The sequence below is a fragment of the Eleutherodactylus coqui genome, chromosome 8 (assembly GCF_035609145.1).
Source record: "Eleutherodactylus coqui strain aEleCoq1 chromosome 8, aEleCoq1.hap1, whole genome shotgun sequence".
In the NCBI taxonomy this organism is placed as follows: domain Eukaryota; kingdom Metazoa; phylum Chordata; class Amphibia; order Anura; family Eleutherodactylidae; genus Eleutherodactylus; species Eleutherodactylus coqui.
The window spans coordinates 45751471-45895649 of NC_089844.1; positions in this window are offsets into that span (position 1 = coordinate 45751471).

Consider the following 144179-nt stretch of genomic DNA (forward strand, 5'->3'; position numbering starts at 1 on the left):
TTGGCTTGAGAAGATGTGGAGCAGCAGAGGTGATTTGGCAAGGCATGGAGTAGCAGATATATATATACACACTCACACATATACATATACATCTGCAGCGTTCTGCCAAACAGTCAACCTCCAATAAGAGGAATGTACTGAAAACAATGCCAAGAATGCAAAGTGGAAAAAACAATGTATGTAGTTTCAGCACTTCTCATAAAAAATGAATCTTAATTAATATACTAGCTGATAAATCCGGCTTTGCCAGAGTTACTTTGCTGCCAGTGTTTACTTGTTGTTTGCACGGAAAATTTTATCAAGTCGTGCTTACTTCAGGAGAGCTGAGGAATAAAATATATATATATACACATAGAGGAGCATTAGATTCTCCTCAGACTGCATGTACCGATGTCCCTCTGCAAAATGTGCCACCCCTCCCATTCCTCTCACTTTTTACCCTTTAAGGTAATGGCCCATTTTATTCAAATTTACCCCCAGACTGGAGGTTGCAGCCCTTTCTTAGCTTTAAAGGCTCCATTCCTGCAGTCCCTGGCAGCTACCTTATGTACTTTACAGCCTTTCAGTTTATGCACACAGAGGTCAGTTATATTCTCCTCAGTATATACACATAGAGGTGATGTAGATTCTTCTCAGTATATACATGGAGAGGTGAGGTAGATTCTCCTCAGTATATACACAATGTGGTGAGGTTGATTCTCCTCAGTATATACACAGAAAGGTGAGGTAGATTCTCCTCAGTATATACACACAGAGGTGAGGTGGATTCTCCTCAGTATATACAAATAGAGGTGAAGTAGATTCTCCTCTGTATATACACATAGAGGTGAGGTAGATTCTCCTCAGTATATACACAAAGGTGAGGTAGATTCTCCTCAGTATATACACATACAGGTGAGGTAGATTCTCCTCAGTATATACATATAGAGGTGAGGTAGATTCTCCTCAGTATATACACACAGAGGTGAGGTAGATTCTCCTCAGTATATACACACAGAGGTGAGGTAGATTCTCCTCAGTATATACACATAGAGATGAGGTAGATGCTCCTCAGTATATAGACATAGAGGTGAGGTAGACTCTCCTCAGTATATACACATAGAGGTGAGGTAGATTCTCCTCAGTATTTACACACAGAGGTGAGGTAGATTCCCCTCAGTATATACACACAGAGGTGTGTTGGATTCTTCTCAGTATATACACACAGAGGTGAGGTAGATTCTCCTCAGTATATACACAGAGGTGAGGTAGATTCTCCTCAGTATATACACACAGAGGTGAGGTAGATTCTCCTCAGTATATACACAGAGGTGAGGTAGATTCTCCTCAGTATATACACACAGAGGTGAGGTAGATTCTCCTCAGTATATACACACAGAGGTGAGGTAGATTCTCCTCAGTATATACACATAGAGGTGACATAGATTCTCCTCGGTATATACACAGAGGTGAGGTAGATTCTCCTCAGTATATACACAGAGAGGTGAGGTAGATTCTCCTTAGTATATACACACAGAAGAGCATTAGATTCTCCTCAGTATATACACACAGAGGTGAGGTAGATTCTCCTCAGTATATACACACAGAGGTGAGGTAGATTCTCCTCAGTATATGCACACAGAGGGGAGGTAGATTCTCCTCAGTATATACACATAGAGGAGAGGTAGATTCTCCTCAGTATATACGCACAGAGGTCAGTTAGATTCTCCTCAGTATATACACATAGAGGTGAGGTAGATTCTCCTCAGTATATACACAGAGGTGTGTTGGATTCTCCTCAGTATATACACAGAGGTGTGTTGGATTCTCCTCAGTATATACACAGAAGTGTGTTGGATTCTCCTCAGTATATACACATAGAGGTGAGGTAGATTCTCCTCAGTATATACACATAGAGGTGAGGTAGAATCTCCTCAGTATATACACATAGAGGTGAGGTAGATTCTCCTCTGTATTCAAATCATTTCTTTAGGCTTTATGGTTTCTGAGAAAAAGTACTATGTCATGTATCGTGGATTTTCAGTTTTTCATGCTTAGAATTGAATATTGAATCTGCAACCCCTTTACATTTCCTAATAGGATGTAAAGAATGGATGTGGCAAATTTCATGTTTGAGCTGTTGAGATGTGTATTATTAGTTACATTACATAGGGGTGCACTTACTATTGCACTTAGCATTGAATAATCGAGTTGTGACTTGTGACCCTTTTACTTTTCCTATTTAGGACCTAAAGAATGGTCATGCCAAATTGCACATTTGTATGACACCGGGAAGTTAGAGAATTAGAGTCAGTCAGTCAGGGCTTTCACCTTTACACATATAGATATCCATATTAAGGTAAAAATTCTCACTTGTGCGAACAGGGACCTATGCGTTTCTGCAAAAATAGGAAGTCCTAATGATAGCATATAACTTATACAAGAAGCAAGTAATTTACTGGTAACGGGAATATGACTTAATAAAAGCATGACCCTCCTACTAGTGAATAAAGAAAGAGGAAATGAAATACATGAAAAACAATACAAGCTTATGCGTATTTGCCTAAGCATGGGCACAAACATTTTGAAGTACGAACAAAGCTTATCTCCTGCACACGCATCAGAAACTCTTAGGGCTCCCACACACTTGCGTTTACGTTTTTTGTTAACGTGGTTGTCAATGGGACGTTCTAATGTTAAAAACGAAACGCAATGCAAAGCACCAAAAACGCAAGTTGCACTGCGTTGCGTTTTTAACATTAGAAAGTCCCATTGACAATCGCGTTAACAAAAAACGCAAACGCAAGTGTGTGGGAGCCCTAACTGTACTTTTGCACCTACAAGGTATGTACATTCGCACGCGGAAAAAAAACGCACTGAATGAAATGGCTAATTGGTCTAATTATTTTGTATGTGTTCATTTCCCAGCAGAATTGCGCAGTGTATTATGCATCTGCTTGTGGATTTGCGATCGCTATTGACTTATATGGGTATTTTTGGTGTACAAATGCGTAGGATGGTAGAGCGCGCTGCGTATTTTTCTATGCATATAAATACTCAGTAAAATATACGTACGCGAACTAACTCACTGAAATCAATGGGTTCTATTCACTGCATACGGCACATACAAGCTTTGCGCACTCAAATATACCTATGTGAATCACACTGACGTATTTGCCCCATATATTTGTGTGCATCGAAGGTACCCATAGAAGTCAATGAGGGGTCCGCAAATGTGCGCTCAATCCGCAAGGAGATGAGCAGTACGCTGCATGATTCCACTGAAATAATAACACATCTGGAACTCATTAGACTAATTAGCCATTTCAATTAGTCTTTGTTTGCCGCGTGTAAATGATCATGCGTTACGGGTCCAAAATTACAGTAAAATATGTCGATTCGTGCACAAAAAAACATTGCTTCCTCTGTATAAACACTGCGCTCATGCACATGCGAATACGCATATGAGCCAATTTTGAGATGTTGTATAAGCTAGGAGCCATCATGTTGCCTAATTACTAGAGATGAGCGAGCACCAAAATGCTCGGGTGGTCGTTACTCGAGTCGAACTTCCCGCGATGCTCGAGGGTTCGTTTCGAGTAACGAACCCCATTGAAGTCAATGGGCGACTCGAGCATTTTTGTATATCGCCGATGCTCGCTAAGGTTTTCATTTGTGAAAATTTGGGAAATTCAAGAAAGTGATGGGAACGACACAGCAACGGATAGGGCAGGCGAGGGGCTACATGTTGGGCTGCATCTCAAGTTCCCAGGTCCCACTATTAAGCCACAATAGCGGCAAGAGTGCCCCCCCCCCCTCCCAACAATTTTTACTTCTGAAAAACCCTCATTAGCAAGCATACCTTAGCTAAGCACCACACTACCTCCAACAAAGCACAAGCACTGCCTGCATGACACTCCGCTGCCACTTCTCCTGGGTTACATGCTGCCCAACCCCCCCGCATGACCCAGTGTCCACAGCGCACACCAAAGTGTCCCTGCGCAGCCTTCAGCTGCCTTCATGCCACACGCTGGCCTCATAGCCACACCACCCTCATCTCTATTTATAAGTGCGTCTGCCATGAGGAGGAACCGGAGGCACACACTGCAGAGGGTTGGCAGGGCCAGGCAGAGGCCCTCTTTAAAAGGGGCGGGGCGATAGCCCACAATGCTGTACAGAAGCAATGAGAAATATAATCCTGTGCCACCGCCATCAGGAGCTGCACACGTGGGCATAGCAATGGGGAAACTATGTGCCACACACTATTCATTCTGTCAAGGTGTCGCATAGCTCAATCCACACTGCAAGGGGAAAGCCGTCAGCGCTCTGCCCCCTACCCAAGTCAGTCAGTGCCTTTGTGCCAGACAGGTCAAACACTGCAATAGGAACTAAGTTTGCACCAACAGCATAAGTGGGTCCTAGGAAACCGAAGACATGAACAAAAAATTGATCTGAGCAGCCAAACATGGCAGACTTGCACCGCGCCCAAGGCATAGGCCTCTGCCCACAGATTCAGCAAACCTAGGCTGGAAGCGGACTTTCACTGGACCCAGGACATAGGCCTCTGCACAAACCCTCAGCAATCGCGTGCCTACAGCGGACTCCAATGCTAGCGTAGCTTTGCACGTCTCATTAGCGCTGTATTGCTCCTGTAGTTTGTCCCATTGCAGTGCCCCGGATAGTAGAGCTAACGTCAGATTAAATACAGGTGGGCTTCGGCCAACACTGCATGCCCCAGTCAGACTGGGGTTCTTTATAAGTAGACACAGGCAGGTACAACTCTCTGTGGACCGACAGCGTGGGTGGGTCCTAGGAAGCCACCGGCGTTACATAAATAAATCCCATTGCATTGCCCAGCACGGCTGAGGTAACGTCAGATTAAACGCAGGTGGGCTTCGGCCCACACTGCATGCCCCAGTCAGACTGGAGTTTTTTTATAAGTAGACACAGGCAGGTACAACTCCCTAATGTGAAGTCCGTGTGGACCGACAGCATGGGTGGCTCCCTGGAACCCACCGGCGGTACATAAACAAATCCCATTGCAGTGCCCAGCACAGCTGAGGTAACGTCAGATTAAATGCAGGTGGGCTTCGGCCCACACTGCATGCCCCAGTCTGACCGGGGTTTTTAATACATAGACACTGGCAGGTACAAATCCGTAATGTGAAGTCCCTGTGGACCCACAGCATGAGTGGCTCCCGGGAACCTATCGGCGGTACATGAATGTATCCCATTGCAGTGCCCTGCTCAGCAGAGCTAACGTCAGATACAATACAGGTGGGCTTCGGCCCACAGTGCATGCCCCAGTCAGACTGGTAATATGTACCTTAACAGTAAACGCGTTGGTGGGAATGTGGTGGCGACTGCGGACCTAGTAGCACGGTTTAATTAGTTGGTTTTCGGAATGTGGCCAGGATTAAGTGGGCTGTGGTGGCGGGATGGTGGGGGGGGCTCTCCTGTTGTGTCGTTAAAGGTGAAATTCTTGGACTGCCACCAGACAGACCAAAGCAAAGGTATTTGCCAAGAATGTTTTCATTGTTGGAGGAGGAGGGGGATGTTTTTGAGGCACTACGTGTCCTCTCCACGTGTCCATGGTTATATGCACCTTAACAGTAACTGCGTTGGTGGGAAATGGCCTCGCCGCCATCATGTCTTTGGGAAGCCTCCGTTTCCACACCCCAGTGACATAGCATTAGCAGCGGTATAGGCAGAGCCCAGTATTAGTAACATTTCAGCGGTAGCATTAGGGACAGGCCCCAGTAACATATCGCTAGCAGCAGTATAGGGGGAGCACAGTATTAGTTCCATTTCAGTAGTAGTAGCAGTCCAGACAGGCCCCAGTAACATATCACTAGCAGCAGTATAGGCGGAGCACAGTATTAGTTCCATTTCAGTAATAGTAGCAGTCAAGACAGGCCCCAGTAACATATCACTAGCAGCAGTATAGGGGGAGCACAGTATTAGTTCCATTTCAGTAACAGTATCAGTCAAGACAGGCCCCAGTAACATATCACTAGCAGCAGTATAGGGGGAGCACAGTATTAGTTCCATTTCAGTAGTGGTAGCAGTCAAGACAGGCCCCAGTAACATATCACTAGCAGCAGTATAGGGGGAGCACAGTATTAGTTCCATTTCAGTAATAGTAGCAGTCAAGACAGGCCCCAGTAACATATCAATAGCAGCAGTATAGGGGGAGCACAGTATTAGTTCCATTTCAGTAGTAGTAGCAGTCAAGACAGGCCCCAGTAACCTATCACTAGCAGCAGTATAGGGGGAACACAGTATTAGTTCCATTTCAGTAATAGTAGCAGTCAAGACAGGCCCCAGTAACATATCACTAGCAGCAATATAGGGGGAGCACAGTATTAGTTCCATTTCAGTAATAGTAGCAGTCAAGACAGGCCCCAGTAACATATCACTAGCAGCAGTATAGGGGGAGCACAGTATTAGTTCCATTTCAGTAATAGTAGCAGTCAAGACAGGCCCCAGTAACATATCACTAGCAGCAGTATAGGTGGAGCACAGTATTAGTTCCATTTCCGTAATAGTAGCAGTCAAGACAGGCCCCAGTAACATAACACTAGCAGCAGTATAGGGGGAGCACAGTATTAGTTCCATTTCAGTAATAGTAGCAGTCAAGACAGGCCCTAGTAACATATCACTAGCAGCAGTATAGGGGGAGCACAGTATTAGTTCCATTTCAGTAGTAGTAGCAGTCTGGACAGGCCCCAGTAACATATCACTAGCAGCAGTATAGGGGGAGCACAGTATTAGTTCCATTTCAGTAGTAGTAGCAGTCAAGACAGGCCCCAGTAACAATTCCGAAGCAGCAGTATAGGGGGAGCACAGTATTAGTTCCATTTCAGTAATAGTAGCAGTCAGGACAGGCCACAGTAACATATCACTAGCAGCAGTATAGGGGGAGCACAGTATTAGTTCCATTTCAGTAATAGTAGCAGTCAAGACAGGCCCCAGTAACCTATCACTAGCAGCAGTATATGGGGAACACAGTATTAGTTCCATTTCAGTAATAGCAGCAGTCAAGACAGGCCCCAGTAACATATCACTAGCAGCAATATAGGGGGAGCACAGTATTAGTTCCATTTCAGTAATAGTAGCAGTCAAGACAGGCCCCAGTAACATATCACTAGCAGCAGTATAGGGGGAGCACAGTATTAGTTCCATTTCAGTAGTAGTAGCAGTCTGGACAGGCCCCAGTAACATATCACTAGCAGCAGTATAGGGGGAGCACAGTATTAGTTCCATTTCAGTAGTAGTAGCAGTCAAGACAGGCCCCAGTAACAATTCCGAAGCAGCAGTATAGGGGGAGCACAGTCTTAGTTCCATTTCAGTAATAGTAGCAGTCAAGACAGGCCCTAGTAACATATCACTAGCAGCAGTATAGGGGGAGCACAGTATTAGTTCCATTTCAGTAGTAGTAGCAGTCTGGACAGGCCCCAGTAACATATCACTAGCAGCAGTATAGGGGGAGCACAGTATTAGTTCCATTTCAGTAGTAGTAGCAGTCAAGACAGGCCCCAGTAACAATTCCGAAGCAGCAGTATAGGGGGAGCACAGTATTAGTTCCATTTCAGTAATAGTAGCAGTCAGGACAGGCCACAGTAACATATCACTAGCAGCAGTATAGGGGGAGCACAGTATTAGTTCCATTTCAGTAATAGTAGCAGTCAAGACAGGCCCCAGTAACCTATCACTAGCAGCAGTATATGGGGAACACAGTATTAGTTCCATTTCAGTAATAGCAGCAGTCAGGACAGGCCCCAGTAACATATCACTAGCAGCAATATAGGGGGAGCACAGTATTAGTTCCATTTCAGTAATAGTAGCAGTCAAGACAGGCCCCAGTAACATATCACTAGCAGCAGTATAGGGGGAGCACAGTATTAGTTCCATTTCAGTAGTAGTAGCAGTCTGGACAGGCCCCAGTAACATATCACTAGCAGCAGTATAGGGGGAGCACAGTATTAGTTCCATTTCAGTAGTAGTAGCAGTCAAGACAGGCCCCAGTAACAATTCCGAAGCAGCAGTATAGGGGGAGCACAGTCTTAGTTCCATTTCAGTAGTAGTAGCAGTCAAGACAGGCCACAGTAACATTCCCGTTGCAGCAGTTTAGGGAGATAACAGTCTCTTTCACATTTCAATAGTTGCAGTATAGACAAGGCCCCAGTTACATTTATGTAGCAAAAGTGTAGGCCAACCCCACACACCTTGCTGTACCATGAGTGCAGGCGAAGCCCATAAAAATTACTAGGATTACACTGTAGGCGAGGGCCCAAAAAAATTGGTGTACCAACAGTACTAATGTACCTCAGAAAAATTGCCCATGCCCAACCAAGAGGGCAGGTGAAACCCATTAATCGATTTGGTTACTGTGGCTTAATTTGTAACTAGGCCTGGAGGCAGCCCAGTTAAAATAAAAATTGGTTCAGGTCAAAGTTTCAACGCTTTAATGAGCATTGAAATGTACAAACATTGTTTACAAAAGTAATATGACTGAGCCTTGTGGGCCTAAGAAAAATTGCCCGTTCGGCGTGATTACGTGAGGTTTCAGGAGGAGGAGCAGGAGGAGGAGGAGGATGAATATAATACACAGATTGATGTAGCTAAAAGGTCCCCGTTTTTTATGGTGATAGAAAACGATGCTTCCATTTGCGGGTGCAGCCTACGTATTGTTTAGGTACCGCTGCTGTCCGCTGGTGGAGAAGAGAAGTCTGGGGAAATCCAGGCTTTGTTCATCTTTATGAGTGTAAGCCTGTCAGCACTGTCAGTTGACAGGCGGGTACGCTTATCCGTGATGATTCCCCCAGCCACACTAAACACCCTCTCTGACAAGACGCTAGCCGCAGGACAAGCAAGCACCTCCAGGGCATACAGCGCGAGTTCAGGCCATGTGTCCAGCTTCGACACCCAGTAGTTGTAGGGAGCAGAGGCGTCACGGAGGACGGTCGTGCGATCGGCTACGTACTCCCTCACCATCCTTTTACAGTGCTCCCACCGACTCAGCCTTCACTAGGGAGCAGTGATACAGTCTTGCTGGGGAACCATAAACCTGGCAAAGGCCTTGGAGAGTGTTCCCCAGCCTGCGCTGTACATGCTGCTCGATCTCCGCGCCTCCCCTGCTACCTGGCCCTCGGAACTGCACCTTCTGCCACTAGCGCTGTCGGATGGGAATTTTACCATCAGTTTGTCCACCAGGGTCCTGTGGTATAGCATCACTCTCGAACCCCTTTCCTATCCGGGTATGAGAGTGGAAAGGTTCTCCTTATACCGTGGGTCGAGCAGTGTGTACACCCAGTAATCCGTAGTGGCCAGAATGCGTGTAACGCGAGGATCACGAGAAAGGCATCCTAACATGAAGTCCACCATGTGTGCCAGGGTAACTGTATGCAACACATGGCTGTCCTCACTAGGAAGATCACTTTCAGGATCCTCCTCCTCCTCCTCCTCAGGCCATACACGCTGAAAGAATGACAGGCAAGCAGCATGGGTACCCTCAGCAGTGGGCCAAGCTGTCTCTTCCCCCTCCTCCTCATGCTCCTCCCCCCCTCCTCCTCCTCCTCCAAAACGCGCTGAGATATAGACATGAGGGTGCTCTGACTATCCAGTGACATACTGTCTTCCCCCGTCTCCGTTTCCGAGCGCAAAGCGTCTGCCTTTATGCTTTGCAGGCAACTTCTCAAGAGGCATAGCAGAGGAATGGTGACGCTAATGATTGCAGCATCACCGCTCACCATCTGGGTAGACTCCTCAAAGTTTCCAAGGACCTGGCAGATGTCTGCCAACCAGGCCCACTCTTCTGTAAAGAATTGAGGAGGCTGACTACCACTACGCCGCCAATGTTGGAGTTGGTATTCCACTATAGCTCTACGCTGCTCATAGAGTCTGGCCAACATGTGGAGCGTAGAGTTCCACCGTGTGGGCACGTCGCACAGCAGTCGGTGCACTGGCAGATTAAACCGATGTTGCAGGGTGCGCAGGGTGGCAGCGTCCGTGTTGGACTTGCGGAAATGTGCACTGAGCCGACGCACCTTTCCGAGCAGGTCTGACAAGCGTGGGTAGCTTTTCAGAAACCGCTGAACCACCAAATTAAAGACATGGGCCAGGCATGGCACATGCATGAGGCTGCAGAGCTGCAGAGCCGCCACCAGGTTACGGCCGTTGTCGCACACGACCATGCCCGGTTGGAGGCTTAGCGGCGAAAGCCAGCAGTCGGTCTGCTCTGTCAGACCCTGCAGCAGTTCGTGGGCCGTGTGCCTCTTCTCTCCTAAGCTGAGTAGTTTCAGCACGGCCTGCTGACGCTTGCCCACCGCTGTGCTGCCACGCGACAGTGACTGCTGGTGACGTGCTGCTGCTGACACATCTTGATTGCGAGACAGAGGTTGCGTAGGAGGAGGAGGAGGGTGGTTTAGTGGAGGAAGCATACACCGCCGCAGATACCACCACCGAGCTGGGGCCCGCAATTCTAGGGGTGGGTAGGACGTGAGCAGTCCCAGGCTCTGACTCGGTCCCAGCCTCCACTAAATTCACCCAATGTGCCGTCAGGAAGATATAGTGGCCTTGCCCGCCTGTGCTTCTCCACGTGTCAGTTGTTAAGTGGACCTTGGCAGTAACCGCGTTGGTGAGCGCGCGTACAATGTTGCGGGAGACGTGGTCGTGCAGGGCTGGGACGGCACATCGGGAAAAGTAGTGGCGACTGGGAACCGAGTAGCGCGGGGCCGCCGCCATCATGTTTTTGAAAGCCTCCGTTTCCACAAGCCTATACGGCAGCATCTCCAGGCTGATCAATTTGACTATGTGCACATTTAACGCTTAAGCGTGCGGGTGCGTGGCGGCGTACTTGCGCTTGCGCTCAAACAGTTGCGCTAGCGACGGCTGGACGCTGCGCTGAGAGACATTGCTGGATGGGGCCGAGGACAGCGGAGGTGAGCGTGTGGGTGCAGGCCGGGAGACGGTAGTGCCTGTGTCCTCAGAGGGGGGTTGGATCTCAGTGGCAGGTTGGGGCACAGTGGGAGAGGCAGTGGTGCAAACTGGAGGCGGTGAATGGCCTTCGTCCCACCTTGTGGGGTGCTTGGCCATCATATGCCTGCGCATGCTGGTGATGGTGAGGCTGGTGGTGGTGGCTCCCCAGCTGATCTTGGCGCAACAAACCTTGCACACCACAGTTCGTCGGTCGTCTGCACTCTCAGTGAAAAACTGCCACACCTTTGAGCACCTCGGCCTCTGCAGGGTGGCATGGCGCGAGGGGGCGCTTTGGGAAACAGTTGGTGGATTATTCGGTCTGGCCCTGCCTCTACCCCTGGCCACCGCACTGCCTCTTCCAACCTGCCCTGCTGCTGCACTTGCCTCACCCTCTGAAGACCTGTCCTCTGTAGGCTTAGCAAACCAGGTGGGGTCAGTCACCTCATTGTCCAGCCGCTCTTCCTCCGAATCCTCTGTGTGCTCCTCCCTCAGACTTACTGCCCTTACTACTACCTCACTGATAGACAACTGTGTCTCATCGTCATCATCCTCCTCACCCACTGAAAGCTCTTGGGACAGTTACCGGAAGTCCCCAGCCTCATCCCACGGATCCCGGGAACTTTCCAAAGGTTGGGCATCGGTCACGACAAACTCCTCCAGTGGGAGAGGAACCATTGCTGCCCAATCTGGGCAGGGGCCCGAGAACAGTTCCTGGGAGTCTGCCTGCTCCTCAGAATGTGTCATTTTCATGGAGTGAGGAGGCTGGGAGGAAGGAGGAGCAGCAGCCAGAGGATTCAGAGTTGCAGCTGTGGACAGCGTAGAAGACTGGGTGGTCGATAGATTGCTGGATGCACTTTCTGCCATCCACGACAGGACATGCTCAGACTGCTCAGTTTCTAATAAAGATCTACCGCGTGGACCCATTATTTGTGAGATGAATCTGGGGACTCCTGAAACTTGCCTCTCTCCTAATCCCGCAGCAGTCGGCTGCGATACACCTGGACCAGGAGCTCGGCCTGTGCCCACACCCTGACTTGGGCCTCCGCGTCCTCGCCCGCGTCCAAGTTCTCTAGGCCTACCCCTACCCCTCAGCATGGTGTATTACCAGTAGTGCAGAAACAGAATGCTGTAATTAAATGTGCCACTTATTGGCCTGTGGTTGGAGGCTGACTTCGCTTACGGAATGCACAGCAGAGCCAGGAAACAATTATGCGCAAGCCTGTAGTGAGACCTAGGTGCGTATGACTGAGCTACTGGAATTCACAGGGCAGAACCAGTCAAGTGGCCGAAGGCCAGTGGTAGGCCTTAAGTATTTGGCTTCAATTTTTTCAAATGGTGAGGTGAAAAACCAGACAGACACCGTATGCAGCGTATATATGTATACTCTTTCCCTCTGGCGGGATGACGGCGATCATGTAATGGACACAGCAGAGCCAGGAAACAATTATGCGCAAGGCTGGGTATTAATCAGCGACTACTACCCCCAGCACACACGCCGTAAACTGAAGGCGGTCACAGGCAGGCCAAATATAGTATTTTTTTCCACTTTTTGGGAAAAAGCCCACTGCCTGTGATATAGCCTGTATATGGATTTCCCTGTTGGAGGATGACTGTGTTTATTGAAAGCACAGTGCAGCCAGAAAAAGTTATGCGCAAGGCTGGGTATTAATCAGTGACTACTACCCCCAGCACACACGCCGTAAACTGAAGACGGTAACAGGCAGGCAAATATAGTATTTTTTTCCACTTTTTGGGAAAAAGCCCACTGCCTGTGATATAGCCTGTATATGGATTTCCCTGCACCACTGTCCCTTCCTCACCAGTACTGCCCCTATACTCAGTAAAATGACTGCAGACTGAGGATGCTATGGTCTGCACGCCCGATATACCAAAAAAAAAAAAAATGTGCAAAACTGCTAAAAGCAGCCTCAACAGTACTGCACATGGTCAGATGTGGCCCTAAGAAGGACCGTTGGGGTTCTTGAAGACTAAAATAACACCTAACACTCTCCCTATAGCAGCTCCGGCATCAGCAGCACTTTCCCTGATCTCTCTTAGCGTGCATCTGTAGCGAGCCGCGGGTGGGGCAGATTTAAATACTCGGGTGACACCTGATCTCGCCAGCCACTCACTGCAGGGGGGTGGGATAGGGCTGGAATGTCACAGGAGGAAGTTGTAATGCCTTCCCTGTCTTTCTATTGCCCAGAAAAGCGTGCAAATTTCTCAGGGAAGGAAATGTAATGGAGTCGAGCACCGTGTGGTGCTCGTCTCGAGTAACGAGCATCTCGAACACCCTAATACTCGAACGAGCATCAAGCTCGGACGAGTACGTTCGCTCATCTCTACTAATTACGCATTTTCTTGGCGATACGTAGCTACAGAATTTGGGCGAGGGAATCATCCTGCATAAAAAATGGTAGATTTTTTCGTATGATTTGTTTAACATTCTGCTTTTATTATTTCACATTCTGTTACCATTAAATTACCTGCTTCTTGTAAAGGCTGTAGGCTATGATTAAGGCTGGCTATAGACGAACATATGCACAATGTGCTTACACAGTGAATGCAGTTGATTTGCTTGCGTATGGGTGCATAGTACTGTACTTTTTGTGCATGCACGGCCTGATCACATAGGGGGGGGGGCACCCCTGCCTTGATTTAAAAGGCTACTTAGCCTAATGAAGTCCAGATATGTTCTTTTTTTCCACACATTTGTGCAGCATATTGCACATTTGCGCACCTCCTATAGACTTCATGTGACCCTTGGTGAGCAAATAGGCAAAAAAACGTTACTTAGATCAAACCCAATAACATCAATGGACTGTATTCTCTGCGCATTGTGCACGTACATTTACATGCACAAATGCATCCATCCGAAGGAGCCCTAAGGCTTAGTTTTTTTGTCAAAACGCGTCACACCGTTCGCACACATGTGAGTATATTTACCTTTCTATAGATATATTCTAATGAAAATTCATTTTTTACGAGATGTGGCAGAGCGATATACTTCTTTTTTTCCATATTGCATTCCGGAGAAACCAGCATGGAGTAGCAGAGTTAATTTGACTTGACAAGTCGAAGTATAAAAGAGCCAACTTGGTATGGCAAGGCATAGAGTAGCTGAGCCGACTTAGCTTGACAAGGTGTGGGAGTAGTAGAGCTGACTTGGCAAGATGTAGAGTGGCAGAGCCAACATGGATTAGTATGGTGTGGAATAGCAGAATAAACTTAGCAAGGAGGGAGTAGGAGAGCTGACTTGGAACTTGTGAAGTAGCAGAGATGATTTGGTTTGCAAAGGCAAGGAGTAAAGAGCTGACTTGGCAATGTGTAGAGTAGCAGAGCTGACTTGGCTCGGCAATGCATGGAGTACCTAAACCAAATTGTCTTAGTAGGATGTAGAGTAGCTGAGCTAGCATGGCAAAGCATTAAGTAGCAGACCTGACTTGGCAAGGTGTTGAGTAGCAGAGCTGACTTGGCAGAGTGGAGTAGATAAGCCAACTTGGCTTTGCAAGGTGTGGGTTACTAGAGCTAACTTGGCAAGACATGGAGTAGCAGAGCTGACTTAGCTCAGCAGTTCACAGGACAGAAGCAGGGACTAACTGCATTGACATTCTGACCAGGAAGAAATGAATGAGCAGGGAAGAAATTGGAAGTCTAAGCAGCAAATGTAAAATCAGCTGTGAAATCAGAGCTTAGAGACAGGGACCCCTCTATTAGTTGGGGCGCAGAGAAGAACTCTTGTTCAGGTGGACCTGGCCCGTCCATTATCACATCTTAATGGCTGGCATGTGATACCTTTTACTTATTGCGATAATCGTAAAGATGCTCTCAGCCTACATGCTTACTTGTAATACCACACATGACCACAGGGACTGCTGTTCAGGAGAAACATTTCTTTAAAGTACAGGAGCCCCATGCATTTGCAGTCATGCATGTGAATTACACCATGCCATAGCGCCACCTATAGGTGGAAGTATGAAATGCAGATCTTGACTTTGTTCTTTATAGTACTACTATAGTTATGTGTTAAATTCCCGGATTGATAAGAGCCGGAGTCCGACGCACGTACGACACACATCTGTCACTGATTGATAACCTTATCTCTCACTCACAGTCCGCTCGGTTCCGTGACTCTGTCCTCTAATTTAATGTGGACACAACATTTCTCCCAGCATCATCCGGCTCCATATCTGCCTTATTAACCAGGGATTGGTCATAAATGCCAGGACAGGCTTTATATATAAAAATTCATCAAACAGTGATTCAGGGGAGATCAGAGCGCTGACAGACGACGCACGTTCCGGCTTTATCGCCCACAGCCTCAGAATCGAATAAAGTGACTGATAGACATAAAGCGAGCAAATATATTGAAGGTCGACACAAAGGACGTGTGGCAAGATGTGTAAGTAATACAATGGTGAAGGCAAAGAATCCTTCTAGAGGATAAGTAGTGTCTGGAGAATGGCGCAAAAAAACAAAAATCTACTGGGAAGTGTCAGATTTTTAATAATGCGTAAAGTGGCTCCAACAGACTCACCGGGATAAGGAGGGTCTCACAATTAAAATATTCCCTCAGTGCGGAACTCTGTACCCAAAAATGAAGAGCAGACTACATCATGAGGGTCATTCTACTGGATCAAATGTAACCAAACACATCATCAATAGGTTGTACCAACACGCAAGTTATTCCCTATCTAAAGTATAGGGGGCAACCCACTGATCAGTGGGGGTCTCACCACTGAGAACCCCTGACACTCTCCAGAATGGGATTCTCATGTCTCACTCTGGCTGTCACCGTGGGGTCGTTTCTCCCTCTGCAGTGACATCACTGGGAATGAAGCACTGGCTGACCATGCGTGGTCAGCGACCATAAATTACAATGGATACCACCCAGGTATCTCCCACTGAAAGTGAATGGAGCACTAGTGAATGACCAGCACATTATTCAGTCTACTCCTCACTGCAGGAAGTGCAGTAACTGCACAGTGAGCAATGGGGGACAAGGGACCCCTGTTCTCGAGATCGGAGGGAGACTTAATGGTGAGACCCTAACCAATCAGCAAGTTATCCCCTATCCTGTGGATATCCTGTGGATAGGGGATAACTAGCAATTATAGTATAACCCCTTTAATCTTCTGCTATAGTATGCTATGTGGGGTAAGATTACATTATGCTCTGCTCCCTACCCATATACTGAATGGCACCTTTATTAGAGCCGCCAGAAGTTGTGCAACCCTGTATGGAAAGGAGAGCCAATACCCAGGAGTACAACATTAAATCACGTGACAAGTTTTCTGTGGATGAGTTTCAGTGTGAATTCACATTAGATGAGAAAATCCAGCGATTTGAGCGACTTCCAACGAGGCCCTTTCATCGGTGCTGGACTAGCGGGGCTGGGATTTCACTGCCAACTGCATGGGGATTTCTCATGTAATGATGCGAAGAGTATACTGAGAATGACGTGAACTAGATAAAATATCCAGTTAAAGGGGATCTTGTGGACTGAAACAACTCGTCACTGAAAGGCGTCAGAGGAGGATGTCAGGAATCATCCTGTCTAACAGATGATGCACAGTCAGGAGCAGCCAAATATAATACTGTTGCTCAAACTAACATGTCTGAATGTACAACTTGCCGATCTTTTACCATGGATGGGATGTAACAGCAGATGACCAGTTTGAGCGTCATTGTATCTAAGAGAAACAGAAAGACACAAAAATTGTATCACTGAGAAGTGAAAAAACATCTCCTGTTTAGATGGATCCAGATTTTTGTTGCATCATGCTAATGGAAGATTAGAATTAGGCGCAAGCAGCATGGATCGATGACCCCTTCCTGTCAGCCAGTCAGAACATGTAGTTGTTGCAGATTAGATGAAGACAAGAAGCTTCCTGTCCGCAGGGGCTGATATTCCTGCAGAATGATGTCACCACCTAGTAGAATCTACACCATGATGAATTACTGCAGTTTAAAAGGCCAAAGGAGTCCAACGCGCTAGTAGATGGGGGTCTCTAATAATAGGGCCATTCAGTAGTTTAGTAGCCAAGCTGCTGCTGTCCGGAGGTTTGGTGCTGAAGTTCCTGATGCTCAGGAGTTTGCTGTTAGTCTCTTGGTGTCCATGGTGCCCAGGTCTATGGTGTCCCATAGTTTGGTGCAGACTCGGATTGACCCACAGGTGAACAGGTGAATTCCCTGGAGGGCCCTGACGCAGGAGTGGGCCCCCAGCATCTCATTCCATGCTTGAGTGATGCACAGTCCAGTACACATACTGCACTACATACAGGAAGGCAGCAGCTCAGCCTCTTTAAGGCCAGCCAGTATCTTCCCTCTCTGGGCGCTGCCTCCTTGACAGAGCTGTGCGGACCCCCTTCAATAATCATCGTGCATTTTCTTTCTGCGTGGGCTTGTATCTGAGAGGGCCAAGAGTCCAAGGCAAGAGCCTGGCAGGTAAGGGCCAAGCATCAGGCTACAACTAAAAAAATGAATTTGCCCGCATCCTCTCATCTGTTTCTCTTCCATAGTGAACTACTAAAGAGCTTTAGGTCTTGATGGAAAATGCTTTCCCATTTAATTCGACAAAGAACTTTTTTAACCCCTTCCCGACAGAGGGCATAACTGTGTTTTCCTGGCAGGGAGGTACTTAGCGCAACAGGGCGTGCAGTTGAACCCTGAGGATAGCGCGAGATCAGAGGTGACAGGACTTTGAATGCAGTGATTTAGAAAAAAAAATGATTTCCAAAAAAAGGGGTTTTATTGCAGAAAAGTGGAAAAACCTAAAAAATATAACAATTTTGGTATTGTTGTAATCGTACCGGCCCGCAGAAAAAATGTATTGCATCCCTTATGCTGCCTGATTAACACTGTAAAAATCAAACCCAAAATCTCTGGCAGAATTGATGTATTTTCTCTCCCAGCTATCATAAAAAAATTATATAATATACAATATAGCCTTATGAACCCATAAATGGCACCAATACACTACAGTTCGCCATGCATAGAACAAGCCCTTAAAGGGCCGCGCCTTTTGAAAAATAAAAAAAAGTTATGGCTTTTGAAAAATGTAGATGAAAATCCACCAAAAATCGTTGCGGCCCTAAGTCCAAAATAGGCCTTGTCCATAAGGGGTTAAAGGAGGTTGTCCAGTTATAAAACGATGGTTTGGCCTATCTGCAGGATATGCAATCAATAGTAACATAGTATGTAAGGCCGAATGAACACAACGTCCATCTAGTTCAGCCTGCTGTAAGACCCGGATCAACAACCCGCTGGTCACCTACAGTTTGTATCCTGTAATATCCTTCCGCTCTAGAAAGACATCTAGTCCCCTCATGCAGTATTCCATGTAAGGCCTGACAAGTGCCTTATATAGTGGGGGAATAATGTTCTCGGCCCTTGCCCCTATACCTCTTTTAATGCACCCCAATACCTCATTTGCCTTTGCAGCAGCTGACTGGCATTGATTGCTCCAGTTTAGTCTACAGTCCACTAGTACCCCCAGGTCTTTTTCCATCTCACTTTTACTTAGCAGTACCCCATTAAGTGTGTATTGGTGACATCCATTTCTCCTGCCCATGTGCAGAACCTTACATTTATCAATATTGAATTTCATTTGCCATTTTTCTGCCCAAGCAGATCAACAGGATTCTGCTGCCCAGGAACCACACCAATCAGCTGTTCGATGGACCAGTGTCCTTGTGCACTGAGCTGATGTCTGCAGGAAGAAGACAGTTCCATTCACACTGCAGTGGCCAGGCTTGGTATTACAGGCAAAGTTTCCATTAAAGTGAATGACCTACAATACCAATCCTGGCCACTGCAGCGATAACAGAGCTGTCTGCTTCCTGCAGAAATCAGGTCAGTGCATGAGCACATTGTCCCAGCAAAGAATTGATCAGCGGGGGTCCCAGATAGCAGAACCCCACTGATCTATGATTGATTGCCAATAGTTGCAACTGTAATAAGTAATAAATGACAATAAATCAACAGAAAGATTCCTAGCTCAGTCTCAGCCCTATACTGTCCTGTAATAACTGCATACACCTGTAATTGTCCCTGACTATACTATAGGAAAATATCCTAAGGACCGTCACAGAGTTGCTCCCTCACCACTGGAAAAGTTCGAAGAGACGCTCTGTGGACTAGACGAGTGATGGGAAAATATAATTCCGTAATGAAATCCATAAATAAACAAGTATTACTCAGCGAGGCCGAACACCTCGCCCCGAGGCACTAATGGACTCCAATCTACATTGAACTTTAGAGGTCATCACTGAAAACTGGAAGCCAAAGACTAGTGGTGGAAGAGCAGAATGTGATGACAGGACTTTTCTCTTCCTATATTTTACTCAGAGCTGAAGCGTCATTTATAATCACAGCTGCGCTGAGGACAAAAAAATTACATAAGAGCATGCAGTGATATGGAGCATGCTGGTATAACCTGGGTATGTTCTGTATATGATTATATATGTACAGCTGATATAAGTTATACATTTCATGTATATAGTGGTATGGGGCATGCTGGTATAACCTGGGTATCTCCTGTATATAATTATATATGTACTACTGGTATAAGTTATACATCTCCTGTGTATAGTGATATGGAGCATGCTGGTATAACCTGGGTATCTCCTGTATATAATTATATATGTACAGCTGGTATAGGTTATATATTCTGTATATAGCTATATGGAATATGCTTGTATAACCTGGGTTTCTTCTGTATATAATTATATATGTATAGCTGGTATAAGTTCTACATCTCATCTATATAGTGATATAGAGCATGCTGGTATAACCTGGGTATCTTCTGTATATAATTATATATGTACAGCTGCTATAAGTTATACATCTCCTGTATATAGTGACTAGCTGATATACCCGGCTTCGCCCGAGTTAATTTGGTACTGGTGTTTATCTGGTGGTCACACGGAAATCTTATAAAGTCGTGGTTACTTTAGAGATACCGGAAAAACATATGTTCACCATTTTGCATAGTTCTCTGCGTTACCCAGGAAACACCACGGGAGGTAACCATGTGACGTTTTTTTAATCTAAAATGACATCAGGAAGTGAGAGAATTAGATTTCATACGTAAAATGTGGACGCTAATTCTTTTGCGCTTAGAATTGAACAATCGAGGTGCGATGCATTAACTTTTCCTATTTATGACATAATTAATGCTCGTGCCAAATTTCACGTTTCTATGACACTGGAAAGTGAGAAAAATACATTCCGTACGTAAAATTTGGACGCTAATTCTTTTGCGCATTGAATTGAATAATGGAGTTGGGACCCATTAGATTTTCCTATTTATGATATAATCAATGCTCGTGCCAAATTTCACGTTTTTATGACACTGGAAAGTGAGAAAAATACATTCCGTACGTAAAAATTGGAAGCTAATTCTTTTGCACATTGAATTGAATAATCAAGTTGGGACCCATTAGCTTTTCCTATTTAGAACATATTCAATGCTCGTGCCAAATTTTAAGTTTCTATGTGAGAAAATTACATTCCGTACGTAAAATTTGGACGCTAATTCTTTTGCGCATAGAATTGAATAATCGAGTTGGGACCCATTAACTTTTCCTATTTATGACATATTCAATGCCCGTGCCAAATTTTAGGTTTCTATGACATTGGGAAGTGAGAGATTTAGATTACGTATGTAAAATTTCAACGCCAATTCTTTTGCACTAGAATTGAATAATCGAGTTGGGACCCAATTACTTTTCCTATTTTGGAGATAATCTATGCTTGCGCCAAAATTCATATTTCTACGACATCGGGAAGTTGGAGAACTTTTGGCGAGTCAGTCAGTCAGTGAGTCAGTCAGTCAGTCAGTGAGGGCTTTCGTCTTTATGTATATAGATATGGAACATGCTTGTATAACCTGGGTATCTTCTGTATATGATTATATATGTACAGCTGGTCTAAGTTATACATCTCCTGTATGTAATTATATAGCTAGTATAAGTTACACATCTCATGTATACAGTGATATGGGAAATGCTTGTATAACCTGGGTATCTTTTGTATATAATTATATATATGTGTGTGTGTGTGGTACAAGTTATATATCTCCCGTATATAGGGACTCAATCAAAGAGTTTGGAAATCGCCTGACCTAAATAACAAACTAAGCTCCCGGTTTATAAGGCAATTCTATTACCTTTACTGCTCAATGCATCTCAGACGTGGTACCTTTATAAAGGTGATATCTGGAGTTTGGACATTTTCCACATGAAGTGTCTTCTGGCCATCCTTTGCGTGAGCTGGGAGAATTGTGTGCCAAACACTGAAATATTGCATTAAACCAAGCTGGCTGGCATGGAATACATGTTTGTGCAGGGATAACTTGGATGGTATAACATGCAGTGCGGATGGACTCTTCAGAATGCCCAAAGTTGTGTTCTGTTTCGTAACTTTCCTGTGGAAAACACAGAAAGGGAGGCCAGTACCTTAGATGTGAGGATGTCTTGAAGAGGCACCTTAAGTCCTGCAGCTTTTCACATGACACTTGGGAGGAGCTTGCTCAGCGAAGACTAGAAGGGCGAAATGCTGTCAAAACAGGCACAAATGCCTTTGAACAATCCTGCCTTGAAGAACTTGACACGAAACACAAAATTTGGAAAACTTTCTGAAAATTATATATGTACAGCTGGTATAAGTTATACATCTCCTGTATATTGTCATATGGACCATGCAGGTATAACCTGAGTATCTTATGCATATAATTATATATGTAAGCTAGTATAAGTTATACATCTAATGTATATAGTGATATGAAGCATGCTGGTATAACCTGGGTATCTCCTGTATATAATTATATATGTACAGCTGGTATAAGTAATACATCTAAGGGCTTATTCACATGAGCGTAAATCGGACAGCGCTTTCACGACTGGGCGATATACGCTACCATCTGATTCATTGGATTCCAATGCATCAGATCACACAGGCCTATTCCTGCGACGTAAAAGCGCCCGGCTGGCAAATATAGCGCTAGGTGCTTTTACGCTGGGCAACAAAGATAGTCCTGGAACTATATTTGTGCCCGGAATACATTGGCCACTGTAGAGGCTCCTATGGGAGCCAATGACAGCGGCCGGAGAAGGGAGGTGGGAGTTTAGCAGTGTGACTCCCTCCCCCTTATCTCCCCCCACCCCCGGCTATTTGCTCCACCCCCTCCCATTGCTGGCTGCGGACAAAGGGCGTGGAGGGGGCAGCATGCGTAGCTCCACCCCACCCACTCCCATTGCTGGAGAGAAGAGAGGAGGTGACCCGGTGGGGGGAAGGGAAAGGGAGGCAATGGCATTGCGTCCTCGGCATATATGTGCTCGGCACTTGCCGGCGGGTGCACGTGAAAACGCCTATGCTCGTGGAAAAGAGCCCTCATGTATATAGTGATATGGAGCATTCTGGTATAACCTGGGTATCTCTTGTATATAATTATATATGTACAGCTGGTATAAGTTATATATCCCCTGTATATAGTGATATCGAGCATGCTGGGTATCTTCCGTATATAATTATATATGTACAGTTGGTATAACATGAGATTTATCATCTACATCTTCCACTCACATAATTGCCCCAGGACTGAATATAATCGTAATTTCTAGTAACCCGATTGGTTGGTGGATAATGGCGCTATGTGTCGATGACAGATATCATTTAACCAGTAATTAATCAGTAAGTAGGTCTCTTCCTCATCATTATTGGTCCTTTTCAATCAGCACATTTCAGGTTAGTCAGATATTTGGCGTACCTTTGTCAAAAATGTAAAAAAAAAAAACTCCCCAATTACTCTAAGGAGCGGGAACATTTCTTCCTTTCTCCTTGAGGGATCCGTTCCGCGCTTCACAAGTGTCGTCTGGTTATATGAGAACATTTATTTAACATCAAAGAGACCAGAAATAATTCTCAATTTAGATACAAAACCGCTCTGCCGCACAAAAGCACTTTAGGCCGCTCGCTTCGCACACGGCAGGTCTGGATGCCATTCATGTCGGGGTTTATTATGCAGTTTAGCTCCGTCTAATAGAGGTTTTCTGGCGGGAAGGTGCTCAGGCCAATGGGAGGGAGATCATCATTACATCGATCTGCCATGTAAATGAGCTCGTTCAGTGACCAAAAAAAAAATTGCATTCAAACCGCGGCAAAACTTATTATTAAAAAACAAGGTGCTTTACGTCTCTACGTCAGTTAGAGATGCTTTCAATTGTTCACAAAGCACAGCAGAAAATTAAAAATGGAAGTGGGGGATGATATGTGATATGCGACCTGTTACTCCAGAATATTCGCCACAATTGGCCATTGGCGGCATATGTTTGATTTTTTTTCAGCTTTACTAAAAGGGAAGCTTTACTAACCTTTAAAAGGATTGTCACACTTCTAGCTGTTTTGCTGCAGGAAGCAAATAGCTCTGTACTTTGTGCAGTGGCCTGGGTTGGTACTGCAGGCTGAGACCTATTGAAAGGAAAGTCCTATTGAAGGGGGACGACCGCTTTAAAGTCTGCAGCTTAAACCTTGCATCAGCATTATAGGTTGAGGCCCATTGCAGAACCTAGATAAGGACAAAAGCTCAGCTAATATTCTAATGTGGATGTCCCAACCTGAAATGACTGGAGAGTGTCAGTATGTGTAGAGTGTCTGGAGGCCCGGCATCAGGAACTTACACCTAGGGCTACAGTGGGCTTGGCGGAGTGCACCGGGGATTGGTGGAGGTCCGGATTAAAGGAAGAGGAGGCTGAGGGGAGTGGTTGAGTGCGGTCAGCGGTGTTCGTGCCGCAGATAGACGAGATGAACAAGTCGTGTTGTGGGACGGGTGACACCAAAAAGCCGGTTTCCGGTATCAGCGGGAGGAATCTACAACAGAAACGGCAAGGAACGACATGGGTCGGCTGGATCCGCTGGGGGGCTCACAGCTCCTATGCAGCCTGATGAGCATAATTACATGTGGTGTTTGTCTAACATTAACAATGATAGTCCTGCTAGGGCGGAGGATAGTGGGGCAGTAAGGGGGTACAGTTGGGCATCAGGAGGGGCATTTGCGGTGGTTGTTGGGTAATATGCGTGAGTTATTGATCCATTGTGAACAAGGGATGGGGGTGGGGAGTCAGGTTTATGCATTCTTCAGGAATGTCGGGTAATTTACAGGATGGGGGAATGATTCTGGGGAGTCAGTGGCTTAAGGGGTGATGGTAGCAGCAAACTTAGAAGGACAGGGATGCAATTACTTTAGATGACAAACCCAAAGGGAAGGTTTAGAAAAACTATTTAGTCAGCGAAAAGCGGTCAAGCCCAACAGGTGGGATCATAAGGACATTGGTTTATGGCTGAAAGTGATAGCGCCTGATTGTTATGGGCATCCATTTCAGGGCGGAGCCGGCACCGTCGGCTCAAGTACCATGGCTGGGCAACAGGCGGGTGGTGAGAAGCCGGGAGTATGTGACAGTTCAATGAGGGAAAATGCAAATTCGGATCTACATGTAGATTCAAGCACATCCGCTTGGTGTGTAACGGCGCGTCACACGGTTTGTTTCGTGGCAAGAAAAACGAAAAGCCATTGGGGGTAGTAGAAAAAGGGATGATGCCGGAAATCTTCAAAGGATAGTCCCTTTACCTAAATAGATACCCAAAATCGGGATAAAGTGCTGTTGTTTAAGGTTTTAAGAGTGTTTTTGCGTACCTGTTCCGGGTCACCAAGTTCCTTTTTCGTTAACAAATTTTAAATTGGCATTACAACACGAAGGGGTGGTGAGAGAAAAATAGTGAAGGGAGGTGAGTTTGGGACGGATGGCAGGTCACTTTGTCTCCCCTCCGTGGAGCGATCTTGTTGTTTCCCTGTTGGGCGTGGTGCCCAAAAAAGAACCAACAAATTTCGGCTGATTCACCATTTGTCGTAACCAAAAGGTGCGTCAATGAATGATAATACAGCCCCTGATCTTTGCTCAGGGGTTTATACGTCATTCAACGCTGCAGTAAAATGGGTGCGGATTTACGGGCCAAGGGGGATGGCGGCAAAAAACTGTGTTGAATCGGCTTTACGTTTACTTCCAGTTTATCCGGACAGTAGTCGCTTGTTGGGATGTTATTGGGATGGCTGGTGTTTTGTTGATGTTGTTTGCCGATGGGCTGCTCAATTTCTTGTGCGTATTTCAAGACTTTTAGTTTGCTTCTGGAATGGGTTATTTGTGACGTAGCAGGAGTCCGGTCGGTTATCCATTATTTGGATGATTTTTTTATGTCTTGGCTAATTCGGCCACTTGCAGCTCTGTGTTAGCAAAAAAAGAATGAGCAGAAAAGTGGAGTCAAGTGTCAAAGAGCCTAGCAAAGAGAGAAAAGAGACTCAGCGCAAAGGCCTGTGCCGCAGCTGCTGTACAGGTGAAATGGGCAGACAGAAGATGCACAGCAGACCACGAGCGGGTGGGTGCAGGAGAAAAAAGCGCCCCCCTCCATCATTACTAGCGGTGACAAAACGACTTGTAGAGTTGTTTACCCTGAATAGTGCTTTAAAGGTGGTCTTGAGGAGCTCGCACGAGAGGGACCCAATAATGGTGGGTGCTGGACCCTTGTGCTATTAACGGACTGCATTATAGTGCCATCTCATAATACCTCCCTTGCACCAGAATAGGACGACCACAGGGTCCACTTATTCTCTTGGTCAGCTTTTTCTCTGCTGTTACTTTTATATTTCCAGATCCACTTATGTAATATTTGATGACAATCACTGAAAATAGTAATCATTTGATCCGGCTCTCTACTTACTGAGAGAAGGAGAAGTGAATATTTAGATGCCGCTGTAATATTCAGGCTCCTTGGGGACTGTTTGTTGTGGAATCGTTTAGGGTATTGGGACGAGGAACACTTTTTATATAAAAACTAATGGTCTTATCAAGAAGTCAGAAGCGGTGCAGATTCACCCAACATGCAGGCGCAGTGCCGCGATTTTTTATAATTCAATTTTTGGAAGCGCTTTTGTCAGTTTGGGGTGAAGCCTGAAACGTCACACAAATGTTTTTTAAATTCTATATGAGTAAACAGTGTGGAGGTATGTATGTATATGTATATATATATATATATATATATAAGTGACTTTATCTATCTATATACTCATTGTCAGCACCCATCCCTCCTCTAGAAGTTGTCGGATGGAATGAAACTTTCTCTGTGTGATTGTAACACTGATATAAGTGATGACAATATCAGAGCAAAAGGATCATTTATTGTGGAGAACTGATCCCTTGTAGGGAGGCTCTAGTACCCTGCTGTACTGCCTCTAGCTTGGATACAAGATGTGATACTGGCAGGCATGGAGGCTCTAGTACCCTATTGTACCGCCTCTAGCTTGGATACAAGATGTGATATAGGTGGGCATGGATGCTCTAGTACCCTGTTGTACCACTTTTAGCTTGGATATAAGATGTAATATTGGAAGGCATGGAGGCTCCAGTACCCTGTTATACCACCTCTAGCTTGGCTACAAGATGTGATACGGGCGGGCATGGAGGCTCTAATACCCTGTTGTACCACTTCTAGCTTGGATACAAGATATGCTACCGGCAGACATGGAGACTCTATGACCTTGTGGCACAACTTTTAGCTTGAATACAACACGTGATAAAGGAGGGCATGGAGGCTCTAGCACCCTGTTGTACCGCCTCTAGCTTGGATACAAGATTTAATACGGGCTGGCACATGGGCTCCATTAGCCTGTTGTACTGCCTCTAGCTTGGATACAAGATGTGATATAGGTGGGCATGGAGGCTCTAGTACCCTGTTGTACCACCTCTAGCTTGGATACAACATGTGATACAGGCGGTTATGGAGGCTCTAGTACTCTGTTATACCACCTCTAGCTTGGATGTAAGATGAGATATAGCTGGGCATGGAGGCTCTAGTACCCTGTTGTACCACCTCTAGCTTGGATGTAAGATGAGATATAGCTGGGCATGGAGGCTCTAGTACCTTGTTTTACCGCCTCTATCTTGGATACAAGATTGATACGGGAGGCATGGAGGCTCTAGTACCCTGTTTGTACTGCCTCTAGCTTGTATACAAGATGTGATACAGGGGCATGGAGGCTCTAGTACCTTGTTTTACCACCTCTAGCTTGAATACAAGATGTGATTAGGGGAGGCATGGAGGTTCTAGTACCCTGTTGTACCGCCTCTATCTTGGATACAAGATTAATACGGGAGGCATGGAGGCTCTAGTACCCTGTTTGTACTGCCTCTAGCTTGGATTCAAGAAGTGCCCTGTTGCTCCGCCCATTGGACGGTTCCGAATGATCAGAGATATAAATTAATAAAATACAAGTTTTACTGAATCTTTCCCAATAAGGGACCTTTTACACCGGATGGAATTGTCTGTAGGATGCAACGCACGTGCAGATCTTGTCAATTAGTGTGGATTATGTTGTGTTTTTTTAACTGTGGAATGCGTTCTGCGGATTTGTGCTTCGGCTTTTAGAGGTGAGCCCGTGCTGAAAACTCCCCTTCAGGTTTTGCCGCCTGAACGTCTTCTTACAGAGTCCATGTATTAATATCTGCAGTGATCACGTACAGCACTCTGTTCCTCTTCATAAGGGCTTAAACATCTTTGCCCACGCTTTTGCGCACGTGAAAACGTGACAAAGAACCCGTTGATTTCAATGGATTTGTTCTCATGAGTATTTTTCTCATGTGAATAAAAAAAATGATAAGACCTGTCCTATCGTTCTGCGTTTTATACAGATAACTGTATAGAAGTCTATGGCAGGTTAAAAAAAACAAGGGGAGGGTGCGACTTCACAGACAATGCAAGGAGAAGACAGACGGCCGTTATTAGGCTTTAGTAGCCATTCAAGTCCATGAAAGAGGAGTGTCACAAGCGCATGTGAACTAGCATAGCGAGCGCAAAAACTACAGTGCTATGCACTGACATGCGTGTAACAGTCTGAGTATTGCCATCTTTAAACCTAATTCATGTGTAAATACGCTCCATTGCGGCAAACATATTTTTGCATACATTTGTCTGTCGAAGCCCTAGGAGTTTTTTAGCTCAGCATGTGCCTGTGGGCATTCGGCTTTAGGTTAATTTCACTTGGATGAGTGCAATATTGGGCCGTGAATTTCGTCCCAATATCGCGCTCACCAACATGCGATTTCGCCAGTGATGCAGTGTGTTTTTGTATCAAAACTGCATCACATCACTTCGGGGTAGTAGCAATCCTCAAGGTGTCTCCTGTTGTTTTCCATGCCCAAAGATAGGATGTGTCACAGTGTGATGCAATGTGGGAAAAACTGTTCATGTGCATGACCCCATTCAAAAGAGTCTGGTTAATATTTGTGTACGCACAAATTTAGGGCAAGAATCCTGGCCATGTGAGAACAGCTAAGGCTTGACTTCTGTACCTAGTAGTATACAGTAGTGCGCACACATGCATGCAGTAGTACACTTGGTGTGTACTACTGCTCTATTACTGTATGCATATGTGTGTACTATATGTATGAATCGTTTGTAGTATGTTTTGTGTGTACTAATACTGCATGTGTGCAGATGTTTTCATGTATATGTGTGTATATATATAGCCACTGGTGTACCATCAGGAATTGCAGGGGTTACAATGGTGACTGAGCCCTTGTGTTGCGGGAGCCTAGAGGCCGACATCCGCCATATACAAATGAACATACAGTGCATTACCAGTTGGTTGCATTGTCGGACGCGTCATTGCTGCAGTGTGGCCGACAGTGCGAGACAGAGAGTAAGCCTGCCGAAGCACAGGAGGAGGAGGGAGGCAGGCAGGCAGACACATGGCATGGTATGGAGCAGAGCAAGATGATGTCATCATAAAGTGTACAGCGTCTGCCTGCCCTGCTGCTCTCCTCATACAGAAAAGTGGTCCGGCTGGGATATGTATCTATCTATCTATATCTATCTATCTATATCTATCTATAACATAGCTATTTTTCTCAGTATCTATTTTATATCGCTTTATCTCTCTCTTATATCTATCTCTCTTTCTCTCTCATATTGATCTCTCTCATATCGATCAATCTCTCTCTCATATGGATGTCTCTCTCTCTCTGATATGGATGTCTCTCCCTCATATAAATCTCTCTCTTTCTTTCTCATATCTATCTCTCTCATATCGATCTCTCTCTCATATCGATCTCTCTCTCATATCTCTCTATCGATATCTCTCTCATATCAATCTCTCTCTGATATCTTTCTCTCTCTCTCATATCTCTCTCTCATATCTCTCTCTCTCTCTCTCTTTCTCATATCGATCTCTCTAATATCTATCTATGGCTGGTATAAGTTATACATCTCCCTGTATATAATTGCACACTTTACACACAACTAAAAAATGCATCAGAAACACACAGTTTTTAGTAGTGTATGTAGTTTATTAAAAACGTATGTGGTCTTTGAACACTGCATGCAATTTTTTTTAAATGTGCTTTTCTTAATCGAGGTTCAAAGGTACAACAAAAAACATGAACACACCCTAAGGCCACTATCACACATGCGTTCAGAAAATGCAGCTCAAAATTGTGGCATTTTGAGCGACATTTTTGAAGGCATGGTACAGTGTTTGATAGCTCTTTTTTATGCACCCCCTCATTGTGATGGGTGAGTAGGTGTGTTAAAAAATGCAAAAGTAGAACAGACAGCTCTCAATAACTGTGGCGTTAGAAACACTGCGTTCAAGTGCAGGTCTGAGTAACCCAATTAAAATCAATGGGAGCGTTGTACCAGAGTTAGAACGGTACTCCAGACGTCGCACTAATAGTGGTAAAAAGCAGTGTGAGTGTGGCCTAAGGGGCTGGAAACAAATTTTCATGTACTGCAGGAAATGTTTGGAAAGATTACGCCAAGTGGCAGATCATGTAAGGAAATTTGTTTTAAAGCTGTATTCAGCACAATTTAGGCATGAGTATTTATACGGGAGATAGAACCTCACCTGAACTTTTTTACCCTGAGCCTTTAGGTATGCCCCTGTATGTAGCGGTGTGTTTATGTATGTGTGTATGTGTCTGTGTATGTGTATGTGTCTATTGTGTGTATATTTGGCCCCCAGGCCTCAGGCTTTACTACTATGGCATTGTTACTATGTATGAGGAGTCTGTGATGTGTTTGTTTCTGATCTCTTCTGATCTGCCAGCCTTCTATTCGGAATGTGCACACCCTGTAGTTTCAAAAAACCTCTGCTATGCCTAGTGATGTGTCAGAAGTGTTGATCAGTAGGGCTCCGGCTGCTGAAACAAAGGGTCACTATGACAAGTCAGAAGTTTTCTGAACTCCAGGAATACATTAAAACCACATTATATGGAAAGCTGACCTTTGTAAATAATCTCACAATAGAAGGACGATTTACATTTCACTGGGACCGTTATTATTTCAGCTTTTTTTTAGGCTTTCAATATCCGACCTTTCAGGGAGTAATGACTATAACAATACAGAAGTGGACGTACGGTCTGCAAACGACAATTATCAGCCCCCAAGGCTCTTCCATATTTCCTCATCAGCTCCCATTAGTCCGTTTGTCAGCTCCTAAAAATGACTTTGGCTTCCTTTTCTGGTAAACATTTTTGACAACTAGAATTATAGTTGATGACTTTTAAAATGTAATAAAGTATTTATTGTGCGAGGGCCGTAAATGTGTGAAAAAGCTCCAGTTTTGCTCTATTATGGTCAACAGGTTCAGTTGTTGAGTTTGACTGCTAGTGACCACATGACAAAGTCTTCTCTAGGATGTATCATGGTTCCAGTGATTGCCTGCATCCATCTCGTGACTGGCCGTGCTCTTCTGAAAGTCTTCTACAATGAGCTGTGGATGCACAAGTTATCACTGTATGGTCTCATTCACACGTTTTTTACGGCAGCCCCATCGTGGATAAAAATTGCATCAAGAATAGCCGATAATTAATTAGCATTTCTTCATGCATTCACACGGGCATATCGCGTGAAAAATACACTGCAGCGTGGAATTCTGTCGGTCAGCAGAAATCCTCGGAATGACTTCTAATGCTTAAATAGAGCAAGCTATCTTCTTTTCCTAGCGCCAGATGCAGGTAAACTGCCTCTCTGTTAGGTTATGCTGCTGGGATCTGTAGTTCTGTAGTGACCCAGACCTAGGAGGCGTTTCAGCAGCGGTGCAGAAATAAGATAGTAGATGGCAAAAATGGTGGTCTACTGGGCTGAGCTCCAGCCAGTGGTAAAAATAATAATTAAAACAAACAAAATATAAAACCTAGGCAGCTGCTATGGCCTGCTACCCGCGGATTTGGGTAGGGTTAAATGTTGGTTGTCGTGAAACCAGTCCATATATGGGTAGGAACCCACTCCAGACAAAAATTATAAATACAAAAAGTGGAGAACTAAACAAAAAAGGGGGTAGTAGTCCTGTCTCCTGTAGTGTCATGTGGTACCTCAGTGCAGTATGTTGTAGGTGGTGAGAAGCACATCAGGAAGCAGACTTTAGATAAAAACAATTTTTAACTCTTTATTGCAGGAAGATAGGGAACTGTAGATCTTGCAGTAGATAAATACAATTCACATTCACTTGCAGTAACTGTTGGATCACTTTGACTTGAGGTAGTTGATGGCTTGGAATTACATTAGTAAACATTGCATTGAAACACTTTCTCAGGGAGGCTGTGGCAACACATTGCAGAAAAACACTTCCAGCTTTCATCCCTGGCATTGACTAATGATTTGAAGACAAATTACTGCCTCGCTTCTTCTACCCTGGCTCTTCTGTTTTTCTTCACTCCCTCTATCTCTATCTCCTCTACTGACACTCCAGAATACACTTGGATTGTTAGTACTCACTCTTAGATGTTTCCTTCCCACCGCACAGGCTATTGTAGATGTTCTCTGATAGAAGACTTTGTTAAAGATGTTCTTCTCGGAACTATGCCATGCACGCTCTTCTGGGTAATATGCAAATAAGGGAGATGGAATACAATCCCTACAGTGCCACCTATTGGCAGGCAGCATTCCTTGAAGCCAAAGTCAGACTTTTTTATACAAGCCTTGTAACAATGGCTGTAAATAATGCTTTACTTTGATAGATCGGACTTTTACAGATGCAGCAATACCAAATACATATTTTTGTTTCTTTTTTAGATTCTTTTATTGCAAATATGGCAAAAGGGTTTTATTTTTAACTTTTATTCCTTTTTTTTTTATAATTAGTAAAACTTTATTGTTTTTATTTTTACACTTTCTTATAGTCCCCCTGGGGGACCACAACTAGCGATGCTTTGATCGCTCCTGATTTAATGCCACAGCATTATGGGGATGGAGACGGCTTGATGGGCAGTCTGCCAAGACAGCCCTGGGGCCTTTCAGAAGGCCCCCGGGTGCCATGACACCTGCACAGCTCCCCCAATCTTACCGTGGGGAGGTCTACGGGACCCCCGAACATCGGTCAGGGGATATAAATGCCGCTGTCAGAATTGAAAGCGGCATTTAAAGGGTTAATAGCCGCGATTGGTTGCGCAGTCAATTGCAGCTATTGACTCTAGGGCAATACATTACCCCCCTCAATAAATGGAAGCTGAACTCGGCGACCCTTGTCAAAGACAGTGTCCCGGTATAAATAACCTATTATTCACCTTCTAACTTCTCCAGTAAAGAGTGACTAACTATCGCTGGTAAAGGAGCATAAAAGGGAAAATAAAATCACTATACAAGGCTGGTAAGGGCCTAAATTATCAGACCACATTCTTCCTATGGTTGCTTTAGCATAAACGACGCACTCCAGAATGGCTGCGGAAGTCTCACTTCTGGTAACAGTATTAGGATATGACAGCAGGTGGCATTAAAGGTCTGATCAGTACCTTTTTGAGAACTTTGAGTCAGGCATGACCTGGGAACATCAGCATATCGCTATGGAGCCCTTACATGACACTTCTCCCCAAAGCCTAAGACAGAAACAAACACACACTGGGACTAACACACAGATAGAAAATGATGGCTTGTTAGGAACATACAGAATGGGCAGGAGCAAATAAGGTTATAAGGTTTCAAAGGTTTCACCCCCTACTTGCCTAGGAAGACGGAAATCTATCTATGAACTTCCACACTAGATGAAGAAAAAAGGAGAAGGATGATTAAGAAGCCCCAATGTGCCATCACTTAAAAGAGAGCAGAATACTCTACACCCTTCCCAAGCTACTGCAGCTGGAAACATCAATGCTCTACATAGAAATAGAGATGTGCAAAGGATTAAATCGAATTGGAATTGCACAAATAGATACAGGAACTAGGATCTTTCCTTTTCTGGGAACCACACTTACACATCTAGGTTTTCCTCTCTTCCTCCTGTAAGAACACTTGAGGAAAATGTTACGTAACATAATACACATTACACCACTACACCTCCTGCACATTTCTTAAATATTACTAAACTTCAATAATATTTTGCATATTACTCCACCAGCACACGACTTTAGCCTAAGTATCTTCATTATCACATTTTTAGCCGCAATTATTACATAAAGTTCTCACAGCAGTCCATATGATATTATTTCAGTCCATGAAGAACGTTGGTAAACAATGATGGATTACACAGCCATTCGAACAAAAAGTGCAAGTGTTTCTTTGAATATCGTACCTGGAGCAGGCACGGGGCACACAGACCATCAGAAATATTCTGCCGCAGGGCTGAATCCATCATCATTTGCAGAGGCCACATAATTGAAGAATAAAGTCTCAGCATACGGGAGTCCTTGAAGAAACTGCAAATAAACTGAAGGCTTTGGGAAGACCCAATGAAGAGCTGGTGGATTGCAAAGAAAGGCTTGACTGGTATAGGAGTTTCTTTCAATTTTTTTTTCTGTTAGAAAAATTTGCTCAACCTAAGTGGGAGTCTCTAAATAAGAAACATCATATACAATCAACAACCTGAATAACCTGTAGCAGGAACTGCCTCCATCTATAAAGGGAGTCTTTGCATTTTAACGTTTTTCTTGAAGCAGCATTACCGGTAGTAGCAAACTAGATGGCTGTTAGGCTTTGGATGTTGCTTGATCATCTTCTTTTACCCAGTTCTAGAGTTAGGTAGGACTCTGGGGAACTGGGAGATGTGGGTTATAATTGGCATGAGCCCATTCTGAACCAGGTGTGGAACATCCCAAAGGGGCAGGCATTGCCTCTGCATAGCTGGGCAATCGAACATCCTCCTCCGTACTGCTGGTCGGAAAAATTGGGAGTCTCTCTGCTACTGAGGCAAACCTCAGCAATACACCCTCTTCTGGCGGTAGCACAGGTGTGATCGCAACCTCTGAATTAGGTAGGGACGTTGGTAGTTTTCTCCCGAGTTGAGCTACTTTGTTCTCCCGAGTGACCGGATTAGAAGCAATACTGTGGCATCTTGGCTCAGGCTCTTGATCATCCTTCTGAACTGCTGGGACTATGGCTTCCACCTGAGTGGGTAGCTCACAGCTCTGCGTTGGCTTGCTGATCTGTCCCATTGGGTGGAACAGAAATGAAAGACCGTAGGTGGGATAAAGGATGACGCGGTGCCTCAATGGGAGAGGGATCCTTCAAAGCTGGTCTAGGTCATCCTCATGGACGAGAATCCACGGTGGATACTCTGAGAGACCAGTGTAGTGAGGACTTAAGGAAGCTATCTCTCTCTGCAGGTCTGCATGGGAAGTGGAACTGACCAGTGAAGTGGTACTCGCAGAGGTTGTGCTATGTTCGTGTGGGCTAGTGAGCACTAGCCCACAAGAATGTTACCAGGATAGGGAACACCAGGTGAAACAACCACTGATTAACACCTCTCCCTATCTTCTACAAAGAGAGATGACCAAGGACTTACCTGAGCGGGGACATCACATCATAAAGGGCGGCCCAGTGGTCTTCGGACCTGGGCCCTTGCTGCCCCTAGCAACCCATGCACCTAGGTTAGGATGCATACACATGCCCCCACCAACAGGGACAACTGGACAGGATAAGAAGACACACAGAGCCAAGATCACACCATCCAGCAGCCAATACGCAAACACTTGCAGCAGATGATAATGCTATAAATGCCAAGTATTTGTTGACATTTGGCAAAAATATGAAAGCTAGCAGGTCACATCACGGCTCCTGGCAATACCGCTAGTCCCTACACTAGCCAGGAGTCCAGCAACATAACCAAAGCAAACCACAACATACAAACCTTTCTTGCAGCCACCACACATAGAACTTGCTCACACAACACAGAGAGAGAATAAGAACAGAGAAAGCTGACCATACCCACACCTGGGAAGACAGCTTTTATGTGATTGGAGTCATTGACTGACTGGAGACACACACACGCCCAGCCAACCCAATTCCCACTACCTGAACAGGAAAGCTCCAGAGAACCTGTAGTACCACAGATCTCAGGAGACAGACATGACAGGATGCGATACCAGCAGGGCACAGGCCTCTGGTAGGGCTGGTGGTGTCCGTGGATATAGCGGTGACGGGTCCTACAGGAGTGGGATCACCCTTGGAGGATGCAGAGGCTTCTGCAGAGGTGTGCTCAGTTCGGCCGGACTGAGTAGCAGCAGGAGGGCTGAGGCCTGGAGCAGCAGAGGTCTTCATGGCTGCAGGGAGATCTGTGGACACAGCTGGGATTATCAGGGCTGATGGAGATCACTTACCCTCTCCTGTGTCTGCTCTAAGATGGGGTCTTCCACAGTGGCAGTGGTGGCTCCACCGCTAACATTGGAAGCATTGCGGTGCTTAGCGGGGGAACCATGGGCCTCAGTGACGATCTCCTCCCTGTCAGGCAACAGGGCAAGGACCTCTGGCTTGTCGCTGAACATCCACTGCGGCTGCACCGGTGGGCATCCTGCAGGCACTCCACATAAGGACATCTCTCAGTCTTGCTGCTGTGAATCTTGCTTGTAAAGGTGCGCAGGTGTTGTCTCTTTTCTTGCTGGGACCAGGCTGTGGTGGGATTTGGTGCCAGTGGAATGCAGGACCGCCAAGGGTGGGGCTTATCTTGCTGTACTCTGCGTTCTACTGCAGGGGATGGGTGCCCCCACACTTTGACTGTAGTAGTTTTAGCAAGCTTTTCTCTGCGCTCTGGTTTCGCAGGCTTTTGTAGGAAGAAGATGATGAAGAAGCAGAAGATGAGATGCCTCATTCCTTTTCTTCCAGGCCTTTATTGTTGCAAACTAATGCGTTTTTTTTTACGGATGAGCTGTCGGGCAAACAATGTATGACACTCATCCCAGTGAGGCGCACTTCGGTGCTATTAAACAGGAGTGAGTATCGCTGGCATTGCTGAAAGCACTGTTGGCATGGAGGCGGACCTTCTCCGGTCACGTGATCAACGTTATCCAAAGGATAATGGTGATCATGTAAAATTTTAAAACAGCTGAAGTTTCGTGCTCCTTTCTGTTTGAGCCCCATTGTGCAAACGGACATAAGATTAGGGCCACAATGGGTATGTTTCTCAATACAGAACAAACAGGAGGTTGCATTTTGGGGTGAAAGTCTTCATTCATATGTGTGCTGTACAAAAAAAGTGTTTTTAAAATGACATGATTGCCAAAAAAATGAAAATCATAATTTTTTTCCTTCTGCTTTGCTTAGATTCATTCAAAAGCTGTGGGGCTAAAATACACAGTACACCACTAGATTAATTCGTTAGGGGGTCTAGTCTTCAAAATGGGGTAATTTGTGGGGGTTATCCATTGTTTTGGCCGCTCAATGGCTCTACAAGTGGGAAATGGGGCCTAAAACACCTTCAAGCAAAATCTCTGTTATGGAAGCCACCAGCCGCTCCTTTCGGTTTGGGCCCCGTTGTGCATACAGACATAAGATTAGGGCCACAACGGGTATGTTTCTAAACACAGAACAAACAGGTGTATCCATTTTAGGGTGCAAAACCTCAATTTCATATGCACTTTAGAAAAAAAAAACACCTGTCTTTAAAATGACATATTTGCAAAAATCTGATTTTAGTTATTCTCCTCTAACTTTCATCTTCTCCTAAAAAGTAGTTGTGGAGTCAAAATACTCCTGACTCCCCTCAGTGAAAATATTAAGGGGTTAGGTTTTAAAAATAGGGTCATTTGTGGGGGTGTCTATCATTCTGATAACTATGAGCCTTTGCAATCTTGGCTTTGTGTAGGAAAACAAAATGTTCCACAAAATGTAATAATCAATGTTAAAGTTGTAGGTCTAAATGGTTAAAAAAAACTAAAGTTTTTTCAATGTGCCTCCAGAATAAGGGCTTATTTAGATGACCATATATCGGCTCGGTTTTCATGCCGAGCCGATATGCGGTCTCCTGTCTGCAGGGGGGGGGGGGGGGAGGATGGAAGAGCCAGGAGCAGGAACTGAGCTCCCGCCCCCTCCCTGCCCCTTGCCACTATTTCCAATAGGAGGGGCGGGGGCAGAGCTAAGCGCAGGCACTTGGAGGGGGCGAGACAGGGCGGAGCTAAGTGTCAGCACTTAGCCCCGCCCCATCTCGCCCCCTCCTATTGCAAATAGTGGAGAGTGGCGGAGAGAGGGCGGGAACTCAGTTCCTGCTCCTGGCTCTTTCATCCTCCTTCCCCTGCAGACAAGGACACCGTATATCGGCTCGGCGTGAAAACCGAGCCAATATACGGTCATCTGAAATAGCCCTAAAGTAAACAGATGGAAATATATATTGTATCAAAAATGTGTACGGTATGTTTGCACATATATGGCTTATTGCAATTGAAAATGTGAATAAATGTCAATTTTTTCAAAATCTTCACAATTTTGGTGCTTTCAATAAATATATACAAATTCTATCTGGCTATTTTTACCACCTAAGGGCGCCCACGCACTGGCGTTTTTTTTTCCCTGCGAAATTCGCAGCATTTTTTTTCTGCAGGGGTCTATGGGACTTGTAATGTTAAAATCGCGATCGCGCAAAATCGCAATTTACCGCGATTTCTGGATGAATTGCAGGGAAGGGCTTATATATTTAAGCCCTTCCCGACAATTCATCCCGCGCACGCCGGCAGCCCATTGCTTTCAATGGAGCGGCTGTATTGCCGGCTCCATTGAATTCAATATGCAAACATCGTTCTTCTCTGCCACAGCTGTTACAGCTGTGGCAGAGAAGAATGATTTGTCTTCTATATGTTCTCAATGGGGTCGGCGCTGCTGCCACCGGCCCCATTGAGCGCATATAGAGAAGAGAACAGGAATCGCAGATCGCAGATAGGTGCGATCTGCGATTTCTGTTTTATAATTTATCGGACGAGCGCATAAAAAGCGCTCATGTGTCCGATACCATTGCAAAGCAATGGTTTTAAAAAATCCCCGGACGCATTCGCATGCGCAAATCGCGCGAAAAAACGCCCGTCTGACTAAGGCCTTAAAGTGACACATGTCAGATTTCCAAAATTTGGCTTTGTCACTAAGGGGTTAAATTGTTTAGAAGGAAGTAAATTTAAAACTTATCACCATCATCAAGGGCTCTTTTACTGGGGCCAATAAATCATTCAGATTCTTGAATCCAGCGGGAGTCTTAACTATTATCCTTCAGTGTAAATGCCCCGACTTGATGACCAACGAGAAATAGTTTGCTTCTCGTTCGTAGTCCAGTTTCTGCATGCAGGCACAGTGGATCGGCCGTGTAAACAGGCAGTGATCACTTGTGAGCGACTGCCTGTTTACTGTGAATTGAGGTAGGTGAGCTGGAGCGATCCCTGGCTGCTCCACTCCATTCACTAGCTATGATTGATCCTGTGTAAAAGCACAGGAACAGTTAGCGCTGGGATAACCTGTTGGGCATCTGATAGGTCCCTAATAGAGATGAGCGAGCGTACTCGGCCACGTCCCTTTTCCACCCGAGCGCCGTGATTTTCGAGTACCTCCGTACTCGGGCGAAAAGATTCGGGGGGCGCCGTGGGTGAATGGGGGGGTTGCAGTGGGGAGTGGGGGGGAGAGGGAGAGAGGGCTCCCCCCTGTTCCCTGCTGCTACCCCCACTCCGCCACGCCTCCCCCGGCGCCCCCCGAATCTTTTCACCCGAGTACGGAAGTACTCGAAAATCGTGGTGCTCGATCGAGTAATTACTCGAAACGAGTAGGTTCGCTCATCTCTAGTCCCTAACCTTCTTGCTGCCAGCATTTTTAATTTTTGGACCCCCTTCCCCACACTTTTTTTAAAGATCATAATTTTTTTTTTTCAGCGCCACAGCCGTAGCAGGGCTTGCTTCCTTGCTGGATGAGTTTTATTTTACAATGGAGCCATTTCATGTACAATTAGTTATTAGAAAACTGAAGAAAAAATCTAAGCTGGGTGTAATGGAAAAAAAAGCAATTATGATTTTGCTAAAGTCCATTTTAATGTTGTTCTGTGTGTCAGTACGATTAAGGGTGGGTTCACACGAGCGTGTTTTTGTGCGTACTTAGGTGCATACATACATGCGCACCTAGGTAGGAGCAAAAATACCTGTGAATGCAGCTGCGTGCTTGTTATCAATGGAGCCGCGGCTGCTGCCAGGGGCTCCATTGAAAACAATGGTCTGCCGGCAACCCTGCATTCTTTTTCAGGGAAGGGCTTTACATATAAGCCCTTCCCTGAAAAAGAAACATTTTAGTTTAAAAAAAAAACGTACCTCTCTGCCGCTGCCGTGACCCCCGCGGGCATGAAGAACACATCTGCCGCATGCGACAGATGTTTCCATCACCCCTGCTAGTTAAAAGAATTCCCTGCTGCTACACCTGTGGCAGATGCAGCAGAGGAATTCTTCAATTCTCAACCTGCTGCCGGCATCCCCGTCATTGGATTTCAGGGAAGGGCTTTAAACATAAGCTCTTCCCTGAAAATCCAAGAAAAGTAATGTTTTAAAAAAAAAAGCATACTCACCTCCCTTCAGCTGCCGGAGCTCAGTGGCGACTTCTGGCACTGTCCCTGGCTCTGTAGTTCTCAGCTATCAGCAACCAGGGATTTACAAACATGGTAGCTCTGATTGTGATCTTATAACTATACCTTCTGTGTGATGTGATCGGGTCACACCGCCATATTTCATTTCCGGACGAGGCTTCCTGTGCCATATAGTTACCAAAAGTTAGAGTTTACATAACTATGATAATGAGGGCGGGGTGCTGGGAATTATTTCACATCTAGGGGGAAGTCCCTTCCATTTGTTACAATGTTTCAGCTGTGAGAGGAGTCCAATATCTACGTGTTACAATGAAGACACATTGTAACTGGTCATCTCCGCCAATTGTTATGCACGTTGCGTCTGCGTTCATTAGACTCCGGAGATAAGATATCGGCTCCTGATCTAGTAAGTGGCTGCTGCTTCATCTGTCTGGACTGAGCTGTCACAATCTCTGTTATCTGCTCTCCCTATTATTACGCCGGACATTATATAACAAATACAGTCATCACCATCCCTGCATTAAACCTGATAACACAGGGATTGTCGGAAGAGCCGCACATTCTTGTCATTACTCCGCACGTCGCCTCCGGGGTGCAGGAAAGAGACATTAATACTGAGACATCCTAATGTATAATATTACAGGAGGGATGGAGAAGGATTCAATGGATCAAACAAACCTATTATATATATAGCAATTCTATTATCTGGCAAAAGCCCCAAATTCCAGTATCTAATGATCCAGAAATCCTGATAATCCAGCATGTCACAAAATAGTCAGATTAGAGGGAATTAACTCTTTCCAATCCAATTTCCCTGCCACCCGCACAATCCCCAGCTCTTATTTATTTGGGGTGGGAAAGTGCATTGTGGATTCCTTGGAATTACTCAATAAAAACACATAAAAATGAACTCAGATGATGATTTTATCAGTAAGTTTTTGAAAATTAAATGTGAGTTATAAATGTTTCAAATCGGGAAGATCATTTGTAATAATCCTGTAAATATATATTGATATTACATACATCTATATAATAAGACTATTGATATCTAATTTCTCTAAATCTGCCTGCCTACCATACAGAGGTCCTCTATAAATGCCACAATGTGTGTAGCATATGTTTCGAACCCTATGAAGAAGAGATCTCCGATGTTAAAGCGGTCTTCTGCATATGTATATTAGGGCAGCTTCATGTGACCATATGTGCAAAAACCGCTAGCCGCAGCGTTTTTTCACATGAACGAGGTTTAAAGAGGTAGATTTGCGTGGGTATCTTCACTCATTACTGTACTTTTTGCGCACACAGACCCCATTCACACAAGCGTCCGACACACCCTTTACAGGGAATAAAAGGCAAATTAGTTTAATGAAGTCCAGATGTGTTCTTTTTCCTGTGTTTTGCGCCATGTTTCATGTTTTTCCTTGCGTACTTGCTGTGCAGAACAAAGGACAATAGAGCAGTTTCTACTTTTTTCCAGACGCAAACATGCCCTCATGAGAACGAACCCAGTGAAAGCATCGGCTTCTATGCTGTGTTTTTCAAGTATATATTTTACGCGTGCAAAAACACCCGCAAGTACGGTCATGTGAAGGAGCCCTTACCCTGTACAGACCGACATCACAGCTCTCTGATGCATGGTGTTAGACACCTGTGTTGGACCTCGCCCAACATTGGAGCTATGGGGAATCTCAGTGTTGGACGAGGTCCAAAGCTGGATTGGAAAGGGTAAAGGAGTTTTCAAGGTATTTACTATTGATGACTTATCTTCAAGGGATCCCTGGTCACTCAACTGATCCTCTCACTCTGATGAAAAGCCGGAAGTGTAAAGGTCCATTTACAAACACAGATATCTTTCAAAAGATTGAAAGATCAGTGATCGTTTTGCATAAAAGTACTAATAGGCACTAATTTCTATTAGTACTTATCAGCTTCATTTGCATGCAAATGAGCTTCTGGGAGCTGTTACAGAACTCAGCAGGAGGTCTGAGCTCTGTAATTAGCTGTAGAATTCAGCACCATGGACAGCAGACACAGCCTGCAGTCCTGCTTATCAGCTGTTCGGGCGAGCACCCACTGGCGTTTGCGTTCTCCGCGGGGAAAAAACGCAGCGTTTTCGCCGCGTTCCGCGCGTTTTTTCCGCGCGTTTTTCGCGGCGTTTTCGCTGCGTTTTGCGTTAATTTCCATTGACATTCATGGGTGCATTAGGAGAAAAATAGGGACACATATGCAACTGACAGTTCCTATGTTAAAAACACAAACGCAACGCAAAAAAAACACCAGTGGACAGGAACACATGTTATCTCTATGCCTGTGCAGGAAAAACGCAAAACGCAAAACGCAGGTAAAAAAACGCCAGTGGGTGCTCGCCCTTCTGCTGGCAAGGGTGAGAATAGCTGTAACAATGTTATCAGCTGTTATCAGATCTCTGTGGGCAGACCACAGCAAGGGGTCCTGCTTATCAGCTGTTCTGCAGGCCAGTGAGAATTGAGAACAGTTGTAACAATCTTTTCAGCTGTTATCAGATCTCTGTGGGCAGAGCACAGCGAGTGGTCCTACTTATCAGCTGTTCTGCTGAACAACGGTTTTCAGGCAAAACTGAAAACCGTCCTTCGGCAGAAAACTGAAGGATGAGCACATTTAGATACAAAGATTATTGCTCAAAAGATGGCTACAGAGCACATTTTCGGCGATAATCATTGTGTCTAAATGGGGCTTAAGGCTGGCTCCACACAAGCGTCAATTCACTTCGGTGTGCCTGAGCGCTGTTTTTGCGGAATGAATGATTTTGCTTGCACATTGGCGTATTTTACTGTACTTTTTGCCCCCCCCCCCCCCACACAGCATCTTCATTTGTAAGTGGTAAAGAAGCGCACTGATTGAAATGGCTAATTAGTTCCAGATGTGTAACAACCACACGTTGACAAGCATGATATCATGCCAAGTTTCTCAGGCCGATATTGCTCTTCACCGTGTGAATGTAGCCTTACAGTCCCTCACCACCTAGACAATGGAACGTCGTGTATAATTCTGCGTTCATTTCACAAAGTTAATCTCCATTATAAAACATATATTCTATCCTGCGCCATTCGAAATTCCTACTCCGCTCATTCTATCATATTTAATACAAACCCCAATTTATTCAACAAATCATAAAATACAATTAAAACAAGTATAATTTGACAAACCGCGGGCCCTCGCGGAAACACATATAAAGTGACAAACCATAATATTGTTGGCAATGTACTGGAAGTGCTATTCTTATGAGGCAATCACCCATAACAGGTTTGCCCCCTGTGGAGTTTCTTCATTAGTAGAAAGTCGCTTTCAGAGAAACACCCGTCATTTAAAAAACTAATCCAAACTTTGTCGGCATTCACATGCCGGACTCCGGCAATTACTGCCTATTTAAGACGGCGGCATCTCGTCACTCTTTAAAATATAATCACCGAGTTTAGAGCTTTATGATGTATAATCACTGAGCATTGATATTTCCAACATTCTGAGAAGCTGGAGTGCGGCAAATATCAATGCTCAGTGATTATACAGCTCAAGGCTCGAGACTCCGTGATTATATTTTAAGACGGCGGCACCTCATCACTCTCTAAAGAGGCAGTAAGTGCCGGAGTCCGGCATATGAACGCCGAGAAAGTTTGGGTTAGTTTTTTAAATGACGGGAAAAGCGACTTTCTGCGAATGAAGGAACTCCACAGGAGGGCAAACCTGTGGTGGGCGACTGTCTCATAAGCACTTGGAGGCACTTATAAAGAATAAATAGCAGTTCCAGTACATTGTCAACAATACTATGGTTTGTCACATTATGTGTTTTTGCAAGAACCCCACGGTTTGTCAAATTATAGGTTTAATTCTATTTTATGATTTGTTATTAAATTGCGGTGTTTATTTAAATATGATGGAATGAGCGGAGTAGGAATTTCGTATGGTAAGCCTAGTGCCCTGTCCTAGTGCCAATGTTGTGGCTCAGCTTTCCTTTACATCAGGCCATGCAGAAGAGGTGTAGATAGACACAACAGGGCATCTCCATGCTGATTCCAAAAGTGCATCGCAGTATGTGTAACGCTCGGCAACTTGGGATGTCAATCATTGGCAAAGAGGTGTGCTTTATGCAGATGAGGGGTGGTGAGCCCGGAACAGACCAGCTAGAAAAAAACACCTATTGAACTGTTTCAAACTAATGAACGTGCTGCATATCATGCAAAAAAACGGTAACGACGCGGCTGTGGAGTTGCTTTGAAGAGCAGAAATGGTATAGTTACACTTGCCTGTCCAACCCATCTTGTGTTATGGTCAGTTTATTAAGTATCACTGGGACTTTCAGGACTGCTCAATCTGCAGCCCCTATAGATGCACCCCCACCAACACCTCTATTTACAGGCAAATTTCAAAAATGATGCATCTAAAATTTTGTCTATACTTTTGGAGAAGTTCCTTTAATAAGAAGAAGTTGATCACAAGACTCAGCACGACTCCGTCAAAAAGTTATAATATGCAGTGGGGTTCAAAAAGTCTTTACTTTTTTTTTTATAGATTTTGCTATGTTGTGGCCCAGTGCAAATTTAAAAAAATATTCAATTTTTTCTCTAACATTCTGCACTCAATACACCGTAATGACAAAGTGAGTATAGAATGTTTATAATCTTTGTCATTTTTTTTTTAATGGAAAACTACCATTTTGCATTGACATAAGTATTCACACCCTTTGGTCTTATATTAGGAATTTAGCTCTGGGGCCTCCCATTTCTTTTGATCATCTTTCAGATGTTTCTACACCATGATTGGAGTCATCTGTGGGAAATTCAGGTGATTGCACGTAATTTTATAAGACACATCCTGTCTATACATCCTGTATCCCAGTGGATAGCCATGGAATAAGAAGATGCAACAGGATTCTAGAGGTGAACAACCGGCTACTCCGATGGTGCCGTCAGCAAAGATTTGGTTTTCTAGACTGTGGAGTGAATTACCTATATGATGGACTGCCTGCTAGAGACCGGTTGCTCCTTACAAAAACAGGTAATCATATATTTGGTGGCGCCTTGCTTCACTTATTAGGAGAGCTTTAAACTAGAACAATATGGGAAGGGACGTGAAAGGCCAGGTAAAAATATACAGCTAATTAATGCATTTGAGAGCCTTGTTATTAGAAGTGAAAAGAAAGAACAAAGACAAAAAATTCTGAAGGAAAGTAGAGGAGCAAGAGACACCGATCACAAACTAACATGTTTCTACACAAATGCCCAGAACATGGGGGACAAACAAGGAGAATTGCAGCTCCTAACACAAGAAGAGAAATATGATGTCATAGGCATCACGGAAACTTGGTGGGATGATACACATGATTGGAATACTAGGCTTGAGGGATACAACTTATTTCTATTAGAAAACAGACCTAATAAAAGGGGAGGAGGTGTTGTGTTGTATGTTAGGAAAACATTTATCTCCACAAGGATTCAAGCTTCAGAGCATGGGAGCTCTGTAGAAACTATTTGGGTAAGAATGCAAGGAGAAAACAACAGAAAGGACACCATTGTAAGCTTTTACTATAGGCCACCTGGACAAGCAGAAGATATGAATGAACTATTTCTACATCAGATGACCAAGCTCTCCAATAAGCATGACATAGTGATCATGGGAGATTTTACCCATCCAGACATTCGTTGGGAATCTCTCTCAGGTAAAAGTAATGGCTCCAACAAATTCTTATCCGCTCTTGCTGACAACTTTATCTTCAGATTTCAGAAAGGCAGATTTTAATGAACTCAGAAAGAAGATAGGAAGAATCCAATGGCTGGATGTTCTTAAGGACAGAAATGTCCAAGAAGGCTGGGAAATATTGCAAAATGAGATTCTCAAAGTACAATCGTTAACAATCTCTAAAAGAAGAAAGAATGGGAAGCATTTAAAGAGACCAGGATGGATGAACACAGAGCTTGTACACATGTTAAAAAGGAAGAAAAATATGTTTATCAAATGGAAAGAGGGGGAATATCTAAAGCAGAATATAATGGGGTCTGCAGAAGCTAATAATGAATTGAGGCTTGCAACAGAGGCCAAAAGCAATAAAATAGGATTTTAGGGGTATGTCAAAAGCAAAAGAAATGTCAAAGATGCTATTGGATGCATTGTTTACAGGATGAAAATGGTGAATTGCTTGTGAATGATGTTGAGAAGGACAAACTTTTAAATTGCTATTTTGTATCTGTTTTCTCTCAGAAAGTAGATTAATAATCAACTGATCTTCCCTGTGCCATTGGGGCAATAAAAAAATGCAGGCTATTTGTAAGCAGAGAGATGGTGAGAGAACACTTAGCTAACTTAAATAAATTCAAGTCTGAGGGTCCAGATGAATTACATCCTTGGATACTAAAGGAAGCAGCGGAGGTAATTGCTGAACCACTTGCCATAATCTTTGAAAATCCCTGAAGACCAGTAGAAGTCCCAAAAGATTGGAAAATGGCAAATGTTGGCCCTATCTTCCAAAAAGGGATTCAGGAAACTACAGACTTGTGAGCCTAACTTCTATACTGGGAAAGATCTTTGAACAAATATTAAACAGCATGTATGCAAGTACTTGGATGAAAATGGAGTACTTAATCAGAGCCTGCATGGGTTTGTAACAAACAAGTCATGCCAGTCTAATCTAATTTCCTTCTATGACAGAATCACTGACTGGGTTGATCAGGGAAATGTAGTGAATATAGTATATCTTGACTTTAGTAAAGCATTTGACAAAGTATCTAATAGCATACTTATTGAAACAAATGACCAAATATGAGATCGACAAGGCAACTGTTAGGTAGATTCACAACTGGCTGAGTGATCGTACTCAGAGAGTGGTCATAAATGGCTGCACATCCAAGTGGAAGAATATATCAAGTGGGGTAGCACAAGGCTCTGTCCTAGGCCCAGTGTTGTTCAACATTTTTATAAATGATCTGGAGGAGGGAATTGATAGGAAACTGATCAAATTTGTCGACAACACAAAGCTTGGAGGAATATCTAACACTAAGGAAGAGAGAGTATTCAAAAAGGTCTAGAAAAGCTTGCACAGTGGGCAGCAACTAACAGAATGGTATTTAACAAGGAAAAATGCAAAGTCCAATATCTGGGCAAGAAAAATAAAAAACACACATACAGAATGGGAGAAATTAGGCTAAGCAGCAGCACATGTGAAAAAGACTTGGGTATACTGAGTGATCATAAACTGAACATGAGTCAACAATGTGATGCAGCAGCAAAAAAGGCAAACAATTCTGGGATGTATTAAGAGAAGCATAGAGTCTAGATCACGTGAGGTAATTATCCCCCTCTACTCTTCCTTAGTCAGACCTCATCTGGAATACTGTGTCCAGTTCTGGGCACCCCACTTTAAAAAAGACATAGACAAACAGGAGCAAGTTCAGAGAAAAGTTACCAAGATGGTGAGCGGTCTGCAAATCATGTCCTATGAGGAACGGTGAAAGGATCTGAGAATGTTTAGCATGCAAAAAAGAAGGCCGAGATGAGACTTAATAGCAATTTACAAATATTTGAAGGGCTGTCACAGTGCAGAGGGATCAGCCCTATTCTCATCTGCACAAGGAAAGACTAGAAGCAATGGGATAAAACTGAAAGAGAGAAGACACAGATTAGATATTAGAAAATTAGTGAGGGTGATCAATGAGTGGAACAGGTTACCATGGGATGTGCGGAGTTCTCCTTCAATGGAAGTGTTCAAACAAAGGCTAGACAAATATCTCTCTGGAATGATTTAGTGAATCCTGCATTGAGAAGGTGGTTGGACCAGATGACCCTGGAGGTCCCTTCCAACTCTACCATTCTATAATTCTATATAAGGTCTCACAGCTCACAATTCACATCAGAGCCAAAAATAAGCCATGAGGTGAAAAGAACTGCCTGTAGAGATCAGAGCATTTAATCAGACCTAAGAAAGCTACATCAAATGTCTGCTGCACTGAAAGAGTCCAGTGGCCTTCATAATTCTTACATGGAAGAAGTTTGGAACAACCAGGACTTTTTGCAGGACTCTGACCCACCAAACTAAGTAATCTGGGGAGAAGGGACTTGGAAAGAGAGCTGAGTTAACACCCAATGGTCACTCTGGCTGAGCTCCGAAGATCCTGTGTGCAGATGGGAGAAACTTCCAGAAAGTCAACCCTCACTGCAGCACTTACTAATCTGGACCTTATGGCAGAATGGCCAGAAAGAAGACTCTCCTCAGTAAAAGACATATGAAAGCCACCTGCATTTTACCAAAAAGCAGCTAAAGGACTCTCAGACTATAAGAAACAAGATTTTCTGGTCTGATGAAACCAAGATGGAGCTTTTTGGCCTCAATTCTAAGTATTATGTCTGGAGGAAAACAGATGCCGCTCATCTCTTACCTAATACCATCTCTACAGTGAATCCTGGTGGTGGCCACATCATGCTGGAGGTTAGGGAGACCGGTCAGGGTTGATGGAAAGCTAAATGGAGCAAAGTACAGAGGTATTCTAAATGGAAACCTGATCCAGATCATAAGGAACCTCAGACTGGGCAGAAGGGTCACCTTCCAACAAGACAATGATCCTAAGTACACAGCCAGGAGGGGCTTGGGACAACTCTGTGAATGCCCTTAAATGACACACCCAGACCCTGACTTGAACCAAAATCGATCAACTCTGAAGTGAACTGAAAATGGCTGTCCACGGACGGCCCGCATCCAACTTGAAAGAACGGGAGAGGATCTGCAGAAAAGAATGGCAGAAAATCTCCAAATCCAAGGGTGCAAACCTTGTGGCATCATTCCAAGAAGACTGGAGGCCATAGTCACTGCCAGAGGGGCTTCATCTAAGTGCTGAGTACAGGGTGAGAATACTTACATCAATGCAAAATGGTAGTTTTTCAGTTATAAAAAATTGATAAAGACTTCTAACATTCTGTTCTCACTTTGTCATTACGGGGTACTGACTGCAGAATGATGGGGGAAAGCTTGATGTTTTAAAAATTAGCACAAGACCACAACATAACAAAGTGGAAAAAAATTGAAAGGGTCTGAAGACTTTCTGGACTCTCTGTATACAATGTCTTATTTCATACCAGAGTGGGATGAAGACCCTAAAGAGCTTTTGACCATTGTGTCTCTTTTTTTGCATAATAAATGCATTTTTTGGACCTTTCGCCCCATGCCTGAGTTTACAGGCTTGAAATACAATTTGTGACTTCGCCGGATGTTGCACGACTGGAGTGATTTCATTTACGAGCTCGCCATATATCATCGCTTTTTTTTCCTTCCCTAATTGCTTCTCTATTATCTGGCCCTTCAAACAGAATCCATTAATCACTGGCGTGCGGATAATACCACCACTGAATTTCCTCTATTAAAGCACAAGAACCATTAGCATGGGGAACATGGCAGCTGTACGTGAGGAGTAATGAAATGGTTGGATAATCGCCAAGCGTAAATGTTGGGGAAGAACGCACAGTAAAACTTTAAAAGGCGCACGGCTCGCTGGGAAAGGTCCTGTCTGAGGGATTCGGGTCATGGGAAGAATTCTTATACATCAAGAGCAGAACCAAATGTTGTATTTACTATAGTGAAATCGCAGGCGTCATATATTCTAGGTGGGGCTCATAGTCCAGAGCGGAGCTCTGAATCCCAAAATGTCATAGCCTCATGCAACCACGGCGGCTTATTTCTTCTGATCCCGCCCCCTTTTACTATTATTTGTGTGTTGTGGGAATTCTTGCTGCCAAACAACCACTTGACTTCCTGTCCGACTTTACCGCCATTAAAGTCTCTATCCATCTTCATAACCTAATTTTCTTTTTATTGTCCTAGTGTATCTATGGGTCAGAATTGCCCAGCAGAACGCAGCCAGATCCACAGTCGTATGGCCTATTCTGTCCCATACAAAAGGTCCCTAAAATGGAAAATTAAGCGACTTTGCAATAGGTCTTCGTTACAAATCTATCATTTTGTGAATACTTCTCTAAGGCTAGGCTCATACAGGTGGATTCCAATTGCAGAATTCATGTTCGGCATCCACGTAGAGGATCTGCGGCAAAAGACAGGCATTGAAAAGCATGTAAAATAGCTTTTTTGCTCACACTATGATACAATTTGTGTATTCCGTGAGTGGAGGGAAAAAAATCGCAATGCAGGACAGTGAGCACCATTTCAGGAGATAGAAAAAACTGTCCCTCACCAAACAGGGAAGTGAGGAGACCCTGCCTGCAAGCAGAGTTATTGTTCTGATTAGGACAGCCCTGCTGTCTTCTTCTGGGCCCAGACTATCCCTTGCAGGAACCCCTGGAGAGATGAACTGACACAGCAACGCAAACAATAAAGGTAACCAAAAAACAACAGTTTATGGCAGCACTTAACTGAACTGGAAACGTGTCACCCAGGCTAGAGGCTCCAACCTACTCCAACCTCTCCTCTAGAGAACTCAATAAGCAGCAAGGAGGAAAGGGTGGCATATGAATATAAAGCTCTCCACACCTGCTGATAGGAAGAGCCACTAGAAAACCACACCCCCAACCCTTTCTCAGGAATGACTAATAGTCAACATGCACCCATGTAGCATACAGCGAGATAGCAACAAGCAATCTCTGCACAATGTGCATAGCAACAGGGCAACAGGTCTGACCCTGTGTCACAGCAACCATAGCATGATACTGTCGTGAACCAACAAGCCTCGACACAAACAAAAACAAACAAAAACTGTACTGCACATGACAGATGGCGAGCCGCTGTGTTCATCCAAAATATACCCAAAGAAGGTACGCAGAATCCGCTGCGGGCTGCATATCTCTGTGTTTCCATGGAAATAAACTCTAAACAGATCCAGTGTAGTTTGATCCTACAGTCAGGCTACATTCACAGAGGCGAGCGTGATATCGGGCTGAGAACCTTGGCCCGATACTGCGCTTGCCAAAGTGCGATTTTATTTTTTTTTTCCCCAGTGATGCAAAGCATTTTTGGTTAAAAATCACATTGCGGACTTCCGGTTCCGGCGCCATGTAGTGAAGCAGCGGAGGAGACGAGCTCTGACACCACCGCTCCAGAAGAGAACCCCACACAGCCGCGGACCGCTATACAGCCTGGGCACAACCTCCGTTAGGTCGGCGGGACCTGTCAGTGGCTGGGGCGCTATAACTAAGCGGCGCTAACCGCTCCGTTCACCCTGCAGCGATCACTACGTGCCGAGGAGCGGTGGTGAGCAGCGCTGGTCGGCGCGCTGTGGACTGCAACTGCCGCGGCCACCGCTCTGCGATCAGCAATACCGGGTCCCGCTCCCTATCCCTCACTTACCCGCCCGAGGTGCTGGGAAGGAAGCTGCACAGAGAAGAGACGTGTCTGCCCTCCTCCCCCCGAGGCAGCTGTAGCCATCTAGGGACACACGTGCAGGGACAGGCAGCAGTGAAAAGTTGCCTGAAGCTGAATCACCAAGTCACAGCAGCACAGGAACTGTATAGCCCACACTGCTGGGGAAAGTACTCCACAAAACACACGTCCACACCATAAACCAGTCTCTGATAACAGAGCCACCAATATAACTCTGCTATACTAAGCAGGGAGAAAAAAATAAATAAAATCTTATGCGCAAAAACTGCACTTGAAAACCAGGACTGACGTCCATACAGCGTACTAGAAGCCACAGCTTCATCCAGCCCAGCATCGCTGACCCTTTAGTATACGGGCGCAAGGAATTTTATACGCTCAATAGAGAATTCAAGGATCTTTCCGTATATATATGTGTGTATATATATATATATATATATATATATATATATATATATATATATATATATATATATATATATATATATATATATATACCCACACACCCACGACCACTACTACATTGCATGGAGGTCTTTGTCATGACCAGGGTATGGCCGACTCACCCAGTATTAACTAAATTCTTACCTCTCCTTGTTAATAACTCTCCGAACAACTTCCTAATTGGAATATTTTGGCCACAGCAGCCTTTATTAAACATAAACAAAATTAACACCGTATCCATTAAACTATACGGGGAAGGAGGCCCTTGGAGTCCCATCCAATATAATAATAATAATAATAATAATAAGGGTCTGGCGTATAATAATACATAAAACAAAACTGTACCTGGCCTCCAACCGTCACCCGGCTCGGATGCCCAAAAACCCCCTCTGGGAGGCAATCAACATATAAAATTGTAGGCCACCCGGGACCCCTTCCCTGGCCTGCCACCACCGCGCCAGACCCAACCAAAACCATTAGGGTGATAATCACTCCAGGTGAGGCCGTCCCCACCGTAACTCCTTCCACCCAATATAAACTGCCTCCAAGGACCCCCCCCCCCCCCGCCTGCCACAGCCAGCACGACTTACCCCCTAAGTCTGCGCCGCCCTCCATACCATCAACGCCCTCTCTATCCCTTCTTGTATCCGCAATGACCACATATCCAAGCCGACGTCATTTAAATGTACGCCGTCATCTAACCAATACCCCCCTACCCTACCTTCCAAAATCTCATGTCTAACTTTTACCCCTCCATTTCTAACGACAAAAGCTGAAATATGTCTATTTATTTTTATTCTTGCTTTATTAATTTTCAGAACTGATCTGGCCATCCTCCATGACTTTCTGGGCAAAATTTCAGACCACACAATTACCATGGCTGGGAATGCCCTACGGAGCCGCAGAAAGTCATGTTGGATGTCCCGCCTAACCTCTCTGGCTGGACGCCCCCCAAGATCATTACCCCCTGCATGTATTACCAGAACGTCTGGAGCCCTATCAAGCTCTGCATAAGACGTGATTTCTGGTAGGACCCTTCCCCACATCATACCCCGAGTACCCATCCAGCGAATGATGGCTTCCTTTCTGGAAAATCCCAGCTGTCTTCCTTCTGGTCTAACCTGTGCCCGCTCGGCTGCCCAAAACACAAAAGAATGCCCTAATATCCACACGAGCGCCGGGCTTCCTTCTGTCAAGAAAAAACAACCAAAAAGAAAAAGGAGGGAAAAACAAAATGGGGGCGGTAAGCAGGATAACTTTACGTATTATCATCATAATGCAATTCAAAACATAGGATGTGGAAAATATATTTTATTTTATTTTTTTTTTATCTATATACATATGTATTATAAATTTCCAAACCATCCTTCCGGTCTGACGTACAGCCGGTATCTATTGGATCTCCATCTACCAATTTTTTGTAGCACTCCCGGGCTCAGGCCCCGCTCGTATGCCTCCATAGCTGCACCTATTCGAAACGAATGCAAAGAAAACCCCATCCGTTCCATGCCCAATTCTTGCAACGCTTTCCCCAGCATTGCGCCAAATTGAAATTTTGATACAAAAGACCCGTCCCTATGCTGAAATAAAGGACCCTGGTCACCCGGCACTTTTTCCATCAGCCTAGTAAAACACGTTACAGGGCACATCAGAGCGCCTGACACTCTACCCAATACAATCCTCTTCCCTTTCCGCATCTGATCTGTTTTTGAGTGTGTCAGCCATATAACAACATTATCTTCACTCAAACTGACGTCTATCCTTTGTAAACCGCCAGCTGTCGTTTTGTTAGGTGACACCAGCTCGCTAATACGAAACACCCCAAAAAATGCAAACGAAAAAACTGATTGAAATAGCGCAACTTCCGAATCATCCAAACAAACGTCTTCCAATATCTTACCAATCCTTTCTAACATGGAAAAAGAAATTGGCCTCCTCCTATCCTTCACCCTCCTTCCTTTCTTGAAACCCTTTAAAGCCTGGGATATAATAAAACGCTTTGTAATATCCTCCGCACCCCTAAGTTTGAAGCCAAATGCTAAACCCGCCATTAATCTCTCCATCTTGGCCACCAACCAATTAGCTCCATGCGCCTCACTTATCAATAACAACAAAGCCCCTACCTGGTCCTCCTCAGAATGTACCTCCCCTATATTTTTAATCCACTGCATCCATTCTCCCCAGGCTGCCTCATAAGCTTTCATTGTGCCGGCCGCCAGCGACCCCCGAATCAGGTGCTCCGCCGCACGTCGACCAATCGCCAAAGTTCTGGAGGGCACACTCGTCCTTCCGTATCCGCCTCTGGCACCAGGGTCCGAAAGCGCTCCCACTGAAAGCGAGAGAGTGAGTCAGCTATGCAGTTTTTCACCCCAGGAACGTGTTCAGCCACAAACCAAGCGTTCAATGTTAACCCAGACAGAACTAATTGTCGCAACAAATCAATAACCGGCGCCGAAGACGCAGATCCCTTATTAATGGCCTGCACTACTCCCAGGTTATCGCAACCAAAAATCACTTTTTTGTTTCTGAAGGATTCACCCCAAATAACTACGGCTACCACGATCGGAAACAATTCAAGCAACGTTAGATTTCTAGTCAACCCCGCTGTCACCCACTCCTCTGGCCAAGCTTCCGCACACCACTGACCCCCGAAAAATGCGCCAAAACCCGTGCTTCCCGCTGCATCAGTGAACAACTCACATACTGCACTATCGACCACTTCCTCGATCACCATAGTCCTCCCGTTGTACTTCTCCAGAAAGGACAACCAAACCTCCAAATCAGCCCTCAAACTCTTTGACATTCTTATAAAATGGTGAGGCTTCTTAACTCCTGCGGTCGCTCGTGCCATTCTTCTACAAAATATTCTTCCCATGGGCATAATTCTCCCTGCAAAATTTAACTTTCCTAACAATGACTGTAGCCGCTGCAATGTAATCTTCTTTCCCGCCTTTGCCTTCTGCAATTCCTCCCTTAAAACCCCTAACTTCTCCGTAGGTAACCTAAATTCCATTGCCTCGGTATCAATTGTAATCCCTAGGAAACTTAAAGATTTTGTTGGCCCTTCCGTCTTTTCAGGAGCCAATGGAACGCCAAAATGACTGGCCACCCATCGGACCGTTGCCAACAAATTACCACACATGGGCGAATCTGCCTCGCCAATGCATAAAAAATCATCGAAATAATGGATAATAGAACGCGCCCCTGACACCTCATGCATCACCCATTCCAGAAATGTGCTGAACATCTCAAAATACGCACAAGAAATAGAGCAGCCCATGGGCAAGCATCTGTCAACGTAATACTGCCCTTCCCAAAAACACCCCAGCAGTTTGCAACTTTCCGGATGAACCGGCAGCAAACGAAAAGCCGATTCGATATCGGTCTTGGCCAACAAGGCTCCCCTACCAAACTTTTGAACCCACTTAACCGCTGTGTCAAATGAGGTATAATCCATCGAGCAAAGCTCGGGGTCAATCCCATCATTGACCGAAGCCCCTTTTGGATAGGATAGATGCTGAATAAGCCGAAACTTGTTCGGTTCTTTTTTCGGCACCACCCCCAGCGGTGATACAATCAAATCGTCCCATGGTGGAGCTAAAAAGGGGCCCGCCATTCTCCCTAATCGCACCTCTTTCTCCAACTTTTCCTTTACCACCTCCCTGTGCAACAATGCTGACTTCAGGTTTCTTAACTTAACAGGAACTACATGCCCCGGAGGGGGAATACGAAAACCAACATCGAAACCATCAAACAATAAAGAACTTTTCTCCCGGTTCCCATATCTACTTAGATAAGGGGCCATCCTTTGTAGCATCACCGGCGTCATCCCTTTTTCCACTACTACCGGCACTTCTTGCCTTGTCTCTTTTAAAACAACGCGCTGCTCCGTGCGACACTCCGTCGCAAACTGAGCAGACGTGCTTAAATCGACAGGTGGCCCCAAACTTACATCTCCCCTCATTAAAAGCCCAACACACCCCGGGCTTCTTAACATTTTGTTGCCCCATCTGTTGTCCCGTTCCTCCCCCTGATCCAATGCCGGCCTCGCCGGCCCCCCCCCTGAAAAGGATGCCCGTACCTAACCGGGGCCATCACCCTTAACCAAAGACCTATGTCTTTATTATCCCACCGTATGCTTGGCCTGACCGCTTTTCGTTGACGAAACTGTTCGTCATAACGAAGCCATGTCTGCCCGCCATATGTGCGATATGCTTCCCCTATCGCATCCAAATAACAGAAAAGCCCAGAACAATTCTCCGGGGCTTTTTCACCTATTACACTTGCCAAAATCGCAAAAGCTTGCAACCAATTTTGAAACGTTTGCGGAATCAACCGCCACCGTTTCTTTTCTTCGTCCTCCTTCTTAGAATCGGTCCTTTTCCCTTTGTCCAAGTTAAACTTTTCCAAAGGTAAAAGGGAAAAAATCTCTACATATTCATCTCTCCAGATTTTCTCGCGAACCTCCTTCTTTAGATGGGCCCCTAGGGGCCCCTCAAAACACACATAGACTTCCCCTCTGGCCTTATTGTCTAAACGGATCGCGTCCCCATCTTTCTCCGTCTGAATTCCTACAGTCACCCCCGACACCGCGGATCCCGCAGTCAACCCTTGGCTCCCACCTACCGCGCCACTTCCTTGTGAAACACCTCTTGACCCTGCAGACAACCACGCCGCTACCGGCGATGCAACTGTCTGAGTCCCCAAACCCAGGCCCTGCTCACAGCGGACCAACATCTCCCGCATATTACCTAGCAACGAGCGTAATTCAACTTCCCGCTGACCTCCACCTGCACTACCCCCGCTCCCCCCAATCATAAACTCCCCGCTCCCTCTAGGCAAATTAACATCATCAAGGTTATAGCATTGAGTCAAACATTCATGCTCACCGGGCCGCATGGGCGCTGTGATCCCATCAGCCGTCATCCGCGGATCCGGTCGTCGTTCTTGCGCACGAACTGCGCCAGCCGCCGTCTCGTCCCGCTGGTAAGGAAAAAAAACTCTCTCGCTGCGGTTGATCCGGATCGTTTAACTGCTCCGGGCCAACTTGGCGCCCATCTGGTAGTGGCACAAAAATAGCCGACCTGACCTGCCGACTACCTCCTGCCACCTCACAATGAATTCCTGGAAATAAATCCCTGGGGCGCTCCGACAAGCTCCCCGTAGCCCTAGGCGGATCTTCCTGCTGGTGAGATGGTCCTGCTACCTGCTCCACGACCGAAACCCAGGGGCGCTCAGACGAACTCCCCGTTGCCCTAGGCGGATTTTCCAGGTGACGCACGGCTCCTACCGCGCTTCGTCCTCTGTCTCGCTGCCTGGCCCCCCCCCCCCCCCCCGGGCCGGCACTTCACCCTGGGGGGTAACCGTGTCCTGTCCATCTAAGATGGCGTCGGGCCTGGCAAGCCCCGCCCCCCGAGGAGAGCGAGACCTGCGGCTGGCCGTTGGACCCGGGCGCTGTCTCGGATTCCTCCTGGCCGGTCTGTCCCCAGCCACCCTAGCTGTGGGTGATGAGCGACCGGCTAAAGGGTCCCCGGAGGGGCTCCTAGCCCTGCGCCGGGTCCTGGGCTCCGCCTCCTCGGCTATTAACCTAGCCGGAGGACGTGTCCTGCGCGCGCGCCTTGCCGGGGCTCCGTCTCCGCTGCCTGCTGCCGGCTCACCTCTCTCCGCTCCTGTCATCTGAGCCTGCAGCCACCCCGGGGGATGATTCACCGCCGCTGCCCTGAGGATCGCTAACGCCGCTTCCACCGACGACATCCCGGTAACCTGCTTCTTCGTCTCTGCACTCGGCACTCACTCCGCTGCCGCTTTTCCCTGCTAGGTCCTCCGAAAAAACCACTAGCTACGCTCCGCTGCAGATAAAAACTTCTCTATCGGCTCCTATACTTTTACTTCTCTCACTCTCTCAAATGTTCAAAAGATGGCGCTCCCGCCCGAATACCTCTTTTTATAACTAACCCCCCCTGCAACCCCCCCCCCCTCTTTACTCACTACCCAATCCCTTTAAACTACCTCTTACCAGTCACTCCCCTCACCTTACAATTAACCCTATACTACCTTTCTTGTTCCCGGCCAACCCTGTCATGCAGGGCCTCCACGTATATGCCCCTCGCGGCACGTTCCGGCCCTTTTCTTTAAAATGGGTCGTTCTAAGGCAAAGCAAGTTGATACGACCCCAAACACAATCCCGGAAAAAGTCGCTATAAATAAGGAAGGAACTTCGATTACTGCACCCCCGCCTCCCCCGGCAACATCAGAATATAATAGTCTCACAGAAAAGAAAGCATCAGTAATAGATTAAAAAAGCTGGCGATAGAGGTAGCAAAACTAATCTCTCCTGACATACAAGAAACTTTGGCGACGATGGTTGCGGGCACTCTGCGTCAGTTACACGAGGTGGTGGCGCAACATGGCAACTGTTTGGAGAATATAGAACATGAGATTGAAGTTATGTCAGCGGAGTACAGCTCCACATCTAACTGTATCGACAACCTTCTAAGCGACAACAAAAAATTATGGGATCGCCTAGAGGACTTAGAGAACAGATCCAGACGAAACAATCTGAGAATTATAGGGATCCCTGAATCAGTCTTACAAAAGGACTTACGCCAACTGTGTGAATCCACGATCCCCAACGCACTAGGGGTCAGCCATGCATGCAAAGTCGAACGTGCGCATAGACTGGGGCCAGACGTACGGGCCACCAGAGATAGTAATTACTCACCCACAAAGAAGCGACCTAGACCGGTCATCGTGAAATATTTGGACTATACTGATAAGACCTCTATTTTACGTAATTTCAAAAGCCGACAAAATCAGCTGGACATTGGGGGTGAAAAAATCCTAATCTTTGCAGATTTTTCGGCAGAAGTCCAACAGAAAAGAAAGACATTCTCACCAATATGCACGGCTCTGTACAGAAAACAACAGAAGTTCGCGCTCCTATATCCGGCGATTTTGAAAGTCTGCAAACCAGACGGCTCTTGCCTTACATTTCAGGATCCGGAGAAAGCGGAGAGAGAGCTGCAACTGAAGTCACCCAGAACCTCACCAGGACGTCTGGAGGACCCCCCCCCCCCCTGCACGCGCAGGTCACAGGACGACATGGACTGGAGAGAGGGCACCTCGGCCCCTACTGCAGCACCAAAGGAGCAACGGCGCAGGCATGTACCAGCACCGACACCTGCTACTTAAAGTTTGAGCGGCGTGTAGTGAGTATGACGACTCAAACGAATGCGCTAATTGAAAGGTGAACTGTTGCAGGACTCTAAGCACAATTTCGCATTAGATTTACATTCCTGATATTGATGCATAGTTTAAGATTCTGGAGCGGAGATACAGATTTAATTAGAGAAATGGTTTGCTCCACTTTGTTATACTATCTTTCTTTCCTTAAATATGTTGTTTAAAAAAAGGAGCAAAAAAAAAGAGGAGATGTGCGGTGATATCTCCACCATTGCACACAGATTGGGATAGATAAAGATTTCTTTTTCTCTTTTTTCCCAACGCTGCTCACTAAGTGGAAGTAAGGGAAGTCAATTCATGCACCCTCTTTTCAGGCATATGCAAGGCATTTTTCGCTAAAAGAGGCCACATTCTTCTTCTCTTTTTCGTTCTCTAATTCGTACTTTACGCGACTTGAGAGATCTCCAGTTTAGTAATAGTTTAGTGATTTGTTTTTCTTTCCCCCTTTCTTTTTCCCTTTTTTTTTTTTTTTTCCGTCTTTGTTTAAATCTAAGGTGTTATTTGGTGGTTTTACTAGCGACTTGCAAAACTTTTATCAGTTATAGAAAGACAAACATTTAATATGAAAATTATCTCTTGGAACGTAAAAGGACTCAGGTCCCCACAGAAACGCACAATGATATTGCGCCATTTGAAACGGTTAAAAATACATATCGCGCTACTCCAAGAAACACACCTAAATGAGGCGGATTACTATCGCATGCGCAGGCTATGGGTGGGGGAGGTCTATGGGTCACCCTCAGTACACTCTAAGGCAGGAGTGTTGATACTCATTAAAAAGGGCTTGGGGCTAATGGTTCAGGAACATTGGCACGACTCTAACGGGAGGATCCTTCACATACGCATTAAAAACAGTTTGGAGGAATTCAGTATTTATAACATTTATGGCCCTAATAGCAGCTGCAAGCAATTCTTCATGGAATTGTCTGACCGGTTACTGACAGACACCGGGACACTTAAAATAGTAGGAGGAGATTTTAACTCAGTCCTCAATGATACTGAAGATCGCCGTAGCCAGGCAACGCATAGCAACACTCCTAGATATCTGGACAACACATTCAAAAAAGTCTACGGGACACAGCAGCTTAGTGATGTATGGCGAGACCGTAATCCAGAGGGACGCGAGTTCACCCATTTTTCCCACGCACACAACTCCTGGTCGAGAATCGACTATATACTGGTTTCATCTAACTTGCTCCCTAGAGTTGCCAAAATCGAAATTGGGGAACTGGTGATCTCCGATCATTCCCCAGAAGTGCTGACAATACGCGACAAGGTCCCCAGAGGCACCGACTACATATGGAGATTCCCCTCATACCTAGCGGAGGATGAAACCTTCCAATCAATGTTGCGGGGATGGTGGCTGGAATTTACCTCAGATAACGAGGCGCACTCTGATAATCCCCAGCTGCTTTGGAATACAGCCAAGGCAGTCCTTAGGGGCAGACTGATCTCATATGTAGTTTCACTAAAGAGGAAGACTAACGAGAAAATAGAACATTTTAGCTCATTCCTACGAGAAACATATACCCAATTCCAATCAAAACCAAAGTCGCAAAGTAAGCAGAAATGGGTGGAAGCAAAGGAAGCGTACGAACACTGGCTACAAAAACGAGAACAATTGATACATTCTTGTAGGGAGGCACATATGTTCAAATTTGGAAATAAGGCAGGCAAACTTATGGCGAATTTGGCAAGAGGACCATTTAGTACGTCAAATATCTCAGGGCTGAAAGATCAAAGTGGTAGATTCCGGTCCCATCCAAAGAAAATAAATGATATATTTCTTGAATTTTACGCACAACTATACACACAAAAGCCGATGCCACACGACACCCCTATAGTGATTCCTCCAGATACAGAACTACCGACTCTGACCATAGAACAATGCGAGTTTTTAAACTCCCCTATTTCTCAGTTAGAAATAAAAGATGCCATCTCAAATCTAAAAAACAACAAGGCCCCGGGTCCAGATGGATATACGGGAGAGTCCCTTAAAATCCTTAAAGACCAGACAACCCCGCTGTTAGAATCCTTATTTAATGGATATATGCAAAATTCCCCTATACCGCCCGAAACTAATACTGCACACATCAAACTACTCCCTAAACCTGGCGAAGATCCCAGCAATGCAAAGTCATATAGACCAATTTCCCTGATAAATATTGATCTGAAGCTGATGGCGAAAATCATGGCCGACCGACTTGCCGTCGTGATGCCGCAACTGATCTCCCCTCCGCAATCGGGTTTCGTAAAGGGTAGATCAGCAATTGCAAACAAAAGGAAGATTCTGACCATCCTCGATGAGATTAAAATTAACCCATCAGACCATCCTAGCGCGGCGCTGCTTACAATAGATGCAGAGAAGGCGTTTGATAACGTTTCATGGAAATGGTTGGAAGCAGTGATGGATAGAATGGGTTTTAAAGGCCCTTTCTGTACCTATTTATGCGCAAACCCTCAGGCGCAAATATACACCCCTGGCTTTCTTTCCTCGAGATTTCCCTTGCAGAAAGGTACCAGGCAAGGATGCCCCCTCTCCCCATTGTTATTTAATATCGCTATTGAACCATTGGCCCGTACGCTAGGGGGAAATGGAGAGTTAGAGGGCATCAGGATACGCAATAAGACTGTTAAAACTATGCTGTTTGCTGATGATATCTTACTAGCACTCGCAAAACTGAATAGAGACTTACCAAAGGTCTTCAAATTACTCGAGTCATTTGGGGGGCACTCAGGCTTCAAGGTTAACACAACGAAGTGCGAATTATTGGATATCTCTCCTGGGAACAGAACAAATATCTTAGACACTGAAAGAGTCCCCGTCACCGTAGCAAAGACCTCTATTAAATATCTAGGGATAAACATAGGCAAGAGCTCCGAAAGTCTATACAGGCTGAACTATCCCCCAATTATACACAAAATTATAAATGAACTCAAAAGATGGCATAACCTTCCACTCTCATTTTTTAGCCGCTGCCAATTGATCAAGATGATCAGTTTCCCAAAGCTCCTCTACCCTCTACAAACTATCCCACTTCTGATACATAGACAAGATTTGGGAAAGCTGTATTCTGCTTTCTCTGCATTTATATGGGCCCACAGGCGCCCACGTATCGCTTTGAAAAAGCTCATGCTCTCCAAGGATAGGGGGGGACTTGACTTCCCGGATATACGCACATACAACGTGGCAAGCCTTATGCAACATTCCTTAGACTGGCTGCAGAGGGCTGACAAGTTTTCCAATTATGAACTTGAAGCAGAACTATCTCATCCGTGGACCCCAAATGCTCTCCTACACGCGGGATTCTCTAGTCCCACCAGAGGTTAAGCATTCTATCATGATAAAAGATACTATCGCCGCTTGGAAAACATCTCGTAAAGCCTATGGCCTTTCGTTTAAAATGTCAAAATATATGGATCTATGGGGGCATCCGGAATTTAGGGAAGGGCAGGTTAATAAAATGTTTGCAGTATGGCGAGGTAAAGGCATAGAGACGGTCCAATATCTCCTCCATCCAGTACAACCTAGATACAGAACATTTAACCCTTTCCAATCCAATTATTTTTTCTCATTCATTCTCCCCAGCTCCAAATAAATTGGAGCTGGTGAGAATAGATGAGAAAAAATACATTGCCCTGCACCCTCCTGAACTGACAGAGTTCAGGAGGGTGCAGGTGCTCACTGCACCGTGGGGGGCTGCTTACCTGTCTGGCATCTTCCGCATTCTCCCTCTGCCTCCCAGCTTGGCGATCATGTGACCGCTGGGGTCAGGTGGCACCCAGCGCTCACATGATCGCCGAGCCGGGAGACAGAAGGGAGAATGCGGAAGACGCCGGACAGGTAAGCAGGCCCCCCCACGGTGCAGGCTCCCGGCTCGGCATTCATGTGACCCCTGGGGATCAGATGACACCGGCAGTCACATGATCGCCGGCCGGAATCTCCGTGCATTACATAGCACTAATTGAGCGCTATGTAATGTGTAAAGGAGAAGGCAGAAAGGGTTTTTAACCCTTTCTGCCTTCTCCTCGGGGGTCCTCAATGAGGACCAGTGCAGGAGTGTATCTGTACCCGATGTGTCTGATGATCGGGTGCAGATGCACTCCTGCACTGCAGTGTCGGGCCTGCCTCGACATCGGAGCTGTGGAGGGAAATTATGATGTCGGGGCAGGCCCGACATTGGATTGGAAAGGGTTAAAGAGCTGTGCGACACATATGACCTCCCTGCATCACACTTCCTACCCTATGCACAAGTACAAAATTTCTTGCAATCCAGACTTGGAGATATCACCAGGGAGGCAATAATTAACCCTATGGATATAATTATAAAGGGTCCCCAGCAGAGGCACTCAATTTCAGACTTGTACTATAGATTCAGGGACGGGTGGGGGCGCAACAGAATGACTCTCTGCTATTCAAGAAGTGGGCACGAGAGTTACAGGACTCTGATATACCACAGGGAATAGTAGACGGGTGGGCCTCCGTAAGAAAGGCTATTAAAAATGAGAGATGGCGAGAAACATATTTTAAAATTATACATGGAGCAATATATGGATTCAATATCCCCCAACAACCTGGAGGCCCGACAAGACTGCATGCATGCCCTAAATGTTCCGAACCCAAATCCGACTTCTTACACGGTATTTGGCACTGCCCTGAAATAAAAACATATTGGAAAGATATTCAGAAGCTCGTGAACGTAATTGGGGGCCACACAATACAGTTATTACCACAAGAATGTATATTTCACTCTTTCCATGAGCAACCAAAAAGTCCTAAAATGACACATACTATACTTTTAATAAGTAAGAGATGCTTATTGACAAAATGGCTGCAAGCCAAAACCCCATCAGTATCAGATATCCTACCACAGCTAAAATATCTTTTACGGATGGAGAGACTAGAGCTGGAGAGGTGTGCAGAATCTCAGGCTGAGGGCTTTTTTGAAAAGTGGTGGACATTTATAGAAAAGTTCCTAGACTCAAACGAAATCATTGAATGTATGAGGCCGTTCAGTAACACAACCTGGTATCATACCCAAGATGGTGCGGACCGCCTGGGGAAACATAAAATAAACATAAAATAACATAACTAGGGGCGTTCGAATATACATGAGATGCTCTAGACGACAAATGTATAAGCCTTGAAATGCGAGTTATTATTGCAGCTTCAATTCAATTTAACTTTAAACAAAGATGAGACTAAGAGGATCCGATAGTAATTTACCACCTATATTCTTATTCATACGATTGTTAAGTTTAGTTTTGCGGTTGATTTTGTCGAATTTTTGTTATTTTAATTGGACCACGTGAACAGAGCCACAGCCGACAATGGCTACTGTGTGAAATTCAGGAACCATATAAGTATGTTGTGCTTTTCCACTTACTTCTCTTTTCTTTCTGTGTAACCAATGCTAGATGTAATCTCTACATATGTGACAACAGAAGTAAGATAACAATGTAGCGTTATATGTTCACTGTGATATTGTTACTTTTGTTAATATGAAAAAAAAATGACAATAAAAAGGAGTTTAAAAAAAATCACATTGCTTCTGTGGTCCCCGCACGTGTGAAAGGATCGCAAGTGTTTCCCATTGATTTAAAAAGGAAAACACTGCATCACATCGCGCGGTATACGATCATTGTCAAGGCTTTCTGTGGATACTCTCAGCCAATACAAATGTTAATTGGCTTTCAGCATAAAATAATGTGACACTGCCCATGTGGGGTTCTCATTTAATGGTGTAGAGAGTATACTGAGAATGGTGTGATCGAGGAAAAACATCAGCAAAAAGAGATCTTGTGGACGGGAACAACTCATCACCAAAGGGGTCAGAGGAGGATGTCAGGAATTGATCTGACCAACAGATGCTGCATAGTCAGGAGCAGCTAAAAACAACACTGGTGCTTCAACTAACGTGTCTGAATGCAGAACTTGCCATTCCTTAGCACGGATAAGCTATACTGCAGACGACCAGTTTCAGCTCCATGGGGTCTAAGAGAGGTGGAGAAGAAAAGTGGGTGGAGCAAACCTGTATTACAGCTGGGCGTTAAAAAAAATAGAATGTGAAGGATGGGAGAGTCAGTAGGTGTGAGATGGTGTGAAGGTGCTGCTAAGCAGGTGAGCACTTCACCAGGTGGGCGTAAGCGAAAAAGGATATAAAAAGCAACAAAAATTGTTTTTGTCGACAAGTTGTAACCTTCCAAAGGAAACTGAAGGACAACAGGGAGTAAAATCCAACTTTTCTTTTATTTCAACCCAGAATTAAAAACGTATGGATGACGACTGCTTCATTCACATAGCTGCTCCCTTCTTTGAACCCCATCTTGAGTTCCTATATATTAGGGACAGCGAGTGTGAATCCACTGTGCCAACCAACAGGTTTGACATTGGACTAAACCTGAGGGCATTATCCTGCTGACTCTCTGGTCTTCTCTCTCTAACCCCTGAACAGGGATCTGGCCTCCACTGCAGAGAGCTGAGCTGGCCGCTGCCTCTTGGAGTACTCCCCGTGTGGTTGGCAGCTGACCTTAGGGGGTCAGAAGCACCGATGCAGACACCGTGCAAACAGGCAGGAGGTTCAGCCAGAAACTGGAGCAGAGACTAACCGACAAAGAGCAAAGGGAAGGTAATGAAGCAGTCCAAGGACAAATAACAAGACAGGGAATGGTGCAGACATACGAGCAAGGCAGAGGACCTGTGGTGGCTGCAGAAGCAAAATACATCAATACTCAGGCAATGAGGCAGGGTTCCCAGCTTAACTAAATAGGTAATTGCCCATTACCCTACAGCTGAGCTGGAAGTACTGGAGAAGGTAACCCCTGCAGTGCTGGTGAGAAATGTGCAGCAGTTCATACTACAGTGGAAGCAGGATGACGCCCGCGTCGGTCAAAAATAGCAGGAGGAAAGCAAGAATGAGTAGCTGGTCTAATACTATACCTTGAAATGCACTTTTACTGTTGGACTAATATAAAATAGACATTGGATTTTACTCCTGCCCATCCTCTGGTTTTCTTTAGAAAGTTGTGATGTGTCAAGAGTTTTTGCTGCTTACTTTATCCACTGTGTAAGAGAAACAGAATGGTGACACTCCAGGGGGCAAAAGAGTGCAAATTTGTATCACTGAGCAGTGGGTAATCACTGCCTGGTCAGATGTATCCAGATTTTTGTTGTACTGTGCTGATGGCAGGTCAGAATTTGGCACAAGCAGCATGAATCGATGACCCCTTCCTGTCAGCTGGTGGAGTAATGGTGTGGAGAAGGTTCTCTTGGCACACCCTAGGTCCTCTGATACCTCTGAAAGAATACCATGACGAATCTCTGCGGTTTTGAAGACCAAAAGAGGTCCATCAGGCAGCTAGATAGGGGTCTCTAATAGGGTGGTCATTCACTGCAGATCTTTATTGGAGCTGTAGGCATTAAACAATAGGACATTTTTCATGGAGAGTTGGAGGAAATGTTGTGAAGGAAACTTTGTGGAAGTTTGCTCCCCCCTCACCCCTAATTAAACGCATCCTTTTCACCAAACGTGAAAGACATTCTTTTGTGAGGAGCAAACAAAGTAAAATTTAACAATCTTCTAATCTTCCAGGAACATAATTAATGCTTAATTGAAATTCTTAGTTGCCGCTGACAATTCACATAGAAACGAAACAATATAAATACATAGAACGCGGCTGAGAGATGAAAGGCGAGCGCTCCCTATTAGGAACAGTTTAACGTGACTTCACTGAATCACTCAGAGATGACAATGCTGCATTGTTACAACAGGGTAACGACCAGGAGAAGGTGTTGCCCCTCCCCTACTTTACCGCATTTGGTATGAAATACCTTTTATATGAAAAGTAACCTGTGATGCGCTTCTTCTATAGAGACAGCCGGGTGCAGGAGGCACAGGGGATAATTAATGCACTTGAAAGGCTCAGGAATACTAGATGTCTCTTACATCACCTTCATTATGCTCTTCTCAAGGACTCCCGTTGTGTTGTTAACATGTTACCAGGTCAGACGTGTGTCAGAGGAATGTTACGTGTATTTTATCTTCTCAACATGCCATTAATATAACAAACTGCTCCAACGTCGCACATTATACTGGTAGTATACAATGAATGGCCCCTTTATTAAAGACCCCCATCTAGTAGGGCATTGGATCTCCTTTGACATTCAAAATTGCAGTAATTGATTATGGCATACATCCACAGGTATCAGAGGACCCAGGGTGCGCCAAGAAAACCTTCCCCACATCATCACTGCACTCGGACAGGAAGGGTCATTGATTCATGCTGGTTGCGCCAAATCCTGAACTCCCATTAGCATGGGGCAACAGAAATCTGGATCCATCTGACTGGTGATGTTTTTTCCACTTCTTAGTAATACAATTTTAGTGCTCTTTTGCCCCCTGGAGTCTCAACTTTTAATTTCTCTTAGACACAATGGTGCTGGAACTGGTCATCTGATTGTTATAGCCCATCTGTGGTAAGGAACAGCGAGTTCTTCATTCGCACACATTAGTTGGAGCACCAGTGTTGTATTCGTCTGCTCTCAACTGTTCAACTCCTGCTTTTTAGATTGATTCCTGATATCCTCCTCTGACCCCTTTCAGCAACAGGTTATTTCTGTCCACAGGATCCCCTCGATCACGCCATTCTCAGCATAGTCTCAACACCATTACATGAGAAAACCGCACAAGGTTGGCAGTGATATCCTGGCCCCGACTAGCCTAGCACCGATGACCCAGCCTCATTCAGATCACTGGATTTTCCCATTTATTGTGGATCTACACTGAAGCTGATCTATGGAAATGTGTCACGTGATTTTATGCGTCATTCTGGGGTTATTTCTCTAATTTCCATTCAGGGAAGTGCCAATCGTGAAAGCTCCAGGGCCCCAATAAAGTCGCCATTTAGTGTATTTTTTACCTTTAGGTATGTTACTTTACATCAATTTTCCTACAGTCACATCGGGAGCTGAACTCTGAACTCAGTCTGCAAGACCTCTCATTGTACAGCACCCACTTCTGGTTCAGTTTCAGCATAGAGCACGCTGATCTTCATTGTGGGACTTGTACACCTGTGCAAAAGTGTGATATACAGAATCTTACATCTCCCACAATGCATTGGTGATAAAGCTGCAAACTTCCAATGCATTGGCGTTTGGCTTGCATGCATAAACTTTCATTATACAGTCATGAACCTATCATAGAAGCAGAAAAAGCCATGACTGTAGAAGCTTGGGGGTGGGATATAACAATGCTCCTCCCATGAAGATTCTAGGCTGAGCTCTGTTTCCACTGTACTGTTGGAAATATTATACTGCTGCACATACAGACAGGGAAAGGGTCATAATAGGCTGGTAACCAATATATACAGTGGTGGGAGTTAAGGATAGCGTACTGAATAAGGGCAGTAGGAGAGGGGTCCATTACTGTTCTGTGGACCCTCAATTTACCCCTCGGCATAAATTAGAATTCCTTAATAAAGTATCAGTTAATTAGTAATTGTCATATTGATAGTTAATGCTCAGGGGGCACTTGGCTGCAGATCGATGGCATCATCTATTCCTATGATGCTCAGTTCACGTCAGGAGGCCTGTGGCCAAGCCAGGACACTCATCTGTATTATGGAAGCATCGATGCCACCAGAGCACCCTCATGGGTCACCGGCTGTAGGCTGTGTTCACATGGGATGGATTTGACATAGATTTTCTGTGTGGATTTTCCATAATCTGCAGCATCTACAGCACTTTTTTCAAAGTCTCATCCACAAACTGCGGAAAAAGCCTCCACTAAATCAGTGTGAACATTCACCTGCGGTGCAGAATTTATATCCACAGCATGTCAATTTCAGCAACTGAGTAGGTGCAAAAAATGTGTTGATTTCTGCCATAGACTTCAATGAAGAGGCTGAAATCCGCAGCGAATACAAACAGCAGCTGTGGATTTGTAGAGCAGATTTCTGCAGCTATTATAATCTGCAGCAAAATGCGCAACAATTCTGCGACCGCGGCCAACGATTTTTAATTTCAATAAGTTTTATTGGTTTTTAATGTTATAAGGACTCGGTCAGACAAGCCTGTTTTGTGCGCACCTATAGGAGCACAAAAAATGCGCCGCTCACATGTGCTGAAAATACATGAACGGGCAAAGTTTCATATGTGCATCACATGAAACATTGCCTATTCACTGGAGCTGCTTCGCATGGAGAAGCGCAGCTGCTCCAGGAGGAGAGAGAAGAAGCCTTGCAGGGCTTTGGGATTTCCCCAAAGCAGAGAGAGTGAGCGGAGCTATGGGGGGTTTTCCCATAGCACGTAAAGATGAAGCAGGATGAAGGGTTAATCCTCCATAGTTCCGCACTTTATCCCTTGCTATGGAGAAATCCCCCATAGGTCTGCTCACACTCCCTGCTCAGGGGAGATCTACCATAGCTCTGCTAAATCTCTCTGCTATGGGGAAATCCTGAGGGATATCTCCATAGCAAAGAGTGAGTGGGCGGGGCTATATGGATTCTCACATAGAATCCCTATAGTAAACCATAGGAGGAGGGGCTATATGGCAATCTATCTAACCCCACCTTCTCCTCCCAAGCTCTCGGGGGAAGCCCTGTAACCCCACCTCCCTCTCTCCTCACAATAGGGGAATCCCTTGCGAAGAGAGGTGGGGGACGAATACCCCGCTGCTTACAGCGAGACATATAAAAGGTGCTTCTGGCCAGGAGCACCTTATAAATACCCTGCTGTAAGCAGCAAGGAATCTATTCCGTGCGCATGAGTTTCCATTAACCCCTGCACCCATAGGAATCAATGGAAACTCCTGCCCATCGCGCATCAAAGATAGTGTATGTTCTATCCTTCTTACGTACGCGGCGTTTTGCTCCCCCAATTCTGCACATATGAACGCTTCAATAGGTACCCATTAGTTCTTTTAGAAGCATTAATTTTGCGCGCGCAAAAAACACTCTCGTCTGACCGAGGCCTAAGGGTGCCACCCTGTTTTTTTCATTATAGTTTTTTCTCCCTGACTTTCAAAAAATCATAACGGTTTTATTTATCCATCACTGTAGCTGTTTGATTACTTGTTTGTTTGTTTTTTTCGGAAAAAGTTGTATTTTTCCATGGGTCAATGTAACGTACCATATAATGTACTGAAAAACATTTAAAGAATCCTAACTTGAGTCAAATGGAAAAAACCTTGCAATTCTGCCCTCTTGGGGGAAGTCTTGTTTGACGGCATACACAATGCAGCCAAAATAACGTAATAACTTTATTCTATGCGTCAGTACAATTACTACAATATCACATTTATATAGTTTTTTGCTGTATGGGTGGCTTCGGTCACGCTGCTAAACTCCCTCCCACCTCTCTTCTCCAGCAGCTACCATAGGCTCCCGTAGGAGTCTATGCAGCCACCGGCGTAAAAGCGCCCGGCCGAAATGCACCATCTTGGCTGGCTGGGTGCTTTTACACCGTGGAAATATGCCCCTGTGCTCTGATGCATTGTAAACCAATGCATCAGAAGGGCAGCGTATATCGTTCGGGCGTGAAAACCCGGCCTATATACGCCCGTGTGAATCAAGCCTTAGAATGTGATATAATGTAATACTGTGATATTACATTATATTGTGTGAGTGATCAAACATATGCAAGTTCAGGTCACCTTGTGTGCCCTCACACATCCACTGGTTCCAACACCTCCTAACAGTCTGCACAGATGCTCCTCTCTACTGGTGGTCTGTAGGGGGCGTCCTGAGCCCGATCACCTTGTGTGCCCTCACACATCCACTGGTCCCAACACCTCCTAACAGTCTGGTCAGACGCTCCTCTCTACTGGTGGTCTGTAGGGGGTGTCCTGAGCCCGGTCACCTTCTGTGCCCTAACACATCCACTGGTCCCAACACCTCCTAACAGTCTGGTCAGACGCTCCTCTCTACTGGTGGTCTGTAGGGGGTGTCCTGAGCCCGGTCACCTTCTGTGCCCTAACACATCCACTGGTCCCAACACCTCCTAACAGTCTGGTGAGATGCCCTCTCTACTGGTGGTCTGTTGGGGGCGTCCTGAGCCCAGTCACCTTGTGTGCCCTCACACATCCACTAGTGCCAACACCTCCTAACAGTCTGGTCAGACACTCCTCTCTACTGGTGGTCTGTAGGGGGCATCCTGAGCCCAGTCACCTCGTGTGCCTTCATGCACCCACTGGTCCCAACACCTCCAAACAGTCTGGTCAGACGCTCCTCTCTACTGGTGGCCTGTAGGGGGTCCTGAGCCCGGTCACCTTGTGTGCCCTCACACATCCACTGGTCCCAACACCTCCTAACAATCTGGTCAGAACGGCCGATGAGGAACAATTCATCGATACGACCATCCAGCTTCTCACATCCCAATAATGCACCCCTCTGACTCTGGTAACGGGGTGAAATCTCTTCTCTGCTTCGTAGAGGCATCTAGCAGTCAACAAGCTCTACACAAGCGGAAAAAGAGGTCACTATACATAAGGAGCCTCCGAAAGCCTCTTATAGGCCAAGGAGGGAACCACGTTTAGGGCCTCAGGAGACAAGACCGTCCATCTAATCACCACAACTCCCATCATTTACATATCTGCCTGAGATGGGACTACAGAACGAGTTTACACCAAGAAGACAACTTCTTCTGGAGGGTGCGATGTTTTTTGACAGAGTGCAATATCATTATTACACAGTGATTATGCTGGAAGTATCTTGTTATAAGAGATACTATTGTAGTCTATATTTTGTATTTAGAATGGCATTACTGATGATTCTAATGGGAGAAAGCTGCAGTGTAAAGTATGGTGGAGAGAGAGGGCTGCAGCCAGCTTATAAGAAAGGAGATGGAAGCAGCCAACACTGACGAGAGCGAGCAGCAGGTAAGCGCTGCTCATAGGTGGGGACTTATATATCACTGTGATCCCACATTTGGACATCTGCTGTAATCACTTTATTTCCCGGCGTTTTCTCTATCGGAGCGTCTTTGAGCGGCAGTAATTGTTGACACCCGATCGCTCACTGTCAGCGCAGCTGCTCGTTCTCCTCATCCTCATCTATCTCTCGGTTTGAGAACTACTGAGCTTATAATGAATACGCCGCGTCCAACATAAAGACGCACAGCTGTCTGCAGGAGAAATCCAACATATTAGTCTATAATCACTTCCAATCACAGAAGATATAGATCGTGATGTCACCGCTTAATTGGGAACCAGCGGGAGACGTCGTGATGGATCACAAGGTCCGACGATTCTGATTGATTCAGTAGCATCAGATCCATCCATCAAGCAAAGTATTACCAGATAATACACAGATGAGAGACGAGTCCTGGGAAGCGTGTGACAATGTATGAAGGTTACCGTACTGGTCTGCGGGTGACCGAGCCGCCGCTACGTCCTGCGTGAGAGGGTCTATTAGACACACGGTGAGAAGCGGAATTAAAGGTGTTTTTGGTCAAAAATACTATTGGTGACCTATCATCTGAATGGGTCATCAATAGTTAATCAGCCAGGGTCCACCGCTCGGGACCCCAAATGACAGCTGTGCAGGCGCAAGCTGTCACACCACAATAACAGAGGAGTGGAAGCCTCCGCGCTGATCTCCTATGTCAAGGCCAGCGCTTGTAACTGCAAGCATAGCTCTGCTTGATTTCAATGAGAGCCTTGCCTGCAATTACCAGCGCTGGACACCACTGTGTTATTGCGGCGCTGACAGCTTGAAAATTCCTTTAATGTAACGGTGTTCATAGTAGAGCAATTGTACAATGTAACAAAAGTGTATCAAATATCTGAGCACTACAAGAACCACTAAGGCCTCATGTCCACGGGCAAAATAGGATTTTAAATCGGCTGCGGATCCGCATCCCCTAGGGATGCATTGACCACCCGCGGGTAGATAAATACCCGCAGATGGTCAATAAAAGTGAATTTAAAAAAAATGGAACATGAAAAAAATGGACATGCTCCATTTAGGTGTGGGTCTCCCACGCAGACGGCTCCCGCAGACTTCTATTGAAGCCTATGGAAGCCGTCTAGATCCGCGGAAAACCTAAAATAAGAATTACTTACCCGCAGCGGACCGGGTAGATCTTCCCTTCTTCGCAGCCGGATCTTCTTTCTCCGGCCCGGCGGATGTGCCCGGCACATGCGCGCGGCGCACCACCGATGTGCCGAGCACATCCGCCGGCCGAAGAAAGAAGATCTGGCCGTGAAGAAGAGAAGACCTGCCCGGTCCGCTGCGGGTAAGGTTATTCTTATTTTCAGCCCTCATGTCCGCGGGGCAGGTGGGACCCGCTACGGATTCTCCATAGAGAATCCGTAGCAGGCCTGATTTTCCCCGTGGACATGAGGCCTAAGGGGGAATTTCACATCTGCGTCTTGCAATCAGTTTTTTGTTTTCCATCTTTTTTTTAGTTAAAATTGGAAGCAAATTGATTTAAAACAGAACCCATAGAGAGGAATTCACTCAGCTAAGGCACTACTCGCTCGAGTAATGTGCCTTAGCGAGTATACTCGCTCATCTCTAGTCCCAATACGTCCATACATATCACATCCGATGGATCATGGCACCGATTTTTGCTGGATTCATACAGAGAGCGACAGAACCCTCGGTATGATCTCAGACGTATATGGAGATACAGTAGAGGTCTCATTGTTCCCTAAGGGAAGCCCAATTACATCTCCGCACACAACAGCCATAACAGGAGCATGTGCATGAGCCCTAATGGTTTCACCTCTTATCAACACAAGCAAGAAGTAACATCAATAAGTGTTGTCAGCATCATGTGGCGGTCCCGTACCTCATTTTGATTTTTGTTAATTTCTGGAGAAGGATGTAGTGAAAACTTAAGAATATAACTGAGTGGCATCTTCTAGTTTTGTCTGCACCGACCTTCAGCTCTTGGCTTCTTGGCCATGAATCTAGTCTGCAGGACAAAGGTCCAAGAACAGAGCCTAGTATCAGATATGGAGCCTCGTCTATGTTAGAGCCGACACATCACCAGTAATATAGTTGTTTCCGATAGAACATCTGCTCTGTAGCTTGGCCAGAATGTCTTGGAGGGCGGGGGGACGGACAGACCGCTATTAGTTTATTCATTTGGGGTTTTTTGAGAAGGGAAACTCATAAAATGTTTAGTTTCTTTGTTTCCAAGAAAATCAATAGGAGCGATAGAGGCAGGCGGCGTTACCATTATGTCCTTCTCTCTTTCAACTCAGAAAATCAATGGAAACAATGGCAACAAAATCTTAGAATATGGTCTCCATTAAAGTGACGGGTCAGAGATCAGAACCGTTAGACTCTGGGTGCTGCGCTGTAATGAGACCGGGCGACTTTCATCATTGACAGAGGAATCCGCACTATATGATGAATGGGACTTTTATCACTTACGGTCTACAAGAAGTGCCATCTCCAAAAAACATTCTCCAATTGTATGGTGCTATTATTAGGACAGCGCTACATACTACACCACGCAGGCGCCTCCAGGGACCTTACACTATGCTTGTTGGGTTCTATCTAGCAGTTATTTAAAGACGTTGTACCAAAATGCACTTTTTAAATTACCTATCTACAGCATTTGTACTCAATTACATTCATGAGCCCTATTGAAATGAATGGAGCGGCATCGCACATGCTTGCTGTGAGGCCGCAGTGAGAAGATGAGGAGGACATGGGTCCCCATTCTTAGGAGCCGTGGATTCCCCACCAATCAAACTTTTATCACCTATCCTGTGATTTTGGAAAAATGAATTAATAAAATCAATGTGGCTCTACTTCAAGCTGCGATCTTATAATCACTCAGATAATAAACTGCAGTACTTCTGTATTACCTGTGTGCTTTACTAATACAGTCCAAGACAAATTGGCATCAATTTGCATGGAAACCCCTTGGCCCTCTGCAAAGAATTAATGCCCCTTCCTGTCAGCTAGTCAGTACATGTTAGTACCACCATCTAGTGACGTACATAAAAGAGATGGGGCCACACAGTAAAAGTGTAAATGGGGTCCCTCATTATGGTGCTCATTTTTGCCACCAGGACAGGAGGGTCTGGTGTTTGTTCTCCTTTTCAGACCCTTTAAAATGATCCTTATGCCAATTCTCTAACTCCTTGTTTGCTAACAATGCAGTTCTTCTTCGGAGCATGGTCCGGGTCCTATATAGGTCCTTACTACCTAGCAGCAAAATGGAAGGTGCAATCATAGCCGAGGCCTCTTCTCTCCATGAGCCCCATAGCAGTTGTATGGTCTGGCTCTATGATACATATGCTCTTGCCTGCATCTAATTTGCAGCAAGTACAAGAAGCTTCCTGTCCGTAGGGGCCGATATTCCTGCAGAACGGTGGAATCTATGCCACGAAAAACGTTGCTGCAGTTCTGAAGGCCAAAGGAGGTCCAATGCGTTAGTAGGTAAGGGGCTCTAAAAATGTGGCCATTAGGCATATATCTCTTTCTGGGAAAGTCGGATGATGACAAATATGGCACCATTACGGCTCCCGTAAGAGTCACTGTCCAGCTTTTCAGTGATAAACCTGCCGGTATGTGCAATACGTCATTCTCTTCTCATTTTTGTTGGTGTAGAACTAGGTAGATTTGCCATCTAGGTTTCAGGCAATGTTGGCTATAAACCCCTTTGGTGCCATGTTAGCCAATAGAGTAAAGTATGACTGTTCTCGATAAGAGAAGCAAACTAATGTAGACAGGATACCTTTTCATTAGCTAACAAAAAGACATGATGCTATAGCGAGCTCTCGAACCTACTTTAGATTCTATTGCAGGCTTAATAAACAGACCCGAAGGAGTGTGTATATGTATGTATGTATATATATATAAAAGGCACAGACATGGTGTGATTAATTTGGACTCAAAACCATACCAGAACAGGGTGAGTAGAGGAGTAAATACTTAATTAGGCCACTGATAAGGATGTGCAAGTTTCATGGTCTCTAAATTGGTGTTAGGGGGTCACCAGGCCTGTGTGTTATCTCTGCTATAGATTTCTCATATTGTCCGATGTTGCATGAAACCTATTAAGATGTTGATGCCCGTGTTGAAAGTGTCAAAGTATAAGCTTGTGCTCCCAGATTCTTCTATGACGCTGAAATTTGAAGTTGCCTTTTAATACGGTAACATTTATCTATAGATCCGATATATGCCAAAAGAGGTTGCTTTTAGCATATATCTGACCAATATGTGTCAGCTACTATTGTATATTGAAAAGCTTAGTAGAATCTGCTTTCCAAAGTAATGCAATACAATAGGAGTAAACGAGTGATGTATGCTACCCTCTGCAATACAGTTTAACCCCTTAGTGACTGCCAATATGCCGTATTACAGCGGTCACTCATGGGTTTTGAACCTGCACATACATTTTTGAAAGGCAGTGACTTGACTGACTACTGACAGCAAGGCTCCTGCACTAACTGCCAGGAATGGAGAAACCTCAGATCCCTTACATGCCACAAAAAATAGGAGCTGCAGCAGATGACAGGAGGAAGAGGCTCCTTCTATCACACATCGGCATCCCTCAATGCGATACCAAGGTATCAATGAGTACCCATAGTCGCCGTATGCCTGACAAAGGCTTCTGTGTCTGCCATGCAACTCCACCTACAAGACCCTGCATCCGGTAAGCTGATGTCTTGGGCATTGTAGAATGTACTACATAAGTAATGCAGTGTATTGTCCCAGCAATTGACCAATCACATCTTCAAGTCCTCTTGAGGGACTAAAAAAAGGGGTAAAAAAAAATATGGAATTTTCCCCATAAAACCCCTTTTTAAATGGATAAATACCTTTTTTTCCCTTCTGTTTGCAATCCAGAAGTCACATGTATATTAAACCGTTACCAATAATAACTCTTCCTGCAAAAACACAAGCCCACACTTAGCTCTATTACCATTAGAAATAAACTGTATACATCTTAGAATGTCACGATCCAGAATCAATTGTTTCTCAGTGAGTTATGGCTCTTGCAATAAAACTGTGAAAATCGCTTGGTCCTTAATACACAAAATAGGCCAGTCACTAAGGGGTTAATACTGTGCATTGGGGTCATACATGTAGCCTACACACAGTATGGAAAGACCCCTTTTGAGTATTGGAAATGATGATCCACCGCATTTGTTCTTCTCCCTCTTTCTTGCTGTCTCTTAGGAATCCTTATTTGTATTGCCTTGCTTGGCTGATCTCCTTGTATCGTCAGGAATTTCTTTGAGGCGTCTCCATGAGACATCTCACTTACAAGAATGGAGCAGTCCTCACAGCTTCCAGCAGTGCGGCACAGAGGATTATCAGAAGCTTGCAGGTGATCTCAGTCTAAGCACCTGCGTGCACCGGACATGTGAGGTGTAGATCACCTGCATGTGCTGTACCTGGCCCGTGAAGCACTGAATGCGGCCTGAGGTGGCCCAGCTGGAGAGCACCACCGGGGTGACAAGGTGTGAGGCTTCACAAGGCAAGTCTGACTCATTCAGCTGTCAGGATGTTCACAGGTAGCGGCTGCTAAATGTGCGGGATTTGGGCTGCGAAAGGCGAACGTACAGAATGTATCTGCTGTTAGATGGAAAACACAACAGAATTGAGTCGTCCTTCATGTCTGCAGCTGATCACAGCAGGTGGAGAGGATGCAATCCACTATGTCATGAGAAGGCGATCAATACCACTCCTATCATCGGATGAATGCAAACACTATGGGAAGGCTGGAAGAAAGGACCGATGGACTTGACTTTGAAGTGAATGTTCTTCAGCAGTGTTGAGTGAATTGAAGCACTTGAACCCTTTTGGGTCAAACTTTGCTAAAAGTTCGGTTTGGGGTGAACCTGAACCTCAGGTGGTTTGTCTCAGTCGAACTTCCTTCTTGCTCTTCATCTCTTTCTTTCTTTTTCCTCTTCTTTTACAGTATTATACATCAGTTTTAGGGATATTATTGGAGTTCAGATTCTCCTCAAACTAATTTGGACTGAATCAAACTTTTTGCCCAAATTAGGCGAACTGTCAGAACCAAACTTTGGTAGCTTGCCAGAGTGGAAGGCTTGTGTCACAGGGGCAAATGTCCTTCTCCCACCCAGTTACGTTACAGTGAATAGTGGGGGACTTGATGTTCCAAGCTGATCTCTGCTCCTGGGAATGTTTGTATGATATATTGTGGTGTGGGTCCCCCAGTAGAAAAGACTCCAGGAGTCAGGAAGAGGTTAACAGCAAACAACTCCCTTTTATTGCGCATTCAGTTGAGTAAAGGGTGAAGTTTAATACAGACCTCTTTCCTGGCATCCAAATCCAGAGATGGTGCCCAGTGGAGGAGCTGTTGGTCGATAAGCTAAAACCTGTTGCAAACGTACTACTCTTAGGGCCCATGTCCACAACTGTGTTTTCACTGCGTATGGCACGTGTGTTGCACGGATGCATGATACATGGTGAATGGAGTCAATGAAAGTCAATGGTCTTTCATTGATCCATGCACACCGGCGTGTAGACACTGCATATTAACCCCTTCCAATCCACTGTCTGACATCTAAAGACATGATTTAAGGCTGTACAGTTCGAATGTTGGAAGACGTCCATCGAGGTTCTCTTACTGTATATTGCCAGCCTCTCTGCTGTCGGCGTCTATCCAGCGTGTCAGCTCATGCAGTACTGGCTTTAGCCAGCATATAGCGCCCTTGTATAATGGCAGAAAAATGTAAGACCCCTAGGAAAACCAGGATATAAATTGGATTGGAAAGGGTTAATACGCACAAGAAATAGTTTGCAGCATGCTCTACATTGCGTATGGGTGGCGGTTTCATACGCATACACATACTCACTCTGAAACAGAGCGGGCGAGTAAAAAAGAAATAGAGTCACGCTGCGCATGCCCCTTAGCATGTGATATGTGGGCATGCGCAGTGCAAAATACAGCCATATTCGGTCACTGCCGGCAGAGCCGATGTTTACAAAATGGTAAAGCACTGAGAAGAGACCGGCAGAATTTCACCCATATGCCCGTGGGCACGAGCCCTAAGTATACTTTAGCATTTCAGTTCCTTCCTATTCCAAGATCTCATTTCACTGTCAGTGAAGGGAACCGTATACTGTTGACAGGCAGAGGCTGAAAACGATGTCTATGCCTCATTCTGAGGGTTTGTTACAATGTATCCAGTGTAGACAGTTCTCTGTGATATAAATTCACAGAAAATAAGAAATGTTACAAAAGGAGATAAATGGAAACAAAAGCAGCAAAACTTTTCATTGTCAGATGATTACATTGAACACGGAAACTTCATCAGTAATGTTGAGTGAACCAAAACAATAGAACCCTGTTTCGGGTCAAACTTTGCTAAAAGTTCAGAGCAAACCAAAGTTTGCTTCTACCAAACCCACTACAATTCCTCCTCTTCTCAGTGGTTTGCACTGTTGTCTGGTAACACTGAGGTCCAAGGCTCAAATCTGACCAAGGACAACATCTAGATGGAGTTTGTATGAATGTTTGTAGAAACCCACACAAGCAGTGCTAACCACTGAGCCACCCTCCTCCCTCTTATACCTACAGAGGAGAAGACCGTCTTCTTCTTTTTCTCCACCCTCTTCTCCTCCTCCAGAGAGAGGAAGAAGTAGCAGGGTGGCTCAGTAGTTAGGACTGTCGCCTTGTAGTACTTGGATCTAAAGTTCAAATCTGACTGAGGACAGCATCTGCATAGTGTTCGTATGAATGTTTGCAGAAAACCCACATATGCAGTGCTAACCACTGAGCCACCCTGCTCCTTTTTCTTTCTACTGAAGAAAAGATCTTCTCCTTCTCCTTCGGAAGAAACAGGAACAAGAAGCATAGTGGCTCAATGGTTAGCACTGCTGCCTTGCAGTACTGTGATCCTGGGCTCATATCTGACTGAAGACAACATCTGCATGGAGCTTGTATGAGTATTTGCGGAAACTTACACAAACTTAATGCAGATGTTGTCCTCAGTCAGATTTGAACCTACAAGCCCAGTCCTGCAAGACAACAGTGCTAACCATTGGGGGGGAGAAGGAAAATGAGCTCTTAGGGCAGCCTCACATGAGTGTATTTGTGGCTGCATTCACTTCAATGGGTTCCTTCACATGTGGTTCGATTTCCTACACATTCTAAGCGTAAGGAAAAAAAAATCAACATGCTCTATTTTTCTGCGCAATTGCGCATGGAAGGCCTCAGTGTGAACTGCACAATTTCAGGGGCTTAATCAAAAACACCTGCCCTAGTGATGAAGCTGACCTGCTTACAAGTAGGCAGCCCTGGCAACTAAGTAGGCGTCCGACCTACTCCAAAATGGCACTGTCAGGAGCGCGCTGATGTAAGTGGTCTCGGCAGTGCAATAAAGCACAGTAAAATGCAGTGATGCGGCCGCAAGAGCACGCGCTCTTCCGCTCTGCATAGTGCATATACATCCCATGATAGTGAGCATATATGCACTTACACCAGTTTTAGGGGTTCTGGTGAAGTTCTAGTTTGGTTCAAATTAATTCTGACTGAACTTTTTGATGAAATTCAGTGAACTCTTTAATCAGCATTGACTTTTATGGATTTCTATGACACTCGCATTTGTGCCTCTAGCTTTGTTCTGTTTCCATTGTTTGGCTTTATCCTCATAGCCAAACAATGAAAATATTGGAACAGAGCTGAACGGACCGCATTGACTATAATGGGGTCCAGTCGACTCCTGACATTCCATCCAGAATTCTCCCACATGAGTTAGCGCAGCATGCTGCTTCATTTCATCTTGCACTTAATGCCTCATCTGCACTAGCGGCTTCGAACAGAACCTCTGTTGTATTTGTGATCCCTTATTGATATACACCTATTAGTCATGGATGTACATTGCCCATAGAGTTCCCTCCGAAGGCTCCACAGATCCTATATGGTATATTTGACTTATATGGGTATTTTATGTGCAATCACATTCACTCTCTGCACTTATCTCTTACCTTCCTGCTCTGCCTTAGCTGCTGTTAGTCTTAACTGCAGCTTTTGCATTCCATTCATGAACATAGCAGTAGACTTCATGCAGTATAGGGAATTCTGCAATGCATAATATTGTCATAGGACCTAAAACATGAAGATAAATGGAAAGGGGAATGGCCGGATGTCATTTGACCCCCCCTGGCGATTATCTGTGGCGAGATCTATATATTATATTACAGGGGATTAGTTGGCACCATTACTTTAGTTGTGTTCGTTGTTGAGCTGTACCGGGGTGTGATGGCTGATGGGACGTTGTGTCACTGGGTAAATGTCCTTGGTGCTTCGGGACGTGATCATGAAACCGTTATCTGCCCAATGATCCGTGTTCGGCTCCTTCGCCACATTCGGGGAGCTGTATTTCAGAATTTATACACCTGTGCAAAAATATGTGATGTTGTGGATTTTATCTGCACCCGAGGAGCAATTCTATGGAGGAGAGATGGATGATGACACACTGCAGACGCGTTTTACTTCAAGCTATTTCCACATATTATCCCTGAGAGCATCACATGACACGGAGAACAGTGGTGCTCTAAGTGGTTTTCTAATTAGGAAGACATGACTTCATATTCTATTCTGGAAATTCATGCCGGCTCACGCATATCCCTGCTACTCATCGAAATGTGTAATGGATCGGTTCTGGTGGCGCTTACTCTTTATGGGTCTCTTATGTTTTTTGTCCAAATAAGAAATGTATCATTTCATGCATAAAGATGGAAATCTCTCCAATCCAGCGCAGCGTTGATGACAATTTGCTTGAAGTCAATTTAGAATGTGAAAACTGAAACTCTCAGGAAACGTTCACCATCAAATGAGAAAACTGCAAAAAGAAATATGGTTTTACTGCACTTTTGCCTTAAATTTTGCTTCTATGGAGAAAGACACTGATGTGCCAAAAGTTATAAGACAGGAGCTAATGTATCATGTAGGAGCCCCTCTAGCCTGGAGAAGTGCACTAACTCAACAGTGCATTGATTCTACAATGGATGGAAGATGTCTTTAGGGATGTTGAGTCATCTGGATGCCCCCCACGGCTCGAGGTATTTGTAGGTGCAGGATGTCTGCACCACATCCCATAGCTGCTCAACTGGGCTTATGTCAGGTGAACAGGCCGGCCACGCCATCCAGAATGCTCCTCCAATCAATTACAGACAACTTGGGCTCCATGGCACGGTGCATTATCCTGCTGGAATATCCCATCATTTGTGGTGGGGCATGAATTCAATGAAGGGCTATGAATGGTCACTGGTTAATGACGTGTTTAGGTGGACCAGTGGACCCATGCCAGTAGGAAAGCACCACCAGCCTGCACAGTGCCTTGTTGACATCTGCCATCCATGGCTTCATGGGGTCTGCACCACGCACAAAGCCTACCATCAGCCTGAAACAATTGGTACTGTGACTCATCGGACATGTTGCCAGTCCTCTAGGATTTAGTTACAACCTCATATGTCCACGTGAGGCGCTGTGTCCACTGTTGGGGTGATAACAGAGCATTCTGGAGAGTCCTCTGCTCCCTTATTCCATGGAGGGTAAAGAACGCTGTGCTGACTGGTGAGATATATGTGTGGGGTCTCCTGCACTGAATGTGATTTCTGCCAGAGTCAGTTATCTATTCCCACTGACACTTATCACTCACTTCCTAGATGTCTTTTCACTCATCTTCTAGGTGTCTCCTTAAAGAGAGTTGATACCCTTCCCGACCCACGTCATAGGCCTTTCACTAGCCAAGCCAGAAACTTATTGCACATGGATGAAGGGCGAACACCCCGAAACAGCTGTATGTGTACGGCTTTCTGGCTTTTGATTTTCAATTCCCAATCATTGTTATAAAGACTAAGTTAAAGGGTCTGACATTGATTTGCAGAAATGCTGCCTACCAATAGGTGGCACTGCAGAGGTATAGTTCCATCTTCCTTATTTGCATTTTTCCCAGAGGAGCATGCATGACCTTACAAGTCTCCTCACACCTTCTAGCTGCTCTAGATGATACCCTTATCGATCCACTGTGGATTGAAGAATGTTGCCCACACAACTTTGGAAATGGAACGTCTCATCTGTCTGGCACTATCATGCCTTGTTTCAATAATTCCCATCACCTTGCCATGAGCATAGTTCTAAATGTCACAATTTTGGCACTTGCACTAAAATTGTGACTTTTATAAACCCCAATTCTAGTATACAGGATTTACTACATATGCCCCATTGTCCAGGCCTGGACTATTCCCAGTAATTTCCTACAATATTTAGATGCAATAACTAAAACGGTTCTTTGGTTGCCGTATCATTTCCCCCTCTGGATTGTCACACATTCTGGTTTCTACTTCCGTAAACACGTTAGTCAATAGCTCCAAGGTTTTTTTTTGGCAAATATTTGTCCTTCGATCAGGAAACCTTCCTTGATTAAGCAGCGTAAATTATCACAGAGGAGAAAAATAAAGGTCCATTAATCTCCCGATAAGAAAACAGCCAATACTCACTGTAAACACAATTACATTCATACAACAAAACTAATTACATTGATAAGAGCTTTGCAAATGGCTGCTTTTAAGAGAATCAATGTGAGGTCAACCTGATAAAGGTCACCTGCTTCTTGTTCTTGTTGAAGCCTTGAGAAAAAGTACTAAAGTAGTCAGTAAACTAGTAAAAAATATTCAAATTGTAGTTCACAAACATAAATGTATCAACCTGCAAATGTATCAACCGGCCCGGAGGCCAGCCACAGTTGTTATCTCCAAACCCCAATTCTTAGATCATAGACTCAGAGCTCCAACTGCGTAAAAGGTTCCCAACTATGGCACTAAAAATGAAAGCAGCACTCCGGGTAAGACTCATACAATGTGTCGAGCAGGGGAGAAGCTAAAGAAGATGGAGCCATACAGTAATATTTACAATGAAACACTTCTATGTTACATCGTACCAGCACACACTCTCCTACCAAAACTAATTGGACACCAGACCAAGAATCACAAGTAGAATTTATTTTCATGTGTTAATACTTAGTGGGGCTCCTTAGGCTCTAATGCATTGAATACTTTCTGTGTCATACTTTCTACTAATGTCTGATACACTTCTGCTGCTATTTCCCTCCATTCATCCTGCAAACAGTGAGCTCTTTCTAAGAAGATGGACGCTGTTCATATTTCCTGACCCCACATTCCACTTCATCCCAGAGATGTTCATTAGGTTTCAGGAGGGGACTCTGTGCAGCCGGTCCAATTGTGGAACATCCATACCCTCAAACCAATATAAAACAGCGTTGCATTTGTGACAAGGTGCGTTGTCTTGCTGGAAGTATGGCCGATCATTCCCAGGGTATTGTCACATTGTCAGCAGCACATTATTGTCTAGAATGTCAAGATACACCTCTGTGTTCTTGTCACTTCAATCAACAGACAGAGACCATGCCACGTAACCATCCCTAGATCATAATGGAACCTCTGCTGTACTTAACTGTTGGCACAACACACTCAGGTCAAAAAAGGTTCCCCAGAATCCTCCACATCCAGGTCCTTCCATCTGATGTGAAGATGGAGTAGTGTGATTCTTCAGTCCATAAAGCATTTTTCTATTAATCAACTGTCCAGTGATGACACTCCTTGCAGCATTGTACATGGGCTGATGCATCTTCTTTGAGAGAGCTTGCCAGATGTTTGCAGGATGAATATTGGGAAATGCCAACTGAAGTGTATCAGATGTTAGTGGAAAGTATGCCAAGGAGAGTATCCAATTTCATTAGGACTAAAGGAGCCCCATTAAGTATTAACATATGGAAATCAATATTACTAGATTATTGCTCAAGTGTCCAATTACTTCTGATAGGATAGTGTATACCCCTCATTGCGGTAAAGAGTGCCAATACTTATTCACCTACCCAATTAACCACCCTTAGCTAGTTCAGTTTCCTCTGTCATGCTGAGATTTCCTGCATAGAGAGAGGCAGAAAGAGATGCCACATTTATAGTTTGGATACAGAGATAACACTATAAAATACTTGGAAACTAAAACAAGCACCATGTGATTGTATACTGGTAATACTAGACATTTTTTGGAGTGAGGTAGGGGTAGATTATATTTATAGACATTTTAAACCTGTCGATGCATTAAAATTGTTTTCCAAGTAATTAAAACTCATCAGCTGCCAGTGGTAAAAGAGCAGTGTCTCACTTGCCCCCAGTCTTAGCATTTGACAGGAATCAAGGGAAAAGTGCTGTATTCTGCAGTCTGGCAGTAACAGGGATGCTACTGATCCGGCTGGGTCTCCAGGCGCCTCCCGCATGTCATTCTCTCCAGTGGAGCTCGTGTCTGTGTACTTTTCCATGTTTAGCTTCCTGCCAGTGATAATTGGGCTCCTGGAGAATCATCACACACTTTTTTTACTCCCTTCAATCTTTTAGACAGATCTTGAATAAACTCACAAAGATGTTTCCAGATACCATCAGTTAGGAAAACGCAATGGAAGCAAACGACACATAGCATGAAGAGAATGAGCAATGGAAGCAATCCAGATACAGAGTCCAGAGAGTCTTCAGACCCTTTTAGTTTGTTTACATTTTATTATGTTGTGATCTTGTGAAAATTAAGAAAAATCAAGTGTTCTCCATCATCTGTACTCAGTACCCCATAATAACAGAATGTTAGAAATCTGTGTACATTTTTAAAAATGAAGGTTTGCAATCTGGATTTGGGGATTTTCTGTCATTCTTCTCTGTAGATCTACTCAAGTTCTGTCAGGTTGGATGTGCTGCAGTCTGTGGACGGCCATTCTCAGGTCTCTCCAGAGATGTTTGAACGGGTACAAGCAAGGGTCTGGGAGCGTCACTCAAGGACATTCACAGAGTTGTCCCTAAGACCCCCCTGTGTTGTCCTGGCTGTGTGCTTAGGGTCATTATCTTGTTGGAAGGTGAACCTTCTGTCCAGGCTGAGGTCCCTTGCATCTTGGATCAGGTGTCCATTACTTTTCTCCATTCAGCTTTCCTTCAACCCTGACCTGTCTTCCTGTATCCCAGCATGATGCTCCACCACCAGGTTTCTCTGTTTGGATGGTATTAGGCAGGTGATGAGCGGCGCCTGGTTTGCTCCAGACCTAACACTTGGAATTGAGGCTAAAAAGTTCCATTTTGGTGCAATCAGACCAGAGAATCTTGTTTCTCGCAGTCTGAGGGTCCTTTAAGAGGTTTTTGGCAAACTCCAGGCGGCTTTCATGTGTCCTTTACTGAGAAGAGGCTTCTTTCTGACCGCTCTACCATAAAGCTCAGATTGTTAGAGTGCTGCAGTGATGGTTGACCTTCTGGAAGTTTCTCCTATCTGCACACAGGATCTTTGAAGCTCAGCCAGAGTGACCATTGTGTTCTTGGTCACCTCTCTTACCAAGGCCCCTACCCCGATTACTTACTTAGTTTGGTGGGTCAGCCTACTCTAGGAAGAGTCCTGGTTGTTCCAAACTTCTTCCATGTAAGAATTATGGAGGCCGCTGGGGTCTTTCAGTGCAGCAGAAATTTGTTTTAGCTTTCTTCAAGTCTGAGCTCTACAGGCAGTTCTTTCCACCTCATGGCTTGGTTTTGGCTCTGATATGCATTGTGAGCTGTGAGACCTTATATAAACATGATGTAGTCTATAAAATGACGTCCAATCAAAAGAATTATGGAGGCCGCTGTCCTCTTAGGAACTTTCAGTGCAGCAGAAATTTTGTTCGAAGTCTGCTCCAGATCTGTGCCTCCACACAATCCTGTCTCTGAGCTCTACATGCAGTTCTTTCTTTCTTAGCAGCTTTGATTGGTAATAATAAAGCTTTTCTGGATTTAGGGGATTAAGGAAAAGGGGTGAATCTTCACCCCACACCTACTAGTCAAGTAAGTGCTTTTGATCAGTACTACACATTTGTGACCAATACTGGAGGCTATCCCTGAGCCCCTTCCCTTTCCACTTTTGACTATATCATCGATATTCATCATGGGTCATTAAGGAGTTAAATAAAGGGGTGCTCCACCCGGACTCATTGTTAAACACTGCATTGTCACAAGGATTAAACATTTACAAAGTAACTTTCTTATTGCTTCTTTGTAGGTTACCAAAACTCCAGACATTATAAATCATACAATCTTCTATATTATAATGAAAAGTTTAACCTGTAGAACTGCAGATAATGAGCGCGGCGGCCGCTCCTGAGGGATCCATTAGGTTTCTGATTATTTGAGCTGATGATACTAAGAACACTGGATGCGTCAGGGGATCGTGTGGGTGTAATTAAGAAAAGATGGCGAGTGCCCCCGAGTCTCGTCTCTTCATCAAAATCAGCTTGTAATCAGGAGAGGACACTCAAAGCTGCACCCAGAATGGCAATAATTAATAAAGTCAGAGACGGCGCCGAAAGTCAGAGGAAAGTGAATAAAAGGTTGTTTTATGGTAAAAACACTGCATGTCTTCTAAAATGATTGCTAAGATTACTACATAGTAAAGAAAACTCTGCATAGACGCAGGGCACATAGCAGTCCCATGGAATGCATCGCTCTCCCCATAGCAGTGAATAGTGCGGTGTTTGAGGATGGAGTATTTGGAGTGTGCCTTTCTTGGGATCACTGGGGGACCTTGTAGTTAGATCCCAGTGATCAGATAAATGTCTGTAGTGGTTTTCGGGGACATAAAAAAAAATGTTATAAGGGCTTAAAATGAAGAGAAATTGAATACTCACCTATCCCGGCAGCGCTGTAGCCCCAGTGTTCGGCGCATGGCACCCGGAAGTAGCGATAAGCGATCACTCACGTGCAATTCACAGGCTTCAGCGGCCATGAAAGAATCACTGCTAATGCCTGCGGTTGGCTGAGTGGCCACATGCACAATAAAGGGCATGTGACTGAGCGCCCACCGCTTCTTTTGGATTCCGTGTGGAGGGCATCGAGGCTGCAGTGCAGGACTGGGAGCCGCCAGGATAGGTGAGTAATGTTTTTTTTATTTTTTTATTTTAAGCCTGCTTAGTACTTACCTTTTTTTCGTATCCTGGAAAACCCCTTTAAGGGACCTTGAATCACAGCAGTAGATCAATAAACACTACGGGTGAAGTTGCCTTTTTTCTGCCTGCCTCCTTTCTTTTCTACGTGTTACATTTTAAACAAATTTACTTAAAACTTAAAAATAAATAAATAAAGTGATAAATAAATATTTTGTTAACTTCTAATAAACTAAAAGTAGTAAAACTCACTTAGGGTGGATTTGTCATGTCCTGCGGTCAGCGGGCCGGCTGCATAGCTTTCTAGCTGTAGTCCCGCTGACACGATTATGGCTTTTCTTTTGTTCCAACTCCCACTCCATTCCCCCATTCATCTCCCAGCAATTATAATGTGTCAGATGGGCGGGCACCTCGCTCACTGTCAAAAGATGTCAGATTTCATTGACGTGAGTGGCGGAGACCGCCTACTTGACATATTTAGCACATTGAGCACCATATCTGATAGAGGTCAGTGGGAGGTAATGGGGGTAACGGAAAAGCTGCAATAGACTCACCAGGACCAGAAGGGTAAAGCTATTTAGCCTACACTGCTGACCTGAGGACAAGACAGCTGCTTTATAATATTGGAGTCACAGTCAGTAAATGTAAAATCCAACATCTTTTAACACAACTTCATTACCTTTTTGTTATGTTTTACATTTTTAGTTCATTTTTTTACTAGGCAGTGTGACGAAAAACTTTCTCTTAATTAGAAAGTGTCAGCAAGCAGGTCAGTTGTCCTCCAATGACCATGCTATAGCACTATTATTTCAAGTTAACCTCTTTAATATATAGTATTATATGCATTGAGCCACCTTTAGATAGTCAATAGAGACATCTAATAGGAATTGATCCATCAACAGCAAAATGTTGATGGTTTCCAGGTTACAACAAGGTAAAAATAAAGTGCAAACACCAAAAACATTAAGAAAATGAATTTTAAAGAAAGAATACCCAGATACATATCACCAACACCTCTAGTTGTTCTGTCTGCCCTATAAATAGGCACCAACAATGGACAATTGTAGCAGATTGATTACTTCCTCCTGCCTGTGTACCAATGTGTTTTGCAGATCTCAAATGAATCCATAGAATTTTCTATTTTGTATCCTGGCTGTGGCCACCACTAGGGGGAGCAAGCAATCTTCCTTAAATCAGCTTTATTGGATATGCATCAATCGTTCACGGAGCTTCCCCCAGTGGTGGCTGTATATATTTGTATACACTGAGCTTCCCCAAATGGCAGCTGTATATCTGTATGTAGTGAGCTCCCCCTAGTGGTAACTGTATATATCTGTATGTAGTTAGCTCCCCCTAGTGGTGGTTATATCATTCTGTACACAGTAAGCTCCCTCTAGTGATTACTGCAGGCGGAAAAGAATGAAGACATCAGGTTTCCATGCCCTATGATTGTCAGGGCTTGCTGAGCCTTGTAGTTGTATGGCAGCTGGTTTCCCTCCTTTGGGGGAGATCACATGTATTTCCTTGTCTAATAGGATCATTAATGGCACTGGTTTTACTCCTCGTCTTGAGTTGCTCACAGATTCAGGCTGATTATTTGCTCCACTTGAGCCTGACATTTAGTAATAGCCCGACGGCTCCTAGACAGCAGCTTCCCTTAAACGAGGCAGCGCCGCTGTGATGGTTTCTCATTTATCCGGCCGTTGTGTGAGGCGTTAAGCCATACTGCGAATGGACTCCATGTGAACCCTGAACGGCCGTGTTTCTGTACATGCTCCCCAATAAGTGGCACATGATGAGATTCATTGGACACATATCCTCTACCTCCCTCTTATCATTTCCGCTGCACGGATACTGCTCTTGCTGATATTTCCACAGGAGAAATCCAAATGGTGGGAACAGCAAAGTCCAATAATCCGGAGTCAATGAGAACAAGAGTTTGCATGTTCCAGGCCCCAGATATTGTATATACATTGTCAGCAGCAATCCCTCCCCTGGAAGTTGGCGGATGCAATTAAACTTTCTCTGTGTGATTGTAACATTGATATAAGTAAGTGATTAGAATATCAGAGCAAAAGGGTCATTTATTGTGGAGAACCGACCCCTTGTAGGGAGGGTCAAGTATACTGTTGTACCGCCTCTCGCTTGGATACAAGATGTGGTATGGGAGAGGGGGGGGGGGGGAGAAGAGGCTCTATTACCCTGTTGTACCGCCTCTAGCTTGGATACAAGATATGATACGGGTGGGCATGGAGGCTCTAGTACCTTGTTGTACCGCCTCTAGCTTGGATACAAGATGTGATACGGACAGGCATGGAGGCACTAGTACCCTGATGTAACTCCTCTAGCTTGCATACAAGATGGGATATGGGTGGGCATGGAGGCTCTACTGTATTAGCCCAGAACAACTATTCCTGGCCCCTCCATGAATGTCATACATGTCATGTTCTTTGTGTGGATGCACTGTGCAGGACGGTCTTGTCTCTTGTTATGTGTATTGCACAGCTGCAGCAAATGAAGGGTTAATGTCTGCATGAGACTGGGGGATGTCTGCAAATGTATCAATTTATGTCCTGTCATGTAACAATCTACGGCATGTATATTGGCCATCACTCTTCTAGGGGTGTCTGGAAGAGGCCCAGGGATACTCTGGCTGAGGCTGCATGTGTCCATCTGGGGAGGAGTCAGGTAAGTGCCACCATGACAAGTGACAGGTTTACCCTCCTTGCTCCTCAGCATGTGCCCTATGTCCTGAGTTACCCTTTGGGACGCTGCAACTACCTTCTTCCTGGTGTCACGAAGAGGATCAAATCTGTCTTACCACAGAGGCACTCAAGAAAAGAGAATAGAAGAAATTGTGGTGAAGTTTAGCACAATAGAATTCTCCAAGGCAAGTTTTCCCACCAAATCCACTAAAAATGGCGCCCAACAGCCATCTCTCCTCTCTCTCTCTCAGACGTTCCCGCCAAGTTTTGCCGCCAGAGAACTCATGCCAAAAATTCTCTACTTTGGCTGTGCTTAAAGTAGGGGAGAAGGACTAACCCTACTCAGACTACCTGGCACCAATCTCAGCTCTACCCCAAGGGGAGGAGCCATTAAATTTAGAGAACCCCTGGACTTGTTGGGACAGAATACTTCCTGCAGGGTTACAGTCGAGATGCTTTCCCTCACTGCACCATTCGGCAAGCCTATCCAGGGCGTGGCTGCCGGCTATCCACCACCACATCCATTGCTGGAACCCACTGTCAACCCTTCGCCTGAAAGTCCCGAAGAAGAGACTCTTCTTTTAAAGAAAAGACCTCTCCAGCTTGGGCCCCTGCAGCCTGCTAGACCCAAAAGGGCAACTACGAGGGTCATCCAGCCAGATGCCCCCGTGCCTGGGTTGCACCAGGTTCTGGCACCATCCGGTCCTACCGACAGGGAGAGATGATCCTGCCATGGATAATCATCCACCGAGACAACCGGGTGGTGTGTGCAGCCATTCCCCCAGGGTTGTGTCCCTTCATACGGGACTTTAAGGACCCTGGGGTGAGAGTGCTTTTCCATGCACGTGAGCACCTGCACTTATTGCAAAGATTGCATCCTCTTTTTGTCTCGTGTGAAGCCCCAGGATGGAAGAGGCTGAGCGATTGCCTTATATGTGCCCTGGGCCCAATTCACCCAGGCCTTCCTGCTACTGACCTGGAGGACAGAGTGAGGAGCTGCCATGCAAGGCCGAGTGCCCTTTCCTAAAATTGAGTGTTGACTGGTAGAGAGCTGGAGAGAGAGAGAAGGAGAGTGGCTGGGAACAGAACCCCACAGATAACTTGGACTGTGGACTCATCTGTCATCCTGTGATTCTTCCCTGTCATACCACTAATTTGTTTGCACTAGTGTCCTAATGGTGTGTGTAAATTGTTTGGACTATTAATCGTTGACACAAGTTAACAAGCTTAGCCGACCGTTCCCGGTATTGCTCTGAAACATTATCCCTGTGTGTGGACTCAATATTAAAGGGGTTGTCCCGTGCCGAAACGTTTTTTGTTTTTTTTTCAACAGCCCCCCCCGTTCGGCGCGAGACAAACCCGATGCAGGGACTTAAAAAAAAAACCGCACAGCGCTTACCTGAATCCCCGCGCTCCGGTGACTTCTTACTTACCTGGCAAAGATGGCCGCCGGGATCTTCTCCCTCGGTGGACCGCAGGGCTTCTGTGCGGTCCATTGCCGATTCCAGCCTCCTGATTGGCTGGAATCGGCATGTGACGGGGCGGAGCTACACGGAGCCGCTCTCCGGCACGAGCGGCCCCATTCAGAAAAGAAGAAGACCGGACTGCGCAAGCGCGTCTAATCCGGCGATTAGACGCTGAAAATTAGACGGCACCATGGAGACGAGGACGCTAGCAACGGAACAGGTAAGTGAATAATTTCTGATAACTTCTGTATGGCTCATAATTAATGCACAATGTACATTACAAAGTGCATTAATATGGCCATACAGAAGTGTATAGACCCACTTGCTTTCGCGGGACAACCCCTTTAACAACGCCTGGATTCATCGCAGTGGATGGAGCGGTGGTGTCACGAGTGACAAAAGGACCTTTGGTAAACCACTACTTGGGTTACCCTTTGAACCCCCCAGCGGTAACTTGGACTGGTCCTGTGCTACCAGCAGTGGAGGAGATGGTAGAGCCCCATGACAAAGCCTCAATCTATTCCCGCTATCTCCTCGGCTGTGGGCCCACTCCTCAGACGCTGTATGGGCAGGCATAGAGGCTGTAGTACCCTGTTGTACCGCTTCTTGGTTGGATACAAGAAATAATATGGGCGGGCATGGAGGCTCTAGTACCCGGTTGTACCGACTCTAGCTTAAATACAGGACGTGATACTATTGGGCATGGAGGCATACCGGTTCTGTATCGTATCCTGTTGCATATTGCTCCACATTTGCTGTAACTCCGCCTCTAGATCATGCACACTTGTAGGCTGTGGAAGTTGGTGTCCCAGAAGGTTCAACGCATTCATAGACTGCCTATCAAAATGTGATATAATGTAATACTGTGGTATTACATTATACTGTATGAGTGATCAAACAATTGCAAGTTCAAGTCCCCTATGAGGACTAAAAAAAAAATTAATTAATGAGGCAAAAAGAAACAAGTTTTTGTTTTTTTTTAAAAAACCTTTTCCTATAAATTTGCCTCGGTCATGCAAACTCATAGGCTGTTGAAGGTGGCGTCCCGGATGGTCCCATACATACTCTCTTGATGATATAGCTGGCAATCGGGCAGCCACAGAAGTGTGACAATGTTGTGGGGGTTTCCTGTGATCCCCCTTGTGTGTGCGACTGAGCATTATCCTGCTGTCTCTTGGAAGCCGCCATGGGAGGAACACATGTGGCTGCAGGATGTCCGGAACATATCGCTGAGCTGTCATTGTCCCTTGTACCACTACTAGGGGTGACAGACTGTCGTATGCGATGGCCCCCTCAGACCATCACACCAGTAGGGTCACCCTGAAGTCACGAACACGGCCATTGTCAACACTCAAACTGAGTCTGGATTCATCTCTGAAAGACAATCTGGTTCCACACTGTACTGTCCAGTTTCATAATTCATGACATCACTGCAAACAGAGGCAATGGTGGGTGTCAGAGGCCATATATGTAATGGGGATTGTGAGACCAAATGTCCTTCAGGCAAGCACCTGGAAATGGTTCCAACAGACACGGTAGCCTTTAATGATGGTGCCACCTGTCTCTGGATGGCAGATAATGAAACAGTTGGAACTGCTGGTGCTTGTTGGAATATCAGACCCTCCTCTGTACTGGTGGTCTGTCGGGGGGTCTTGAGCCTGGTCACCTTGTGTGCTCTCACACACCCAATGGTCCCAACAACTCCTAACAGTCTGGTCAGATGCTCCTCTGTACTGGTGGTGTGTTGGGGGGCCTGAGCGGGGTCACCTTGTGTGCCCTCACACATCCACTAGTCCTAACACCTCCTAACAGTCTGGTCAGATGCTCCTCTCTACTGGTGGGCTATCGGGGGTCAGCCCGGTCACCTTGTGTGCCCTCACACATCCACTGGTCCCAACACCTCCTAACAGTTTGGTCAGATGCTCCTCTGTACTGGTGGTCTGTCGGGGCGGTCCTGAGCCCAGTCCCCTAGTGTGCCCTAACACATCCACTGGTCACAACACCTCCTAACAGTCTGATCAGACCCTCCTCTCTACTAGTGGTCTGTCAAGGGTCTTGAGCCCAGTCACCTTGTGTGCCCTCAGACATCCACTAGTCCCAACACCTCCTAACAGTCAGGTCAGATGCTCCTCTCTACTGTTGGTTTATCGGGGGTGAGCCCAGTCACCTTGTGTGCCCTCACACATTCACTGGTCCCCACACTTTCTAACAGTCTGGTCAGATGCTCCTCTCTACTGGTGGTCTGTAGGGGTCGTCCTGAGCCCGGTCACCTTGTGTGCCCTCACACATCCACTGGTCCCAACACTACCTAATAGTCTGGTCAGAACGGCCCAGTGGGGGACAATTCATCGATACGACCATCCAGCTTCTCACATCCTAATAATGCGCCCCTCTCAGACTCTGGTAACGGGGTGAAATCTCTTCTCTGTGTTGTGGTCAACAAGCTCTACACCAGAAGAAGAAGAGGTCACTATACACAAGGAGCCTCTGAGAGCCTTTTATAGGCCAAGGGTGGAACCAATTTTAGGGCCTCTGGTGACAAGACCGTCCATCTAATCACCACAACTCCCATCATTTACAGATCTGCCTGAGATAGAACTGCAGGACGAGTTTTGCAGCAAAACAACAACGTCTTCTAGGGTCCGGATTGTTTTTTGACAAAAAGTATATATTGTATTGAGGTCCAGGAGCTTCAAGCTGTAACTCTGTCCAAGACTGCAGGGGAGTCAACAACAGATCAGTTCAGCAGAAAATCCCACTCAAAAATGACAGCAGATCAGATAACATGCCACTGCGGTTATTTCACACATAAGTTGATAGTCCTTTTTGATGATGTGACTAGTCGGAAGTACTGTATTTTACTCACACAGCTGCCCTTTGTTCCAATGTATCAGTATAGCTGAAATGTATGAGGACAAGAGACAAAAGTAAGAGCCTCTATCCTCTTACCAACACCCCCGGTTTGAGAACAGCGTGATAGAGGAAAACATCCAAAGAAAGGGTATCCCGTGGATGGGAACAACTCGACATCGAAAGGGGTCAGAGGAGGATGTCAGGAATCGTTCTGTCCAACATGCTGCACAGTCAGGAGCAGCCGAATGCAACACTGGAGCTCCAAAGTATGTGTCCGAATACACAACTCGCTATTCCTTACACAGATGGGCTATAATAGCAGACGACCAGTTCTAGCTCCATTATGTCTAAGACAGAAAGGGAAGACTGCAGAGGGCTAACGGGCACAAAACGCATATCACTGAGCAACATCTCCTGTTTAGATGGATCCAGATTTCTGTTGCCCCGTGCTAATGGGAGTCAGAATTTGCCGCAAACAGCATGAATTGATGACCCTTTCCTTTCAGCTGATCAGAACATGTCAACACCTCTATCTAATCTGCTGGAACTACAAGAAGCTTCCTGTCCGCAGGGGCCGATATTCCTGCAGAACAATTTCATCACCCAGTGGAATCTATGCTATGATGACAATCACAGAAAATGGCCGTTATTTACTGAGTGAGGAGTGCATATAAATGCATCCTCTCACCATGCAGGTAGCTGACTACCAAATGGAGGAGCCAATAACACCTGTGCAGGACACCGATGAGACAGCCACTCACACTGCCTCTTGATAATGAGGGGGGTGGCTGCTTGGCGTATACTCCCACACATAGTGGATACAAAGTGCCAGACCATTTTGATATATGTAGTTCAAGAGGCAGTGTGAGTGGCTGTCTGATCGGTGTCCTGCACAGGTGTAATTCGCTCCCTCATTTGGTAGTCTGCTACCTGCATGGTGAGAGGATGCATCTATATGCACTCCTCAGTCAGTAAGTAACGGCCATTTTCTGTGATTGTTTTTAATTCTTGATTTCCCCTTCTGTGATGCATTTATATTAGTGTAGGGACCCACTACAATGCAAGGAACTGTGAAGTGCTAAGTGGGCTCATGTATCTTGGCCAACATCCAACCAATGCCTTGCATTTATTATCTATCATTCACATGCAGTGTGGCTTTAAGACTCCAGGGGGAGCCCAGGGTGGCAGTACCAATGTGGTTCACTGATGGATATGCAGGGCAACCCGCCGAATTATCATGGCGTCATTAATAGGTTGCTGGTCTGCATGGTGAACTACATATATCAGAATGGTCTGGCACTTTGTATCCACTATGTGTGGGAGTATTCACTAAGCAGCCACCCCCCTCATTATCAGGAGGCAGTGTGAGTGGCTGTCTTATCGGTGTCCTGCACAGGTGGTATTGGCTCCTCCATTTGGTTGTCAGCTACCTGCATGGTGAGAGGAGGATGCATCTATATGCACTCCTCTCTATGCTACGATGAATTGCTGCGGCTCTAAAAACCAAAGAAGTTCAACACGCTACTAGATGGGGGTCTCTAATAAAAGGGCCATTCACTGTATATCAGATACTCATCCCCCCCACCTCTCCCGATGACGTTTCCCCTTTAAGCAGCAGAGATCAGAGCGTTTCCATTGTTTGATGCGAAATATCACAGACGATTCTTCTGCCATAAATCAACCAACTGAAGACACTGAGTTAAATATTTATCTGTCACAGACACAAAGAGGCGAAATAACAGATGACTGCAGAAGACATCAGAGGGAATGCCTGATATCCTGGATGAATTTACCGATAAACATCGCCTGAAACGCGTGGAATCCCAGTAATTGGCCTCTTCTCTGTCTGTCATCCCTTCACTGAATATTTTTAGACTTTTTCTTCCTTTTGATAATTCAGCTTTTAATTTGTAACAATTTCCTTGTAAGGAGAACGCGAAATTTCTAAAATATCCACGCCGCGTTTCACATTATAACTTCTGGTGAGGAGGGATATCGGGGCATTAAGACGATATAGCGGCTCCAAGGTGCACAAAGGGAGCGGCGATGTCAAACGCAGCCACACTGTGAAGTGGAATTCTCCCCCGTGTCTGCGGCTATTTAGAAGCGAACCGTGCCGATGCTGCGTTCCAATTTAGTCAGGTTTTCCAAATATTTCTCCAGCTGAGGGAAAGTATTTCCTAGTTCTTATTAACCCCTTACGTCACTACAGCGGCCATACACCTATATACTGGTACAGCTACACAAGGACACACATGGACTGCGTGAAAAAACTAGCCGCATGCACTCTTCTGATCTGATTTACGAACGAGACCCGCCCATTCAAGTCAACAGGGGCAGAAAAAAAAGCAGCCAGCCAACCAATGTCATCGTGTATAGTCCGAGTGCTGTCCGTTTTTTTTTTTTTTGCTGACATGAAAAATGCACGGCATAGAAAGAAAAAAACGGACACATGGACCAAATACGGACCGATTATGGAGGCCACACAGAGCTGCACACGTATGAAAAATGTGCATCTACCATAAGGGCTTATTCACACAGCTCTATGGATGCTCGTTATTATGCACGTATATTTTATGTAAGGGCGGCATCAGACGAGCGCATTTATGCACATTTTTGCACACGGATTGCGCAGAGAAAAGAACCCATTGTTTTCAATGTGCTCATTCGCACTCTTGCACAAAAATGACGCACTACATGCTCTGTGTTTGTGAGCATTTGGGCAACTAAGGCACCATAGAAGTCTATGAGTGTGGGCAAATGAGCACCTGATCCTAGCGAAATTGCGCAATGAACTGCACAATTTTATGGGGAAATCGATCACAGCGGGGACTAATTAGGCTGCACAGCCTTTGCAATCAGAGGTGTGTCCTGTGCCGATGTGAATGGTCTCCGGAAGTGCAAAAAGTTCAGTAAGGGCTCACACCCACTTGTGTTTTTTTTAATGCTGCGACTCGCTGTGTTTTTTTCACGTGATTGTCAAGGGACATTCTAATGTTAAAAACGCATCGCATTTTTGTGTGATGCGTTTTTAAGATTAGAAAGTCCCATTGACAATCGCGTGAAAAAAACGCAGCGATATCACGTGAAAAAAAACGTGCAAGAAAAATGCAAGTGTGCAGGAGCCCTAAAAGGAACTAAAAAGCGCACGATCTTCACAGCACACAAAGTTGCGCTACTGCAAGCGTTTTGTGCTTACGCTTGTCTGCAGCCGCCCCTTGAATTCTCTATTGATTTGCAGTGGAGTATTCAAACCTGCGTTGGAATGAAATAACACATTGAAACCAATGAGATTGCGCAAATATGCAGTTATTACGTCCGATACGCCCACATTCACTGCTTGAAATCAGAGGAGACTTTTGCGTTAATTTTGGCACTTGCAAAAATAGGCAGTATTTTCACTCGGGAAATAAAACACTTGGCATGGGCACGGCCGGCTAAACGGTTTGTGACATTTTAATGTTTTGGGCTTTTTGTACTATCCCCATTTTTTAGTATGGTAAAGCTAAGATCACAATGTAGCGTTTTTCTTGCGGTCCGGCTGCCGCAGTAATTTACGAGACAGTTATTACATTGCAAATAATGGGATTCGTGATCACCCCATTAACATAATGGGGTTAGAAACAAAGCAGGTTTTGTCAGGGAAGACCACAAGGTTAACCCCTTCAGGACCAGAGTCTTTTCATTTTTTTTATTTGTATCCAAGATGCATGTGGTACAGCAGGGTACTAGAGCCTCCCTGCCTGCCCGTATCACATCTCGTATCCAAGCTAGAGATGGTACAACAGGGTACTAGAGCCTCCATGCCTGCCCGTATCACATCTCGTATCCAAGCTAGAGGTGGTACAACAGGGTACTAGAGCCTCCATGCCCCCCGTATCACAACTTATATCCAAGTTGAGATGGTACAACAGGGTACTAGAGCCTCCATGCCTGCTAGTATCACATCTTGTATCCAAGCTAGAGGTGGTACAACAGGGTACTAGAGCCTCCATGCCTGCCAGTATCACATCTTGTATCCAAGCTAGATGTGATACAGCAGGGTACTAGAGCCTCTATGCCCGCCCGTATCACATCTCATATCCAAGCTAGAGGTGGTACAACAGGGTACTAGAGCCTACATGCCCGCCCGTATCACATCTTTTATCCAATTTGAGGTGGTACAACAGGGTACTAGAGCCTCCATGCCCCCCGTATCACATCTTGTATCCAAGCTAGAGGTGGTACAACAGGGTACTAGAGCCTCCATGCCCACCGGTATCACATCTTGTATCCAAGCTACAGGTGGTACAACAGGGTACTAGAGCCTCCATGCCTGCCGTATCACATCTTGTATCCAAGCTAGAGGTTGTACAGCAGGGTACTAGAGCCTACATGCCCCCCCCCATATCACATCATGTATCCAAGCTAGAGGCGGTACAACAGGGTACTAGAGCCTACATGCCTGCCCGTATCACATCTTGTATTCAAGCTAGAGGTTGTACAGCAGGGTATTAGAGCCTACATGCCCCCCCATATCACATCATGTATCCAAGCTAGAGGCGGTACAACAGGGTACTAGAGCCTCCATGCCTGCCCATATCTAAGGAGACCAGATTTTCCCAGGTCAAAGCGAGACAGGGGTGTGTGGTCAGGGGCTTATCACCTCCATCATTATAAAAAGTACAGGGCCGCTTTAAAAAAAGACAGTGAGCAAATGGCGCAGCATTAGAGATGAGCGAGCGTACTCATCCGAGCTTGATGCTCGTTCAAGTATTAGGGTGTTCGAGATGCTTGTTACTCGAGACGAGTACCATGCGATGTTCGAGTTACTTTCACTTTCATCTCTGAGAAATTTGCGCGCTTTTCTGGCCAATAGAAAGACATGGAAGGCATTACAACTTCCTCCTGTGATGTTCAAGCCCTATACCACCCCCCTGCAGTGAGTGGCTGGGGAGATCAGATGACACCAGAGTATTTAAATCTGCCCCGCCCGCGGATCGCCACAGATGCATGCTGAGAGAGATCAGGGACAGTGCTGCTGATGCTGCTGCTATAGGGAGAGCGCTAGGAGTTATTTTAGGCTTCAAGAACCCCAACGGTCCTTCTTAGGACCACATCTGACCGTGTGCAGTACTGTTGAGGCTGCTTTTAGCAGTGTTGCACAATTTTATTTTTTTTGTATATCGGGCGTGCAGACCATAGCGTCCTCAGTCTGCAGTCATTTTACTGAGTATAGGGGCAGTACTGGTGAGGCAGGGACAGTGGTATACTGGCTATATAGGCAGTGGGCTTTTTTCCAAAAAGTTCCAAAAAATACTGTATTTGGCCTGCCTGTCACTGCCTTCAGTTTACTGCGTCTCTGCTGGGGGTAGTAATTGGTGAATTAATACCCAGCCTTGCACATAATTGTTGCCTGCCTCTGCAGTGCGTTACGTACGCGAAGTCAGCCTCTAACCACAGGCCAATAAGCGGCACATTTAATTACAGCATTCTGTTTCTGCACTACTGGTAATACACCATGCTGAGGGGTAGGGGTAGGCCTAGAGAACTTGGACGCGGGCGAGGACGCGGAGGCCCAAGTCAGGGTGTGGGCACAGGCCGAGCTCCTGGTCCAGGTGTATCGCAGCCGACTGCTGCGGGATTAGGAGAGAGGCAAGTTTCAGGAGTCCCCAGATTCATCTCACAATTAATGGGTCCACGCGGTAGACCTTTATTAGAAAATGAGCAGTGTGAGCAGGTCCTGTCGTGGATTACAGAAAGTGCATCCAGCAATCTATCGACCACTCAGTCTTCTACGCCGTCCTCTACTGCAACTCTGAATCCTCTGGCTGCTGCTCCTCCTTCCTCCCAGCCTCCTCACTCCATGAAAATGACACATTCTGAGGAGCAGGCAGACTCCCAGGAACTGTTCTCGGGCCCCTACCCAGATTGGGCAGCAATGGTTCCTCTCCCACCAGAGGAGTTTATCGTGACCGATGCCCAACCTTTGGAAAGTTCCCGGGGTCCGGGGGATGAGGCTGGGGACTTCCGGCAACTGTCTCAAGAGCTTTCAGTGGGTGAGGAGGATGATGACGATGAGACACAGTTGTCTATCAGTGAGGTAGTAGTAAAGGCAGTAAATCCGAGGGAGGAGCGCACAGAGGATTCAGAAGAAGAGCAGCTGGACGATGAGGTGACTGACCCCACCTGGTATGCTAAGCCTACTGAAGACAGGTCTTCAGAGGGGGAGGCAAGTGCAGCAGCAGGGCAGGTTGGAAGAGGCAGTGCGGTGGCCAGGGGTAGAGGCAGGGCCAGAGCGAATAATCCACCAACTGTTTCCCAAAGCACCCTCTCGCGCCATGCCACCCTGCAGAGGCCGAGGTGCTCAAAGGTGTGGCAATTTTTCACTGAGAGTGCAGACGACCGACGAACAGTGGTGTGCAAGGTTTGTCGCGCCAAGATCCACCACCACCAGCCTCACCACCACCAGCATGCGCAGGCATATGATGGCCAAGCACCCCACAAGGTGGGACAAAGGCCGTTCACCGCCTCTGGTTTGCACCACTGCCTCTCCCCCTGTGCCCCAACCTGCCACTGAGATCCAACCCCCCTCTCAGGACACAGGCACGACCGTCTCCCGGCCTGCACCCACACCCTCACCTCCACTGTCCTCGGCCCCATCCAGCAATGTCTCTCAGCGCAGCGTCCAGCAGTCCCTAGCGCAACTGTTTGAGCGCAAGCGCAAGTACGCCGCCGCGCACCCGCACGCTCAAGCGTTAAACGTGCACATAGCCAAATTGATCAGCCTGGAGATGCTGCCGTATAGGCTTGTGGAAACGGAGGCTTTCAAAAACATGATGGCGGCGGCGGCCCCGCACTACTCGGTTCCCAGTCGCCACTACTTTTCTCAATGTTCTGTCCCAGCCCTGCACGACCATGTCTCCCGCAACATTGTACGCGCCCTCACCAACGCAGTTACTGCCAAGGTCCACTTAACAACGGACACGTGGACAAGCACAGGCGGGCAGGGCCACTATATCTCACTGACGGCACATTGGGTGAATTTAGTGAAGGCTGATACCGAGTCAGCCTGGGACCGCTCACGTCCTACCCACCCCCAGAATTGCGGGCCCCAGCTCGGTGCTGGTATCTGCGGCGGTGTATGCTTCCTCCACTAAACCACCCTCCTCCTCCTCCTCCTCCTCCTCCTCCTACGCAACCTCTGTCTCGCAATCAAGATGTGTCAGCAGCAGCACGGCGCCACCAATCGGTGTCACACGGGGTGGCAGCATAGCGGTGGGCAAGCGCCAGCAGGCCGTGCTGAAACTACTCAGCTTAGGAGAGAAGAGGCACATGGCCCACGAACTGCTGCAGGGTCTGACAGAGCAGACCGACCGCTGGCTTTTGCCGCTGAGCCTCCAATGGTCGTGTGTGACAACGGCCGTAACCTGGTGCCAGCTCTGCAGCTCGGCAGCCTCACGCACGTGCCATGCCTGGCCCACTTCTTTAATTTGGTGGTTCAGCGGTTTCTGAAAAGCTATCCACGCTTGTCAGACCTGCTCGGAAAGGTGCGCCGGCTCTGCGCACATTTCCGCAAGTCCAACACGGACGCTGCCACCCTGCGGACCCTGCAACATCGGTTTAATCTGCCAGTGCACCGACTGCTGTGCGATGTGCCCACACGGTGGAACTCTACGCTCCACATGTTGGCCAGGCTCTATGAGCAGCATAGAGCTATAGTGGAATACCAACTCCAACATGGGCGGCGTAGTGGGAGTCAGCCTCAATTCTTTACAGAAAAGTGGGCCTGGTTGGCAGACATCTGCCAGGTCCTTGGAAACTTTAAGGAGTCTACCCAGATGGTGAGCGGCGATGCTGCAATCATTAGCGTCACCATTCCTCTGCTATGCCTCTTGAGAAGTTCCCTGCAAAGCATAAAGGCAGACGCTTTGCGGGCGGAAACAGAGGCGGGGGAAGACAGTATGTCGCTGGATAGTCAGAGCACCCTCATGTCTATATCTCAGCGCGTGGAGGAGGAGGAAGAGGAGGGGAAGGAGCCTGAGGAGGAAGAGACAGCTGGGCCCACTGCAGAGGGTACCCATGCTGCTTGCCTCTCATCCATTCAGCGTGTATGGCCTGAGGAGGAGGAGGAGGATACTCAAAGTGATCTTCCTAGTGAGGACAGCCATATGTTGCGTACAGGTACCCTAACACATGGCCGACTTTATGTTAGCATGCCTTTCTCGTGACCCTCGTGTTAGACGCATTCTGGCCACTACGGATTACTGGGTGTACACACTGCTCGACCCACGGTATAAGGAGAACCTTTCCACTCTCATTCCCGAAGAAAAAAGGGGTTTGAGAGTGATGCAATACCACAGGGCCCTGGTGGACAAACTGATGGTAAGCTTCCCATCTGACAGCGCTAGTGGCAGAAGGCGCAGTTCCGAGGGCCACGTAGAAGGGGAGGCGCGGAGATCAGGCAGCATGTTCAGCGCAGGCAGGAGAATATTCTCCAGGGCCTTTGCCCGCTTTATGGCTCCCCAGCAAGACTGTCTCTCACCTCCCCAGTCCAGGCTGAGCTGGAGGGAGCACTGTAAGAAGATGGTGAGGGAGTACGCAGCCGATCGTACCACCGTCCTCCGTGACGCCTCTGCTCCGTACAACTACTGGGTGTCAAAGCTGGACACGTGGCCCGAACCCGCGCTGTATGCCCTGGAGGTGTTGGCGTGCCCTGCGGCTAGCGTCTTGTCAGAGAGGGTGTTTAGTGCAGCTGGGGGAATTATCATGGACAAGCGTACCCGCCTGTCAACTGACAGCGCCGACAAGCTTACACTCATAAAGATGAACAAAGCCTGGATTTCCCCAGACTTCTCTTCTCCACGAGCGGACAGCAGCGCTACCTAAAGAGCTTTGTCAATCTGTGTATGGTATTCGTCCTCCTCCTCCGGCTCCTCCTCCTGAAACCTCTCGTAATCACCGCGAATGGGCAATTTTTCTGTGGGCCAAAAAGCTCATATAACTTTTCTAAATAATATTTATCCGTTTCAATTTTCATTAAAGCATTGAAACTTCCACCTGAACCAATTGTTTTTTAGACTGGGCTGCCTCCAGGCCTAGTTAAAAATTAAGCCACAGTACGCTAAGCGATTAATGGGTTTCACCTGCCCTCTGGGTTGGGCATGGACAATTTTTCTGGGGTACATGTGTACTGTCGGTACAACAATTTTTCGGGCCCTCGCCTACAATGTAATCCAAGTAATTTTTATGGGCTTCACCTGCACTCATGGTACACCACTGTGTCTGGGGTTGGCCTACACTTTTGCTACAGAAATGTAACTCTGTTCTGCCTACCTATACTTCTGCCACAGTAATGCTACAGGGGTCTGACTATACTCCAGCAACAGAAATGTTACTTCGGTCTGCCGATACTTCTGCTCCTGAAATGTTACCTTGGTTGGTGTATACTGTTACTACTGTAATTTTATTAATACTGGGCTCTGCCCATAATGCTTCAACGGAAATGTTACTGGGGCAGGTCTATACTGCTATAACAGAAATGTAACTAATAGTGGGCTCTGCCCATGCTGCTTCTACGTTAATGTTACTGGGGCCTGTCTATACGGCTACTACTGAAATCTTACCAATACTATGCTCTCCCTACACTGCTGCCAGGGAAATGTGAATCTGCTGCTTTGTCCCTACTGCTTCTACGTTACTGTTGCTGGGGCCTGACTATACACCTACTACTGAAATCTTACCAATACTACGCTCTCCCTACACTGCTGCCAGGGAAATGTGAATCTGCTGCTTTGCCCATACTGCTTCTACGTTACTGTTACTGGGGTCTGTCTATATGTAAGGAGAATTTATGTGTTTATCAAAGAGAAGACGATCCCAGATCCCGTGCAGAAGTCTGGGCCCAGGAGAAACACATCACACTAGCCTCAGCTAGATCAGATGATTTCTAATTTATTCTAAGGCGTATTTGATTCTTATACTACAAATGACATCACAGCAAAAGTATATACACCTCCAAGATTAATAATACAGGATAGGCTAAAACAAAAAATGATTAACATAAGTTACACCTCCTTAAGTGTATCTATTACATACAATAAGACCGTTATGAATTCAGAGAAAAGGAATGCAAGGGAGGCAGTCTGGAGATTCTTATCTTGTCTGTCTACCCCGTAATGGTATAGAAAAGTTTTCGTTTAACCCTTTAACTACTCATACTAGCAACAGGCTATATCTTTCTTAGTTTACAATCCAATAAAAGAACAATTAACTGATACATTGATCTACAATTTTCTTAACATTCCCCACTTTAGATCAATACATCAGCACAGTATAATAGTAAATGCACATATATAATGACTCTACCACAGACCCCCTGGCTACGGCCCGAAGCTTTATTACCAGGACGCCTGGGTTCACACTTCAAGACTAAGTATATAATTATTTCATATAAAAGCATTACATTGATGCAAATATATCTTTATAAAGTCATTCCACCAATTGTACCCACAATTAGGCCCACCTCCAAGAGAAGCTTGGCTTTGATTTGATTTATTATGAGATTGATGCTCCTTTCTTCATATATAAATGATTGTCCATCATGATATAAAATCTTACTTATCGAAGTGTCCATCAGTTATTAGAGCGATCCTCCGGTACAATCAGAGCGCACTGGAATCAAAATGTCACACTTCAAAATCATCAAAGAAAAATGGCGCTTCCTTCATAGAACTTTTACCCATCACTTGTCAGACAGAGGTGGTCACCTGACCCAGTAAGCCATCTTGTTCTTCGTCATCTTGTATATTTTGGAACATAGTTTTGGTGATGGAAGTATAATAATAAGGTTTTGTAACAGTCCTCGGATACATGGAATACAGCAGCAACCGCAAAGTACTAGAATGGAGGCAAATACTGACATAGAGACTAATGTGGAGTATATGACTTGTGACCAGTGTCCGAACAAGCTGCCAACCAGTCTGTGAATGGATCGTCTATGCCAGAGTTATCAGCTAGTTCATTTTATTATGCATTTAACCCTTCCAGTGCTCGAGTAACACTACCATCAGGTGCTGTGTTATTAGGAATGAAAGTACAACAATATCCTCCAATCATTTTACAAACTCCTCCTTTTTCTGCTAGTAACATATCAAGAGCCATTCTATTTTGCCATGCAATGAGTGAGGTAGGTCCTAGTTGTTCCGCTAGGCCCTTGATTGCATCTCTTGTATAATTAACAAATCTCTGTTGGTTATAATATATATATAATCCAGTCTACATTTTTATTCACTGTTACCCACCATGCAAGAAGAGACTCAAACCCCCTGCAGCCATCCGATTTCTCGTCCCATACTCGTCCGGTACCCCCCTTGGGACCCCGATGGGTCCGAGGAACCTTTGGGAGAGGTGTCCCTAGTTCTCCGGACACGGCCCTTGCTGTTACCCTCGGAGGTCATGAGGTATATAGGCATTATCAGTTGTACCAAGCACAATCCCGTTAGGGGCTGTACCTGGCACCTGTTCTAGGCCCGGTCACCACACAACCATCACACGTCTGTGCGTGCCCTCTGTAGCTCAGGCCATATCCCAGAGACAGCGTGCCCTTACGGTTCTCCTCTCCGCACAGCATCCCTCAGGCAGTCTCCCGTAGTCTGCCTCAGTCCCATTACCAGGTAGCGCGAAGCAAGTATAACCCCAGGATCAGAGGCAACAGCAAGTATTTGGTCCCAGCCCACAGGTGGAAACAGCAAACTCAATGTATAGCATGGATCACTTATCTGTGGGGGGTAGGTACAGTTAAGAAGCTTAATCACACATTTTACGTTCATCACAGCGTGAGGACTTGTCATTAACTTTTATCTATCGTGGGGTCAAGTCTTTCTATCTCATATAATTATTATTAACATTCTCTATACACAATATTTACTGCATAACATTAAGATTCACACAACTACTACTACTCCAATCATCTGTAGTCGCTTGATCCTCCAACCTTAACACCCCCCCTCAGGAATTTCTCTTATCAGGGAGAGGTGATGGAGTAAGATAAACAGAGCTTTAGCTGTGGCTGGACTCCTTCAGCTAACTGCAGCATCCTTGTGCTATCCTCCCCTTAATAGGGACACTCAGCTCTCACATTATCAACAACTTCATTATTATTATATCTTACATGACATTATCACATTGAAAACACCATTTAACAATCAAAATCACTGCAAACCAATCACAGAACGGACATGTACACAAATAACAGCAAGAATGGACGTTCCCTATTCACACAGGTTTATACTAAACTTCTTTCCTGATCATCTTCATTACAGGTCTATTCATTTCAAGCAAGCAGAGCATGGCTAGAGTCAGTCACACTCCCCCCTCCCTCCCTCACTGAACTCTAAAGCTGAAAGGTGGGGGCGAGGGTGAAAGAAGCACTCCCATGTAACAGACGATTTAACCATTTGTGAGCTGACCCCATCTTATAGCACACACTTAATAAGATAGACAACATATCATCAACACCCAGAGGACAGTGATGGAGGCTGCTGACTATTCCTATGCAGTTCAGAGAAGGCACTAATCACTGGTGTTGTGTACTACAAGTGCAAGCATTGGGATGCCAGGTAGAAGGTACAGCTATGGGATGTAAGGAGCCAAGATGACGTCTGGGCGGCGGCCGAAGGTATTACAGCAGGTACTAAAATGGCCGCAGGCCATGACTAGCACTAAGATGGCCACCAGGGATGTGGCCTGACTAGGAGTACTATCAAGCCAGGCAAGCACTAGCCACGCCTTACCCCTTTGTGTGCAATGCCAACAAGTCCCTCATCTGACACACATCTATAATAATCTTTGTGTATAGCGCCAACATATCCCGCAGCGCTTACATAGACAGGGGGATACAGAAAGACAAAAGTACAAACATTACAGAACCACGGTTACATAGTAATCAGCTGATGGAAACAATAGGGGTGAGGGTCCTGCTCCAACGAGCTTACATACTACAAGTAATGGGGGGTACAGGAGGTAAAGGGCTGGAGATGTGCACAGTATGGCGGGGTGAAGATGTGCACGGTATGGCGAAGTGAAGAGTGAGGGATGCTATACACATAGACAAATGGTCAGACATTTAGCCGTGTGACGGCAGAAACTGTGTGACTGCAGGAGCGGTTTATGACGGCTAGCAGGGATTGCAGTCAGTAGGTCAGGGAGCAGATCTACCAGTATGGCGCTCGTCACTCCTTCTATAGAAGTTACACCCCGCGCTCTCCCAGCATCCCCCATGTGTAGGACGGCGCCCCCTCCTGGTCTTATACTCCCTTCTGCATTGTTTAGCACAAATAATACAAGACAAAAAAAATTTTTTTTAGAGTAGTTTGTAAACCCCTAGGCTGTGAACACTGTCCATATGACTGCTACCATCCCCCCTGTTGAGACATGACACAGGCCATGGCTCAAAACTGCTGCACATCTGAAGAACGATTTAGGTAAGATAGCTTTTTTTTTTTTTTTTTAACGGAGATGTACAGTCCATCTACAAGAGTGTATTCAGCATCTACAAGAGATACATCCTGCAGATCTGGTCTGGGTAACACCTCATGTGCCATCTCTCCTAGACAGTTGTATGGGGGACCGTCTGAAGAAATAGGCAGTAAGGTGGATGGATGGAGCGTAGCACATCCCTAGGTTGTCAGGTGTGGCTGAGAGCAGTAGTGCCCTGCAGGGGGATGTCTAGGAGGACTAAGATATGAGTATAACTAACTGCGTGCGGTACTCAGTGTGTGGGGGGACAGCACTATAGTGGCAGAAGGTCTGACTACCGCTTGTACACAGGCTGGGAGCGCTCGGCCACTGGATCTAGTCTGCTTCCCACGTGTTCCTGAGTTAACACAGAGGTGATATATCCTTCTCCTGAGTCAACAGTTAGCACAAAGGGCTTGCTATAGTTCAGCAGCCCCCCAGACTGATGTGCCCACCAGAGTCTGGTAAGAAGCGCTGTCAGAGATGCAGAATTTGGGATCCAGGAGCTGCAGAAGTTTGTCTGTTACGATCGTGTGGGCAGGCAAAGCACGGAACCCACATGATCATGACCAAAGGGGACACATACTGGTACTACCAGGGTCACACGGGGCTCACACCGGTTTCAGGCAACTGACCCTGTGCTACAAGGGAGGATGACAGTGGCCCTACCTAAGCGGGGACATTGCCCTAATAAGGGCAGCCCAGCGGTCTTCGGATCTGGGCCCTAGCTGATCCTAGGAGCCACACACCAGAACAGGATGCATTCACATGCCACATGACAGACCCAGAATACACTGCACACAACATGCAACCACTAGTACCAGATTGGAAGCTGAATATAAATACCAGGTATTAGTTGACATGTTGTACAAGATGTTGAAACTAGCAGGCCACTTCACGGCTCCTGGTTATACTGCTAGTCCCTACACTAACCAGGAGTCCAGCAGAACCGGACACCGTTCACACTGCACGCTGCAACAGGACAGGACACAGATAGCAGGACACACAGCAAGCTAACACAAAACTGACAGAATTTAAACGTACAAACGGACATGAACCTGATCACACTGCAACCCTCACCAGACAAGCATTCATGACGGCCCACCTGAGGGGCCATATAGACTGACCAGGGGATTGGCTAGCAGACAGCACCACACCCAGCCAGCTCAATCATTAACCCTGTGAGTGCTGTGCTGCTGGAAACACAATAGAACAACAAATCCCAGCAGCACACGTAACATTCTCATTCCCAAAGAGGACATCATTTGCTCATAGTTTTGGGACCTCCAGAATTGCTTGCCTACCTTCATCTGACAGGTTATACCCCAAATATTTAACCGTTTGCTGACCGTATTGGAGTTTCTACCTGTTTACTTTTATGGCCTTGCTCATAAATAAACCTCAAGAGTGTGACTGTGTCCCCCCACAATGCTCTCCACTGTATAAAAAAAAACCTCACTTTCTCACCCTTTTCTTTGTATCACTTTTCTCCGCATGTTTTGCATACTCCAAAACATCCTGCAATGATCCTGTTCTAAGGGTAACCATATGCTTTGTTATATAACCTCCTATTTCTTTCTTCACTCCACTTACAAACGCATTCTTTAACTGCTGATTATATGCAGCATTCGGATCATCTCTCTCTTCCTGATTTCCCTCTGGTGCCTCTAGTCCACTATAGATGTCAAATACTTCCTTCAGTCTGTGATAATACTGATCTACATCCTCATCATCTCTCTGAGTACATCTATTTATTTCCACCCAATTTGTCCTTCTAGCCCACCTGTTCCTACATCTTTGAATTAAATTGTTTGTTCTCTCTGTTAAATCCTGATTATCATGTGGAAGGGGTCTACCATCTCCTCCCCTCCCATTCCAATTGCCTTCTACAGAACTCCAATCTGGCCATAGAATTCTTCTATCTGCTCTCTCTATTTCTTCCCCATTCAATTTATAACTTCTCATTAACCCTTTGAATTGTTCATCAAACTGTCGGGCGTCTCTTTTTATATGGGCGTGACAGTTTGGGGCTTCTTTTAACCAGACTTCAGCAGCGGATAATCCGTATTTCTGCTGATCTTTTAGCTGATTTTGTCCGTATTTTATCACATAATTCTTTACAACTAGGACTTTTAATTTATTTATTTATTCCACTCATCTCAATCACTCACACATTCGCTTCATGTAATATAAGACAGCAATACAAATAGTACATTATGTTAGTAGGCGGCCGCCCTCTTCATATTCTTAGTTACTCTATAACACAATATCAAAGAGAAAGTAATAGAAAGATAAGGAGTAAAGTTCCTGGACACCCCTGTGTCCCATGACGTCATCTAACCACTTTTTACGTGTCGCACGGAGTTAATTCTTTCCTGTAGCCTTCTCACAATGGCTATGGTCTCACATAGACTACTGCTATTGCCCCTTTGGCAACCCATTCGTCTATACTTCTCATTTACCTTACACATTTCACATAGACTACTGCTATTGTCCCTTCGTCTATGATTGCCTCTCATTTACAATACACATTGTAAATTCTACTAACACTAAAGTATACAGAAGAAGAAGAAGAGAGAAGAGAAGTTTAACCATTGCTATACTTACTACACGTTATCTGGGAGGCTTCCAAATTCTCCGGCTAGTTCGGAAAAACGTCACTGTTTCAGACAGGATGCCCAACTGGCCTCTAATTACGTCTAAGCAAGACGGAGGTCTTTTAATGATCGGAGAGTACTTCAGACCCACCTTTTCACAGCCAGGCTTTCCTCTCCCTCTGCAGTGAGTGATTCCGGCTCGAAGGACCAAAAATGTAAGGAGAATTTATGTGTTTATCAAAGAGAAGACGATCCCAGATCCCGTGCAGAAGTCTGGGCCCAGGAGAAACACATCACACTAGCCTCAGCTATATCAGATGATTTCTAATTTATTCTAAGGCGTATTTGATTCTTATACTACAAATGACATCACAGCAAAAGTATATACACCTCCAAGATTAATAATACAGGATAGGCTAAAACAAAAAATGATTAACATAAGTTACACCTCCTTAAGTGTATCTATTACATACAATAAGACCGTTATGAATTCAGAGAAAAGGAATGCAAGGGAGGCAGTCTGGAGATTCTTATCTTGTCTGTCTACCCCGTAATGGTATAGAAAAGTTTTCGTTTAACCCTTTAACTACTCATACTAGCAACAGGCTATATCTTTCTTAGTTTACAATCCAATAAAAGAACAATTAACTGATACATTGATCTACAATTTTCTTAACACTATACTGATACTACTGAAATGTTACTGGGGTCTGTGTATACTGCTGCAAATAAAATGTTAGTGGGGTCTGTCCTCACTGCTGCCAATGAAATGTTACAGGGGTTTGTGCATACTCTTACCGCTGAAATGTTACTAATTCTCGGCTCTGCCTATACTGCTGCTACTGCAATGTTACAGGGTAGTGGAAACGGAGGCTTCCCAAAGACATAATGGTGGCGAGGCCGCGCTACTAGGTTCCCCAGGCGCGACAAATTTTCAGCGACGCGGTCACTGGGAAGGTGCATATAACTACGGACACGGGGACAGGACACATACTGCCTCAAAAGGGCGGGGGAAGACAGTATGTCGCTGGATAGTCAGAGCACCCTCATGTCTATATCTCAGCGCGTTGAGGAGGAGGAGGAGGAGGAGGGGAAGAAGCATGAGGAGGAGGGGGAAGAGACAGCTTGGCCCACTGCTGAGGGTACCCATGCTGCTTGCCTGTCATCCTTTCAGCGTGTATGGCCTGAGGAGGAGGAGGAGGAGGATCCTGAAAGTGATCTTCCGAGTGAGGACAGCCATGTGTTGCGTACAGGTACCCTGGCACACATGGCGGACTTTATGTTAGGATGCCTTTCTCGTGACCCTCGCGTTACACGCATTCTGGCCACTACGGATTACTGGGTGTACACACTGCTCTCCCCCACGGTATAAGGAGAACCTTTCCACTCTCATACCCAAAGAGGAAAGGGGTTCGAGAGTGATTCTATACCACAGGACCCTGGCGGACAAACTGATGGTAAAATTCCCATCCGACAGCACTAGTGGCAGAAGGCGCAGTTCCGAGGGCCAGGAAGCAGGGGAGGCGCGGAGATCAGGCAGCATGTACAGCGCAGACAGGGGAACACTCTCCAAGGCGTTTGTCAGCTTTATGGCTCCCCAGCAAGACTGTGTCACCGCTCCCCAGTCAAGGCTGAGTCGGCGGGAGCACTGTAAAAGGATGGTGAGGGAGTACGTAGCCGATCTTCCTCCGTGACGCCTCCGCTCCCTACAACTACTGGGTGTCGAAGCTGGACACGTGGCCTGAACTCGCGCTGTATGCCCTGGAGGTGCTTGCTTGTCCTGCAGCTAGCGTCGTGTCAGAGAGGGTGTTTAGTGCGGCTGGGGGAATCATCATGGATAAGCGTACCTGCCTGTCAACTGACAGTGCCGACAGGCTTACACTCATCAAGATGAACAAAGCCTGGATTTCCCCAGACTTCTCTTCTCCACCAGCGGACAGCAGCGTTACCTAAACAATACGTAGGCTGCACCCGCGGATGGAAGCATCGTTCTCTATCACCATAAAAAACGGGGACCTTTTAGCTTCATCAATCTGTGTATTATATTCATCCTCCTCCTCCTGCTCCTCCTCCTGAAACCTCACGTAATCACGCTGAACGGGCAATTTTTCTTAGGCCCACAAGGCTCAGTCATATTACTTTTGTAAACAATGTTTATACGTTTCAATTCTCATTAAAGTGTTGAAACTTGCACCTGAACCAATTTTTATTTTAACTGGGCTGCCTACAGGCCTAGCTACAAATTAAGCCACATTAACCAAAGCGATTAATGGGTTTCACCTGCCCTCTTGGTTGGGCATGGGCAATTTTTCTGAGGTACATTAGTAGTGTTGGTACACCAATTTTTGGGGCCCTCGCCTACAGTGTAATCCTAGTAATTTTTATGGGCTTCGCCTGCACTCATGCTACAGCAAGGTGTGTGGGGTTGGCCTACACTTTTGCTACATAAATGTAACTGGGGCCTTGTCTATACTGCAACTACTGAAATGTGAAAGAGACTGTTATCTCCCTAAATTGCTGCAACGGGAATGTTACTGGGGCCTGTCTGGACTGCTACTACTACTGAAATGGAACTAATACTGTGCTCCCCCTATACTGCTGCTTCGGAATTGTTACTGGGGCCTGTCTGGACTGCTACTACTACTGAAATGGAACTAATACTGTGCTCCCCCTATAATGCTGCTAGTGATATGTTACTGGGGCCTGTCCCTAATGCTACCGCTGAAATGTTACTAATTCTGGGCTCTGCCTATACCGCTGTTAATGCTATGTCACTGGGGTGTAGAAACGGAGGCTTCCCAAAGACATGATGGTGGCGAGGCCATTTCCCACCAACGCGGTTACTGTTAAGGTGCATATAACCACGGACACGTGGAGAGGACACGTAGTGCCTCAAAAACATCCCCCTCCTCATCCAACAATGAAAACATTCTTGGCAAATACCTTTGCATTGGTCCGTCTGGTGGCAGTCCAAGAATTTCACCTTTACCGACACAACAAGAGGGCCCCAATACCACCCCCCCCCCCCCCCCCGCCACGGCCCACTTAATCCTGGCCACGTTCCGAAAACCAACTAAATAAAACCACGCTACTAGGTCCGCAGTCGCCACCACATTCCCACCAACGCGGTTACTGTTAAGGTACATATTACCAGTCTGACTGGGGCATGCACTGTGGGCCGAAGCACACCTGTATTGTATGCGACGTTAGCTCTGCTGAGCAGGGCACTGCAATGGGATACATTTATGTACCGCCGATGGGTTCCAGGGAGCCACCCATGCTGTGGGTCCACAGGGACTTCACATTAGGGATTTGTACCTGCCAGTGTCTATGTATTAGAAACCCCGGTCAGACTGGGGCATGCAGTGTGGGCCGAAACCCACCTGCATTTAATCGGACATAACCTCAGCTGTGCTGGGCAATGCAATGGGATTTATTTATGTACCGCCGGTGGGTTCCAGGGAGCCACCCATGCTGTCGGTCCACACGGACTTCACATTAGTGAGTTGTACCTGCCTGTGTCTATGTATTAAAAACCCCGGTCTGACTGGGGAATGCAGTGCGGGCCGAAGCCCACCTGCATTTAATCGGACGTTACCTCAGCTGTGCTGGGCAATGCAATGGGATATATTTATGTACCGCCGGTGGCTTCCTGGGACCCACCTTTGCTGTCGGTCCACACGGAGTTGTAACTGCATGTGTCTACTTATAAAGTACCCCAGTCTGACTGGGGCATGCAGTGTGGGCCAAAGCCCATCTGCATTAAACCTGACGTTACCTCAGCTGTGCTGGGCACTGCAATGGGATTTATTTATGTACCGCCGGTGGGTTCCAGGGAGCCACCCATGCTGTCGGTCCACACGGACTTCACATTAGTGAGTTGTACCTGCCTGTGTCTATGTATTAAAAACCCTGGTCTGACTGGGGAATGCAGTGTGGGCCGAAGCCCACCTGTATTTAATCTGACATTAGCTCTACTATCCGGGACACTGCATTGGGACAAGCTACAGGAGCAATACAGCGCTAATGAGACGTGCTCAGCTACGCTAGCATAGGAGTCCGTTGTAGGCACGCGATTGCTGAGGGTTTGTGCAGAGGCCTATGTCCTTGGTGCAGTGAAAGTCCGCTTCCTGCCTAGGATTGCTGAAGCTGTGGGCCGAGGCCTATGTCGTGGGCGCGGTGCAAGTCTGCCATGTTTGGCTGCTTACATCAATTTTTGGTTGATGTCTTGGGTTTCCTAGGACCCACCTATGCTGTTGGAGCAAACTTAGCTCCCATCGCGGTGTTTGAGCTGTCTGGCACAAAGACACTGACTGACTTGGGTAGAGGGCAGAGCGCAGATGGCTTTTCCCTTGCAGTGTGAATTGAGCTATGCGACACCTTGACAGAATGAATACTGTGTGGCACATGGATTCCCCATTGCTATGCCCACGTTTGCAGCTCCTGATGGAGGTGGCACAGGATTGGAGTTCTCATTACTTCTGTGCAGCATTGTGGGCTATCGCCCTGCCCCTTTTAAAGAGGGTCGCTGCCTGGCCCTGCCAACCCTCTGCAGTGTGTGCCTGTGGTTCCTCCTCATGGCAGACGCACTTATAAATAGACATGAGGGTGGTGTGTCTGTGAGGCCAGCGTGTGGCATGAGTGCAGCTGAAGGCTGCGCAGGGACACTTTGGTGTGCGCTGTGGACACTGGGTCGTGCGGGGGGGGGGGGGGGGTTGGGCAGTATGTAACCCAAGATCAGAGGCAGCGGAGTGTCCCGCAGGCAGTGCTTGTGCTTGGTTGGAGGTAGTGTGGTGCTTAGCTAAGGTGTACCTTGCTAATGAGGGTTTGTCCAAAGTAAAAATTGGTAGGGGGGGGGCCCACTCTTGCCGCTATTGTGGCTTAATAGTGGGACCTGGGAACTTAAGATGCAGCCCAGCATGTTGCCCCTCGCCTGCCCTATCCGTTTCTGTGTCGTTTCCAGCACTTTCTTGGGTTTTGCAGATTTTCACCAATGAAAACCTTAGCGAGCATCGGCGATATACAAAAATGTTTGAGTCGCCCATTGACTTCAATGGGGTTCGTTACTCGAAACGAACCCTCGAGCATCACGAAAAGTTCGACTCGAGTAACGAGCACCCGAGCATTTTGGTGCTTGCTCATCTCTACGCAGCATCTCTGCATTTAAAAAAAACTGTCAAAATCCGTTCCATTGGTGCAAAGTTTTACTGGAAATCAGCTGCGTACTCACAAATGATTTCATACTTTGTGGCGCTCTCCCCCTCACCTCCTCCTAAGGCTCCCCGCTATTAGCGTTACCCAGCCAATGGTTCCCAGGTGCTTGTAGTGGCTTCACCTGACCTGCGGCGCCGCACCTGACCAGGCTGCTGGGAACCAGAAGCCGGGGAGTGCTGACAGCGGGAAGCCTTAGGGGGAAGTACCAATTATACAGATTTTGACTGTTTTACTAATCGTGTTCCCTATATCAGCCACAGTAGTAATAGTGACCCCACAGCAGCCCTAGTAATATAAGAGCCCCCCTGAAAACAATATACTTACCTCCTCTTCAGAGCGCTGCTCCTCGTCTTCTCAGCACTGCTGCGGGTGGAAGTGTGTGCGCCCACAGCAGTGCCTCCTCGCTTTTCCTCACCTATTGTGGAACTAAAGAGAAGAAGTGAGGGGACGAAAACCCTGGATGCACACAGTGCGGCACCATACTCAGAGTGATTACCAGCCAGGGAGCTACAGCAGGTGGCCAGAGGTCCCGAAAGCGGGACAAATGACTGGGGTCCCAGGGAAAAGCCGGACACAGGGTCCCAAAGCGGGACTGTCTCACCTAAATCAGGACGTCTGGTTACCTTACTGTGCCACATCTTTGTATTTAAGTTAGAGGCGATACAATAGGTTAACAGAACCTACCGCTGTCAAGCGCACAAATCCCATGCAAATATGATATACACAGCATGCTCTATCTCATCGCGTTCCTTGGAATGCATTGCTCATTGTATTCAATGGGACCTTGAAAGTGTAGTGACTCGTAGGGTCCTACAGAGTTGTCAAACGGTTAACAGGTCCCAGATACTTCGCTACGAGCTCCTCGGGAGACATAGGAGGCATCCTGGAGGAGGAAGACACTGTTTTTCCCTGAATATTGGGCTAAAGCTAGTTTGCCAGGCAACTGCTTGCTTCTGATTGGCTGCTTGCTGTTAAATTCCCTGATTGGAGGAGTGGGAGGAGACAAGTCAGCCCCGGGAAAGTGTGCTGGGTGGAGGAGGCAGTGAGTCAGAGAGAGTGACAGTACGGGAAAAGGAGAGGAAGAGAAAGAGTTAGTCGTTGGCGGTGGAGGAGAGAGGAAGCAGTGTGTGGAGCTGCAGCAACCTAGAAGTTTATTGAGGTTGGGAGTTGGAGGAAAGTGACCCGAACAAACCATGGTAAGAAGTAGGAAACAGTGTAATTAGGAGACAAAGGGAGTACAGTCAACCCTGCATCAGCCCCTCCATACTTCTACAAGTAACCATCGGGAACAATCCCCGGATAATTGAGACTGGCGGGCTCAACTTCCCTAACCGAGAGAGAGAGTAAAGCAAGCACTGTGTGTTATTTTCACCAACGGAAAACTGTTGTAGTTAATGCTGTTCTGAAATCCACAAATCATGAACTGTTATTTATCCCCTTCCAAGTGTTGAGTAAACTGTGTACCTTCGGTTTACCCCTACAGCAACATAGACTTGTCTTGTTATTTCTTCACTACAAACACCCTCAGTCCACCCTCAAAAGTACTGGTGTCACGATCTGACAATCACCCTCACTGTACTAAGGTCTATTGCAATCCTCCTACTGCTCGAGCAGCCATCTTCTTCGGAATAGCTACCACCGTTGACCATACTAAAGCTAGCACAATCCTCTGCACCCTTCTGCTTGCTGCAAATGCATCACATGGTTCTCGCCTACCGTGTGATGTGCGTGAGGTTTCTCATTAAAGTCAATGAGAAACACTTCTGATCGTCTAGCGTGCGTGAAACTCATGGGAGAGAATCGAAATTACACAGATGCGAGGCGATTTTGCCTGAAAAACACCTTGCATCCATGGGTGAATCGCACGCTTGTGAGCGCAATATTGGGTCAAGTTTTACGGCCCGATATCACACTCGCCAGTATGTAGGTAGCCTTACATGTAGGTACTTACATGTATCAGCATTACAATCACACAGAGAAAGTTTCATTCCTCTCTGACAACTTCTTGGGGAGGGATTGGTCTTAACAATAAGTGTATTAATCCGCTCCTCATATGCAGCCACCAGTGACCGTGTCTGCAGCCTCGCTGTGCGGCTCGCCTCCCTGCTGCCTCCATTTAAATGACCGTACAGCAGCAATAACCCAGTTTGACGCAGACCAGATTTCATTGCATTGATTTATTTGCTTTTATCCGAGCCCCGCGTTGGTTATATTGGAAAAACTGGAGGCTGCAAAAAGTACAACCTGCAGCTCAGGAGGAAGTTCAGCGCACAAATAAAGTCAGGGAATAAACTTCAAAACGACGTCTTCTTGTAAAACAAAGAAATCTGGACCCTTATATTCACAAAATGATATATTTGTAATTCAATGCATCAATTGCCATGATATGAGCAGAAGGGGGCCGCGCATTCCCCATAACTTCAGCTGGGAGTTTATGATATCGTATGCTCCAGTCACATCCAAAGCTGCACTCAATGTTTTTGCTTTCTTGGTATCAGAGCACAGTGCATTGTGGGTGCTCAGAGTTGGAGTTAGGGCTGCATTGATATTTGCACCATTTTATGCTCCTCGATTCTGTTTTCTGAATGGAAAAGTGGAAATGTTTTTGTGATGGATTCCATTGATTTTAATCAGAATTTTAGGCTTTTCCATTTTTTTCTGTTGCATTAGCTTTGTGATTTCTTTTTTTTAACCGGTATAAGAGTGTTGCGCAGCGTTTCACTTCCGGTACGAAAACGGAAACTAATGGCACAAATAAAACGCCCTTTGAAATCAATAGGACCGTTACAGAAACTTTTATTTCTAGTTTTCTATTCACAAAATGGAGCCGAAAAGCAAAAATGGGTGGTGATACGAGGCGCAGGCGTGAATGCAGACTAAGCTGATGGATTTCACGACGGCAGGGTGTAGTGTATTTTGAATGCAGCTCTGGATGTGATTGGAGTGAAAGACTTTGTGTAACACAGAATCACCTAAGTAATTTATAAAAAGCAAGGCATCTTCCCAACGACTTCTTTGTCATGTGATGTGAACTAGCCAATGGCAGCCCTCCCCAAGTCTTGGCTTCATTTCTTGCTCTCCACCCTATAGACTTTGGTGAGGCCTCATTCACATGGGCGCATTTATTCTCGGTATTACACATGTATTTTTTATGCATGTAATATGGAGAGCTGAAACCTCATTGATTTGCATCATATTCAAACTTGTGTTTTTGTAAATACGTACATGAAAAAAATTCAGTTTTACAGACCAAAATTGCCCATCAAAGTCAATGGGATCGTGTAAATACGCAGTGAATGCACATGATGTTGTTAGCCGTTTAGTCATTCACAACCCTCGGCGACCCTAAAGGTGAGCTCCCTCCATGTTTTTCAGTTCTGCACTGCTTCATTCAGTTGTGTGATATCTATGCCAGCATGAGCTTTGACACTATCTGATCTGACAGTATCGGCCATCGTGTCCTTTGGTGCCGGGTCTTCTTTTGCCACTGATCTTTCCAAGCGTCATAGATTTTTCTAGCGATTCTGCTCGCGTTACATGGCCAAAATACGTGAGCCTGAGCCCGGTCCTCTTGGTCTCCAGTGAGCCTGAGCCCGGTCATCTTGTGCTCTATGAGCCTGAGTCCGGTCATCTTGTGCTCCATGAGCCTGAGCCCGGTCATCTTGTGCTCCATGAGCCTGAGCCCGGTCATCTTGTGCTCCATGAACCTGAGCCCAGTCATCTTGTGCTCCATGAGCCTGAGCCCTGTCATCTTGTGCTCCATGAGCCTGAGCCCGGTCATCTTGTGCAACATGAGCCTGAGCCCGGTCATCTTGTGTTCCATGAGCCTGAGCCCGGTCATCTTGTGCTCTATGAGCCTGAGCCCGGTCATCTTGTGTTCCATGAGCCACAGCCCGGTCAGCTTGTGTTCCATGAGCCTGAGCCGGGTCATCTTGTGCTCCATGAGCCTGAGCCCGCTCATCTTGTGCTCCATGAGCCTGAGCCCGGTCATCTTGTGCTCCATGAGCCTGAGCCCGGTCATCTTGTGCTCCATGAGCCTGAGCCCGGTCATCTTGTGCTCCATGAGCCTGAGCCCGGTCATCTTGTGCTCCATGAGCCTGAGCCCGGTCATCTTGTGCTCCATGAGCCTGAGCCCGGTCATCTTGTGCTCCATGAGCCTGGTCATCTTGTCCTCCATGAACCTGAGCCCAGTCAACTTGTCCTCCATGAGCCTGAGTTCAATCATCTTGTCCTCTGTGAGCTTGAGCTCAGTTATCTTGCCCTCCAGTGAGCCTGAGCCCAGTTTTCTTGGCCTCTGTGAGCCTGAGCCCGGTCATCTTGTACTCCATGAGCCTGAGTTTGATCATTTTGTACTCTGTGAGCCTGAGCCCGGTCATCTTACCCTCCGGTGATATATTGGGTCTTATACGATCCAGGACTTCTCTGTTTGTTACTCTTGCCGTCCAGGGTATACGCAGCAGCTTTCGCCAGCACCACAGCTCCAACGCATCAATCCTCCTTCTATCAGCTTCCCTCGCAGTCCAGCTCTCACATCCATACATGGCTCTGGGGAAAACGGTGATTTGCACTATCCTGCGTTTAGTTGCTACACCGATATCCATACTTTTCCAGATTTTGTCCATGTTTAGCATCGCGCTTCGCCCCAATGTTATCCTACGTTTATCCCTGGCATAGATTCTCCAGCCTGGTCAATTTTAGAAACCAAGGAAGATGAAGTCTCGCAAGATTTTTATGACCTTGTTTTCATTTTGTTTTGATTTGAATTCGCCCATATTTTGCAGTTGTCATAATTTTAGTCTTCTTTATATTCAGGCCCATTTGTTCGTTTTCAGTTTTATTCTTCCACATCGGCGGCTTCAGACCGGCTTATGTTTCTGCAAGCAGACACAGTTGTGTCATAGGCATAACGGAGATTGTTTTATGTTTCTGCCACCTCTTCTAGGTTAAAACAAGAAGGGTGAGGGCATATCAGTCCACATTTGCTGTAACTCTAGAGTATCTAGATCGTACAAACTCTTAGGCTGTTAAAGATGGTCCCATACATGTTCTATTGGTGATAAAGTTGTCAACCAGGCAGGCCACGGAAGTATGGTTATGTTGTGGAGACATTCCTGTGACACCTCTGTATGTGTGAATGATCATTATCCGAAATGGGTGCCGTGGACTAAATATCCTTTAGCCAAGTGCCTGGAAATGGTTCCAAAAGACTCTGGGGGTGTATAAGTGGTGCCACCTGTCTCTGGATGGTGGACAATGAAACAGTTGGAGTTACTCCTGAGCCCAATCGTCTTGTGTGCCCTCACGCATCCACTGGTACCAACACCTCCTAACAGTCTGGTCAGACGCTCCTCTCTACTGGTGGTCAGTCAGGGGTCCTGAGCCCGGTAACTGTGTGTGCCCTCACACATCCACTGGTCCCAACACCCGCTAACAGTCTGTTCAGATGCTCCTCTCTACTGGTGGTCTGTCGGGAATCCTGAGCCCAGTCCCCTTGGGGGCCTTCACACATCCACTGGTCCCAACACCCCCTAACAGTCTGGTCAGACGCTCCTCTCTACTGGTGGTCTGTTGGGGGCGTCCTAAGCCCGGTCAACTTGTGTGCCCTCACACATCCACTGGTACCAACACCTCCTAACAGACTGGTCAGATGGTCCTCTCTACTGGTGGTCCATCGGGGGTCCTGAGCTCGGTCACCTTGTGTGCCCTCACATATCCATTGGTCCCAACACCCGCTAACAGTCTGTTCAGATGCTCCTCTCTACTGGTGGTCTGTCGGGAATCCTGAGCCCAGTCCCCTTGGGGGCCTTCACACATCCACTGGTCCCAACACCCCCTAACAGTCTGGTCAGACGCTCCTCTCTACTGGTGATCTGTTGGGGGCATCCTAAGCCCGGTCACCTTGTGTGCCCTCACATATCCATTGGTCCCAACACCCGCTAACAGACTGGTCAGATGGTCCTCTCTACTGGTGGTCCATCGGGGGTCCTGAGCTCGGTCACCTTGTGTGCCCTCACATATCCATTGGTCCCAACACCCGCTAACAGTCTGATCAGATGCTCCTCTCTACTGGTGGTCTGTCGGGGAGTCCTGAGCCCAGTCACCTTTTGTGCCCCCATCCACTGGTCCCAACACCTCTAAACAGTCTGGATAGAACGGCCGGTGGGAAACAATTTGTTGATTCGACCATCCAGCTTCTCACATCCCAATAATGCGCCCCTCTCTGACTCTGGTAACGGGGTAACATCTCTTCTCTGCGTCGTAGAGGCGTCTTCTAGTGGTCAACAAGCTCTACACAAGCAGAAGAAGAGGTCACCACACACAGGTTTTTAAAGTGTTTTATCATTTGTGATGGACTTGGCACTGACTCCTTGTGCAATTTGTATCAAATCCACATCTAAGAAGTCCACCATTTACTTGTCATCTGGGCTGTAGTCTGTACGATGCGGATTTGAATTCCTCTTGGTGTGAGTTCTGTGTCATGAAATTCATATCCAAATTAGCACAATTGAAAAGGTCTAAATCCACATATAGATATGCTGTAAAGTCAAGTGCAAACCCACAGCAGAAATCCACTACTCAACTCCAGATTTCTGCCATGGATTTTGAGGATTACTTCACACGGAAAACATTTTTGCACACAATGGGCTTTATTGCTAGTTATAATGAGTGCCAGGATTTATGCAGTGACTCAACATAAGATTCACTAGAGACTATATCTATAGAAACAGAGAATGGCGCACGTTCCTCCATCGCCTGCTACCTTCATTACATCCTCTGGCAGTTTCTCCCGCTGGGTGAATGCAGAATTATTTTACAGAAAGTTCCTCTTTCGAGTCACCTGGGGCCGCGCCACCCAGCAAAACAGTCACTTCTACCTTATATCTGATTTCCCTCATCTCCGCAGGGTGGTAAGCTCCAGGGGCTGGACCCTTCTCGTTCGAAGTTTCATCTCTAATTGTATTTTTTTCTTTATCATTTTCTATTGAGATTTTCCCCTCATGAGGGTGTAAGATGGAGGTAAATACATAAAAGCTCATAATCAGAGTGGAGGAGGATGATGAGGATGTTTGGAGCCGGCACCAGTCACATTTCCACATTGTTATATTGTGCCCTCAGAAGCCTCATTAGTTGTTACAGAGAGATAATTAATTCCATGGAGTCTGCTGAACCCAACCTGCAGTGTCTCAGGACAGACCTCTGAGTGCCAGTGCAGGAAACATGATGACGCTCCTCGGAGCATTGGACTTTGACATTGGACAAAGCACAAAATCCTTTTAATCTGCAGTATTTTCAGTCTTTGAGCTCGTGCTGTCAGTCCAAAGAACGGTGTCTATGAGCGGATTTTCATTCCGTATTTGCGGTTATTGCGCACATTATAGATGACTGAGAATGATCCCCAAGCCATAAGGGACAACACATCATTAGCAACATATAGACAGATATCAATATGATGCATTAATGGAAGCAAAAACTAAAATAAAAGTTCATTTTCTGCTTAATTTTTGTTAGCGATGATATAAGAAGCAGAGCTGAGACAGTCTGAAATATTAAAACTCTGCTTACCTGCAGCTACCACTAGGGGGAGCTCCCTGTATACAGATTTATACAGCCATCACTAGGAGGATCTCATTACATACAGATATATACAGCCACCACTAGGTGGAACTCCCCGTGTACAGATTTTTACAGCCTCCACTAAAGAGAGCCCACCAGATACAGTTATATGCACTCGGGAAGCTCAATTTATACAGATTTCTACTGCCACCACTAGGGTAGCTCATTGCATATAACTATCTATATATGTAGCCACTACTAGGGAGAGCACAATATATAGATGCAAACATACAGTTTTATACAGCCACCACTAGGGGAAGCTCACTGATCAAGGAAAGGAGATCCTGTGGACAGAAACAATTGAAAGGGGTCAGAGGAGGATGTCAGGAATCATTCTAATGAACTGGAGCTGCACAGTTAAGTACAGTTGAATAGAGCACTACTGCTCCAGCTAGTGTGTCCAAATGCGCAACTCCTTGTTTCTTGGCACCGATGGGATATAACAGAGGATGACCAGTTCCAGCAGCATTGTGTCAAGGAGAAGCAGAGAGGCGAGACTCCTGAGGGGTGGCAATGGGGCAAAACAATGCAAAAAATTTAGCACTGAGCAAGGGGAAAAACATTTCCTGGTCAGATGAATCCAGATTTGTGTTGCACCAGGGGCGTAACTATAGAGGATGCAGGGGATGCGGTTGCACCCGGGCCCAGGAGCCTTGGGGGGCCCATAAGGCCTCTCTTCTCCATATAGGGAACCCAGTATTATGAGTAAAGCATTATAGTTGGGGGGCACTGTTACAAGTTTTGCATCGGGGCCCGGGAGCTTCAAACTATGCCCCTGTGTTGCACCTTTGTCGTGCGTAGGTAATATCATACGTAGATCGAGGATACGATGCAGACGAAAGAGTTACAAAAATATGTTTATTCACAAAAAAAGGAAGATCAGAGAATAAGGGGATAATGGAAATAAACAATTAAACGGTTATCGTGCAATCACTTGTTGCTAGCTACACTGACCCCTGGAGCGATCAACACTTCAGATACAGTGTGAGATAACAGCAACAACCAAGAAAACTAGGAATGAAAATGGGGAAAATAACATATACTGTAGTTCCCTTTGGCAGACTTGGCACTTTCTTCGGCCACCTGCATACAAACTAATTTACATTGCAGAATCCGAGGTCGGCGTCTGCACCGCAGATCCACAGCAAATGCCATTCATAGCATGCTACGGCGCTTCTTCCTGCACACTCGCGGAAACTAAGCATGCTCTATTTTTGTGCGGTGTCCAGACGGACGGCTTCCATTGACAGCAACAGAAGCCGTCCGACTCACAGCCCTTCCACAATTGCCATTGCAGAAAGGTCGTGGGAACTCGCTTTATCGCCTAGCAATAGCACGGGAAAGATAAGCATTTAACAGAAAAATCTGAACGGCGCATATCTGATGGCGGCTCACCACAGCCATCCGCAGTATAGAGAAAAGAAGAGCAATAACAGGTACACAGGGTCGCCCGCCGGGCACAGGTTCAGATTCCCCTGCCGGCTCCCTCATACAGAATCCGACTCGATCGTGTGCAGGCGGTCTTAGTTTCAAAACGTAATAACTGTGTTATTTATTGATCAAACACTTACGAAAAACGCAGTAACAGTGTGTAAGGCTTACAGAGACATATATCTATCCAGTTCAGTCTATTAACTCCCCCTCCCCACCCCCACACACCCAATGTTTATCCAGAAGAAGGCAAAAAAAACCAATGAGGTAAAAGCCAATTTTCCCCGTTTTAGGGGGAAAAAAATTCCTAACTCCAATCTGTTAATCAGAATAATCCCGGACCACCGACGTTTTTAAAGTAATCAGTGACTATAACATGTAATATTACATTCCAGGCTCCTCTTAACCCCTTCCCTCCATATGACATAAGGGTATGTCCTGGAGGCCGGTTACTTCCCACAACTAGACGTATCCTTACGTCAAATGGATAGCGTGAGATCATAAGAGATCTCACGCTATCCGGCAGCGGGAGCCGGCTGTCACTGATAGCCGGCTCCCGCTGCAACAGCGGGGGTGCATCGGAGATGCGCCCCCCACTGTTAACCCCTTCCCTGCCGCCATCTATGTAGATTGCGGCATGGGAAGCGTTCACAGAGGGAGCGTTCTCCCTCTGTGAGGTTGCCGGGCTCTCACAATATAATTGCAGAGGGCCTGTCAGGTTGCCATAGTAACAGAATGCCACCTCAACAGGCGTCCTGTATTGCCATTGCTTATGATCGCTGTAATAAGCGATAAGGCATTGCAGGAGAGAAGTCTTGCAATGCCGTATCATAGTGATCATCAGTGGTATTATGTAAGTCCCCCACAGAGACACAAATAAAGTAAAAAAAGATAATAAAAATGTAGAAAAAATAAAAATGCAAAAAAGTTTTTAAAAAACACTTTTTTGGGCTTTTTCTCATATTATCATAAAAAAATGTTATTGTTATCCATAACGACATGTAGAATAAGTTGAACACGCTTTTTGACCTGCACGGCAAAAAGCGTAAAAAAAATGCTAAAAAACTAATGCCAAAAAACGCAATAAAAGTGATCAAAAAAGCTGCTTGTACCCCAAAATTGTACCAATAAAAACTACAGCTCGTCTCGCAAAAAATAAGCCCTCACAGAGCTCCATCCATGGAAAAATTTAAAAATTATAGGACTTTGAATGCAGCGATTTAGAAAAAAAAAAAAAAAGATTCCCCATAAAACGTGTTTCATTGCAGAAAAGTGGAAAAACCTAAAAAAAATAAGACTTTTGGTATCGTTGTAACCGTACCGACCCGCAGAAAAAATATATTGTGTCATTCATGCTGCATGATTAACTCTTTAAAAAAAATCTACGGCAGAATTGATGCGTTTTCTCTCCCTGCGATCATAAAAAAAATAATAAAAGTTTTGTAATATAGTCTATGTACCCAAAAATGGCACCGACAAAAACTACAGTTCACCACGCAAAAAACAAGCCCTTATACGGCCGCGTCGACGGAAAAATAAAAAAGTTATGGCTTTAGAAAAATGGAGATTAAAATCCACCAAAAATCGTTGCGTCCTTAAGCCCAAAATAGGCCATATTCTTAAGGGGTTAAACTCTTTTCTCAAGTTCGCCATTACCACGTGCTCACGCAGAGTACCATAGCCTCACTGCTCTTACAGTAAAGAACCTTCTTCTATATTGGTGTAGAAACCCACTTTCCTCTAGATGTGGAGGGCGCCCTTTTGTTATAAATAGATGATGGGAGAGATCTTTGTATTGCCCCATGATATATTTATACATAGTTATTATAGTGCCCCCTTCTTACAGTCCTATCAAGGCATGCCCTTGGGGTGGCTTGATAGACTGATCAACGTATGGTGTAATGCTATGGCATTACATCATACAGCAGGAGCACATCGCAGGTTGTGATCCCCTCTGGGGACTAAAAAAAAAAGTGAAAATAAGACTAAAAAAAAGTAATAAAAGTTTAACCCCTCCCACCCCTTTGCCATATTTATAATAAAAGAATCTAAATAATGAAACAAAAATACATATTTGGTATCGCTGCGTCTGTAAACCTCCGATCTATCAAAGTAATGCATTATTTACCCCGCACTGTGAATGTCAGAGAAAAAAATAAAGAACGCCAGAAATGTGCTTTTTTTGGTCACCCTGTCTCCAGGAAAAAATGGAATAAAAAGCGATCAAGAAGTCCTATGTATTCCAAAATGGTACCAATGCAAACTACAGAACATCACAAATGAGCACATCTATGTCGATGGAAAAATAAAAAAGTTATTGCGCGCAGACGATGGTGGCAGAAAATAATTTTAAAAGATTAAATATCTTTGAAAAATAATACAAAAGTAGTACAGCAAAAAAAAACTATAAGTTTGGTATTGTAGTAATTGTACTGACCTATAGAATAAAGTTATCAGGTCATTTTTGTTGCAGTTTGTGCGCCGTAGATACAAGACGCACCGAAAGATGGTGGAATATCATTTCTTTTGCATTTCTCTCCACTTAGATTTTTTTTTACGTTTTTCAGTACATTATATGGTATATTAAACAGTACCAATGAAAAATACAAATTATCCCACAAAAAAAGCCCTCATACAGCAACGTCAATGGATAAATGAAGGAGTTATGATTTTTTAAAAGGGGGGAGGGACAAACAAAAATGGAAAAATGGAAAAAAGCTTTGTCACTAAGGTGTTAAACGACACAGTCTCTCAACAGGGTTTGGGTTTTGTAACCTGCAAACACATTCAGTATCCGTGCTATCAACATGATTTTTCTAGCAGGCTTGCTATCATTGTTCCTTTCAATATGTACCTGTACATGTGCCAGCTTTTAGCGAGGCTGGTCTCACTTACAGTTCATTACGCAGGGATTGTCGCTTCAACTTCAATTGCCTGAGCATTCTGGCAGTGAAGTACATGGTAGAAACCATTGTTTCCTTGCTCCTTGGTCCAGCTTCTGGCAAAAGCTGACAGGTCCCCTGTCTGCTCCTGGGCAATAGGCTGCTTCTTTGCTCAACAGCTTACAGCTTCAATATGTGACAGCACCATCCCCACCCTTTACAATCTCCTATACACCACTGACAGCCTCTCTGCACTCAGTCCAGCACTTGTTTTACTTGCCATCCAGTGGTTTAGTCAATAGCTCCCCTTCAACTTTCACAGTACCGAGCGCTTGATGGCTCAGCAGGAAAATATTTTTATCTGATGGCTGTCATGCCAGGAACCTTAGCGATTTCCTGGGGGTGGGCTTACCTAGAGCTTACAACACTGTTAAGCACTAATGCATTCAAGCACCTAACGTCTCTGCCATGCACCAGAATTTGGCGCACTACTCCCTTTTGACTCCTCCACTATCTCTCCTTCTGCTGTGCCTGACAGGTGGTAGAGTAACATTCAGGGCCATTTGTTGGAGTGTAAAAGTAGTCATTGTTAGAGGGGCGAGTAGTACAGAGCTCCCCCTCTTACACAATGCCAATGGGAGGTCAGAGTCTGGGGCAAGCAACATGAATCAATGAACTCTTCCTGTGGCTCAATGCATTGCTGCAGTTCTGAATGCCAAAGGAGGTCCAACAGGTTACTAGATTGGGGGCTTTAATAAAGTGGCCATTGAGTGTAGAGTAGATGTGACATTTGTTTAAAATAAATACATAAAATATATAACAATGATACATCTAAATTCCAATACTGAGAACTATTTAGAACAATAGTTTTACTCCGGAGTCAACGACCCGCCGAACCTTCTGTAATCAGCGTATTTTTCATTGCTTTCTCCCTGTAAGATAAGTGGCAGAGTCGGTGACATTTTAATGGAGTTTTGTGGTATTTGTGCTGCTCTTTGATAGAAATGTTGCTTCCACAGGAGACGAGTTCTTTCCATTTCACAACAACACACTTTTTTTGTCTCCGTCTGTGGCGGAGCCGGGACCTCGCTGATTGTGAATCAATAACCAGAAGCGACTTCTTAAAAACACACTTACTTTCTGCTGAATGTCACAGCAGAACCGCATTGTCTCAGAAGAAAGAAGACATTTGAGACTTGTGAGGGGGTGACTTCGGGCTTCAGCGTCTGTTGGGTTAAAGTGGATTGTGTATAACAGATATTTCTTCAGGACAGCAAGCACAGATATTGACACCAAAAAAAGGCTTGATCCTTATCAAAATTGGGGTCAATTTTCCATTACTGGTGATGACATCACTATTGCATCATGTTTTTAGTTTATCAGACAACATATAGGGGTTTGTTCATGTCAGTGTTACATTTGGAAGCTCCGTCGCTAAAAAAAAGTGTTATGAAATAGCATGTTTTGTATTTTTGTCCTTTAAAATGCCAAAATATCAAGTAATACCTCGTACATCCTAGAGTTCTTCTTCTAGATGACAACAGGAGTTGCTAATGTTAAAAACGCATCACACGAACATCACAAGTTTGTGCATTGGGATGCGATAAACATGGGCGAAAAAAAATAGTAAAACAGAAAAACATTGCGATTTACAAATCCCGCAACATCACAGGACAGAAAACATCGCAGATGGGAATGAAATCATTGCAAATCATGGGTTTCAATATTTCATAATTCTGTGTTTTCACGCATTCTCAGACTGCACAAAAAAATTGTGATTTTCTTGCCAGTGTGAAGGCAGCCTTAGAGACACACACGCATGCATAAACAACACACATTGCACAAAAACGCACATAAATACGCTTATGCCCGTGTGAAGCCGTTCTAATCATAGCATATAGCCTGAACAAGAAACAAGTAATTTAAAGGTAACAGGATGTGACACAACAAAAGCAGAACATTAAACAAATCATACTAAAACATCTGCCAATTTTTATGTAGGACTAGCAGGTATACCTTAATTTGATACAGGGGTTTACATGTTGTTCGCACGAAAAATTTTACGAAGTCGCGGTTACTTCGGAGGAACCAAGCAATAAAATATGTATACACATAGAGGAGTGGTAGATTCTCCTCCTGCTGCATGTACTGATGCCCCTCTGCAGAATGTGCCACCCCTCCCACTCTCCTCACTTAAAGAATGCTCATGCCAAATTTCACACGTGTACAACACTGGGACGGTACATTACATAAGGATGCACTTACTTTAGCATTGAATAATCAAGTCGTGACCCCTTTACTTTTCCTATTTAGGACCCAAAGAATGGTCATGCCAAATTTCATACTTGTACGACACCAGGAAGTTAGAGAATTAGTGGCGAGTCAGTCTGTTAGTCAGTGAGGGCTTTCACCTTTATATATATATTGTAAGCAGGTAAAGGGTGAGGTTGTATATCTCCCTCCCAGGATCTTAGTCTGGACAGGGTGGAGATCCAGTCCATAGCTTCACCCTGGCTCTCAACTCAGCTGTAGGCACTGACCCCCTTACTGGAGCATAAAAGACTGCAGCTCCAGGGAGTCAGTGTCTGTCAAACAGAGAAGAGAGCAACACCTCACTGTGTGGACCGGACCTGCGTGGTGCCCCTGTTATCTTGAGAAGGATTTCTCTATTTTGCTTTGGCTTTGTTTGCAATAAAACTGAGCAAGCTTTATTCACCTGCTGATCTAGTGTGTCTTTGCTGCCCCACCCCCTGGAGGACTTTCTGACTAATATATATATATATTGTAGGCAGTTAAAGGGTGAAGTTGTGGATGGAGTATACCTCCCTCCCAGGCTCTTAGTCTGGATAGGGTGGTGGTCCAGTCCACAACTTCACCCTAGCTCTTAGGAAGTGCAGCTGCAGGCACTGGCCCTGTTAACAGAGCATAAAAGACTGCAGCTCCAGGAAGTCAGGGCCTGACAGCCTGAGGAGGTATATATATATACATATATATATATATATATATATAGGGATGATTTTCTCATTTCCTCATCCAGATTCTACAGCCAGGTATCAAATTTGTGTCCATGAAAAAACTACAAGAGGCAACAAGACCGCTCCTACAGTATCTCAAAGTTAACTCATGACAGGAGGTTGTTTAAATGTGCCCAACCAAGATGTGTTCTGGGCTCTTTATTAAAACCCAAACTTTTTCTTCCTCCACGAAATCTCAGACATTTTATATCAATTCATTTATAAATTGTAACACCAGACCTGTTATTTGTTTAATATAAATTCTTTATTTGTATTTTTTTTGGGTTGGATACAGAAAAGAAACAAAGGGGAAAAGATTACTTTTCAGGTTAACAAAGGCAGAAAACATGAGGAAATAACAGTTTCTCTGTGAACACACAAAGCGCAAACAATATAACAAAGTAACAAAGGCCGATTATGTTCTAATGATCCAAGTAAGAAATGAAATGAAATGGCATCAAAAAGTAAATCATAATGGTGAAGAACAATAAATCTATGACAAATAGCGAAAAAAATACCTTTTTTTATTTATTTGCTCCTATGAAACTGCGGAAATGGTTCTCTAGGGAGTTTAGAAGACATTGTTGAGAAAATGCATTTGGCTGTTTTTGAAACACAAGCGTTTGCTCCAAGTCTCAAGATATCTATTCAAATTCTCTTCTCGGAGGCATCTGATTTTTTTCCTAGCGGTTCATAGTGTTCAGCTCATTGTACCGCTCCCGTATACCAGGAGGATCAGTTTCTTTACAGTATCTGGGAATTTGTGTTTTGGCAGCATTTATGTTACTAAATGTACTATCTTTAGAGATGAGCGAGCGCACTCGTCCGAGCTTGATACTCGTTCGAGTATTAGGGTGTTCGAGATGCTCGTTATTCGTGACGAGTACCACGCGATGTTCGAGTTACTTTCACTTTTATCTCTGAGACGTTAGCGCGCTTTTCTGGCCAATAGAAAGACAGGGAAGGCATTACAACTTCCCCCTGCGTCGTTCAAGCCCTATACCACCCCCCTGCAGTGAGTGGCTGGCGAGATCAGGTGTCACCGGAGTATATAAATCGGCCCCTTCCGCGGCTCGCCTCAGATGCGTTGTGAGATAGCTGAGGGACAGTGCTGTTGGTGCCGGAGCTGCTATAGGGAGAGTGTTAGGAGTATTTTAGGCTTCAAGAACCCCAACGGTCCTTCTTAGGGCCACATCTAACCGTGTGCAGTAGTGTGGAGGCTGCTTTTTGCAGTGTTGCACATTTTTTTTTTTTTTGTATATCGGCCGTGCAGAGCATTGCGCCCTGCAGTAATTATACATAGTCCAGGCCCAGTAGTGGTGGTGAGGCAGGGACAGAAGACATATATTTATTGAATATAGGCAGTGGGCCTTTCCAAAAACATTTGGGAAAAAAAATCTATTTGGGCTGCCTGTGACTGTCCTCAGTGTACTGGGTCTGTGCTGGGTGTAGTTGTCCTCCTAATTCATACGCAGCCAGCTAAGTGTTACAGCAGGCTTGCGCAAAATTATTTCCTGGCTCTGCTGTGCGTTCGGTAAGCGAAGTCAGCCTCCAACCACAGGCCAATAAGCGGCACATTTAATTACAGCGTTCTGTTTCTGCACTACTGGTAATACACCATGCTGAGGGGTAGGGGTAGGCCTAGAGGACGTGGACGCGGGCGAGGACGCGGAGGCCTAAGTCAGGGTATGGGCACAGGCCGAGCCAGTGCGGTGGCCAGGGGTAGAGGCAGGGCCAGACAGAATAATCCACCAACTGTTTCCCAAAGCGCCCCCTCGCGCCATGCCACCCTGCAGAGGTCAAGGTGCTCTACGGTGTGGCAGTTTTTCACAGAGACGCCTGACGGCCGACGAACAGTGGTGTGCAACCTTTGTCGCGCCAAGATCAGCTGGGGAGCCACCACCACCAGCATGCGCAGGCATATGATGGCCAAGCACCCCACAAGGTGGGACGAGGGCCGTTCACCGCCTCCGGTTTGCACCAATGCCTCTCCCCCTGTGCCCCAACCTGCCACTGAGATCCAACCCCCCTCTGAGGACACAGGCACTACCGTCTCCTGGCATGCACCCACACCCTCACCTCCGCTGTCCTCGGCCCCATCCAGCAATGTCTCCCAGCGCAGCATCCAGACGTCGCTAGGCCCACTGTTTGAGCGCAAGCGCAAGTACGCCACCACGCACCCGCACACGCTCAAGCGTTAAACGTGCACATTGCCAAATTGATCAGCCTGGAGATGCTGCCGTATAGGCTTGTGGAAACGGAGGCTTTCAAAAGCATGATGGCGGCGGCGGCCCCGCGCTACTTGGTTCCCAGTTGCCACTACTTTTCCCGATGTGCCGTCCCAGCCCTGCACGACCACGTCTCCCGCAACATTGTACGCGCCCTCACTAACGCGGTTACTGCCGAGGTCCACTTAACAACGGACACGTGGACAAGCACAGGCGGGCAGGGCCACTATATCTCCCTGACAGCACATTGGGTGAATTTAGTGCAGGCTGGGACAGAGTCAGAGCCTGGGACCGCTCACGTCCTACCCACCCCCAGAATTGCGGGCCCCAGCTCGGTGCTGGTATCTGCGGCGGTGTATGCTTCCTCCACTAAACCACCCTCCTCCTCCTCCTCCTACGCAACCTCTGTCTCGCAATCAAGATGTGTCAGCAGCAGCACGTCGCCAGCAGTTGGTGTCGCGCGGCGTGGCAGCACAGCGGTGGGCAAGCGTCAGCAGGCCGTGCTGAAACTACTCAGCTTAGGAGAGAAGAGGTACATGGCCCACGAGCTGTTGCAGGGTCTGACAGAGCAGACCGACCGCTGGCTTGCGCCGCTGAGCCTCCAACCGGGCATGGTCGTGTGTGACAACGGCCGTAACCTGGTGGCGGCTCTGCAGCTCGGCAGCCTCATGCACGTGCCATGCCTGGCCAATGTCTTTAATTTGGTGGTTCAGCGCTTTCTGAAAAGCTACCCACACTTGTCATACCTGCTCGGAAAGGTGCGCCGGGTCAGCGCACATTTCCGCAACTCCGAGACGGACGCTGCCACCCTGCGGACCCTGCAACATTGGTTTAATCTGCCAGTGCACCGACTGCTGTGCGACGTGCCCACACGGTGGAACTCTACGCTCCACATGTTGGCCAGGCTCTATGAGCAGCATAGAGCTATAGTGGAATACCAACTCCAACATAGGCGGCGTAGTGGGAGTCAGCCTCCTCAATTCTTTACAGAAGAGTGGGCCTGGTTGGCAGACATCTGCCAGGTCCTTGGAAACTTTGAGGAGTCTACCCAGATGGTGAGCGGGGATGCTGCAATCATTAGCATCACAATTCCTCTGCTATGCCTCTTGAGAAGTTCCCTGCAAAGCATAAAGGCAGACGCTTTGCACTCGGAAACGGAGGCGTGGGAAGACAGTATGTCACTGGATAGTTAGAGCACCCTCATGTCTATATCTCAGCGCGTTGAGGAGGAGGAGGGGGAGGAGCATGAGGAGGAGGGGGAAGAGACAGCTTGGCCCACTGCTGAGGGTACACATGCTGCTTGCCTGTCATCCTTTCAGCGCGTATGGCCTGAGGAGGAGGAGGAGGAGGATCCTGAAAGTGATCTTCCTAGTGAGGACAGCCATGTGTTGCGTACAGGTACCCTGGCACACATGGCTGACTTCATGTTAGGATGCCTTTCCCGTGACCCTCGCGTTACACGCATTCTGGCCACTACGGATTACTGGGTGTACACACTGCTCGACCCACGGTATAAGGAGAACCTTTCCACTCTCATTCCCGAAGAGGAAAGGGGTTCGAGAATGATGCTATACCACAGGGCGCTGGTGGACAAACTGATGGTAAACTTCCCATCCGATAGCGCTAGTGGCAGAAGGCGCAGTTCCGAGGGCCAGGTAGCAGGGGAGGCGCAGAGATCAGGCAGCATGTACAGCGCAGGCAGGGGAACATTCTCCAAGGCCTTTGCCAGCTTTATGGCTCCCCAGCAAGACTGTGTCACCGCTCCCCAGTCAAGGCTGAGTTGGCGGGAGCACTGTAAAAGGATGGTGAGGGAGTACGTAGCCGATCGCACAACCGTCCTCGGTGACGCCTCTGCCCCCTACAACTACTGGGTGTCGAAGCTGGACACGTGGCCTGAACTCGCACTGTATGCCCTGGAGGTGCTTGCTTGTCCTGCGGCTAGCGTCTTGTCAGAGAGGGTGTTTAGTGCGGCTGGGGGAATCATCACGGATAAGCGTACCCGCCTGTCAACCGACAGTGCCGACAGGCTTACACTCATCAAGATGAACAAAGCCTGGATTTCCCCAGACTTTTCTTCACCAGCGGACAGCAGCAATACCTAAGCAATACGTAGGCTGCACCTGCAGATGGAAGCATCGTTCTCTATCACCATCAAAAACGGGGACATTTTTGCTTCATCAATCTGTGTATAATATTCCTCCTCCTCCTCCTGCTCCTCCTGAAACCTCACATAATCACGCCGAACGGGCAATTTTTCTTAGGCCCACAAGTCTCAGTCATATAATTTTTCTAAACAATTTTTATACGTTTCAATGCTCATTAAAGCGTTGAAACTTGCACCTGAACCAATTTTTATTTTAACTGGGCTGCCTCCAGGCCTAGTTACCAATTAAGCCACATTAACCAAAGCGATTAATGGGTTTCACCTGCCCTCTTGGTTGGGCATGGGCAATTTTTCTGAGGTACATTAGTACTGTTGGTACACCAATTTTTTGGGGCCCTCGCCTACAGTGTAATCCAATTAATTTTTTGCCCACCTGCATTACAGCTGACGTTACATCAGCTGTGTTGGGCACTGCAATGGGATATATTTATGTACCGCCGGTGGGTTCCAGGGAGCCACCCATGCCGTGGGTCCACACGGAGTTGTAACTACATGTGTCCACTTCTAAAGAACCGCAGTCTGACTGGGGCATGCAGTGTGGGCCGAAGCCCACTTGCATTAAACATGACATTACCTCAGCTGTGATGGGCAATGCAATGGGATATATTTATGTACCGCCGGTTGCTTCCTGGCACCCACCCATGCTGTGGGACCACACGGAGGTGTAACTGTATGTGTCCACTTCTAAAGAACCCCAGTCTGACTGGGGCATGCAGTGGGGCCGAAGCCCACTTGTATTAAACAAGACATTACCTCAGCTGTGATGGGCAATGCAATGGGATATATTTATGTACCGCCGGTGGCTTCCTGGCACCCACCCATGCTGTCGGTCCACACGGAGTTGTAACTACATGTGTCCACTTCTAAAGAACCCCAGTCTGACTGGGGCATGCAGTGTGGGCCGAAGCCCACCTGCATTTAATCGGACGTTACCTCAGCTGTGATGGGCACTGCAATGGGATACATTAATGTACAGCCGGTGGGTTCCAGGGAGCCACCCATGCTGTGGGTGCACACGGAATTCCCATTGCGGAGTTGTACCTGCCTGTGACTATTTATAAAAAAACGCGGTCTGACTGGGGCATGCAGACACCTTGACAGAATGAATAGTGTGTGGCACATAGGTTCCCCATTGCTATGCCCATGTGTGCAGCTCCTGATGGCGGTGGCACAGGATTATATTTCTCATTGCTTCTGTACAGCATTGTGGGCTATCGCCCCGCCCCTTTTAAAGAGGGTCGCTGCCTAGCCGTGCCAACCCTCTGCAGTGTGTGCCTGCGGTTCCTCTGGCAGACGCACTTATAAATAGACATGAGGGTGGTGTGGCATGAGTGCAGCTGAAGGCTGCGGCGGGACACTTTGGTGTGCGCTGTGGACACTGCGTCGTGCGGGGGGGGAGGGGGTTGGGCAGCATGTAACCCAGGAGAAGTGGCAGCGGAGTGTCATGCAGGCAGTGATTGTGCTTTGTTGGAGGTAGTGTGGTGTTTAGCTAAGGTATGCATTGCTAATGAGGGCTTTTCAGAAGTAAAAGTTGTTGGGGGGGGGGCCCACTCTTGCCGCTATTGTGGCTTAATAGTGGGACCTGGGAACTTGAGATGCAGCCCAACATGTAGCCCCTCGCCTGCCCTATCCGTTTCTGTGTCGTTTCCAGCACTTTCTTGAATTGCTCCGATTTTCAGAAATGGAAACCTTAGCGAGCATCGGCGATATACAAAAATGCTCGAGTCGCCCATTATTGCGATGCTCAAAACGAACCCTCGAGCATCGCGATAATTTCGTCCCGAGTAACGAGCACCCGAGCATTTTGGTGCTCGCTCATCTCTAACTATCTTAGCTAAACGGTGAATGCTGTAAAATGTTTAGTGCCGCCATTAGATGGCCAGGGATCCCCAAATGGAACAGGAAAGCAGAAATCACCAGCGCGGATGTGAACAAACCCTAATCTACAAACATCTCCCGTGTCCATTAAGACATATCAGGCCTTTTTTACTAATACAGTCCAAGGGCGAAAATACTCTGCCTTGGGTGGAACTACGCTCGACAGTACAGTAAAATGCACCCGATTTATCACAGTAGCTCTGCTGAATGGTGAATCAACCAAATTGTAAGACTGTGCAATCTTAGTTTAGAAAACCTATTAGTTGGCTTAGTTCATGAGAAATGGTGACATTTTTGGCATGTCTTTGGCAAACGGTGTTGCATTTTCTACGAATGAATGCTCTCTTGTTGGGCAAAAAAGTGTCTGAAAGCAGTAAAACACATAGTAAATGTAGCACAAATACTTTTTGATAGATTTCTGGTCATTTCTGCCAGAATACTGTAACATTTTCAATAGTAAATAAGCCACAATGAGTAATCAATCATAGTACCCTTTGTGTGACACTTTAAAGGGGTTGTACCAAGATTGCAAGATATTCCTTATCCATAGGATAACTTGCTGTTACATTCAATCAGGACGTGTTGGATCTCCCACAAATGCAAAATGAACAAATAACAAAAACAGGGATAGAAACAAAATATGGTACACACTGTCCCTATATAACCAAACACAGAGAAGGGCCCTGCCTGAACACAGGGTGACTGCCCCGATAAGGACTGCCCTGACCTCGTACCTCGGCCCCTAGTTGACCCTATGTGGGAAAGGGAAAACACAAGAAAACCAAAACTAGAAAAGAAAACAAGAGCAGTACTTCGCTTGAGATGCCGCCAGTAACTGAATGTTCCAGGACCGAAGCTCTGAATGCTAGCTCTGCCAGACAGAGACTGACAATCAACCGCAGTTCAGCTCAGTATCAGGCCAGGTTGAATAGCCCTAGATTTGCCCACAGGTGTAACCAAGCACATCACACCTTATACCACACCCACTGAGCCAAAGGCTGCATTCAAACAAACGTATATCGGCTCGGTTTTCACGATATATATGTTGTCCTCATGTGCGGGGGGGGCTAAGCTCTGAGAATTAGCCCCGCCCCCGCCCCACCTCTCCCCATTGCAAATAGTGCAGAGGGGCGGAGAGGAGGCAGAGAGGGGGCGGGAGCTCAGTTCCTGCTCCTGGCTCTTCCATCCTCCCCCCCCTTGCACAAGAGGACCACGTACTGTATATCGGCTCGGCGTGAAAACCGAGCCGATATAAGTTCGTCTGAATGTAACCAAAAGATGTAGAAAGACATCCAAAACCAGCACCAGACTATCAGCAGGGCAGCTATTTCAGAACTGCCATAACACTTGCTGATCGGTGGGGGTCGCACTGCTAAGACTGGGACTCCCATGTCCTGTTCTATCTGTCACTGTGGGGGTTGCTTCTTTTCCCCCAGTATGAAGGGAGCGCTGACCAAGCATGCGTGATCAGTGCTCCATTAATTTCAATGGGGCTGATTGAAATTCCCAAGTGGGTGCCACTTGGGTATCTCTGAATCTCCTTTCAAGTAAATGGAGTGCTTGTGCGACCAGTGCTCTATTGAGTCTCTTCCTTTCTTCGGAGGGAGGGGGTGCAGTTGTGAGTTGTGAGAGAAGTCGTCCGCGAGAGTGATCCTACAGATAACCAGGACTGTATGCACCCAGATACCCCGAGTTGCCTTCCTGCCTCATCACAAATAGAAGTTGGCCCCTAAGCCAACCCTCCATTGCAAGAGCAGTTGTGTATTATCCCTGCTGGATGTTCTAGTAAAGAAAGGCTTTACCAACTGTTCCTAGTTTAGTCTATTTAAATTACAGCCCTGTGTCTGTGGACTATTTGTTGCACCATCGTCGAAGTTAACCGCAGGTGATGGAACGGTGGCGTCACCCATGTGCTTAAGATCAGCGAGGATATCAGCAATAAGCAAGTTATCCCCTATCCTAAGAATAGAGGATAACTTGCAATCTTGTTACAACCCCTTTAACTGTGGGTTCTTTTTTCTGGTTCCATCCACAAGTGGGTAATAAATATGGAGGGGGATTTTTACATGCAAATAACATCCACAGTGTCCTCCATAACAGTTACACCCACAAGGCCTCCTGTTAGGGACCTTTCACACAGGATAGAATATTCTTCACAAGTTTGTGAAATATGCCCTTTTGTGGAACAGTCCACCCCAAAATCTGCTCTGCTAACATGAGGATTTTGGTGCAAGATTGAAAATAGCTGAATCCTGCTGGCAATTTCGCATCAAAATTTGCAGTTAGCAGCGCAGATTTTAATGCGGGATTCACGGACAGCATATTCCACATTGCTGTTATGGAATATTGCATCCTATGTAAAAGGTCCCTAACATTGCCATCTATAGTATCTCACATAATAGTGCTATCTACTATATCTCACATAATAGTGCCATCTATTGTATGTCACATAATAGTGCCATCTACTGTATCTCACATAATAGTGCCATCTATTGTATCTCACATAATAGTGCCATCTACTGTATAACATAATAGTGCCATCTACTGTATCTCACATAATAGTGCCATCTATTGTATATCACATAATAGTGCCATCTACTGTATCTCACATAATAGTGCCATCTATTGTATCTCACATAATAGTGCCATCTACTGTATAACATAATAGTGCCATCTACTGTATCTCACATAATAGTGCCATCCATACTCCCATATACAGTGCTTCCAACATAGTTAAACATACAGTAAACCCCATAACAGCGACATTCATACTCCCATCCAAGCTGTCCCCTGTAACAGTAGCATTCACACTGCAGCTAATACTTGTACTGTATTATCTGCTTGAATGGATGAACCCCATCATATTCACATCCAGTATTCCTTTTGTGATCAGCAGATGCTTAACTCTGATATTTCTACCCAACAATCTCCGGATTTTTCCATGGACTGCATCTATTTGCAATTTGGAGAAAGCGCTGGGAACCATTCTCATTCTGTCCGTACTGCGTTAAACGCTATCAGTAAATCTGCAGTTAATTCCAGGCCCTGCCTGCTGCCACTGAACTTGTGTATCTAAATGGGGCTTATTGAGGTAATTATATATTGTGATGCAGGGAATGGTCCCTCCCCTGCTGCTGCATTGGCTTTTATAGAGGCCTTAATAGCTGCCGTCTTATTTGCCGACATACAGAGTTGGAACGGCGATCTGTAAAATACACAAGAATTTGGCAGAGGAGGACTAATCAGGATAATGATATTTTATAAAGGCCTGTTAGATATATAATAGCCGTCCCTTGTCCAAAGCAAATGCATTTTATGGGGAAAAAGAAAACATGAAGAGGAAATTAAGTCCAGAGATCGATGACATTTTACGGTAATTAACCCAACTGTCTCATATCTTCTCCTACAGAGGAATATCTGGCAAAGATTACATTGTATCCCATATTTATAAATAGATATGCAACATTGTATCTCACAGACTAAGGATATACAAGCCATACACACTGACGATGAAAAGTGAGGAAAGAAACTCACTCAAAAGTTGTTATCCACCCTATCGCCCATACCATTGTCATCTACAGTGTTGCAGCTGTTCTGAGATCTTCACCTTGCTTTCAGGTTGGACCTGGTTTTAGCAGTGTTTCTGCCTTTCTTGTGGCTGAGAGGCATGGTGTTGGGTAAGTGATGTCAGTTCTCACATGTCTCTAGTGGCCCTGCTCTATATAATCAGTTCTACATTTGACCTCAGTGCTGGTCAATTTCAGTCTGCTCTTGGGTCTGCTATGAGGAGCACAGCCTTAGAACTCCATTTTCCTGCTGCAGTCTGCACTACAGATAAATGCCACAGTTGTTTACCTTGTATTACTTATTGAATTTAGGGCTCCCTGGTAGGGATTTATCAGTGGTCTAGGTATGCGCGTGGGTCCACACTTATCAGAGCGATCGTCCTGACGGTTAGGCAGGGATCGCTCCTGGGATAAGGGGTTTTGCTTAGGGAGAGATTTGCCTTTTTTGGTTTAGTTATGTTTGTTATGCACAGTGGTGCTTTGGGTTAGTTTTGCACAGCCATGCTTCTTTACGTTTATTTATTCTTCATGTCTAGTTAGAAAGCAACACACAGTCTTTCTCTGCCACTTCCCAGCCCACTGGTGGGTTCCTCAGTGTCTGTCTAGTCTCAGGCCCCCGCTCACTTTTTGCATAAGTCTTTCTACCACATACACTGAATGATCGCTGCATTAGGAACACCTACTCAATAACAGGTTGATCCTCCTTTTTAGGTGATCACGGCTTTCGGACGTTGGGGAATAGATTCCACAAGGTGGCGAACAGATTCCACGAGGTGGAGAACATCCTCCATACTCAACTTGCCCCATGCAGCTCCATCGGTGCACATTTTGTGGACAAGTTGGAGCAGATCTCACAGCCTTTTCCAGCACATCCCAAACATGTTCAATGAGGTTACAGTACGGTAACTTTGGTGGCCAAGGCAGTGTGGAGAATTTATTGTTCTGTTCCTCCAACCATTCCCTAGTAATCCAAGCTTGATCACACCGAGCGTTGTCCTTTTGGAAGATGACACTGTGGTCGGGGAAGACTTCCTGGAGATATGTGTGCAAATGGTCAGCTAACAGGACCCTGTAGTGTTCACCATTTAAGGATTGTGATATGACGACTAACAGTCCTATCAAAAACCAAGAGTAGTGCTGACCTAGTTTAATTTTTTTTTTTTCGACTAACAGTTCTAGGCCATGCAAGTGAAACTCTCCATACACCATGACACCACCACCACCACTGGCTTGTTGAACCTCCACAGTACACCCATGGGATACTGTTTTATGTTGTTTATGCAAGATGTGGGGTTTATGGCCATCCATATGGTTCAGCAGGAGAAGGACTTATCACTCCTGATGATCTTGCAGCCCGGCAATTATATCAGAAGCAGAAGTACTAGCGGCTGCTGCTAGCACTTGCATAGTAGCAGCCTAATGCCGAAAAAAAATCGCATGAGATTTATGCATTGTGAGGTGTTTAAATCTCATGCAAATGTGAACCCCATTCTTCTGAATGGGGTCCAATACACAAGTAATTTGTTCCCACATTGCGCTGTGGTGCAGGAAAGAATAGCAGCATGTCCTATGTTTGGGTGTTCTTTTGAAATGCCTCACCCATTGTTTTCAATGAGGCCAGCAAGTGTGATGCGAGGTTTCCCATTGAAGACAATGGGAAACACTTGCCAATCAGGGAAGTAGCAATCCTCTGCCGCGGTACAAAATCACTCATGTATATGACCCCATTCAAAAGAATGGGGTTCATACACAGTCAAGATTTGCGCATCTCACACATCTCGCAAAATTTTCTTGGGCGTGTGAAAGCGGCCTAAGGAGAAACGATACCCTTCCCAGCCGACAATCTATAGGCCTCTCATTAGCCCATCTAAAAAACTACTGCACACATATGAGGGACTAGCTGATATACCCGGCTTCGCCCGAGTTAATTTGCTACAAGTGTTTACCTGTTGTTCGCGCAAAAAAATTTATATAGTCATGGTTACTTTAGAGGAACCAAGGAATAAAATATGTATACACATGGAGGAGCATTAGATTCTCCTCAGGCTGCATGTACCGATGTCCCTCTGCAGAATGTGCCACCCTCCCAATCTCCTCACTTAGAACCTAAAGAATGCTCACGCCAAATTTCACGCTTGTACGAAACCGAGAAGTTACTTTCCAAAGGAGTGCACTTACGTTTGCAATTAGCATTGAATAATCGAGTTGTGACTCCTTTACTTTTCCTATTTAGGACCTAAATAATGGTTGTGCCAAGTTTCATGTTTGTACATCGGGAAGTAAGAGAATTAGATTAGGTACATTAAATAGGGGTGCCAATACGTTTGCACTTAGCATTGAATAATTGAGTTGCGACCCCCTTTACTTTTCCTATTCAGGACCTAAAGAATGGTTGTGACAATTTCATGTTTATATGACATCGGGAAGTTAGAGAATTAGTGGCGAGTCAGTGAGGGCTTTCACCTAGATAGATAGATAGATAGATAGATAGATAGATAGATAGATAGATAGATAGATAGATAGATAGATAGATAGATAGATAGATAGATAGATAGATAGATAGATAGATAGATGGATAGATAGATAGATAGATAGATAGATAGATAGATAGATAGATAGATAGATAGATAGATAGATAGATAGATAGATAGATAGATAGATAGATAGATAGATAGATAGATAGATAGATAGATAGATAGATAGATAGATAGATAATCACCCTGAAACAGCTGTCTGTCTATGGTTATCTTTTCCTTCTGGAGAAGACAATCATTGCTACAAGGCGTATTAAAAAGTCTGACATTGACCTTACAAATAGATGCAGTCAATGGAAAAATCCGGAGATTGTTGGGTAGAAATATCAGAGTTAAGGAATGCTGCCTTCCAATAGGTGGTGCTGTAGAGACATTGTGTCATTTGCATATTTCCAAGAGAAGCATGGATGGACCTTCCAGGTGCTCTCCCTAAGGAGAAACGATACCCTTCTCAACCTACGACTGCGCACTACATGCTGCTCTTACTGGCTGGAACTGCTCACATGGGCAGCACCAGCCAATCAAAGCAGCATGTAGTGTCTTCGACTACCAACTCATACTAATACACAGCGTGCATCACATAGTCAGAAAACAGTGCAGCCATGTTTGCTCGTCCAGGACCGGAGGGTTGCTTTAAAAGTGCCTTTTGATGACTGTGTGGTGAAGGTGCATCAACTAAACACCCTACCGATCTCTGTCCAGTCAGGGTCTGCGGAGAACTGGATGACAAGGCTTAAAGACATTGTAATGGCTGCAGCTAGTGGATGTCATCCAGTATCCGAGAC